This window comes from Monodon monoceros, unplaced genomic scaffold (assembly GCF_005190385.1).
Source record: "Monodon monoceros isolate NGI ecotype Baffin Bay Population unplaced genomic scaffold, NGI_Narwhal_1 Super_Scaffold_21, whole genome shotgun sequence".
Classification (NCBI taxonomy): Eukaryota; Metazoa; Chordata; class Mammalia; order Artiodactyla; family Monodontidae; genus Monodon; species Monodon monoceros.
The window spans coordinates 145,727,395-145,871,573 of NW_021703778.1; the positions used below are offsets into that span (position 1 = coordinate 145,727,395).

General features: G+C 45.7%; 3 protein-coding genes across 4 annotated transcripts; 1 reads left to right on the plus strand and 2 right to left on the minus strand.

Annotated features, from left to right (window-relative positions):
- Positions 1–8,649: 8,649 nt before the first annotated feature.
- On the plus strand, positions 8,650–38,243 carry DNAL1 (dynein axonemal light chain 1). The gene is made up of 8 exons (XM_029238586.1): positions 8,650–8,687; positions 10,767–10,805; positions 14,501–14,610; positions 17,866–17,921; positions 23,837–23,892; positions 33,445–33,571; positions 34,641–34,781; positions 37,642–38,243. The coding sequence occupies exons 1-8, from the start codon at positions 8,685–8,687 to the stop codon at positions 37,680–37,682; spliced, it is 573 nt and encodes a 190-aa protein (XP_029094419.1). The 5' UTR covers positions 8,650–8,684; the 3' UTR covers positions 37,683–38,243.
- An 8,488-nt stretch (positions 38,244–46,731) lies between these two features.
- PNMA1 (PNMA family member 1) lies at positions 46,732–49,252 on the minus strand. Its single transcript, XM_029239742.1, has one exon. It carries the CDS (start codon positions 48,569–48,571, stop codon positions 47,513–47,515), a length of 1,059 nt encoding a protein of 352 aa, XP_029095575.1. The 5' UTR covers positions 48,572–49,252; the 3' UTR covers positions 46,732–47,512.
- Positions 49,253–50,050: 798 nt separating this feature from the next.
- ELMSAN1 (ELM2 and Myb/SANT domain containing 1) lies at positions 50,051–117,304 on the minus strand. Of its 2 annotated transcripts, none has more exons than XM_029237309.1 (13): positions 117,111–117,304; positions 71,323–72,998; positions 69,847–70,146; positions 63,989–64,334; positions 61,903–61,969; positions 61,263–61,405; positions 61,039–61,142; positions 60,492–60,567; positions 59,690–59,778; positions 57,092–57,241; positions 55,665–55,874; positions 53,963–54,159; positions 50,051–53,581 (listed from the first exon to the last, which is right to left on the minus strand). In XM_029237309.1, the coding sequence occupies exons 2-13, from the start codon at positions 72,760–72,762 to the stop codon at positions 53,404–53,406; spliced, it is 3,300 nt and encodes a 1,099-aa protein (XP_029093142.1). In that variant the 5' UTR covers positions 72,763–72,998; positions 117,111–117,304; the 3' UTR covers positions 50,051–53,403. The 2 variants fall into 2 exon arrangements, with proteins under 2 accessions (XP_029093142.1, XP_029093143.1); XM_029237310.1 differs by lacking the exon at positions 117,111–117,304 and adding an exon at positions 91,432–91,599.
- Positions 117,305–144,179: the final 26,875 nt, after the last annotated feature.

Below are 144,179 nucleotides of genomic sequence, written 5' to 3' on the forward strand. Positions count from 1 at the left end.
CCATTTAGTTCTTTTTCTGGGGTTTTATCTTGTTCCTTCGTCTGGTACATAGCCTCTGCCTTTTCATCTTGTCTATCTTTCTGTGAATGTGGTTTTTGTTCCACAGGCTGCAGGGTTGTAGTTCTTCTTGCTTCTGCTGTCTGCCCTCTGGTGGATGAGGCTATCTAAGAGGCTTGTGCAAGTTTCCTGATGGGAGGGACTGGTGGTGGGTAGAGCTGGCTGTTGCTCTGGTGGGCAGAGCTCAGTAAAACTTTAATCCACTTGACTGTTGATGGGTGGGGCTGGATTCCCTCCCTGTTGGTTGTTTGGCCTGAGGTGACCCAACACTGGAGCCTACCCGGGCTCTTAGGTGGGGCTAATGGCGGACTCTGGGAGGGCTCATGCCAAGGAGTACTTCCCAGAACTTCTGCTGCCAGTGTGCTTGTCCACACGGTGAGACACAGCCACCCCCCACCTCTGCAGGAGACCCACCAACACTTGCAGGTAGGTCTGGTTCAGTCTCCTATGGGGTCACTGCTCCTTCCCCTGGGTCCTGATGCACGTACTACTTTGTGTGTGCCCTCCAAGAATGGAGTCTCTGTTTCCCCCAGTCCTGTCGAAGTCCTGTAATCAAATCCTGCTAGCCTTCAAAGGCTGATTCTCTAGGAATTCCCCCTCCCGTTGCCAGACCCCCAGGTTGGGAAGCCTGACGTGAGGCTCAGAACCTTCACTCCAGTGGGTGGACTTCTGTGGTATAAGTGTTCTCCAGTTTGTGAGTCATCCATCCAGCAGTTATGGGATTTGATTTTATTGTGATTGCGTCCCTCCTACCGTCTCATTGTGGCTTCCCCTTTGTCTTTGGATGTGGGGTATCTTTTTTGGTGAGTTCCAGTGTCTTCCTGTCGATGATTGTTCAGCAGTTAGTTGTGATTCTGGTGCTCTCACAAGAGGGAGTGAGAGCACGTCCTTCTACTCCACCATCTTGAACCAATCCCACATGAGTGTCTTAATTCCTTTATTTTGTCTCCTAGACATCAGGTGGGACATTCATTCCCCTAAGTGGTGGCCGGGATTTAAATTTAATCTGCTTGCATACCTCTCTTCTGCCAGCTGCCCATCCTAACTCCTAGTGCTGCAGAATCTATTCCTCGAGAGCATATACTTTGCAAATTTGCTCTTACTAAGCCTAAAATTGCTGTACAGTTTCTAGCATTACATGCTTGCTTGCCTACCTCTGCTAGGCAGAGCTTTGTGTTAACTTTTCTCATTATCAATTCTTGTTAAAAAGTGGCGAGAGTAGTGGATACAAACCTTATCTGTCATTGGTATCTGTCCAAGCCCCAAAGTGACTGAAGGCACACTATATATTGCTCACTCTTTTACACTGCCTTCATGTTAAGATAAAGATGACCTTTTTGTTGTTATCTGACATATTCTAATAACTTGGAGACCTCCACCATGATGAGAAAACTGTTGTGTTGCTCATTTCATAGATCAAAGAACAGCTTCTGTATAATATAAATGAGGAAACCAAGGACCAAAGTGTTTTAACCAAATCACACAGCTAGGTGATGCTGAAATCAGGGTGCAGTCAACTCTTTGAGGTCTAACTCTAACCTTTATAAACACAGGCTGAATGAGTGAATCAATGAGTGAAATAATTGGGTTTTTAAAAGCCCAGTCTGGCTTATCCCCTACTCTCACCCTCAGGATCCTCAGGAACAACTAACTAATCTTTTATTTATTTTATTTCTTTTCTTTTTTTAGTATTTTGGCTGCGCCCTGCAGCTTGCGGGATCTCAGTTCCCCAACCAGGGATCAAACCCAGGCCACGACAGTGACAGCACTGAATCCTAACCACTTAGGCCACCGGAGAACTCTCTAAGAATCTTTTAAATGAGAGATTTAACATTTTCGTGGCTGGGGTTTGAGGACGAGTAGGTAAGATTTTTTTGAAATAGCCTATAAGATCCTAGCAAATTTTCATACTGGGGATTAAATTAATGAATTGAAACAAAATAAACAAAATTCTGGGTTATTTTAATGTGATAAGCAGGTTAGTATTTTGAAGCCTATGGTTGGAAAACTATTGCCAGAATGATTTGAGGGTCTGTACGTTGTGTCTTTCTCATGGTTTGCTTTAGGCTTTCTGGAACTAATCTTGAATCTAGAAATGCTTGAGATTTATGTAATTTTAAAAAAAGCAGTTCAAGATATGCTGAGATATCTAAATGTTAAGAAAACCACCTTATAAAGATCACTACCTTAATATGTACACCCTAGATTACATTTTGGTAGCTAGATGTGCCTAACGTCTTTCTAGATTTGAGAACTTAGAAATGGCCTCTGGCACAGGAATTTTAGGCCTCTTAGTTTGGCTTCTATCCTCATGTTCTTGCCATTTCTTCTGTACTTATATAGATTTATCTAGCACTTTTAATTGGAATAACACAGAGGTATATATCAGAAAAATACTAGGAGGCAATTGGCTGGGAAATTCCTCTCTTGGAGTGGTGAATGAATAACATAATCTCCAGTAGGGTATTTTTTTTAAATTAATTAATTTATTTATTTTTGGCTGTGTTGGGCCTTCGTTGCTGCGTGCAGGCTTTTCTCTAGTTGTGGTGAGCGGGGGCTACTCTTCGTTGCGGTGCTCGGGCTTCTCATTGCAGTGGCTTCACTTGTTGAGGAGCACGGGCTCTAGGCACGCGGGCTTCAGTAGTTGTGGCTCGTGGGCTCTAGAGCACAGGCTCAGTAGTTGTGGTGCATGGGCTTAGTTGCTCCGCGGCATGTGGGATCTTCCCGGACCAGGGCTCGAACCTGTGTCCCCTGCATTGGCAGGCAGATTCTCAACCACTGCACCACCAGGGAAGCCCCAGTAGGGGTGTTAAGAGAGAAATAACAGACCAATGTTAGGGGGGCTATTAGTTTGACATTTTACTACCTTTCCACACATACTGTTCACTTTATATTACACCTTTGTTAGACCTTTAAAATAGTTTAAACCTTGTTTAATTACAGATTTTGGTCACTCTGTTTCTTGTTTGTTGAGAAGTCAAAGGGCCTTTTAAAGCTGTATCTTTTTAAATGAGGTATTATATTTTCATAACTCAAAGTCTGCATAACTATTTACTTAGATTTACCAGGACTGACACTTCAAACCAAAACACTTTCCATTTCTTTGGTGCTAGTTTTCATAATTTTTTCCATTTCCCAGTGATTTTCTCATGGCGGGGGGAGATATAAAACCATTTGTACATTTACAGCTTCAAAATAGTCTATTTATCTATTTCAACCACAACAATAATCCTATTTCAACCAAAACAGATGTTTTCTTTTCCAAGCAGATAGGCAAATATTTAAAAAAGAAAAGAATACATCATATAACTAGACTCTGACTTAAAAAATGTTAGCTGCGTATCATAGTTCATTAAATGTTCTGTCATCTAATCCAAGATTAATCCCCTTTCCTGGTTTATAGGAGATGGTCCTTTTCCTGGTTTGATTGAAATGGTTGGTGATGGAGGGTTAAATGAATGTTAAGCGAGTCTCCTGGCTTGTCAAGGATTTGCCGTGTTTTGGTTATGAAGATCTACCTCCAATCATGAAAGATTTAAATTTAGATTACTTTGAGGAGGCAGCTACATTTGTGCAAAGTCACCCAAAGGTGAGTGGAATGGTGGAGAGAAATGTGTTTAAAATGAACTCATTAGGCAAATCAAAACCATCTCACACGTGTCGGAATGGCTGTCATCAAAAAGATAAGAAACAATAAGTGTTGTCGAGAATGTGGAGAAAAGGGAACCCTCATGCTCTTTTGGTGGGAATGTAAATTGGTACAGCCACTATGGAAAACAGTATAGAGGTTCCTTAAAAAACTGAAATAGAGCTACCATAGATCCAGCAACTTCACTTCTATATATTTTTCTGAAGAAAATAAAAACACTAATTTGAAAAAATATATGGACAACTATGTTCATTGCAACACTGTTTACAATAGACAAGATGCGGAAGTGATGTAACTGCCCATCAATAGATGAATGGACAAAGAAGATGTGGTATAAATATACAGTGGAATATTAACTATAAAACAGAATGAAATTGCGGGACTTCCCTGGTGGTCCAGTGGTTAAGACTCCATGCTCCCAATGCAGGAAGCCCAGGTTTGATTCCTGGTCAGGGACCTAGATCCTGCATACCGTAACTAAGGGTCCACGTGCCGCAGCTAAAAGATCCCACGTACCACAACTAAAGATTCCACAGGCCACAACAAAGATCCCGCACGCGGCAAAGATCCCACCTGATGCAACTAAGACCTGGCGCAGTCAAATAAATAAATAAATTTTTTTTAAAAAAAAAATGAAATTACCATTTTTAACGACATGGATGGACCTAGAGGGTATTATGCTAAATGAAATAAGAGAAAGACAAATACTGTGTGATTTCACTTATACATGGAATCTAAAAAACAAAACAAATGAACAAACATAACAAAACAGAAACACAGTCATAGATACAGAGAACAAATAGGTGGTTGCCAAAAGGAAGAGGTGTTGGGGTAGGAGAGAAATAGGTGAGGAAGATTAAAAGGTAAAAACTTCCAGTTGCAAAATAAATGTGTTACAGTTGAGGAATGTACAGTGTGGGGAATATAGTCAATAATTACATCTTTGTATGATGACAGATCGTAACTAGATTTATCATGATGATCATTTTGAAATGTATGGAAATATTGAATCAGTATGATGTGTAACAGGAACTAACATAGCATTGTAGGTAAAATATACTTCAAAAACAAACAAACTCATAGAAAAAGAGGTCAGATTTTTGGTTACCAGAGGCAGGGAGTGGGGTGGAAGAGAATTGGATGAAGGTGGTCAATAGGTACAAACTTGCAGTTGTAAGATAAGTAAGTACTAGGGATGTAATGTACAACATGATAAACATAATGAACACTGCTGAATGTTATATATGAAAGTTGTTAAGAGAGTAAATCCTAAGAGTTTTCATTACAGGAAAAAAATTTTTTGTTTAATTTTGTATCTGTATGAGATGATAGATGTTCACTAAACTTATTGTGATAATCATTTCATGATTATGCTGTAAACCTTAAACTTATACAGTGCTGTATGTCAATTGTATCTCACTAAAACCAGAAGAAAAAAAAAAGACAGAAACAGGCTCATAGATACAGAGAACAAACTGGTAGTTGCCAGAGGGGAGAGAGGACAGGTGAAATGAGGGAAGCAGATTAAGAGGTACAAACTTTCAGTTATAAAATAAACAAGTCATGCGGATGTAATGTACAGCATAGGGAAAGTAGTCAATAATATTGTAATAACTCTGTATGGTGATCATTTCATAATATATAAAAATATCAAATCACTGTGTTATATACCTGAAGCTAATATTATATTTCACTTATAATTCAATTTAAACATTCTTAATAAAATAAACTCATTAGGGTTCCGTTTTATATACAGTAGTGTGTATATGTTAATCCCATGCTCCTAATTTATCCCTCTCCCCCTTTCCCCTTTGGTGAACATAAGTTTGTTTTCTACATCTGTGAGTCTATTTGTTTTGTAAATAAGTTCATATGTATCCTTTTTTAGAATCCACATATGTGATATTATATATTTGTCTTTGACTTACTTCATTTAGTATGATAAATAATCTCTACATCCATCCATGTTGCTGAAAATGGCACTATTTCATTCTTTTTATGGCTGAGTAATATTCCATTGTATGTATGTATCACATCTTTATCCATTCTCCTGTCAATGGACATTTACATTGCTTCCATGTCTTGGCTATTGTAAATAGTGCTGCTATGAACATTGGAGTGCATGTATCTTTTTGATTTAGAGCTTTTGTCTTTTCCAGATATATGCCCAGGAGTGGGATTGCAAGACCATATAGTAACTCTATTTTTGGTTTCTTTAGGAACCTCCATACTGTTCTCCATAGTGGCTGCACCAATTTACATCCCCACCAACAGTAGAGGAGGGGTCCCTTTTCTCCAGAGATTTTCTGAATTTGGGGAAATGGTTTCAATAAGATTTTTAACCTTTCTCTTAACTTTCTTTTACCCAGGGCTGCAACAAGAGCAAGTGGACCCAAAGCTATATTCTCTGGTGAATAGCTTTTTGAATCTACTTTGTCATTTTGCAGGATTTAAAGAAACAAAGGAAGGATCCCAGTTACATAATTCATTTTTCTTGTGTGACTGTTTGTTTTTTTTTTTTTGGTAGCGGGGCCTCTCACTGTTGGGGCCTCTCCCGCTGCGGAGCACAGGCTCCGGATGCACAGGCTCCAGATGCACAGGCTCAGCGGCCATGGCTCACGGGCCCAGCCGCTCAGCGGCATGCAGGATCTTCCCGGACTGGGGCACGAACCTGTGTGCCCTGCATCGGCAGGCGGACTCTCAACCACTGCGCCACCAGGGAAGCCCTGGGTGACTGTTTTTAACCTTTGAGTATCTGAAACTCAAAATGTACTTGATGGGAAATGTATCAAGATATTGTGAGTTCATTTGCAGAGACAAGCAGATTTCTGTTTATATAGTGGTAAATAGTTTATATGGTGTTAAATAAAACATATTTATGGTCAAAGTTTACCGCTGCAATGACAAAAAGGAAGCAGAAGTAATGTTCTGAGCAAGCGTGAAGATAAAATTGATTCATTTATGATATTTCATTATTAATACCAACTCCTTATGGTATAATCCATAGTTTTGAGTAAAAGGACTACTCTGCTGGGTTATGAGATATGTTTAAGGATTAGATGCCCATTACAGTCACATAAACAGAACTGGTAGAGACTGTGGCAGGTGAAGAAGAATCCTAGTTTGCAGAACTGTGGAGATGTGGAGATCTGAAAAAAAATGAAAAAAACCTACAAGAACAAAAGTTGGATATGTTATGAATATACATTTTTTTCTTCAGTAAAAATTTTACTTTTTCCTATTTTTAGGAATTGATTAAATTACCTTTTTCAAAGTGAAATTTATTTCTTATTTCAAAATTTAAAACAGGCTCATTATAGAACAATCAGAAAACAGACAAGCAAAATGAACCTTGTATTAGTCAGCTCAGGTTGCAAGTAATAAAATACCATAGACTGGGTGCTTAACAGAAGTTTGTTTTCTCACAGTTCTGGAGGCTGGAAATCCAAGATCAAGGAGCAGACAGGGTTGGTTTTTGGTGAGGCCTCTGTTCTTGGCTTGCAGATGACCACTTTCTCACTGTGTCCTCACATGGCCTTTCCTTTCTGCACACCAGTCCTGGTGTCTGTTCCTATAGGACCCCAGTCCCATTGGGTTAGGGCCCCACTCTTATGGCCTCATTTAACCTTAATTAACTCCTTGAAGGCCCTGTCTCCAAATACAGTCACACTGGGGCTTAGGGCTTCAACATATGAATTTTGAGGGGACACAATTCAGTCCATAACAAACATTAAAACCTCCTAATATCTTTTTTATTTTAAATTGCATGTAACTTTTATATATTTATTTATTTTTTATAAATTTGTTTATTTCTGGCTGCATTGGGTCTTGGTTGCTGCATGCGAGCTCTCTCTAGTTGCAGCGAGTGGGGGCTACTCTTTGTTGCGGTGCGTGGGCTTCTCATTGTGGTGGCTTCTCGTTGCAGAGCACGGGCTCTAGGTGCATGGGCTCAGTAGTTGTGGCTTGCGGGCTCTAGAGCTCAGGCTCAGTAGTTGTGGCTCATGGGCTTAGTTGTTCCGCAGCATGTGGGATCTTCCCAGACCAGGGCTCAAACCTGTGTCCCCTGCATTGGCAGGAGGATTCCTAACCACTGCACCACCAGGGAACCCCCTCATAATATCCTTAATAATACCAATTCTCTGTTGTTGACATTTGGGTTTTCTTTTCGCTGTTAAAACTTTGAACATATATCTCTGGGCATATGCCTGATTATTTCTTCAGGATGAAGTCCTAGAAGTGGAACTGCTGGGTCACAGAGGTGCAAAAGTTTTTAAAGCTTTAAAATTGCCAACAGCCTGCGGAAAGGCTGTATCAATTACAAACAGCAGTGTATGTATGCGTCCCCACTTCTCCATACCCCTAGCAACTCTGGACATTTTTAGTTTTTGGCTAATTTGATAGTTGGGGGTAAAAAGACACCTCGGTTATGTAAAACCAGCATTTCATGCTTCAGCCGCCTTAGGCTGCCTGAAGGGGTTGGGAGAAGCTAACTGAAGAAATGCAGCCGTGTCTGGGTATCCTCAGTCGGACAACTAGGTAAATTACAGCAGGGAGTCAAGAGAACGGGAAGGGCAATCTGCAAAGGAAGGGAATTTTTAAAGTTCCTTTATGGGGTGTGGCAGTTGTTACAGGGAGGTTTCAAAGTTTTAAACTTTAAGCCGGTTCGTCACTCCAGATTAGCTGAAATTACTTTCACAAGGGAAAAAGACATCTCCCAACCCCTCCGCGAGGTTACGCTCTCGACCCCTCTGTGCTACCAGTTGCTGCGCTTGCAGTCCCTGGGTAGCTAGCAACCGCGGAGCGGGAGGACCCCGGCGTACACCGCGCGGTCCCACAATGCCCTGCTTGCGCCACGCTGAGGGCGGAGAGAAAAGACCGCTGCCGGGGTAGGGATCCAAGGAGAGCTCCAAGAGGTGCGCATGCGCACTGATCCCGGCGGGCCCTAGCAACCAGAGCAGTGACAGTAGCAACCGCCGGAATGGTGAGTACCCTCCAGGCCTCGTAGCCAAAGCTGAGAGAAGATTGGAAGTGAAAAAGGGTAACTGGAGGGTTGAGGATGGCGAAGGTACTCAAACAGCGGAAGGGAGCCGGTAGCGGATGCTGGCTCGGTAGATTCTGAGGCCTAAGGCGAAAGAGAAGCCCTGGCACCGGGTGGTGTGGGGCTGATTGGAGGTTGGGTTAATCTCTGCCAGAGACTCCGGCAGAGAAAAGGGAGGGCAAAGAGAAGAGGGCAAAAAGCAAAGAGCGGAGTAGAGTGGGAAAGGTGATGGAAGGGGGAGTGTGAATAAGGATATCTTTTTACATGGAAGTAATCCGCCCCCCCCCACCCCGGCCCCGGCGAGATAGAGGGTGGGGTTGGTTACGAGAGGAATGTGTATAACACTGATTGCCGCAGTATTTGTAACCTGTGATACGCCCAGGTTGACCTCTGAATGACTGTCAGTTCAGTTATTAGTAACATTGTAACATTATAAAACCCTCTCTAACACAGCATAGTAGGGTAGTGTTTCTCAAATTTCAGTATGCATGAGTATGATTTTGGCCTAAGTTGGAGTGCAGATTATGAATGTTTAATTAATTGGGGGGGGATTCAGGAATGTGCATTTCAAATGATTCTAAAATTGGAGGGCTCCCACAACACTTTGAGAAATACTTCTATCTTAGACTTGAAATCTGTCGGCGGGCTATCTAATCAAAGCTCTTTATGAAGTAATGGTTTTACCTAGTGATGCTCCTCAACTCCTACGTAAAGTGAGCACTCTCTTGCTTACATACTTGGTAGATCCAACTAGTAGTTGAAAAAGGGATGTTGTTGGTTAGTTACAGACCCAGCCAAAGCTATTTAGCAAAGTATGTGATGCCTGATGGAAATTTTTTTTTGATGTTGGGGGTAGGAGTTTATTAATTTATTTATTATTATTTTTGCTGTGTTGGGTCTTCGTTTCTGTGCGAGGGCTTTCTCTAGTTGTGGCAAGCGGGGGCCACTCTTCATCGCAGTGCGCAGGCGTCTCACTATCGCGGCCTCTTTTGTTGCGGAGCACAGGCTCCAGACACGCAGGCTCAGTAGTTGTGGCTAATGGGCCTAGTTGCTCCGCGGCATGTGGGATCCTCCCAGACCAGGGCTCGAACCCGTGTCCCCTGCATTAGCAGGCAGATTCTCAACCACTGCGCCACCAGGGAAGCCCCTGATGGCAATATTTATAAAGAATAAGTTTAACTAGTTTTCTTCTTTTTGTGATTCCATTGCTGTATAACTGGGCAGAAATTGAGCCCAGGAAATTGAAATGATGAGGAAATCATGCCTGACCTCAACCACGAGATTAAATGCTACTCTTTTTTTAAAAAAAAATAAATTTATTTGTTTTATGTCTTTTCTCTAGTTGTGGGGAGCGGGAGCTTTCTCTTCCTTACGGTGTGCGGGCTTCTCATTGTGGTGGCTTCTCTTGTTGTGAAACACAGGCTCTAGGCGTGCGGGCTTCAGTAGTTGTGGCTTGCGGGCTCTAGAGTGCGGGCTCAGTAGTTGTGGCGCATGGGCTTAGTTGCTCCGCGGCATGTGGGATCTTCCCGGACCAGGGCTCAAGCCCGTGTCCCCTGCATTGGCAGGCGGCTTCTTAACCACTGCACTACTAAGGAAGTCCAAGATGGTTAGTATTTTTCTAAAACTTCATCAGTGCTACCTGGCTGCAGCAATTATAAATTGTTCCTGGTTGTAAGATGTATCCAAATTTCAAAGATATTAAAATATAAAAGAAGATATAAATCTTAGAATCAATGAAATAAGATATATTTTAATATCAGTGTTGAAAGCTATATGTTTTTTGTAAACCAAGTGGGAGTGAAGTATCTGACATTACATCACGATTTCCTTAATTTCTCTGAGAGATATTTAAATGAGTATTTCTGATTTCAGGAAATTGAAACACTCTCTTTGCATATAAAGTCTCAAAAAAGGAAGTTAATCTTTTTAACAGTAGATGCCAGGGCTAATAATTATTGCATGAAAATTGAGTCAACAAATCACACCAATAAAGACAGCTTTGTTTTTTCTTCTCTTTTTAAGGCAAAAGCAACAACAATCAAAGAAGCCCTAGCCAGATGGGTGAGTTTATAAGTTTTTACTTCTTCTAGAAACTACATAAAGAGAATTTTTGGATAATTATTTAAATATGACCATTCAATACAAGGGATCTTTGTGGTATTGGAACTGTTTAGCTATCTTGACGGTGTTAGTGGATACATGAGCCTACACAGGTGATAAAATTGTATAAAACTTGATACACACATGCAAACACATTTACACTCGTATGTACAAGTGAGTACAAATAAAATTGGGAAAATCTGATTAAAATCAGTGGATTGCATCAATATCAATATCCTGGTTGTGATATTATACTATAGTTTTGAAAAATGTTACCATTGGGGGAAACTGGGCAAAGTGTATAAGGGATCTCTCTGTATTATTTTTTATAACTGCACATGAATTTTCAAGTGTCTCAATAAAAATTTCAATTAAAAAAATCTGACCGGGCTTCCCTGGTGGCGCAGTGGTTGAGAGTCCGCCTGCCAATGCAGGGGACACGGGTTCATGCCCTGGTCCGGGAAGATCCCACATGCCGCGGAGCGGCTGCGCCTGTGAGCCATGGCCGCTGAGCCTGCGCGTCTGGAGCCTGTGCTCTGCAACAGGAGAGGCCACAACAGTGAGAGGCCTGCATACCGCAAAAAAAAAAAAAAAAAAATTAAAAGTAGATCTACCATGTGATCCAGCAGTCCCACTTCTGCATATATATCTGAAGGAAATGAAATCACTATCTCAAAGAGATACCTGTATCCCCATGTTCACTGCAGCATTATTCACAATAGCCAAGACATGAAAACAACCTAAATGCCCATCAGTGGATGAATGGATGAAGAAAATGTATATTTGTATACAATGGAATATTATTCAGCCATAAAAAGAAGGAAATCCTGCCATTTGCGACATGGAAGGACCTTGAGTGCGTTATGCTAAATGACATAAGTCAGGTAGCTAAAGACAAATACTGTTTGATCTCACTTACATGTGGAATCTAAAAAAGCTGAACTCATAGAAACAGATTAGAATGGTGATGGCCAGAGTTGAGTGGAGGAAATGGGGAGAAGTTGGTCAAAGGGTATAAACTTCCAGTTATAATAAGATCAATAAGTTCTGGGGATCTAATGTACAGCATATTTAATAATACTGTATTATGTACTTGAAAGTTGCTGAGAGTAGATTTTTTTAAAAAATAAATTTATTTATTTTTGGCTGAGTCGGGTGTTTGTTGCTGCACGCCAGCTTTTTCTAGTTGCAGCCAGCGGGGGCTACTCTTCATTGTGGTGCACTGGTTTCTCATTGCGGTGGCTTCTCTTGCTGTGGAGCATGGGCTCTAGCCACATGGGCTTCGGTAGTTGTGGCATGTGGGCTCAGTAGTTGTGGCTTGTGGGCTCTAGAGCACAGGCTAAGTAGTTGTGGCGCACGGGCTTAGTTGCTCCGTGGCATGTGGGATCTTCCCAGACCAGGGCTCGGACCCATGTCCCCTGCATTGACAGGCAGATTCTTAACCACTGCGCCACCAGGGAAGTCTGGAGAGTAGATCGTAAACGTTCTCAGCACACAAAGAAATTATTATATGAGGTGCTGGATGTGTTAACTAACCTTTTTCTGGTAATCATTTTGCAATGTATACATGTATCAAAGCATCACATGGTATACCTTAAACATAAACAATGTTATATGTCAGTTATATCTCAATAAATCTGTAAAAAATAGTGATCATTTTGTAATGTATAGAAATATTGAATCACTATGTTGTACACTGGGAATTAACATAGTATTATAGGTCAATTATATTTCAACAAACAAATTCATAGAAAAAGGCATCAGATTTGTGGTAACCAGAGCCAAGGAGTAGGGGTAGGGGGAATTGGATGAAGATGGTCAATAGGTACAGGCTTCCAGTTACAAGGTAAATAAGTACTAGGGATGTAATGTACAACATGATTAATATATTTAACACTGCTGTATGTTATATATGAAAGTTCAGAGAGTAAATCCTGAGTTCTCATCACAAGGAAAAATTTTTTTCTTTTTCTTTTATTTTGTATCTGTATGAGATGATGGATGTTCACTAAACTTATTGTGGTAATCATTTCATGATTTTGTAAGTCAAATTGTTATGCTGTATATATTAAACTTATTCAGTGCTATATATCATTATATCTGGAAAAAATACACAATACATACACAAAATACATTTTTAAAAAGCATATAGTAATATTAGAGAGGAAACTGCATTGTAAAAAATGCATTAAATATAAACAAATATTTTGAATATAACATTCTATAAAGTTTGAACAGTTGTATTTCAGCTTTATAGATAGAATTTCCATAGAGTATAGAGATGGCTCCTCAATTTCTATGCCCAGTGATAACATATTTGACTATGTTATCAGTTGTTTTTTTGTATAATAATATATCTTTTGCTTTTGTAGCTGGGCTTTAAATAAAAACTCTTTCAAGAAACTTGGTGTCTGGGGAAAATAGACAAAAGGGTAGGATAATGAAATATTTGAATTTTTATTTTAGTGCTTATAAACTTCCTTGTACTCTAATTACATTAAAAAATTTTTTCCTTCTTAGTTAGTGAAAGATCTGTTTTGTTTAATTAAAAAGTGTGCAGTAGGCTTAGTATTAGATTTGATTTCCTTCAATCAGATTTTAGGATTTTATTTTATTTATTTATAATAACAAGTGGTTGGTTTTTTGGTTTGGTTTGTAGGTTCTATTTCTAGATTACATTATGGCCATAAATCTTTGACTTTAAGATTATTTGAAGACATTATGCTCATTCTTGCACTCATTAACCCAACATTTATTAAGGATCTACTTGGTGTCAGTCTCCCATCTCCTAACCTATAAGTGTATGGCACAAAAAAAGTGCTGAGTGAATGTGTATTAGATCTCTTTCAACTGATTATATATTTTCTGTTATTGATGTGTTATGATTTGATTTTTTTTTGATTTGATTTTTTAAAAACAAGCTTCTTTTGTGTCTAATATCAAGTTATAGAAAATATAGGAAAGCAAGAAAATGGTCCCTGAGCTGTAGGATCTTCTTGTTTTGTTGGAGAGATAGAGCTAACTCTAAGTATTGAGGTACTTAGAAACTATTATTAGGCAGCATATCCTGGTAATTAAAATTTAAACTGCATACTTAGTACTGAAATTAAACTCTAAGGTAGAATTTAGTAGTAAATTATTGTAGAGCAAGTAAATTTGACCTCAGCTTTGTCATAAAGAGAAAATCTTCCCAAATTCTTGGTATTTGGTGGTTCTAGCTCTGACTAAATTGTATATAGGAACAGAAAGATGAGATGACGGAAAGAGTTGATCTTATAGGTCTGAATCTGATACTTAGGAAAAGTTTGTTTAGGGAGAAGGAATTCTTCCCAGGAAAATGTTTTTGTTGTTGTGTTTTGTTTATTAATTGATAGGCTCTAAAAGGATTTTTTAAATTACGGAAATAAAAGTTATTTTCTTTCCTCCTCTTTTCCATTTGGTTGAGACCTAACAGTGAATTATCTGAATCAGCCATGTATAAGGCTAGTTATCAAGTTCAGTAAGTAAATGTTGTCAATAAGTAAACTGTCAGGAATGTACAGAATTATTGAATTTTAATAATTGTTTTGAAATAAACATTGAAAAGCCTTGAGAAATTTTGGCCTTTTTTAGTTCCACATTTGGATTATTTTCTTCCAAATTAATTTTTAACATAGGAAGAGAAAACCAGTCAGAAGCCATCTGAAGCCAGAGAGATAAAGCTGTATGCCCAGATTCCCCCTATAGAGAAGATGGATGCGTCCTTGTCCACGCTTTTTAATTGCGAGTAAGTTCTCTTGTCTTTTTTCGTCCTTTCTAGTATTGCTGTTAAGTTTCACTTCCTTTTCTAAATACACAAACTAGAAAAATATATTTATTTTCTTGATCTTCATTTCCCTTCCTTCCTTCCTTCCTTCTTTCCTCCCTCCCTCCCTCCTTTCTTTCTTTTTCTGCTTCTCACTTTGGCAAAGCCAAACATAAAAGATTATTGGTTTCTAGGATTATTAATAGAGTAATCCTGAATAATCCTGTACTGTATTTAAAAAATTTTTTTTTGGCCGTACCCGGGCCTCTCACTGTTGTGGCCTCTCCCGTTGCGAAGCACAGGCTCCCGACGCGCAGGCTCAGCGGCATGGCTCACGGGCCCAGCTGCTCCGTGGCCTGTGGGATCCTCCCGGACCAGGGCACGAACCAGTGTCCCCTGCATCGGCAGGCGGACTCTCAACCACTGCGCCACCAGGGAAGCCCTTGTATTTTTTTACAGTATAATTTTTACAATATGCCTGGAGAATAGAAATTTCCTTGTCTCTTGGGAGAAGCTAAATAACACAATTAAACTATTTCTCTGTCATAAAATCTAGTACTTCCTCTTGTAACATTATCCACCAAAGTCAATACTGTACTTACTCAGAGGCATAGAGATACTGCTTTAAAAAATAATTTTCAAACTATGAAAATACATTGTAAAGCACCTAGAAGGGCTTCCCTGGTGGCACAATGGTTAAGAATCTGCCTGCCAATGCAGGGGACACGGATTTGATCCGTGGTCTGGGAAGATCCCACATGCTGCAGAGCAACTAAGCCCGTGCACCACAACTACTGAGCCTGTGCTCTAGAACCCACGAGCCACAACTACAGAGCCCACGTGCCACAACTACTGAAGCCTGCGTGCCTAGAGCCTGTGCTCCGCAACAAGAGAAGCCACTGCAATGAGAAGCCCACACAGCGCAATGAAGAGTAGCCCCCACTCACCACAACTAGAGAAAGTCCATGCACAGCAACGAAGACCCAACGCAGCCAAAAATAAATAAACTAAATAAATTAAAAAAAAAAAAGAGCCCTCTTTAAAAGTCATGAGGGACACAAAATAATTTTTTAAAAAACCTAGAATATATTAAAAGCACAAAGAAAGGGAAATAGTATCAACCAAAATTGCACACCTTTTGAGAACCAGTGTTAGCATTTTGTTTTTTATTTTATTTTATTATTTTTTAAACTTTTTAGCCACACCGCAGGGCATGTGGGATCTTAGTTCTCCGACCAGGGATCAGGGATCTCACCCCTGCCCCCTGCAATGGAAGCGCAGAGTCTTAACCATTGGACTGCCAGGGAAGTCTCAGCATCTTGATATAGAGCCTTCTAATTTTTTTTTCCTAATTGGGATCAAGTTACATTTATTTGTAATCCTATTTATCCAAGACTTTAAGTATCAGATCTATATTTATTCCTTTTAACTTACTTTCTAAATACACACTTTTTAGCAGGGTTCTGTGGCTAATTTGAGGCAATTATACCATGACACCTTGTAACCGTGCTCTCAGACTGCAGTGTCTTGTCAGGGGTATAGAATGTTACAGAATCACTTGGGGTTTTTTCTGATTTCTTCATCCTGTGTTTTTCTAACTGTGCTCCCCTGACTACCTATATAAGAATCTCCTTGTGCAGTAGATATGTCCCACTCCAAATTTATAGAAACAGAATCTACTGATGAAACTAGGTATCTGTATTTATAATAAGCAATCTGAATGACTCTTAGATGCATATTTGTGAACTCATGCATTAGACTAATATCTGTCTTTGGAATTAAAGGGAAAAGCAAACGTATTTAGTTATTGTATGCAACTTGTCCTTTGTGATGAGAACACAATGTATTACATAAAAACCCACCTTAGATGTGTTTTTGGCTTCAAAAATCATAATTTCAAAGAGAATTATTTCAAAGTGGTCAAATATCTTTTTATCATAAAGCCATTTCAAAGGCAAGCATTTGAGAAGGTTCTGTACCCCATACCAAAGTACCTTGGAAACTGCTTAGAAAGAGTCACCCTGTTCATATTTTTGCTGACACTCTTTGAGCAGGTTGCCTAAATAACAATTAAAGAATCATTCCCCAACCGTAGTCCCAGATTTTCCAGTCCATTTTTCACTTTAACTGGTTGTTCTTAAGAATGGGGAATGACTAGAAAATACACAGATTTGACCAGTAATTTACAGTGTACAGTAATTGCTTTTAGTGTTTCAAGCAAAAAAAAAAAAAAAAAGAAGAAGAAGAATTCCTCTTCAGGTCAAATCAGAAGGATAAGATCATATGTTCTAGAGTCAGTTTTTTGGCGTCTTAAATTTGCCTGTGCTACTTTCTGGTTGTATAATATCAGGCAAATTGCTTAACATCTTTGTGCCTCAGTTTCCTCATTTGTAAAATTTGGATAATAATACTTATTTCATAGGATTGTTCTGATGGTTAAAATAGTTAATACATGTAAAACACTTAGAAGAATACTAGGCACACATTAAGTGTTCAATAAAATTAGCCTTTGTTATATTCTTTGCATGATATTTACTAAGATATTAAACATTTTTGTCAAGAAAGAAAGATTAATAACACGTAATTATGCTCCCTTTAAAAATTTGTTTTTATACAATTAAAGTATATATAGGAAAAAAATCTAGAAAAATATATACGAACTATTAAAAGTCATTATCTCTGGGGGAATGTGTGGGGTGGTTAGGATTACGTAACTTTTTATTATACACATATCATGGACATTTTCCCAAGTTGGTATGTATAGCCCAATATTGTTTGCTTTAGTAGCAGGTAGTATTTCATTATCTGTATTCCTCAGCTGATGGGTATTTATAAATTTTTTCCCACTTTTTTGCTATTACAATAATACAGTAAATAATCTAATTCATATATTTTTTGGCATTTGTATTAGTATTTCAATAGGACATATTCCTAGAAATGAATTACTGGGTCAAAGAATACATGCATTTAAAAATTTAATAGATAACACCAAATTACCCTCAAAAAGGTTTCTTTGATTTTATACAATAGTGTATATTAACTTTTGTAATCAGGGAAAAAGTATGAAGATTTCAAAATGAAGGAATACGTGTCATGTCTGAGAGGGAAAAAAGGATTCAGTGTAAAAGGAAATGTGACTTAAATATCATCTTCTGTGGACACTTGAGGAATAATTTCTGATATACCATTAACATTTTTTTCTTATTAATTTAAGTGTTCCTTTTTTTTTTTTTTTAGGAAGCTTTCACTGTCTACAAACTGCATTGAAAAAATTGCAAACCTGAATGGCTTAAGTAAGTGATCCATAGTAACAGATGGTTCTTGGATTTTGTAGTTATTTGGAATAAACATTCCAGAGGCACTACATAATCCTAGAAGCTGGCACCTGTTTTAACCACAGTAATTGTCAGATGTCAGAAAGAATATATAAACCATGTGTCTTATTTAATTATCCAAAGAAAAGTAGAGATAACATGAAACCAGAACAGTTTAAAGACATTATAAAGTTTTTGTAGTGTTAGAATTGAAATATCTTAAATAGAAAATCAGGTTTTTTATATTTTTTTGTTCAGATTTATCTTGTGTTTCATACTTATTATATTTAAAATTTTATTCTTCACCATCCCTGTTTTTCCTGTTCCTTGTCTTTGTTAATGACATCGACATCTTTCCAGTTGCCAAGGCTCCTTGTGCTGGTTGCCTGTGGCTGCAGAAACTTGGTGACTTAAAACTGCAGAAATGTATTCCCTCACTGTTCTAGAGGCCAGAAATCTGAAATCAGTTTCACTGGGCCAAAATCAAGAGGGCCACACCTTCTGTAGAGGCTTCAGGGGAGAATTTTTTCCTTACCTCTTCTAGATTCTGATGGCTGCCAGATTCCTTGGCTTGTGACTGTGTCACTCCAATATCTGCCTCTGTCGTCATATTGCCTTCTGCTCTTTTGTCTCTGTCATATCTTTCTCTGTCACCCTCTTATGAGGATACATGTGATTGCATTTAGGGAACACCTGGGTAATCAAGGATACTCTCCCCATCTTAAGATCCCTAACTTAATCATATCTGCAAAGTACTTTTTCCCCATGTATAGTAACATTCACAGGTTCCAGGGATTAGGATATAGGTACCTTTTGGTGAGCCATTATTTAGCGTATCATATTTCCCTTTACTTCCCTCAAGCCCTACATGCAAGTTCATCAGTAAGTCCTGTTAACTCTATTCTTTGAAAGAGCTCTCAAATAATTTGTTGCTTTTCCATTTCCAGGAGCTACAGCTTTAATTTAGACCCTCATCATCTCCCCCCTTAGGTCATATTTTTCAAATGTTTTTTACCACTTCCCACAGTAAGAAATACCTTTGAATTAACGACTCAGTATATATATATTCGTATGAATACACATATCAAATATAGCATATGCATATGAACTGGATTAAAATTTGTAAAACAATAGTTACCTTATAGCATAGGTTCCAGTATAAATTTTTTTAGCGTGATTTCATTGTTTTTTAAATGCTTGTCACAACCCACTAAGTTGATTTCACATGACCCACAGTTTGAAAAAACACTGCCTTACAACTTCTGTTATAGCCTCCCAATTGATCTCCTTGTCTCCTATCTTTCTGTTCTTCCATTGACCTTCAGCACTGACACCAGAGTTTTCTTTTTAAAAATGTTGTTCTCATTATCATTCCTCCAGATCAGAGATCTTTAATGCCTCCCCTTTGCCTAGTAAAGACCAGATGCCTTAAGATTGCATTCAGGGTCATTTAAAAGCTTGTGACATCCTCTTCACACCCAAACATATAATTCTTTTTTTATGACTTTGTGCACTTGTTAATGCAGTGCTTTTCATTGAGAACAGCCCCTTCCTCTAGCAGTAAAACCCTACAAGAAACAAAAATTAAGATTAAGAATGCCAAGTTTAGGGGCTTCCCTGGTGGTGCAGTGGTTGAGAGTCCGCCTGCCGATGCAGGGGACACAGGTTCGTGCCCCGGTCTGGGAAGATCCCATATGCCCGTGAGCCATGGCTGCTGAGCCTGTGCGTCCGGAGCCTGTTCTCCACAATGGGAGAGGCCACAACAGTGAGAGGCCCACGTACTGCAAAAAAAAAAAAAAAAAAAAAGAGAATGCCAAGTTTAAATGTCATTTAGAGGGAGACCCCTAAGACTTCTTTAATCTCCATCATCATAATAATTACTCTTTCTTGGGAACATTTATAACAGTCTACCTTAGATTATAATAATAATTACTTCATATAGTTATTGTAAAGATTAAATGAGTAGTGTGTATAAAGTTCTTAGAATAGTGCCTAGTGCATATAAATGCTCAAGAAATATTAGCTGTTATTATAGTTAGTGAGGAATATGTTCTGTCTCTTCAGATAACGAGCTCCTTTAGGGCAAACATCACATCTTATTAATCTATCTTCTATTCCAAATCTCCATCCCCCGCCAGTACTGTGCTCAAAGTTGCACTCAGTATTTATATAGTGCTGGAGAGGAAGTGTTTACTATTAGAGTTGTGTATAAGATGATTCAGTCTATTCCATTTTTCACTGACTCATTAAACAATTTATGTTTCATTTTATTCCCTATTCTTTGTCTGTATTTGAAATAACTTGCTTAAAGGAGACTAAATTGATAACATATTATTTATCAGTATGGATAACATGCTTTTCTTTCATAAAAACATGACTGTGACAATATGAAAATGAATATATGTAAAACCTATATAAGGCTGGTAATGGGTTTGAACTCATATTCTCTTTGGTCAATTGGTAGTGACTCTCAGGAAAGTCATATGAAGAAGAGTTCCAAAAATTCAGTGGAAAAGAGTACTTTGATCAATTATTGATGTCTGATGTAGGCATGGAATGAGAGAGAATAGGCATTTGTACCATGTATTTGCTATATTTGATGATCTCAGTTTAGTTCTGCTTATAACAAATGGTATTTCTGCAGTCTATGGAGAGAATACACTTTGTCTGTGACTATGAAGCCAACTGATTCATGCAAAAGATTGAATATATGACGCTAGCTTGCCTCCCACCCCTTTCCTTTCATGAGCACTATAGTCTTACCTACTACGCTGTGATAAGAGGATCTGAAATAAGTAGGTATTCCTATTTAACAGTGGGGTTATAAGGCAGAATAACTCTAACAGCAATATATATTGTTTCAAAACTGTGACTAGAAAACTGTATGACTGTATGACTATGTTCAAAACTGTGACTAAAATGTGAATACTAATACTCTCATACTAAAGATTAGAAAGTAAAGTTTCTTGGTAAAAAAGTATACTCCTTTAGTTTACTAAAACTTTAAGATATTGTTTTGATTTCGTCAGGACCTAAGAAGAAAAAAACAATGTTTTCTTTCTAGTGGTGCTCTCTACTTATGCAACATATAAAATATGGAAAATACATAATTCTGTAATGTTAGAAGAGTTAATCTATTAAGTTTGATATCATAATTTACTTCCCCATACAGCAATAAGATCTCTTTAGACTTTCATTGCCATTTTCATGTGCATTTTTTAAAAAAGGAGTTGTATATATTTAAGTTAGATACTATCTTTAAAAGATTTGTATATATATCTGTTATCTCTAATTTCTGGGATCAGTTCTTATCTTAGTTGACCTAAGTGTATTTTGACATGGATGATTTCTTTTCTCTTTGAAGCAATTTCAATATTGGATTTCTAGGACACTGTACCCTTCTGATTTTCTCCTGCCTTTTTGGCTACTTCTTCCCAGTCTCATGTCCTCAAATTTTAAATGTTGGAGTATCTGGGGACTCAGTTCTTGGATCTCTTCTCTTTTCTGTCTTCACCTACTCCCTAGATTATCTCATCCAGATCATGGCTTTACCATCTACATGCTGATGGCTCCAAAATTTATATCTCTAGTCCATACATCTCCTCTGAACTCCAGATTCACACATTCAGTTGCCCGACATTTCCATTGGATGTCTACTGGACATCTCATACTTAACATGTCCAATACTGAGTCCTGATGTCCTTCCCCAGCCCTAGTTAACCCAACTTCTTGTGTGTCTGTCTCAGATAGTGACAACTGCATTCTTCTAGTTGCTCAGGCCAAACTCCTTGGTAATTTCTTGACTCCTCTCTCACTATATATGCCTGATACACACACACACATACATCATTTATTTGTACTTACCATGGATTAGGCCTTGTGCTGAATATTTTAGACAACTATCTCATTTAATCCTTATACTCTTATAAGGTAGATCCTATACTTCCTCATTTTACATATGAGAAAACTGAGATTCTAAGAGGTTTGGTTACTTCCCTAGAGAGTTAGGATTGGAACTCAGTTATGGATTTGTGCTCTTAACCATTGATTTATGGATGTTATAGAACAGTGCCATCCAATAGAATTATCTGCACTGTACCAATATAGTTGCCACTAGCCATATGTAGCTATTAAGCTCTTGAAATGTGATTAATGTGACAGAGAAACTGAATTTTTTATCGTATTTAATTTTAATTAAATAGCCACATGTGGTTAGTAACTACCATACTGGACAGCATAGTTATAGAAGTTTAAGTTGTGAAAATTAAATGTATAACTTATGCATAAGTAATCACAGTAGATTTTTAGGACAAAAGTGAGGTTTCCTGTGTTTTACTAGAAATCTTTTATTTTAATTTTGAAAAATAATGTATGTATATGGTTTTATGCACATAGTTCAGAAGAGGGTACAGTTAAAAATGTCTTCCTCCAGGGACTTCCCTGGTGGTCCTGTGGGTAAGACTCCACGCTCCCAATACAGGGGGCCTGGATTCGATCCTTGGTCAGGGAACTAGATCCTGTATGCATGCTGCAGTTAAGAGTTTGCATGCAGCAACTAAGAGTCCTCGTGCCACAACTAAGAAGCCCACATGCCTCAACTAAAGATCCCTCATGGGCTTCCCTGGTGGCGCAGTGGTTGAGAGTCCGCCTGCCGATGCAGGGGACATGGGTTCGTGCCCTGGTCCGGGAGGATCCCACATGCCACGGAGCGGCTGGGCCAGTGAGCCATGGCCGCTGAGCCTGCGTGTCCGGAGCCTGTGCTCTGCAACGGGAGAGGCCACAACAGTGAGAGGCCTGCGAACCGCAAAAAAAAAAAAAAAAAAGATCCCTCATGCCGCAATGAAGATCCCGCATACCGCAACTAAGACCCGTTGCAGCCAAAATTAAATAAATAAATAAATATTTAATAAATAAACATAAATAAAAATATCTTCCTCTGACCATAGACTGACTCTCAGTTCCTCCCCCAAACCAACCACTATTTCTACTTTTCTCTTCCAGAAATAGCCTATAGATATAAAAATAGAAACATTCTTTTAAAAAATACAAATAGACATTTTTTAACCAATCACAATCTAATTATTTTAAGAAATGAAAGCAAAAGATTTTTAAAACACTGATTCATTTGATTTCACTTCTAATCCTTTGTGGAGCAAGATGGACCAAATATGTTTTCTATTTTCTAGTGTAAGTCCTCATATTATAAGAGGTTTGAAATATATATGCTCCCAAATTTAAAGTTCAGATCTTCTTTACTCTTATTTTATCCTTGTAGTATTAAAACCATGCATTTCAAATAACTAACCATTTAAAATTTAACATTGGCATGATGTGCAATTGTAGTGTTTACCTTAGTGATATGTCTATGTTATTTCTTACTTGATTACCATTTTTATTAATACAGCCTTTTTTATTATATAAGAATATTTATTATATAAATGTATTTTTAATTAAAAAATTATTATTATTTTTTAACTTTTTGGCTGCATTGGGTCTTTGTTTCTGCACACGGGCTTTCTCTAGTTGCAGCGAGCGGGGGCTACTTTTCGCTGCAATGCGTGGGCTTCTCAATGTGGCGGCTTCTCTTGCTGTGGAGCACGAACTCTAGGCACAAGACTTCAGTAGTTGTGACATGCGGGCTCAGTAGTTGTGGCTTAAGGTCTCTAGAGTGCAGGCTCAGTAGTTGTGGCACATGGGCTTAGTTGCTTTGTGGCATGTGGGATCTTCCTGGACCAGGACTTGAACCCGTGTCCCCTGCGTTGGCTGGCGGATTCTTAACCACTGCGCCACCAGGGAAGTCCCTATATAAATGTATTAAAGCTTTATTATATTAGATTTATAACAATTGTGTAATATGATTCTAATAAACCAAAATTGTTTTCTTTCCTCTACAGAAAACTTGAGAATATTGTCTTTAGGAAGAAACAACATAAAGAACTTAAATGGACTGGTAGGTTGTTATTTATTACTTAAAAAAACATACACTCTTTTTCTTGAGTATGCAAATAATACTTGTCTGTTGCAGAAACTTTACAAAATAGAAAAGCAAATATAAAAATTACCTATAAACCACTGCTAACATTTTGATTGACATCTTTCTTGCCTTTTTTTCCTATTCTTTGGTGGGTATGTAGAGAATGAAATCATACCATATATATTGTCTTGCATCTCTTTTTTTTACTTAGTATATAAAGATCATTTTTTCCATGTCATTCATTCATTCATTCAGCAAATTCATTCAATATATTTCCTGAATGCCTACTTTTAGCCAGGCACTGTTCTAGGCACTAGAGATACAGCAGGATATAAAATAAAGTCCTTGCTCTCATTGAATTTAAATTATAGTGGAGGGAGACAGACTAGAAAATAACTGCATAATAATACATCAGGTGGTGATGAATGCAGTGAAGAAAAACAAGGCATATATATTCCAAATAGATAATTATTTCCATTAAATTTTACTGTTAAAAATTATCTCAAGTTTCTGCCTGGCCGGAAAATTTTAAATTCTAATTTTATATTTTCCTAATTTATATATTTTTCCAAATTTATGTTATCTTCCTATGTGGTTAACATGTCATCTCTATCTTTGTAGCATTTATATGGATTTTATGGTGATCGTGGAATAAAATATAATTATTGATTTAAGAAAAACAAAAACGAGGCATATAATAGAATGTAGATTGATGGGAAGTCCTCTCTAAAAGTGAGAATGTAGGCACTAGAGCTGACCAAGGGACCAGTGCTCCAGACTGGTGAGGGACAGCAAGTGCAGATGTCTTGAAACTGAAGCTCCTTGGTATGCTTGAGTAAGAGCAAGAGTTGAATGAGGGAGAATTGTCCTCAGTGAGGTTGGAGAGGGAGCCAAGAACCAATCCTTATAGGACTTGGTAAGATTTTAGATTGTTTTCCATGTGGCTTGCAAAGCCATTGGAGGTTTTTTGTTTTTTTGTTTTTGTTTTTTTTTGCGGTACACGGGCCTCTCACTGTTGTGGCCTCTCCCGTTGCGGAGCACAGGCTCCGGACGCGCAGGGTCAGCGGCCATGGCTCACGGGCCCAGCCGCTCCGCGGCATGTGGGATCCTCCCGGACCGGGGCACGAACCCGTGTCCCCTGCATCGGCAAGTGGAGTCTCAACCACTGCGCCACCAGGGAAGCCTCATTGGAGGTTTTTGATCAGAGGATTTTATTTAAGTTTTTAGAATAATTTTCAACCATACTTTTTTAATGACAGCATAAGAGTCTATTTTATTGATGTACCATAATTTATTTAAGTAAGTTATTATTCGTTATTTATTTACAGTTTGGAGTTATTATAATCAATGCTGTTATAAATCTCCTTTTAGCTATATTATTGCATACATCTATGAATAATTCCTTGGATAAATTCCTTGAAATGGAATTGCTGGGTCAAAAGTATGAATTTCTTTTAAGGCTTTTGTGACATATTATCAAGTTATCCTTTGGAAAGCTTGTAACAATTTATACTACCATCAGTAATGTATGAGGGTTTTCGTTTCCCTTTACCAACCTTGGGCATTTTTAAATTTTTTTGAAGTTTTTGACAGTGTATTTTATTTGTATATTTATTGGCCATTTGAATTTCCTTGCTAAGTTGAGATGAAACAATATTGTAAAACTAGGCAATTTCAGAAAAGATGAAACAAATTTCTTTTTCTTGTGTACGTTCCCCAAAAGATAATAATTTTTTTTAAGTGCTAATTGTTATCATAAAAACCCTGAAATATTTTGTAACTTGGGTTTCCTGTCCCCTTCCCAAGCCCGTTAATTCTAGCCGTTCTTCATAAGAGTCAATGAGGCTGAAACTGCAGTGCTTCCCAACAATAACCTCCCAAGACCAGACAGGCTAAAATGACCATTCCCCTTCCCCACCCATTACAGAAACAGCCAAAACACGTGAATAGGAGTCAGTGTTCAGAGGTGCAATTTTGGAATTATCTTGAATTATCTGATAATATTCCCACATCTACATGTCTACTTACTGACATAAATTTATAAAATGCTTGGAAATTCTTAGAGATTACATTCTGTAGTTAAATAAAGGGAGTTTTCTCCCCCAAAACAATAACCAGTAGATGAATTATTTGCTTTCTAGCTAGATGTGACGAATAAAATCCTAATGATCTATAAAAAAATTTTTTTTTGATGTTCTAAATGATTGGTAAATGTAACAACATTTTGCCTTCTCTTCATTCTGTTAGCCTTAGATGGTAAAAATGTCAAATATAGGGACATTATTCATAATGGATAAAATATTATAGTACAAAAATTCAGAATTTATTATACTTCATGCTAAACATTACTTTGAATTATCTGTAAAGGAAGAGTTTGCAAATAAATATACCCCTAAATTTTTAGGGCCAATATGATAAATGCTTGATGTTCCCCAGGTATTTACAGAACACCAGATTCTCAACTATTGATATGGTGTACAATTTCTCCCATGAAATGTAATATATACCTAGAAACCACAAAGAAATTGTAAATATAGGATTAAAGGCATATATGGAGATATTATCTAGCTGAACCATCACTTACTTAGATCTCTTTACTTTCTATAGACTGCTATCAATAACCCCCAGCAGTTGGTTTTTTCCCCAGGATGTGTGTGTGTGTGTGTGTGTGTGTGTGTATACATACACCAAAAACATTTAACCAGTCCAAAAGCTTTACTACTTATGCAAAGACTAAAGAAAAATATGTCTGCATAGGGATACAGATGGTGGACTTCAAATAGGGTCACATGCTGAGTTATTCATCTAGACACATCAGCCTCATAGCATGATTTGAATAGCTGCCTCAATAAGTTACAAATATCTACTCTAATATGTGCAACATGTAATGTTAAATTGAGGAAAAGGAGTCTATTTAAAACTACTTAGGAAAACTGACTATTAAGGTACATTATAAGCCTGTTCTTATATGTGATTTGCTGGCCTCTGCTTTCCTTTCGGATCTCATTTCATATTACTCTTCTTCCTAGTTGGTAATCTCCAGCCACTGGCCTTCTTTCTCTTTCTTGAACATGCCAGGTTCATTCCCACCTGAGGACATTTGTACTTGCTGTTTCCTCTGCCTTAAAAAACTCTGTTACCCTGGATTTCCACATTACTGGCTCCTTAACTTTCACACTTCAGTTCAGACGTCACTTCCTCAAAAGACCCAACTATCCTATATCTAAAGCAGTCCTCTAGGCAATAACTCTTATCACCTATAATTTTTTTCCATTTTTCTTATTTGTTTGTTTTCTTTTCCTCTCTCTGTCTCTCCCTCTGTCTCTGTCTCTCTCTGTGTCATACACACACAAATTCTGATAAGCACGTCAGTTCTGTTCATCACCATCTACACTGGTGTTTTATACATGTAGTAGGCACTCTATAAATATTTATTGTGACTTAATAATGCTTTGTAATATTACTAATTAGAAAAACTATTAGGTTAAAATTTTAATTCTAAGAGTAATAGATGTAATTGTATTTAAAAAACAAATCAAGCAATTCATAAATGTATGAAATACACTGTGAAAGTCTTTCCTCTCCCTACCTCCTCAAGTCCATGAGGTAACAGAAATAATATTGGTATACTTTAAATTTTTTTCTGTGCACAAATAAACAGATATCTGTGTGTGTGTTTGTGCATGTGCATGCATGTGAGTGTGTGTGTAATATATATTTGTACTGATAATATACTGGGCATATTTTTCCTGCTTTTTCATTCAATAATATATCAGGAATATCCTTCCATGTAAAAACAGGCAGATTTAATGCATTCTTTTCGATAGCTGTTGTTTTCTACGTTATCAGTGTATGGCAATGTATTTAACTATTCATATATTGCTGAACATTTAGAGTGTTTCCAGATATTTTATTGAAGAAGGGGTGTCTGTCTGTCTGTCTCTCTTTTTTTTGCTATTACAAATCATGCTGTAGTGAACATCTTTTTACATATATCCTTTAGCAGTTATTTGAATCTTTACATGGGCTAGATTCCTAAAAGTAGAAAAGCTGAGGTTATTTTTGTGCATTTAAATTTTTGACAAGTACCTCAGATTGCTCCCACAATGCTTATGCCAGTTTCCACTTCCATCAATGGTATAAGGGTGAGGATTACTCCCTCCACCCTCAACATCCCTGAGTATTATCCATATTTTTAATATTTGCCAATATGATAGGCAAAAAAGGAGTATTACATTGTTTTAATCTGTATTCTTTAGTTAGTTGTGACTTTGAACATCTTTTTATATACTTATTGGTTATGCATGTTTCCTCTTTTGGAAATTGACCTAACATCTTTTACCCATTTTCTACTTTTATCTTTTTCTTATTACTAGGCACTCCTCAATATTCCTAATATTTATCCAGTATTGATAATGTTATTACTATTATTGTTGTTACATTTATGAACTGTGTAGCAGACTCTTTACATGCATTATCTCATTTGAAACTCACAACAAGTAGATAATATCCTCATTTTAAGATAAAAAATCCTCAGTCCTCATTTTAAGGTAAAGAAACTGAGGCTCAGATAGTTATGTAAAATGCCCAGGTATAGTGAACAGGCGCTGTTAAACCCTATTGCTGAGATGAGCAGTCTGTCAATAGCTATCAGTGTCTTCAATGTGTATTTACTTTGTCCCAACTATTCTATATCGAAGAGTTTTTCATACTCACATACATGAACAAAGATGGTGGACCAAGTACATTCATTGAAATATAGCTTGTATAAAAGACTGCAACAATCTAAGTGCCTATCAGTAGTAGACTAGCTAAACAAAATATATCAAAGGGGAAAATGAGGTAGGACTTACCTATATGTGCTGAAATAGAATAATTTGCAAAGTATATTATTAAATGAAAAGAAGCAAAGTGGATATTTCTATGTACATATATGCATAGAATATTTCTGATGATAGCTGTTACCTCTGGGGAAGGGAACGGGCGTGGGTGAGAAAGAGACTTTTCATTATACTTGTTTGCACTATTTGATTTTTGTTATGTTGTTATCTTGTGTGTTACTCTTTTTTAAAAAATATTTTATATTTTTATTTAGGTGATGATTATGTATGTTACTCTTTAAATTAAAAAACAACTAATGATCCCCCCTCAAAATACAAACAAAATATTTGTGCACTTATATTCATAGCAGCATTATGCACTGTAGTCAAAAGATGGAAGCAACCCAAGTGTCCATCTACAAATGAATAGCTAAACAGACAAAAGAAAAGATGATGAAGGAGAGAAAAAGGGCAGGAGGGAAGAGGAAAAGGTGGAGGACTTAGTCAAATCTAGGTAATCTGATTACAAATTCCATACTGCAATTTAATGCAAAGTTTTCAGAATTATTTAATATATTTTCTCTTAGTTTGTCACTTGTCTTTTTACTTTATTCATAGTTGCCGTATGGAGTTTTAAAATTTTTATTTGTCAAATCTTTATAACAACTGTGTTTTGTATCTTATATAGAAGGTCTTCACTTCTAGATTATGAAAAAATCATCTTATATTTTCTTTTAGTACTTCTATTGTTTTTTAAGTATAAATTTAAAAAGTTTATACCTTTAAACCATCTGGAGTTTATTTTTGCAAATTGCATGTGACAGATATCAGACCTTATTTTTTTTCCTCCAAATGGTTAGCCATATATTGAAAAGTCTCATTTTCCTACTGTTTGGAAATGCCACATACTAAATAAACTCTTGTATATGCATGGGTAGGTTCCTGGATGGTCAAGTTTTTTTTTTGCGGTACGCGGGCCTCTCACTGTTGTGGCCTCTCCCGTTGCGGAGCACAGGCTCAGGACGCGCAGGCTCAGCGGACATGGCTCACGGGCCCAGCCGCTCCGCGGCATGAGGGATCCTCCCGGACCGGGGCACGAACCCATGTCCCCTGCATCGGCAGGCAGACCCTCAACCACTGCGCCACCAGGGAAGCCCTCTTTTTTTTTTTTTAAGCCTAATCCTTTTGGCAAGTGTTTATTTATTTTATTTATTTATTTAAAATATTTATTTATTTATTTAGGCTGTGCAGGATCTTTAGTTGTGACATGCAGACTTCTTAGTTGCAGCATGCAGATCTTAGTTGCGGCATGTGGGATCTAGTTCCCTGACCAGGGATCGAACCTGGGCCCCCTGCATTGGGAGCATGGAGTCTTACCCACTGGACCACCAGGGAAGTCCCTCAAGTTTCTTTCTGTTTGTTGTTTTACCTATATATTTCAGTTCCAATATCATGTTGCTTTACTTTTCTTTCACTTTATAATATGTTTTGATATCTATTGAGACAGGTCCTCTCTCTTTGTTCAAAATATTTGTGGCTTTTCTTGGACATTTATTCTTCAAGAGAAACTTGAAAATCAGTCTATCAAGTTTGTAAAAAATAAAATCTCATTGGAAGTCTTAGTAGAGTTGCATTGAATCTATAGATTGACGTGGAGAGAATTGATTTCATTTTAGAAAACCGAACCTCTATACCTATTAAACAGTAACTTCCCATTGTCTCCTCCCACCAGCTCTGGCAACCACCATTCTACTTTCTGTCTCTGTGAATTCGACTACTCTAGATATCTCATATAAGTAGAATCATACAGTATTTGTCTTTTTGTGACTGGCTTAGTTCACTTAGCATAATGTCCTCAAGGTTCATCCATGTTGTAGCATATATCAGAATTTCTTTCCTTTTTAAGGATGAATAATATTCTGTTGTATGAATAGACCATATTTTGTTTATCCATTCATCCATCAACAAACACTTGGGTTGTTTCTTCCTTTTGGCTGTTGTAAATTATGCTGCTATGAACATGGGTATCCAAATATCTCTTTGAAACCCTACTTTCAATTATTTTGGATATATGCCCAGTAGTGGGATTGCTGGTTCATATGTTTTTAATTTTTGGATGAACTGCCAAAATGTTTTCCATAGCATCTACACCATTCTACATTCACACCAACAGTGCACAAGGGTTCCAATTTCTCCATATCCTTGCCAATACTTGTTATTTTCTGTTTATTTGACAGTAGTCATCCTAATAGGTATGAGGTGCTAGCTCATTGTGCCAGCCTCCTTATTTTACAGAGTTAGAAACTAAGAAGAGAAGTGATTTATTCACATGCAGAAGCAGACCAGTTTGCTAAATGCCTGTTCATTCAATGTACAGTTCTCCAAAGGGCTAGTTTATTGAATGACAGATTTCACTGAATTGAGTCACACAGACTTAGCCAGTTTTTATTGATTAACATTCACCAGATTGCTTCACCAGAATTTTGTCTTTATTACCTACTTACAAATATATAGAAAATTGTGTTGCTTGGAATGGTTTCAACACCTTTTAAACTTTTCTTTAAGATTTTATTTAGTATTAATTTTAGTGTAGCTGTTTTATCCCAGCTGTTAGATTTGTCAGTCCATCTTTGTAGAATGTCAGTTTCATATTTTAGACACTGATCACTTCTCAAATGATTAAAACACATAAAAATAGTAATCTAATTGAGTTGGTTAGTGAACTGTTATATTTAGGGAAGTAGGAAAAACAGTGGAATAGATTGAAAATGTACTGAAAGACAAAACTATGCCCTGGACACCCAAAATCTATACAACATTTGTTAGTCAATATACATAAGAAATTCTCATTCTGCAATGAGAATTTATATTCCCAAGTAAAGTCCCCAAATGCACAGAAATTTGGTCATGGCAGAACAGCTGCATCCAATTGGCTGAAAACTAAACTGAAACTCAATTAATGCTTGTAAGGAATGAACAAAGCAAAACAGACATCTTCAGAAGTTATCCTGTCTAAAGTAATTTCTGTCCTATCCTATCTAAAACAAATTGCTATAATTTGTAAGTAGTTAATCAGTTTTTCAGTAAATCAGTAAAAGAGTAAATTCAGCAAATTGGCTGTTTGGAGAATTGATCAAATTGGCTGTGTGAAAACTGACCAAGAGTCCTCATCTGCACGTGTAAAATGACACTAAGTAAGTGGCAGAACCCAGAATTGAGCCTAAACTTTCTAATTAGTATTATTTAGTCACTATTTTTTCTGCTGCCTCACACTTTCAGTGCCAGGATGGACTGATTTAAAAGTTTCTTTTACTTTGAAATTGTTGTTTCTCCTACTTAGAAAGTTGAAACTAAGATGAATTGTGGGCCTTGGGATGACACACAGAACTAACTCAGACCATTCCATTCTCAGCTTTTCCCCTTGGTTCCATCTGTATGGAAAATGCATTAATGATCTTTATCCAGAGTACATTTATTCTCTTTATAGTCTTTAAAGGGACAGTTACCAGGACATAGACCTGGGTCCTACATTCTAACATTACCATGTGGATGTAGGTAAATCCTTTTGGGTTAAGAGGGGTTTGAACATCGAACTGATTCTGCCTAGTCACTTTTTTGTTTTTTAAGGAACAAATAATCACTACATTTTGTCTTTTGTATATGAAAGAAGGAAAAGTTTTTGTGCCACTATTGATTGTATCTAGCATTTAAGAGTCAGTATGACATAATCATTATAGTATAATGAAAAGACTATGGGTTTTAAGTTGAGTTTTATACATCAGAAAAAATAAGGTGAATTGATGCATAGATAGCAGGATGGATAGATGGACCAGATATGTGACAGGAAAAGGATAGTAAAATGTTAATGGTAGAAGCTGGGTAGTAGATATATGGGTATTTACTGTAATATTCTTTCAACTTTTTTATGTTTGAAAGTTTTCATAATAAATATTTTTTAAAAACCCTGAAATTTAGACATAGGTCTACTATTTAATAACATTGTTGGGAATTCCTTGGTGGTCCAGTGGTTAGGACTGTGTGCTTTCACTGCCGTGGGCTTGGGCTCTATCCCATCCTGCAAGCTGCGTGGTGCAGCCAAAAAAAAAAAAAAAAAAAGCATTGTGATCTTAGAAGAAGCCCTTAATCTATCTAGAATAGAAATCAAATAACCTGCTTTGCCTATCTTAATTAAATAAGGATCAAATAATACAATGTATAGGGAAGTGATTTGAAAAGTATATTATTCGATAAAATAGGGCTTCCCTGGTGGCACAGTGGTTGAGAGTCCACCTGCCAATGCAGGGGACACGGGTTCGTGCCCCGGTCTGGGAGGATCCCACATGCCGCGGAGCGGCTGGGCCCGTGAGCCATGGCCGCTGAGCCTGCGCGTCCGGAGCCTGTGCTCTGCAACGGGAGAGGCCACAGCAGTGAGAGGCCCGCGTACTGCAAAAAAAAAAATAGTGCTCTTATTTCCCCTCTTGGTGATTTCAGTAGGTACTCTTAGTTCAGATCAGTTTGAAGACAGGAAGAAAATGTTCTACTTGGCTTTCTTAATGAGAAAAAACTCCCACACAGCCTTCAGCTCTCCTGCCAGTGGACAGGTTGGTCTCAGTTCTCTCTGAAGGCCATTGTCTTTATGTTTATGAGGAGGGGGACAGAAGGAAAAACTTAAAAATAAGTATGTAAATAAAATTGCTTTCTTTTTCAGGAAGCAGTAGGGGACACGTTAGAAGAACTGTGGATCTCCTACAATTTTATTGAGAAGTTGAAAGGGATCCATGTAATGAAGAAATTGAAGATTCTTTACATGTCTAATAACCTGGTGAAAGACTGGGGTAAGTGAGGTTGGCTCTTTGCTAACCTTCTACCTCATGTTTATAGAAAATAGCCCTATAGGGAACAAGATACGAAATGGGGACATTTCTTTCTAAGCACAGAGGGAAATAGCTATAGGAGTTCCTATATTTCATCTAAACACTTGAAATTTACATTTAAATATTTACTTAGAATGATTATAATTGAATAGGTCCTGGTCCTATTAATCATGAAAAAAATTAAACTGTTGTCCAAAGGCCAAAAGGAATCGGTTTAATAATTCTTGGGTGGAAGACTTATTTAACATATATATTGCTTTTCTTTTTTATTGTACATTATCCATTTAGCATTTTAAAGCCCTATTGTGTGCCATGAACTATGCCAGGCTGTTGAGATACACAGTTGAATAGGACATTATCCCTGCCCTCAAGGAGTTCACAGCCTAGTTTTAAAGCCCTGTTGTGTGCCATGAACTATGCCAGGCTGTTGAGATACATAGTTGAATAGGACATTATCCCTGCCCTCAAGGAGTTCACAGCTTAGTTTTAAAGCCCTATTGTGTGCCATGAACTATGCCAGGCTGTTGAGATACATAGTTGAATAGGACATTATCCCTGCCCTCAAGGAGTTCACAGCTTAGTGGGAAAGATTAGTTTATGAGTTAATAATTAGAAAACTGTGTGATAAGTTCTACAATAGAGGCTTGAATGAGTTGCTTTAAGAATTTAGAGATGAGGGAATGGTAGAGACAAAGGCAGTTTAGTTTAGCTGATACTGATGTAGTACAGTATAGAGAAGACCTGTCACTGGAGATTGATTTGTTGATTCTGAACCTCATTTCCTCTTCTTATCCCATCCTTAGATTAGCATAAAGGTAGAAGAGGTATGTCTTGCTTTCCCTCCCTTTCCATAATGTCTTCAGAGAATGACTTCATATGGTATAATGTCCCCTACTTCCTTCAAAATCTTAAACAATGAATTGTTCTGAATAGTCACAAACTGAGGGCTAGTGATACTGGGATTCACCCTTCAAAATCATAAGAGTAAAACTTGCCATTTTAATATGGAATGTATTCTTTGTACTTGTAGGTGAATTTGTGAAGCTGGCAGAACTACCATGCCTAGAAGACCTGGTGTTTGTAGGCAATCCCTTGGAAGAGAAACATTCTGCTGAAGGGAACTGGATTGACGAGGCAACCAAGAGAGTACCCAAACTGAAAAAGCTAGATGGTGAGTGACTCTGGGCCAGCTTGGAAATGTTTTCTGGGTGTAAGAATTGAACTTGTAGCATGGAATCATGAAAAGGAGCAAAACTAAAGAAAATGATAGGTTATCTCTGGTCGCCAAGGCCACTTCTGTCTGTAGGAAATTTTGTGGTCCCAGTTTGGGCCAGAGTGAGATGAAAGACTTCTAGAATATTTAGACTGGTATAAGATCATCACTAAACCAAAAGCTTGTAAGAAAGCTGGGTTTATTCTCAAGTCCCAAATGTACTATTTTGCAAAATAATTAGACATAAATAGTAAGGAGTTGCTTTTTCACAATTGGATCAAAATTGTAATGTTCTCTCTCCCTCTCCCCCCTAATTTTAGTTTCTCAATACCTAAGATAGGTGAAAATGTCAGGAGAGATCCCTGACTGACTGGGTTCAAGTCCCAGTTCTAGCTTTTTTGTCATCGGGCTGGTTAATTCATCTCACCAAACTTTGTTCTTTTGTCATCTGAAAACCAGAAATAATAAAAGAGTCACAGACCTCCCTGGGTCTTTACTCCTTCCAGTGGTCCTATGAGGAAGCCAGGCCATTTTTACCTTAAACCTACAGAATGTTATATATCAATCATATCTCAATAAAGTTGGGGGGAAAAGATAATGAACATATATATCACCCCCAAAAAATTTCCTTTTGCCTCTTTGTAATCCCTCCCTCCTGCTGCTCACCACCATCCCTCCCAAGGCAGTCACTGATCCGCTTTCTGCCCCTATAGATTAGTTTGTATTTCATAGAGTTTTATATAAATGGAATCATGCAGAATGTTCCCTTTTTTCCCTCTGGCTACATACCTAGCAGTAAAATAACAAAGACACTAGACTGCCTCTTGTGGGAGGTACAGGAATAAACAGGAAGAGGCAAATAGGTTTCTTAGATACTGGTGATGTTCTGTTTCCTAAATTGGGTGATGGGTATACAATAATTGGTTTTGTTACTCTTTATTTATATTGTATCTATATGAATGAATATTTCATAAGTTAAAATAAAATAGAACAAAAGAGAGGGTACATTAGAGCCTTGGACTTCAGCCTTTTTATGTTCAACTTTGACCTCTAGAAACCATTTGAAATCATTTGTCTTCCTTTCTCATTGTGCACAGGAAGTGAACCCTTCCATTAAGAATGGAAAAGAATCCCTTATATAGACCCTGAATAGACCAAGCCACATTATATACAGCCTTTTGGACCAAATATTGACTTCAGGCCAATCTGAACAGCCCCTAGAAAAACCAGCTGGTCTATCCTAAACCAGTGAGATGGACCAGAACACAGGTGGCCACAGCTGCTAGCTTGCCTCTTTTTGCTCCTCTTCAGTTGCTTGTAAGAAAAACTGAGGGGTGTTAAAGAGCTAAAATGAAAAAGACAGACAATACCAAATGTTAGTGGAACATGGAGCAACTAGAACTCTCACACCCTGCTGGATAGTAATGTAACTTGGTATAACTTTGGAAAACTGGCATTATCTACATACATATCCCACATGACCCAGCAACTTTTCTCCTAGCTGTATACCCAGAAGAAAAGAGCATGGATGTTTACCAAAAGATCTGTATGACAATGCTCATTGCACCACTATTTTAATAGCTATAAATTGGAAACAACCCAAATGCCCAACAACAATAGAATAGATAAGTAAATTATGACATATTCGTACAATGGAATATTCAACAGCAATGAGAATGAATGAACTATAGCTTCACACAATATACATGAATCATATAAACATAATGTTGAGCAAAAGAAGCCAGACACAGAGCGCACGCTACATCATTCTATTCATATCAGTTTTAAAATTAGGCAAAATAATCCATGGTGTTAGACATTAGGATAGAATATACCTTTTGTTGGGGGACAGTGACTGGAAGGGGACCTGAGGAAGTTTTGGGGGTTCTGATAATGTTCTCTTCCTAATCTGGGTGCTGGTTACCAGATGTGTTCACTTTGTATACATTTATCAATCTGTACACTTATAATTTGTGTACTTTGTATGTATATTTCAATAAAACATTCACTACCCCCCACAAACAGATGCTGTGGGGAGTACAGAGGGGTAAGACTCTGCTCGTTGCCATAAAGAAGAATCACACAGGAAGAGGCACTGGAGATGGCTCTTAATTAAGGGTAGGGCCTAGATGGAAGGGGTGTTACGGGGGGCATTCCAAAATGGAGGAACTTTGTTAGCCAGGAGTCCAGAAGTAGTAGTCTGCAAGATGAGTTTGGGAGACAATGAGTTGATCAGTTCATCTGGAGTGGAGGGTGACTGGCTGAAGAGTTAAAACTGAACAGTTGGCTAGGGTCAGACTGTGGACATGCTTCAAATGCCAGAGCTCAGAAATGGCTGGCTCTTGGGCCAGTGAGAGCCTGCAGATGTATTTTATTTTCTGTGCCTTGGTTCTTTTTATTTTTTCCCAATTTATCCCCAATGTTTAGTATTTGGGGGAGTAACATAAAAATTCAGATTCTGGCAATACTGGGATTGTGTATTTTATTGTGAAAAATGAATATTTCTTTGTGTTTAACATACAAAGTTTTTAGTGTGTATAGGGCCTTATTTTTCTGCCTGGTACCTGTAGGCATTTTTATTTGTAACTCTGTATTTGGGGACCTGAATATTTATAATTACTTACATTAATCCATTTGGGAATTCTCCTGAGAGGCTTTTTGGATAATTAGAAATTTAAAAGATTATTTTATGATATTATTTTTATTATGGCACACTTCTCAGCATCTCAGAACTCCTCAGGTTAACAGAAAAATATTTTCAGTTAGAATTTAACAATCTCTTGAGAATGACCAGTAATAATTTTCTTTTTCATTTTAGGTACCCCAGTAATTAAAGAGGATGAGGAAGAAGATAACTAACACCACATTTTCCACTTTGTGTAACTTATTTAAATGTCATAAGAACAATAGATAAGTTTTGTATAGTTGTCTATTTTAAAGATTCTGTGTGGGGCAAATGGTTCTTAAGATAAAACAGATCTTTCATTCCTTTTTTTCTCATAACCTATTCAGTGTTTCTCCCCCAAAATGGTAACACCAACTTTATATATTCTAGTGCTCTTTTTAGAAGCTATAAATTTTCAATTTTTGTCTTCAGTCCCAGTTATGTACTGCGTGGCCCCATCTACTGAAACCTTTATAGACCAGTCATTTTTAACAACAAAGGAACAAATGTGATTCTTTATTCAGTTTGTTCAGTTTTTTCATTTTTGTTTCTGTTTTTTTTTTTAGGCCAGGCATTTAAATATATACACTTAACTTTTGAATCTGTAGGCCATCTTTCTTGAAGGTCCATCTCTTTATGACTCAGAAGCACAAATGTGTCATGCCTTTGGTTTGGGAAGAGCTCCTCTTAGAAATATAGCAGCAGTCCTAGAATCAAGACTCCAAAGTCCAGTTTGAAAAACTATGGTGAAAAAAGGAAAAATTAGTACCTTGGAGGCCTTATAGCCCATGTTATATTTACTTATTTGTTGTTCCAAAATTGTGTGCATTGTCAACTGGAATTTATGTTGTGTTTACCTGCATGTCCACTCAAGTCCTGCAAACAGTCAGCCAGTCATTCCGTGATCCAGGTCAGTGGTTAAAATGACTGTTATAATCACTCCTTTGACCAATACTTTGGCCTTATTACACATATGGACCTGATCTTAGGCATACTTTTTGGTTATAGTTCCTTATATTGGGTTGGCCAAAAGGTTTGTTCGGTTTTTTTCCGTAAGATGGCTCTAGTAGCACTTAGTTGTCTTTAACTTCATTTGAAACAATTTTGTTAGATTGTATTGTGACAGCTGTCATATCATCATGCATTAAAAAACTTATCAAAATTGGTGAATTTTTGTGTAGCCATTTTAATATTGAAGATGGAAGAAAAAAAGCCACAGTTTTGGCATATTATGCTTTATTATTTCAAGAAAGGTAAAAACGCAACTGAAAAGCAAAAAAAGATTTCTGCAGCCTATGGAGATGGTGCTGTGGCTGATCGAACATGTCAAAAGTGGTTTGTGAAGTTTCGTGCTGGAGATTTCTCGCTGGAAGATGCTCCACAGTCGGGTAGATCAGTTGAAGTTGATAGCCATCAAATCAAGACATTAATTGAGAACAATCAATGTTATACCACGTGGGAGATAGCCAACATACTCAAAATATCCAAAGCAAGAGTTGAAAATCACTTGCTCCAGCTTGGTTATGTGAATCGCTTTGATGTTTGGGTTCCACATAAATTAAGCGAAAAAAACCTTCTAGACTGTATTTCTGCATGCAATTCTCTACTTAAACGTAACAAAAACGTTCCGTTTTTAAAACAAATTGTGGCGGGCAATGAAAAGTGGATACTGCACAATAATATGGAATGGAAGAGATGGTGGGGCAAGTGAAATGAACCACCACCAACCACACCAAAGGCCGGTCTTCATCCAGAGAAGGTGATGTTCTGTATATGGTGGGATTGGAAGGGAGTCCTCTATTATGAGCTCCTTCTGGAAAACCAAACGATTAATTCCAACAGTACTGCTCCCAGTTAGACCAACTGAAAGCAGCACTCGTCGAAAAGCGTCCAGAATTAGTCAACAGAAAACACATAATCCTCCATCAGGATAACGCAAGACTGCATGTTTCTTTGATGACCAGGCAAAAACTGTTATAGCTTGGCTGGGAAATTCTGATTCATCCACTGTATTCACCAGACATTGCACCTTCAGATTTCCATTTATTTCGGTCTTTACAAAATTCTCTCAATGGAAAAAATTTCAATTCCCTGGAAGACTGTAAAAGGCACCTGGAACAGTTCTTTGCTCAAAAAGATAAAAAGTTTTAGGAAGATGGAATTATGAAGTTGCCTGAAAAATGGCAGAAGGTAGTGGAACAAAAGGGTGGATACGCTGTTCAATAAAGTTCTTGATTAAAATGAAAAATGTGTCTTTTATTTTTACTTAAAAACCAAAGGAACTTTTTGGCCAACCCAATATGTTAGATAAGTAAATATATATAAGCAGTAGTTATATTTGAATTCCTAGCCTAAATGTTGGCCATTCATATTTTCTAAAATTTGCCCTAATAACTTTGGTCTGTTGACCCTCATGTTGAGAGAAGTGATTGTTGTAAGGGTGTAGAACTTGCAAGACTGGATTTGGTACCTTTCAATAAGTGAAATTTAGTATTTCAAAATATATTTTTTCAAAAAGTTTAAGTTAAACAGCTCTTAAAATGAATTATGTATATGTTTGTGGATGGAAAAGAGATGTTTCATTATGGAATCCCAGGCAAACGGCATTATTTTTGAGGATTGCTTCTTCCATGAAGCATAGCAGGTGATTTAACCTCAGAATTGCAAAGCAATAGTTGGATACAGAGCTTGGAATTTTTCATATAAGAAAAAGTTGTTTTTGGAAAATGCAAGATACGGTAGTCAGTAACCAGATGAAGTCCATAGTAGGCTGTGACTGAGTCACTGATAGATTGCAAAAAAGATGTCAGAGGCCCTCTGCCATATTGTGCCTAAAGTCCCTCAACCAGAAACTATTGGCTCCTATTTCCCCATTTACTTGTGTAAAACTAGTCAAAGAGGGAAGAGTCATTTTTAAAAAGTGATTGCATAAGTAGTCCTGGCTTTCTGAAGTTTTCAGCTGTCATTTAAGTAGGAATTACATGATTTCTCTGAGTCACTCTGATCAAAAGGGACCACTGCTTTGACAATCAATTCTAAATAAAGGTCCAATACTATTTTTAGCTTCCTTTTGCTCTTCCTTACAGTCTGATAAGAAGAAATCTTTACTCTGACTGGCTTATACATTCAAAGCCTTTGACTATTTCTTTTGTGAACCATAGGCAATGAGAATTTACCTTGGTGATGTTTAAGAAGACGATCTTCTTTTCTTGTACTCTGCACTTCATCTAGTAGGTAAGCTTAAAGCCCTATTGCTAGGTATGGATGTATTTTCTAAAAGTTATGCTGGAAGTGAATATAGTAGGGAATGAATGAATGACTTCATACTGAATTTATTTATAAAATGACTTACAGTGTTGGTGTTTGGTTTTTCTGAATTCTTAATATAGAAACTAATTTTCTCTGTTTCTCCTTGTTTCTTAATGTCTTTTAATCACTGGTAGTTCTCAGAGAAGTGTAAGGTGCTTTTCTGTGTCCATTTCACACAAAATTCATAATTCAGTTCCACTCAACAAATATCGAATGACTTCTGTGCCTGCTTTTCTTGGAATTAAAGCCAGAATCCATGTTATTAGAAAATGGAAGATAAGGTATATGAAGAAGTTCAGAATATTCTCTCAAATCATTCCTTAAATCATCCTTTACTGCTGCAAATTTAGCTGATGTTAAATGCTTTTGGTTTATGCTTCTTGGATTAGATATTTGACCTACTTGGAAGAGATTCTCTCTGTGCTCCTTGTTTAAAGCATTATGCCGTTTTAGTGGATCATTCGATTTCTTCTGTTCTTATAATGATGGAATCAGTACAGTATTTTAATTTTTCACAGGAAATTTTATTTTCGTCTACCAAGGAACTCAGCTTTCCTATTTTCCCTAACATTAAGTTTATGGCTGTATTACCTAGTCAGGTCTTGAAAGGTTTTTGTGTTCTCTGTAAATAGGCGTTTGTTCCTTTAAACCAGAGTTTCTCAACCTTGGCACTATTAATATTTTAGGCTGGATAATGTTGTGGGGAGGGGGGCTGTCCTCTGTAATATAGGATGTTTAGCAGCATCTCTGGCTTTACACATTAGATGCCAGTAGAACCCTCTCCCAAGTTGTGACAATCAGAAGTGTCTTCAGACATTGCCATCTATCCTCTGGGGCAGAAGGGTGAGAACAAATTCGCCCCTGGTTAAGAACCAGTGCTTTGTAGCAACATTCCTTTTTCCAAGGTCCATTTATTTTCACTCTGTAGCCATATGCTACCTGAGTTGTTATTTGAGAGAAGGTGATGTATTTAATAATCGTGGATGGAAGGAAATGGTCACTGGTGTTTTCCTTTGTCATGCTCATTTTAATAATTTTCACATAACATTAGAAACTCAGGGCTGGAAGGTTCAACTTGTTTTTTAGCAGGGCCTCAGCTTTTATTGTTTAGCATTCTTATCTTAGGACAGTAATTATTAACCTACCTCTCTCCTACTATCAACAAAATCCAACTTTATGATAGATTTTGCTTTGTCTCTAAAGTTTAACATTTTAAGTGTACTTTAGAAAATGGATCATCCTTCTTAGGTGTTCATTCTTTAAGTATTCATTCATTGTCCAATAATGCACAAATTTTGTAGACTGTAGCAGTCCTCAAATACAGAAAAATATTGTATAAAATTTGGTAATCATATATGAAAGTAGCTGGTGTAGACACTGATTCTGCATGTGGACCGAAGACTATCTGGTCATGATAACTGGCCAGTAACTTGGTATGGTTACTGGATCTATTCCACAAATAGAGGTGGTATAAGACACATAAATGTGGGTCCTGTATAGAAAGAAATTTTGACTTGAATAGATGCTTCTTCTGATACCTCTTACCAGTGGTCTGAAGTGGAATAAAGAGGAGTACGAAATGAATCTTAACTGTTAACTTATTCTCAGAGTTGGTGATGTGTAAGTAGAGTCGAAGGTGGTTATCTATGTGACCCAGAATCTTCCAGCTGGATTTTTCTTAGGACTAAATGGAAAAAAGTATAGGGCCTAGAGAGGTTGGATTAAATCATTAACTTTAAAAGACTGGGGGGGAAGTGTCAAAGCATCAGTCATGAGTAGTCTGATTCTCTAACTGCAGTCTGACTGTCTGCTCACAAAGACCTTACATTGTTAAGTATTGGTAAAGGAGGAAGAAATAACTGCTAAACTGAAAGTTACCCTTTACCAGAAATTAATTTCTTTGGCACACATTTTCTTTATTTGGGCTGCTTAACGTGCCTGTAAATAATATAAAACAAGATTCAGTGTAGCAGAGTTGGTGCTTCTGACATAGCTCACTTGACCATATTCCTTAATCTTCATTTTAGCATGAGTGTTTTTAACTATAAAGTAAGTGCAATAAAAAAATTAAAGGTATTTTTTTTAAAAATCACTGAACTTTTAGAAATCCCTCATCTATATCTCTATTCCTGCCTTTTTATCAACCATTGACTTCAAAGAAAGAAAACTGAAAAACTAGACTGAGTCTTACCTTTTTCTAACTTAAGATAAATTTTCACTTGACACTTGGAGAAGTCATAACTGGATTCTAGTTAATTTCCCATATTGGGCAGGTTAGAAGGGAACCAGCCAACCAAATTATGATCTACCAAATTTAACCAGGGGGTGGGGGAGAGTAAGCTATTTTTCAGTAGATTTGCACTTTAAAATGAACTGGATGTTGGTTGGTGAAAAGTACTCTCAAAGGGAAGATGGGGGCTTCCCTTGTGGTGCAGTGGTTGAGAGTCCGCCTGCCGATGCAGGGGACACGGGTTCATGTCCCGGTCCAGGAAGATCCCACATGCCGTGGAGTGGCTGGGCCCGTGCGCCATGGCCACTGGGCCTGTGTGTCTGGAGCCTGTGCTCCGCAACAGGAGAGGCCACAACAGTGAGAGGCCCGTGTACCGCCAAAAAAAAAAAAAGGGAAGATGGGTAAATACCTAGCCTGCATGTGGATATTAGAGAATCAAACCTCATCCTTGCTCATTCTAAGCCCACCTGAGCAGTAGTTGTGTGTCAGCATAATCAGAGCCAGGATTTCCCTGCTTCCTTACTTGGTGTCATCTTCCATGTCTGCTACATTAAGTCATCCCTCTGGGGGTATATCAAGAATTTCCTACTCAGAATAGAAACTTTGTGAGTTATCTTTCCTACATCTAGATTTTAAAAATTAGATGTTGGCTAGATTAAGTTGTGGCTAATGTTACAAGGGTGGGGAGTTCTTTGCTTGTTTGATCAGCAGGGTACCTGCCTCTGAGGTGCTATTGCCTAGAGTGATCAATCCCATCAAAAGACTGGTGAGTTGGTAGCTGTAGAGAATATACATATGGCCAGCTTCTCCCAGGGTGTCAGTCATGATCACGAGCATCACTCCAGAATCTTTGGCTTCTAGAACCAACTCCATTCTGAAGAACATTTTAACATCTATTAATACGTCGGTAATAATCTTTTTTATATGCAGGAATTTTGTAGCATGTCTTTATGACTAAACTTACTGTGTTAAATTATTTAGAAATGTTGAGTTTCTGAATGTTATTTTGTGAGATGTTTTAAAATAGTAATAAATTGTGTTATTTTATAAAAAAATTAATGTGTATCTTTTTTGGTTACATGTCCATTAGTTTTACCTAATATAGAGCAACTATGTGAACTTCCAATGATATTCAGTTCCGAAGAAACTCAGTGTTTGGATAACATATTCCACACAGCTTGTGTGTGTGAGAGAGAGAGAGGGAGAAAGAGAGAATTGGGGATTGACTCATTTCTTTATGCCAAAAATTTTTTTTTCAGTAGTTTACTACCAATGATAACCTCCTCTCTCAAGTTTGTAAGTCTTCCCCAGAAGTTCTCTGGGCACAATTTCAAATGACTAGGATCCTGGAAGGCACTTCCAGCAAGTTACTACTGCACTTGGTTATTCCTAGTCCTCTCCTGACTTCCAGAAGTGTACAAGGTTAAGGTTGGCTGATGATAGGCCCTTGATTTGTGGTCTGGAATGACCTGACGTTGGCTAGCCCTTTTTTGATACACAAGAAACAGGAAGAACCCAGCAATAAATAGCAGTAATATTACACATTTTCCCAGCATATATTCTGTGCTATTATCAGTCAAATGTAATTTTGGTCACAGAATGGGAATATAGTGCAGTTTCTACTTCTTTATTCCACAATTCTTTGGTTGTGAGGACGTTTCTTGCTGCTCTCCTCCTTTAAAAGGCAGAAAGATTTTAATTTGTGCCTATTAAGAGAAAACCTTAGGCTTCCCTGGTGGCACAGTGGTTGAGAATCCGCCTGCCAGTGCAAAGGACACGGGTTCGAGCCCTGGTCCGGGAAGATCCCACATGCCACGGAGCAACTAAGCCCATGCGCCACAACTGCTGAGCCTGCGCTCTAGAGCCCGTGAGCCACAACTACTGAGCCCGTGCCCTAGAGCCCACAAGCCACAGCTACTGAAGCCTGCTTGCATAAAGCCCATGCTTTGCAACAAGAGAAGCCACTGCAATGAGAAGCCTGCGCACCACAACGAAGAGTAGCCCCCGCTCGCCTCAACTAGAGAAAAAGCTAGCGCACAGCAACGAAGACCCAATGCAGCCAAAAATAAAAATAATTAAAAAAAAGAGAAAACCTTAATTCAGAGCATAAATAGCACGTTATTTTTAGTTAATTGTTTCCTAGAACAAAGGGTGAACATCTAGAATTCTGACATTTTTTTCTGCCATATATATGTATTACATTAAATATATGTATGTATATGTAGATATATACAATTATTATATATAATAAAAGGATCCTAAGTGATGACCTTCCCTTCTAAAATGCAATCAACTCTGCAGCCATAAAAAGATGGCATATCCCTATGTACAGGTAAAGTATGCCCATAACATACTGGGTGAAAAAAGTGAAGAACCTATTATTTCTTTTTGTTGTAAATGTAATGTGTGTGTGTGTGTGTGTGTGTGTGTGTGTGTGTGTGTGTGTGGTGGGAGGAGGGAGTATGTTTATGATGGAGTGTTGGGGAGAAGGTAGGAGTGTGTGTGAAGACAGGACTGAGAGGTATGGAGAGTGTGTATGGAGCGCCATGCCTGTGGGAATGGAGGAGGAAGTTATGAGTGGGGAGGAGGGGCAACGGGGACATTTGTCGGGGGAAGTGAAGATTTGCGTGTCTGTTGTGGGGTCCGAGATGTGGAGATGTGTTGAGAAGTGTGAGAGGGAGTCACAGACATAAGTGAGGACGTGAATAATTGTACAGAAAAATCTTAGGACATATACCAATATCAGCCTTCATAAATAAAAATTTTTACCTTGTGATTGTTATGCAGGCCAGCTATAAATTTAAAGCCTTGTTACTAGGGGAAAACCCCACTGAATTCTTATGTTCATTTAATCACTTCTGGATTTACTAGAATTTCAAAAGATGGACATCTTCAGTTACTGAATCTCTGCAACCAAACATGTCTTTAAACCGTATTTCCCTTTTTATATCCTCTTGATATAAATGGCTGCTGCAATACTGAAGCATTAATTTTATACAGGTATGATGAGTTATTCCTGCAGTGAAACATTTTTAGCTGAAAAAAGATTTAAAAGGGAACAAAAGCATTACTAGATAACCTCCTAAACCATTTCAGGATTTTCTAACATCTAATAATAAGTTAACATTTACTTGTGTCTATTTTGCCTTCAAACATTTGTCTTGTAGAAAACATGCAAAAATTGAATATATTAAAAAGTATTGCTGGGGCTTCCCTGGTGGCACAGTAGTTAGGAATCCGCCTGCCAATGCAGGGGACACGGGTTCGAGCCCTGGTCTGGTAAGATCCCACATGCCGTGGAGCAACTAAGCCCGTGTGCCACAACTACTGACCCCGCACTCTAGAGCCCGCAAGCCACAACTACTGAAGCCGGCACGCCTAGAGCCCGTGCTCCACAACAAGAGAAGCCACCGCAATGAGAAGTCTGTGCACCGCAACGAAGCGTAGCCCCCTCTCGCCACAACAAGAGAAAGCCCGCGTGCAGCAACGAAGACCCAACACAGCCAAAAATAAATTAATTTTTAAAAAAGTATTGCAATTTAAAGTTACATACTATGATATAAAGCTTAAAGTAAAACAACTGAGGTTTGGGGTTTTTTTTTCAGTGACATGGGTAAGTCTTCCTAAGAAAAGAAAATATAATAGAGCTTAATTACACTGAAAGTTTTTTATACATGTCAGAAAAACAAGACAATAGAATTTTTAAATTATTTTTATTAATATACATGTATTTGATAACTTCGAACTTAGAACACTTAGAATCAGCATGAACAAGGTAAACTACACTTCAATGACAAAGATTTGAAATGGGGGAACAGATACTGTAACTGGTTCATATTAACCTCCCCTTGCAATCTGTATCTGTATCTTGTCCAGTGAAAACGATTTACACAGCTCTACAAGTGCAGTATTTTTCTAACAACCCATTTTGTAGTCTCGGAACTCTTTACAGTTAAACTGATTTAGATGTTTAAAGATGAAAATAAGAAATTTGCACTCTAAATTTGAATATCTAATTCACATTTCTTTACGTTAATGTAAATCAGGAACAATTTACAGTAAACACAAAAACTATTCACGATAGTAGTAGTAACAGTTCACATTTTTACTGAACACTTATTGTGTTAGCCAGGCCCTGCACTCAACATCTGAACATGCAATATCACATTTAATTACCTCGACGGGAAGTGTCACGAGTTCACGTTTTCCACAACTGATGATGATGCAAGCTGATGACGGCTTGCATTGAGCACTCGTGTCCAGACCTTTCCCTGGCATCGTAGCTAGCATGACTCGTACCGCAGCAGCTCTGGTGCTTGTTCGCACGATTTTACTAATGTCACATGAATACGCAGGCCTGACTTCCCCCCCAAAAAAACATGGCTAAGTCTTTACTACTAGGAGACACACGTGTAAGACAGCACAGAGACAACGAACGAAAGCAGCTGTGATCTAGGTCTGCACTAAAGCCCCTTTTATGGGGACTCAGAAGGACCCCTCCAGGCCTAACTGCAGGAGGGCAGCCTCAGCCTCCTCCTCCTCCTCCTCAGCCTCCCCCTCGCGGATCTGCACCAGCAACTGGAAGAGGTTTGGGGCTGGCCCTTCCGCAACCCCGGTCAGCCACAGCCTCCGGAGGGCCCCGCTGTGGTTGGCCCCGGCAATGACCTGCTCCAGGCGGGCTTGATTCACGTTATCTTTATCTATGGCCCCCTTCTCCACCACCTTCTGCAGCAGAGGCTCCAGACGAATGACATAAGCAGATAACTTTTCTCCCGGGTTCTGGTAAGTGTTCAGAAATCTGACCTGCACATCCCTAAAGCTCTCCACGCTCCCAAACACTTGCTCAAGCGCCTTCAGGCATTCGGCGGTGGTAATCGCAGGGTTGCTGATCTTGAGGATGCGTATGACATCAGCAGCAGGGCCTCTAAGACTCTCCATCAACCGCCGCCTCTTTTCCACATCTGACACCTGCCATTCCTCTATGACCTCATTAGTGTGCTCCAGCCAGGGATCAAATGTCTCCTCTCCAGGCCCCAGGATGTCCCTCCCGGAGAAGAATGTCAGCTTCTTGTACCATATGGACTCAACAAGAGGCGGAATAACATTATGCAAAATACAGTTTAGCATCTCAGCTGGCATATCTGGGGTTGGGGCCGGAGTGGGGTTCTGAAACCCAAGGACACGGGCAACATCTTGCACGGTCCACCCCTCTCTTGCCAGGAAGAGGTGCAACCTTTCTAGAAATTCAGCATCGGAAGTCGGGGGCTTAAAGACCACTTTCCACACCCCTCCTTTACCTGGCATCTCCCTGGGGATCGCGGTGTAATCGACAGCACCAGTGAGCTCTAACAAGGCTGCTTTGGCATTCTCTTCCCTCCAGAACATTCTCCCAAGCACTCGATAGGGCACCTGGGGCATCGCAGCCTGGAGGGTCTCTTCGATTTCAGCCTCACCACAGTTCACTGGGATCCCCCAGACCAGCAGGGCTCTCTGGGAGTTCAAATCCATCCCCCTACACCAGTCTTCCAACAGTGTCATCGCCATTTTGCCAACTATCAAGGGCCCCAATTTTACAAAATACGGGTTACCGTGGTTCCCTGTGCTCTAGGACTTAGGACAACAGCAGACACTCCCCCGCAATATGCCCGAGGAGTCAAGCTTCACGCCACCACGATTAACAAACGACACCAGAGTCCTGCTCTCGTCCTTCCGCTGCCCCCCAGTGTCAGTCCTCCGCGTTCTCGGAGCGAAGCCTGCGGGATGCTCAGTTAGGCCACCGCCATCTTGAGTCTCTGGTCGGGGTCTGCGGGCCGGGTCCTCCACCTGCAGGCAGGGTGTCGCGTCGCAGCTCAGAGGCGAGGAGTGAGGGCGGGCGGCGAAGGCTGGAGCCGCCGGGCTGTAGAGGCCGCCGGGGTGTAATCGCGGGGCGTGGTCTTCTGTTCTCAGCCCGGGCGCCAGGCACTCGCAGCTGCTTCCGGCGTCAACCGGGCTTTCGCGGTCGGAGCCGGGCCTTCAGGCGCGCGAGAAGCCGCTTCTCTGCAGACGAGAACTGTGCCGCCCCCGGAGGAAGAGACTATCCCGAGGTCGCAGCGGCGGCAGCGGGGCCAGCCCGAGAGAGGGTCCTTCGCTGGCGCAGGTGCCCGTCTGGGCTGCGAGGACAGCCGGGGAACCAGAACACACGCGGCGGAGGCGCGGGTAGCATGCGGAAGCAAGGGTAGAGGCGGCGCAGACGAAGGCACGCCGCGGCGACTGCGCGCCCGAGCTGCTGCACGTTGAGGCGGGATGGCGCAGCGCGACTTCCGGTTGGTCAGACCCACAGCCAGCCGAGGCGTTACGACCGCAGTGGAAGGCGGGGCCGGCCGGCAAGCGGCTTTCGCCCCGCCCCGCCCCGCCCCCGCGGCCGAGCCTGCGCAAGCGTAGTCACGGCAACGGCGGCCCAGAAGACTGGCGACCCGAGTGCTCCGGCGGCCCGCAGAGGCGAGCGATTGCCTTGGTGCCAGCAAGGGGCTCCGGGCATTAATTTCTCTGACGGCGCGTTTCCTTTTTCACATTTTCCAGATTTTTTTTTCTCTCAAAGCACTGTATTTAAAAGACGATAATATAATACCGGAGTGGATTTAAGATGATATGCGCCCGTCAAGGAAGATTGTCTGCTCACGTCGCTCGTTCAAGTCAATGCTGTATAAGAAAATACCCTATACCATCTGATCGCACTCGGCAACCTCCGCGAATTTCATCCCAATGAAACTAAAACGTTGGAAGTGTGCCGTGTGTTTGTGTGAGACACTGAGTTGAGACTTTTTCTTGTCTAAAATTTTGTAAGAAGATCTAGATCTATTTAGTAACCTTTGTAGCCAGGCTACATGTGTTATTTCCCTTGTCCTGGCATCACTGACAGTGAGCTGATAAAACAGTATCCTTACGGTTCAAAAACGTCAAGTAATCCCTTGCAAGCAAGCCAAGGCCTATTTACGTCAATCCCAGATAGTGAAAATCTCCCCAGAAGGACACAGCATTCAACTCTGAATTTTTAAAACCTTATTTAATAAAAGGTTTAAAGATACAGAAGAACATTCAAAAGTAAATAAGTTACATAGGTACATTACAATCACATCAGCAAGATTTTCTTTAGTGTGTTAATTTTTTTTTATAAAAAGCACACAAAAAATAAAATCTTCAGTCTGGTCTATCACAACTGTACAGCAAAAGAGGTAATATTTATATATATGTACACTATTTTAATATGTAACAGTCTTTTTAAAAAAGGGTGCCACAGGCAGCAAACACACAAAAGGCAGTGTCTGATATTTTTCAAAATAAAAGGAATATACTTATTTATATGCTATTAAAATATTTGTACAATAATTACAGACTGTCAAGGCTATTCCTGTGCTCTGTCCCCTCCAACAAGGCCTTCGACTGAGAGACGAATGAAAAGGTGAAACAGCTGCAAACTGTGAGAGGCAAATATTAACACAGCAAAAATATGGGGAGGACATACAATTGTTTTATAAAAATATGCATACTTCCTATAAGCCTAAGGAGTTAGGCTTGCCAGTCTGGTAATAAATACCGTCCCAGAATAGTGAGCCCCAGTAAAAACATACTTAAATAGCTGAGGCTTGAGTATGTGTTGTATTCCTCCTTCATCTTAACATCTGGCACATGAGAAGAGGTTAGGTCACTGAGGCAGTTAAATATAGGGGATCCCTTTAGACATAAGCAGCACACGACCTCTGTGCCAAGGGTGGAAGTGGGGTAGCAGAAGGGATGGGTGTGTACCTTAGTTGTGAGGGGGGCTGCTGAAGGCATGGAGGACAGTGCTTCAGCACTGTCTCCGTGGGTGGGTAAGAGACCTCAGAAACGGTCTAGAACACAGGCACTAGGTTAGTTTCATGCCCTTAGCTGAGTGTAGATGGAGGCTGAGAGATGGATATGTGAGATGGTGTGGGGAGGACATTATAAAGCTGAAGGTGTTCGTCATTTAACTTCTTAAAGCAAAGAGCTCTGAATATAAGAAAAAAGAAAAAACAAAGTAGCCTAATGGTTCACAGGGAGAAAGCACCATAAAGGATATACCTATGCCAGCTTCTATGGGTGCACCTACTTTATTGGCAGGTCACTTGCCACAATTGCATCTGCCCTCTAAACATTTCACCTTTTACACTGCATTCTAGATACTAATCCATTCTGGAGCATAAACCCTTCTAAAATACGGTGTTGGGTGGGGTTAATACAGAGAGGTACCATCTTGATTTTCTCCACCTATATTCACCTGGTCTGGTCTCCGTGAGCTTAGAAGAGGAGAATCACTGTAGACGAAGGAGGTTTCTGTTACCACATGTCCAAAAAAGAAGCCTGAAACTAAATACGGTTTAAATAGAAAAAAACCTTGGGAAACTTAAGTAGCACTTTGGGGCAAAGCTGTGAAGGCACTCATATTACATATGTGATTTAGAAGAGAGCCTAAATTTGCTACCCTCCTGTTTTTGGAGGGTATAACCAGATTTTTGCAGTCTTGGGCCGTTGAGCTTGTAAAAGCCTATGGAAGAAACTAGCTGGGAAGTCAGAGGTCTAGGTAGCCATCAGAAGTTGAGGAGGGGGGAGAATTTTAATTCCCAGAGCTGGGCTCCTGTATAGCCATATTAATGCATAAATGACTGCTAATACACACCTGAGAGTGCATAGGTTAGAAACAAAACTCCCTCCCCACAGCTACCAGTATGGCGCCTTTAGGCCATCTCAGAAGAGGAGCAGAATGAATACTTTTTGGCTCCTTCCTAATGTGGATTCACTTAGAACTTCTTTTACACAACTAAAGTTGAATAGCAAGATCAGAAAAATAACTCAGCCCTCCTATGGGACTGGCAAGTGAAAGGGCCTCCAGAATCTTCCAGCCCTTCCACTTCAGTGACTCCACACCAAATATGGCTTCTTCAAGCCAGAAACAAAACCAGAATCTGGCTTCCAGCCAATCCCCTCAAGCTACTTGAAAGTACAGCCGAAGAAGAGGTAGCAACAAGAACTGCCTTTGATCTCCCTTGATCCTGCTAGTCTCCGTGTGCCTTTGTGACATCTTCCACCTTTCCACCCTCTTTCAGTGCTATCATCATTCCTATTGGCAGAATGAGGGACTTCAGGGTCTTGGAAATGTGGGGGGGAGGGTGGTGCCAAGAAGGTGCCTTGTTTTGGGATAAATGCACTTGGGCCTCTGGAAAGGAGGAATCCCCTGGTCCCTGAGAGGATGTTAAAAATTAAATATTAAGAATAAATAAATAGCTCCCAAATGACACAAGTCAAGGAATGAAGGCTCCTGTCCCATCTGGCTAGGAGACCTCCCCCTCCCAGGGAAGGATCCAGAAATCTCCAGCATGCAGGACTGAGGGCTGAGCTGTGGATATCAGCACTAGACCAGGTGGGATGGGGTTAGGTGGCAGCTGCCAAGGGCAGGACAGAGGCAGGCAAGAAACTTGCACCAAGGAGGAGCAGGCTGGGCCTAGGCTAAGCTCCCTTAGCAGCCTCCAGGGCCCAAAGGTATTTGGCAAAAAGGTGGGAAGCAGGAAAAGCCAAGGCTTATCAAAAGCTCCCTCAGGCCTAGCCCTGTAGCAGCCCTGCAGCTTCCTTCCTCTGCACAGTTTCCTTCCCTCCAGCAGGCTGAGAGCTTGCAAAGAACATTGGCTCCTTCCCCAAACATCTGAGAAAACTTTCCAGTCCCAGCAGGCTGCTAGCGAGCAGCAAAGGGATAGGTACCAGTCCTGGTCTCTCTCCCTGAACCTGTTCTGGCAGCCTCCCTCCCACGGAGAACGTGGCCTCTCTGAGGACATAGTCACTGGAGCAGCATGGCCTGGACACTGCCGCAGAGGAGACAGCACAGATGCCAGGCTGAGCTCCCTCTCGGAGATGGCCACCACACTCCTTCCCACGGAGTCCCTCTTTCCGGGGCTTGGGGCAGGGCCTGTACAGGTCCCCTGGGGCGGGGGATTAATGCTGCCAAGGGGGCGCGCTTGTGCTTGTTTCTCCATGGTGACCTAAGGGAGCAAGGGAAACAAAGAGGGAGAGAAGCAACCTCGTGGCGTGGCGGCAGAGGTCCATGTGAGAGGCAGCTGCGGCAGCGCTGGAGCCCCTCCCCAGGGGCAGCCCCAGCGAGCAGGGACTCTCCCAGTCCCAGGAAAGCAGGAGGGAAACTTCCGACAGACCAAATGCAAGAGAACTGGATCCTGTAGCCCTTAACACTGCTCCTGGGCCCTGTATAAGTAAAAGAGCCGTTTATTTAATTGTATCCGTTTTGCAGAGACAAGTCCACGTGATCTCTCCCTCCGGAGGTTCCAGTGCTGGCAGACCGTCTCAGGCTGGAGCAGGGCCCGGAGCCCCGGGCGTCAGCCCCTCTCGCCTGCGCTGCTCTCCTCCCTCAGGGCCGGCTGGTGGGGGGAGGCGGCCGCAGTGGCCGCAGCGGCCGCGGCCTCTTTCTCCTTCTGCCTCAGAGCGGCCGCCTTCTTCTCCTGCTCGGCGTGGCTCTTCATGTGAGCGCTGCGGCTCTTCACCTTGTAAAACACCCTGTAGCCGGGAAGGAGGGGCTCCAGTAAGAGGTCTGTCTCCACCCCTGGGACCTCCAGGCTAGAGCACCTGCGTGCGTGCGTGCGTGCGTGCGTGTGTGTGTGTGTCTGTTCTGGGGGCTCCCCGGCCCTTCTGGCTTGCTCCGCGCCACGTGGTCCAGCCCCACCCTCCAACAAGGAGACCGATGGGCTCCCGATTCAGTGCCATCATCCCTCTTCTAAAAGCCGCCAAGGGACGTCACCGGGGAAACCCTCTGAGCCAATCAGGAGACAGGGCGAAAGCTGTGACTCCTCCTCCTTCTCCCCAGGAATCGACGTCTGCCCCTCCCCCAACCGCAGCCAACCTACCAGGTCCCAGTGGAGACTGGGTCTGCCTTCTTACCTGCCACATTTTTTACACGGAAAAGTGTTCTCCTGATTCTGGCTCTTATTAAATGGCTCTGGTTTTTTCTTCTTCTCCGAAAAAGGAAGTGCCCTACGTGACTTCCCTGGCCCCTCCCTTGGCTTCTCTGAGGCCTGGCCACCTGCAGATCCAGGGGCATTGGATTCGTGGCTTCGGAGAATGAGGATGTCATTGGCCTGGAGAGGGTCAAACAAGGAGAGCTAAGAGATATGGGGAAGAGAGGATCCCGAATTATGGAATATCAGTGAACAGAGGGCTTTTAAAGATCATACACTCATTCCAAATGGTCCCCTAGCATCCTCTTGAATCTTTCCAGTGACAAGGCACTCACAGCTCTGTTTTCACAAATTGCTGGTACCGTAATTACATGGGACAGCCCTAGCTGCTATAAGGACTTCCTGATGCATCTGACAGGGGTCTTGGTGTCTCTGTTAATGACGTGGGTTCATGTTTTCAGTCACTTAGTCTATTCATGACTTCATTCCATAAATGACCTTCAAATCTGTGTAACATGCCAGGTTACACAGGGGATAGAGAGGTGACAGGAGCCCCTGCCATCAGAGAACTCACAGTCTGAAGGGACAAACATGCAGGCAGTTAGCTCCTGACAACATGAGCCACCATGGGAAACGCCAAGCAGGTGCCAGAGAGCACAGGACGCCTGGTGCAGACCTGGAGAGGTGCTGCTCAGGGTATGCGAACCATGGACCTCGGGTTAGGGGAGCCCCAGATGGCCATTAGGAGTCACACACGTGTGCACTGGATCAAACCACACAGGAAAGCATTCATGAAAGTTCAGCAGAACTCAGTGGCGTGTGTACACTGAGCACAGCTCTTGGAGGAGCACAGACAAGGCTCGGAAGGGAGCAAACAGCTGTGTGTCTACAGTTTGTGAGGGTTTTCCTGCAAGTTTAAGTGTACAACACAAATTAAACAAACAAAGACTCTCATAGTAGTTCCGTAGCAGACCCTACCCAGCCCTGTCTCTCTTGGGGGACCTCTTCCTGACAAGGAACAGCTCTGGCTGGTATGTCTTGCTTCTTGGCCTGTGATGTGGTGGACAGAACACTGCACTAGGAGGACCTGGAGTGGGACCTCAGGCAAGTCACTTAGCATCTCTGAACCCAGCTTCCTCCATCGGCAAGGTGGGGGCTAACACTTTATGGGGTTATCGCGAGGGATGAATGAGATAATGAACAGGAAAGCACTTCGCAGACAACGTGCGTGAGGGGCCGTTGTTGTTATTCCCATTGTCTCAGCTCAGTTTCAGAATTCTTGTCAGGGACACGGCTCTCTTAGGGGGAGCCCTGTCTGAACTGTAAGTCAGGAATGCTTCCCCAGTGTCCCCCACACCTGGGTTTTCACAAAGCCTTTTTCCTCTGTGACTCAGAAACAGAAGCTGTATAGTGTAAAATTAATAGCGGGTTCTGGAGTCGGGCTGCCTACTAGCTGTCTTATCTTGGACCTCAATTTCCTTCTCTGTAAAATGGGAATAATGACAGTACCTACTACATGGAGTTATGAGGATAAAATGAGTTAACAGCCTAAACTATCTAGTGCTTTCCTGCCATGATGACGATGATGATCATCATGTTCCTGCTCTGCCCTCCCTCCCACACCCCTAGGCCCAGCTCCAGCCGTCCTCCTGGCCCTGGGCTCCCCCAGTGGAGGTCACACTTACCGACTCATTGGCCTGTAGTGTCTGCGTGGCTTTGACAGCCGCTGCCCGCCGGCTTCGCTCTCGCCCCTCTTCCTGCTCCGCCTTCTCCTGGGTCTCTGGCATCTCTTCCTCCTCCTTTCTGGTCTCCTTTACTTCCTTCTTAGGCTCTAGCCTCTCTTCACTTGGGGACTCTCTTCTGGGAGGAGGCACCCTGGGGAACTTCTGGGAAGTCTATGGGGGACAAGAGCAGGGCCGTGAGCCTACAGCTCAGTCATGCAGCCACATGCACTGATTCTGACCCGGCCAGGGGCTCACTAGGCCCTGCTAGTCCTGCTAGCCTGGCCTGGACCAGTGTGGCCTCCTGTGCTAGACTCTATACTCTCCCACCGCTAATCCACCGGTAAAATGAGAGAGAGCCTTGAGGCCTGGAAGCCCTCAGGATGAGACCAAGCACTTGAGATGGAGCTGGGGCAGGGAGGGAGCATGCCAGTCCCTCCCCACAGGCCACCTGTCCTCTTGGGTGTGTCCAAGAGACACATTCTAGGGCAGGGTGGTCTGGTGGAACCAGGCAGCAGCCTTGAGCTCCATTCTAAGCTATCTTTGTAACATTTCCTGTATCTCTACCCCCTTCCCATCTGCAAGTGGGAACTAAATCACTCCCTGTCTTAGAGCAGCATGTCACCAAGTGTGGACTTGTGACCCCAAGATGATATTAGGTGGATACATGGACACAGAATTAAATAACATTCTCTTTTCACAAAATTGAATAACGTTCTCTTTTCACTTCTCTTTCAATCCTGATTATGTCAAGGACAAAGTCTCGAGTTGGTATTAATGTGTCTTTTATACTGTTCTAGACTTAACAAGGAGAGGTCAGGCCTCATCTCAGAGGCTCGGCAGGTAATAGTATCTGGCTAGAATTTAATAACATTGTTTGGTTTTCATATATATTTATTTTTACCAGTACCTTCTATGGCAAGCAACACCGGTTTTCTATTTATGATTGTGATATAAAGCTTCCCTTGAGTAAAAAATGGGTTGATTTAAAGAAAAATATTAAAAGCACAAGTGGTGTATGGACATGACAAAAATAGTAATGGTGACATGTGGTAGGATGCAGATACAGCAGAATTCATAAAGGTGATATAAGAATGACTAAAGTTTAGGAAAGAGTGTTAGAGGTCTGCTACGAGGGGACAGTAAGTCAATGCTGGTGCAAATACTGTGGGAAATTTCCCCCAATGTTCTGCATCAACACAATGTATTATTACGATGACACTGGCAGATGGAGAGGGGAACCCAAAGGTCCAGGGCCAGTGTCCAGGACATCAGCTCCCTGGGGCTGTCAGGGGCACTGCCTTCCTCTCTTTGCCCTCCAGGGAGTCCTGGAGAGCTTGGCCTCAGGCTCCCACCTCAGCCTAAGCAGCTGAGGCAGGGAAGGGAGTCACCTTAATATCCACTTCAACCTCTTCCTGGGCTGACTTTTCATCACTTGTATCCACATCCCCGAAGGTTAGCGTCCCATTGCGGCCAATCTTCACCTGCTTCTTGTAGGTGTAGTAGAACTCCACACACTGGGCCACGGTCTTGGTTTGGATCTGGTATGAAGCCAAAGCTGAGGTCAGAGTTCCTGGTTCAGCTCACCTGCCTGGGGGCACTCCAGCCTTTCTTATCCCTGCATGCCCCTCCGTTAACCTTAGCAAACACTAAACCCAATAAACTCAGGAAATACAAGCATGTCTCCAACACCTGCTCTGCACAAACCACTGACCAATTCAACACTTCAGCACTATTTTTTTTTAAAAAGCTAAAAAGGACAACATGGAGCCATTGGGGAAATTTGAATACGGATCATGTATTAGAGAGCATTACTGTGTCAGTTTAAATTTCTTGGGTGTGATAATGGTACTTTGGTTTTGTAGGAGAATATCTTTGTTTTAGGAAATATTTAGGTCAAATGTCATGATGTCTGTAACTTTTAATGATTGGTTAAAACAGAATACCTGTGTGTGAGTTTATTTACAGACACAGAGAGACAGCAAATGTGGCAAATGTTAACAACTGGTAAATCTGAGAGGTATATGGGTGTTCATTATACTATTCTTTCCATTTTTCTGTAAGCTTGAGATTTTTCAAAATGAAAAGTTAAAGGGGAAAAAGCCTGGGCACCATCCACATTCAAAGCCAGACTAGACCTGGCAACACAGCCTCTCTACATCAATCGGAGCAAACAATTTCATTCCTCTTGAGGGAGCAGTGAGGACAGAGAATTGTCAACTGCTGTATGTTGGGGAGGAACTCAGGGGAGACTAACACGCAAGCCCTGGAAAGCCTGAAGAGGAAGCAGGAGGCTAAGTCTTGTTCTAACTCTACCACTAAATGGCTGTGTGGCCTTAGGCAAGGCTCTTGGTGTGAAAGTAGTGAGTGGGATGAGACCAGATGATCCCCAAGGGCCTCCCAAGCTCTGAAACCCTAGCCCTCCTGTTTCACAAATCCATTTGGCCACTGGGTTTGGTTTCTGGACTACCTCCCCCCGACCCCCAAGCTGTTTTCTCTGACTCTCCCCCATCTCCCCAGACTCCCAGACTGCTCAGCCAGCTGCTGGGCTGCACTGGGAACTGGGGTGTCCTGTCCACAGAGCCCAAGGGGTCAGTGAGGGCCCTCTGTGCATGAGCAGGAAGCAGACATGACTCATCTCCCAGGAATGGCCAAGTCACAAATTTATTAACTAGATCCTGTTTACACTTTTACTATCAATTCCCTCTGATCATCTGTTAGCCTGACCAATGGTCTGCTCTTTTCATTAAGGCATTAGGGGCACCTCAGTGAGCTTCACTGAGGCATGTACTTCCTGGCAATATTGCCCAATAAGGGAGCCCAGCAAACGACTGTCCTCACAACAGGGCCCTTGTAGGAGAATTTGTCAGCACTTGGTCCAAGCCCCAGGGCGTTCCTGGTACAACCTACAATCCCAGGAGGAAAGAACACATTCTGGGAAGCACTCTTCCCTCAGCTGTCCACACAGCTCACTCTCGCCATAGCCCAGACTTTGTGAGACAGGGCTGGTGGGAAGATGCAAGCCCTTGGATTAGCATATCACTCTCCCAGAAGAACACAGGGGCAAGACAAGAGAATCTAGGAAAACTAGGCCTAGGCTTCCGCTACTCTGTCAGCTGAGTTACTGGAAGGAAGCCCCGGGCCTGACAGGAAGTGGGCAGAAGCCCCCTAGGTCAGTTCTAGTCACTTGCTAGCTCTCGGTCCCCTCATCTCGGGGTGATTTCTCCTCCCACTAATTGTGGCCTTTGAAGTATTCCAGCCCCTTAGGATGGCTCACCTCTGCTTGCAGCCCCCCTTCTCTTCCTGTTCTCCCTTAGGCAAGTCACTATTTATTTGGTGCCACTGGGTCTGGTGCCCACTCAGGCCCCGCTCTGGACTGAGACTTCAGAGTATGGCCACCCTACCCTAAGGTGAGGGAAGGGGCTTAGAACCAAGGGGGAAAAGCCCTGATCATTTCCATTCTTGTTTTGTTTAGAAAAAAATGTCTCTGGGGACTTCCCTGGTGGCGCAGTGGTTAAGAATCCGCCTGCCAATGCAGGGGACACGGGTTCAAGCCCTGGTCCGGGAAGATCCCACATGCCGCGGAACAGCTAAACCCGTGCGCCACAACTACTGAGCCTGCGCTCTAGAGCCCGCGAGCCACAGCTCCTGAATCCACGTGCCACAACTACTGAAGCCCGTGCGCGTAGAGCTCATGCTCCGCAACAAGAGAAGCCACCGCAATGAGAAGCCCGCACACTGCAACTAAAAAAAGCCTGCGTGCAGCAACGAAGACCCAGTGCAGCCAAAAATAAATTAATAAATGTATTTTAAAAATAAAGAAAGAAAAAGAAAAAATGTCTCTGAAGCTACTTAGTGGCATTGACCTAACTGCTTTATAAGAGGTCTTGGTAAGCAATTGCAGGGCCCCCCCACCAGCAGAGGGAGCCCCCAAATCATGCAGGCAGCTCCTGCCCCTCTCTTGCCCCCAAAACAGAGCCCCAGCTCACCAGCTTCTGCACCAAGAAGAAATCCTTCTTGTAGATGGCAATGCCCTTGTTGAACAGCTTCCTCTCAGCCATCTTCCACTGGTCGGAGCCTGCAGGGCAAAGAGGAAGCCAGGGTAGTGAGGGGGTGGGACTGTGAGCACTGCAGGGGCAATTCTGACCAGCAGAAAAGTGTGAGGTCATCTAGCCGCTGTCTCTGCAGGCGTTCAGAGCTGGCTCCACATCCTGCTTCTGCCACTTACTAGCCATGTTGCTTAGCCTCTGAGCCTCACTTTCCCCACTTGTGAAATGGGAACTAGTAATAGAAGCCACCTCACCAGCTGTGGTACAGACTCAGTGAGACAGTGCATGTGGAGCCCTTGGTGATATACCTGGCACAGACGGGATGCACCACTTGACGGGGGTTGATACCAGGGACTGCTATGAATATGCCACTTGGTCAATGTCCCTCTTAAAGCACAGTCCCCAGAATGGGACATGGCACTCCAGGGGTCCTCTTAAGTTCCAGCACCTGATGCCAATTTGGATGGCACTCCCTGGGTTCCTGCCCCTTATACCCACACCCTGGGCTCTTCTACCCAGATGGGCTCCCACCTGCTTATGCCCTTCTCCCTTCCCTTGCAGGGCACAGGAAGCCCCTTGAGAGCTACCCCAGCTCTGGTGTCAGTCCCCTCACACTGGATCTTGGCTTATCTGCCCCCCACCTCTCCACCCCCGCCCCACCCTGGGCTGTGACTCAGCACTGAACTGAGCCCCACTGATGCTGGAGACCCCTCGAGGCCCCAGGCCCACCCTGCCAGCCCACCTGTGTAGTGATAAGTTGCCAACGGGTGGTTGTGGAGCCGCAGGGGCTTCTTCAGTAGCAGCTTATTCAGCGTTTCCTAAAAGGGAAGTGAAGAAAAGGTCAAGGCCCTGGCAGGGGTCTTGGTGGGCAAAATTCGGACCTCTGAGTAGGGTGGGCACCCACTCTTGGCCCTCTTAACTGCGGAGGGGCAAGAGGTCTGGCAGGATGGCAAGGGCATGGGGGTTGGGTGGCTCAGGGCCTCTTAAAAGAGGAAACACATGGTCCCCAAGGCAGGCAGCCACAGATAGAGAAGGCCCTCAGTGACAGCCCCGTCCGAGGGTGGGGACCCACTACCCAGTATCAGAGACTGGGGTGGACCTTGCACAGCAAAGTCTGTAGTTTGGAACCAGGGCTCCCTCAGGCCGACCCCCTACTATCCCCAACTTGGTCAGACCTTCCTGCCTGCCTCAAATCAGCTCGCCGACAGGCCTGGCTCCTGGACAGCACACACACGGATCCCTGCCAGCCTCCCCAAGGAGCCCTCCCTCCACCAGGGGCAGTGTCTCACCAGGATGTCTCCCCTGGACTCGTGCAGACAGTGCAGGGCCAGCTCCTGGTTGGTGCCAGCTCCAGGGAAAATGCTGGAGCAGGCAGCTGTCAGCAGGTCTTCCACTGGGGAGGGAGGAGAGAAAGGCACTTTTAGGGCTGGGCTGGGCAGGGCTGCATGGGGCAGAGCCTAGCCCACCCACTGCCTAATAGCCAGCCTTTGCCTGCTGGCTCGTGACCTCTCACCTTGCCTCTGCTTCTCCTGGCTGCTCTCTAAGTCCTCCCATGGCTGCCACACCAAGTCGGCCTTGTGGGAGTCTGCGGCTGCCAGGGCGCGGTCCCTCATCGAGGGGATTTCTGCTTGGAACCGGGAGCCCACGTTGATCCGTCTGCAGGGGCGGAAAGGGCAGGGAGTGAGGCTTCACCATGTGGGGATGGGGAACCCTACTTCCTCCCTGAGGATGGAGAAGATGCGGGGGTAGCTGGCAGAGGCTGAGCGCGGCAAGGCTTCAGCTGGGTGTAAGGGAATCTGGCTTCTATGAGGACAGCCTGGCAAGTGGCACCTGGTGCTGTCAGAAAGGCAAGGCCCAGAGGTTGGAAAGGGGAGAAGAAGCTCCAGGTTTACAGACAGGGAAAGACTCTTGGACTGCCCTTCTAATTCTCCCAGAGGCAAATTCAAACTGAGCTGGTCCTTTCCTTCCCTGTGACTTCCACACAGAAGCTGGGGTGGGGATCAGTGAAGCCCAGGGCTAAGTGCAGAAGCCCAGAGAGGTCTGCTCAGCCCCCAGCCCACAGAAGCCTCCTCTTCCTCGTAGGGCCCACCTGCATGCACCGGACTCCAGCTGGCCACCCTCACCCCCTGAGCCAGAGGCTGGGCTGAACTTACGGCTCGATGCTCACTGGGGTGGCCTCCCCCATCACAGAGAGGACAGGCGGGGTGACTTCAGCGCTATCTATGGGACAAAAGGCAGGTTAGTAAATGGCACCCTCTGCCCTTCAGCAAAGCCACCCTCTCCAACCCTAGGTGGCTGCTCTTTACGCACAAGAGCCACAGCAGTGACTCTGAGGTTCACACTGGGAAATCAGGCACCCTGAGTCCTGGCTCTGCAGCCTGCAATTGTGACAACTAGCTGTGACTTTACCAAATATGTGGGTGCCTCCGTTTTCACGCCTGCTGAAAGGGCCTGTCGCTACCTATCTCCCTAGGTTGATGTGAGGATTGAATGAAATCATGCACAAAACTGAGCCCTCGATAAATATTAGCTACTCTTATTACTACTGCTACCAGTTCCACTACTAGAGCCATGTTCTGCCCTGGGAGCGCCCACAGTACAGCATTAAGTCCAGCATTCAACTATGGTTGCTCTAGTAGAGAGGCTGAAACTTCCGCCACACAAACGAGGTGGTGAAGGAGATCACTGTTTCATAATTATCTTCTCACTTCCTTGCTGGGTTCTCTGCCTTGGTTTCTCCCCAGCTAATCTTAACGCCCTGTGTGATCAAGACACTCTCTTGCTCCAAAAGCAAAATCTGCTGACTCCTCTCTGCAACCTGAGAGAAAACTTCAACTCCTCAGCTCAGTGTTCAAGGCGGTTCCCCTGCCAGCTATGCATCCCACCACCGCCTTGCCTGGACCGTCCATCTTTGCAGGCCGCTCCCTCATGGCCCCTCGCGCTCCCTGCACAGTCCCACCTCTGGGCCTTTGCACCTCTCCTTTCTTCTGCCTAGTGTGCCCTCCCCACCTGCTTCCTAGTTCAAGCTCAGCTTTAACCCCACCCTCTCTTCAATAAATGCTTTCCTCACCACTAGGGCTAGCAGCCTCTGCAGGCTTCACTCACTGACTGCTGATCCCACTCTGCCTGAAACTTCTGCTCTCCTGTCTCCCAGGCTTTCAAGTCAACGCCCTAATGACCCAGCACTCTCTTTAGAACAGACCACGGTGTCCCACACATTACTGGTGCCCTCGCAGGACCCAGTTCAGGCTTTACACCTGAGTGCAAGAAAATCCTCATGGATGGACAGACCTCTTCTTTGCCGCCAAGCTGGTCTCAACAGCGACTTCTTCCTGCACAACCCAGGCATGGAGAGAAGCTTCCAAGCTTCCAGTAGAAGTGGAAGAGCCAAAGGCCAGCCAGCCCAGGGTGAGCCATTTCTCACCCAGACACCAGAGGGCACCAGAGAGGCATGCCACGATGAGGTCAGGGTCAGAGGTTAATCCCAGGACCGCACTGCCTCACCTCTGTGCTACCTCTGGTCGGGATTACTCTCCATCTTCTCTATCACCCTGAGATAGGATTATCCCATTTTTCAGGGGAAATGAATTCTTGTATGGAGTGGGCAACATTTTTCAGCAATTCACCACCCAGGCCAGCCAAAATGTCTGCTCTGGGCCAAAATGACTGTTCAAGAGACACAGGAGACAGGATCTGCCACCTGTCTTAATTTGTTCTTAATTTGTCTTAATTTGGTCTTAATTTGTTCTATTAAGAACAAATGTGACACACCAGGCACAATGTAAAGTGCTTTACGTGTGTTAATGCATCTGGACCTCACCACAACCCTCTGAGGTAGCTATTAGGTTGAACCATAGGAAACTGCTGTTTGTGGTTCTAAAAATAGCTGAATACATATTGGCAATTTCATCATTAACCAAACACTACTAACAGCCTCATTTACATGCTGAAGAAACTGAGACCCAGGGAGTTTAAATCACTTCCACAGGGGATGAAACAGTAAATTGTGGCATTGGGATTTAAGTCCAAGCAGTTGGGCTGACACCTCCTCTCCCCAACCACAGAATGTACTTGAGCCAGGACAACCTCCTTCTCTCTCTCAAAGGAGACAGTAGAAGTAGAGCCCCTTTTCCCATGGCATTCCAGCCCAACCCCGGCAGTGCCAGAAGCTGAGTCTTCCCTACCCACCGCCCTCCCACAATGCCTGCCCTCACGGCTGCTGAGGGGGGGATCACTCACTAGACCGGAGCAGGGTGCGATGGGCACTCTTTGGCGTGATGGGAGGAGGGGCTGGGATGCTGCTGGTCGACATGATGGCATTGAAATAGAGTCCGGAGCCTTCCCGCACGGGGCTGAGGATGGGGGGTGGTGTATAGGGGGGCAGCTCAAAGCTCCGCTCAGAGGGGTGGTCAGCTAGGCGGACAGGGGAGCGCAGGTGGCTCTGGTACGGGGTGATGTTGGAGTAGACGGGAGGGGCGATGAAAGTGCCCGCCTTGGTGGGGATGATCAGAGGCTCAGGCCTCGGCCGCTGCTTTGGTTTCCGCACTGAAGGTTCCCCCTCCAACTTGACGTTCATGTCCTCAGCCTGGAGAAGGAAACAGGCCAAGATGGCTCAGCCACCTACAACCTGGGAAAAACTGAAGTCTTTTTTTTTTTTTTTTTTTTGCGGTACGTGGGCCTCTCACTGTTGTGGCCTCTCCCGTTGCGGAGCACAGGCTCCAGACACGCAGGCCCAGGGGCCATGGCTCACGGGCCCAGCTGCTCCGCGGCATGTGGGATCTTCCCGGACCGGGGCACGAACCCGTGTGCCCTGCATCGGCAGGTGGACTCTCAACCACTGCGCCACCAGGGAAGCCCCATAAAAACTGAAGTGTTGACCACTGATTGCCAGTTGCACCTTTGGAACTTAGTCTGCCCACCACATCCACTAAGGCAAGCCTGACACAGGAAGCAGATCCTAACGCCCTTCTTACTGTCTCCTCTAGGGCAGGGGTCAGCACACTGTCTCTGTCAAGGGCCAGATAGTATGTATTTTAGGCTTCGTAGGCCACACACATATTCTTCGGTGCATATTCTTCTTCTTCTCCTGACCCCACCCCCTGCCCTTTTAAAATAATCCTTTGAAAAGTGTAAAAAACAGTCTTAGGGCTGGATTTGGTTCACCGGTCATAGTTGCCAACCCCTGCTGTAAAGTATGCTACAGGGCAGGGAACTATTGTAGTTAAGGGCCAGGCCCTGGAACTGGATTGCCTGGACTGGGATCTATTTCCTTCAATTACCACTTAAAATACTTAACTCTGTGTGCATTATCATTTTTAACATGGGAATAACAAATGCCTACCTAATGGGGTAGCTATAAGGACTAAATAAATTAATACATGGAAATCACTGAGAACAGTACCTGGTACATAGTAATTACTCAATCAATACTGACTGCTATCACTACTTAAACTCCAAGCTCTGCATTAGATGGAGGCTCGTATCGCGTGCCAAGACCCAAGCTAGGCATGGGACCACAGAGTGAACAAGACAGCCCTGTCCTTGAAGGACATTTATTCTCATAGTATTAGTCCTACCTTTGCTGTCAAATGTTAGTCCTTCTGGCTTACACTTCTCCCTGCTTGGTATGCCTTGTGGGCCTCCATACAGAATAGAGGGCAGGGCTGTACAGGAATAGAGGCCTTTCCTTGCTGCAACCCTATCCTCTCAAGAGAGAATGGAGGCCTACACGAGTGAGTGACATCAATCATCTCCCTGGGTGCACAGGTGAGACTGGCCACACTGACTGGGACCAGGAACAACAGGCTTTCTCCCCGTCCCAGGTTCCAGCTCCCACAAGACCTTCCAGCAGAGGGCCCTGAGTCCCCATGAGCCTTGGCCATGTCTTTTGGCCATCTGTGCCCTCTCTGCTCTTCTACAGACTAGGAAGAAATGACATTGCTCATTCTCTCCCCCTAAGGGGAACAATATGATTGCACAGAAAAAAATGCAGTGGAGCCAAAGGCCCCAAACTTCTAGACAAGAAATCCAACATGAACTCAAGCTAGCTGTAATGATTTGTGATTTTATAGGGAAAATGGATTTAAACTATTCTAAATATTTGACAATATTTTTCATATTGATTGTTTGTTTGTTTATTTATTTATTTAGGCTGCATTGGGTCTTCGTTTCTGCGCACGGGCTTTCTCTAGTTGTGGCGAGCAGGGGCTACTCTTTGTTGCAGTGCACGGGCTTCTCATTGCGGTGGCTTCTCTTGTGGAGCATGGGCTCTACTAGTGTGGGCTTCAGTAGTTGTGGCTTGCGGGCTCTAGAGCACAGGCTCAGTAATTGTGGCGCACGGGCTTAGCTGCTCCGCGGCATGTGGGATCTTCCTGGACCAGGGCTCGAACCCGTGTCCCCTGCATTGGCAGGCGAATTCTTAACCACTGCGCCACCAGGGAAGCCCTCATATTGATTTTTTAGGTGTGATGACATGGGAAGGAAGGAAGGGAGGGAGGGAGGGAGGGAGGGAGGGAGGGAGGAAAGGAGGAAGGAAGGGAGGGAGGAAGGAAGGGAGGAAGGGAGGAAGGAAGGGAGGAAGGAAGGGAGGGAAAGAATCCTTATGTATGGTGTACTTCAGGTACAAAACCAAAGTATTTATGGATGGAATGATGTGATGTTTGGGATTTGCTTCAAAAAAAATCCAGTGACAGGGAGAAGTAGAGGTACAAATGAAAGAAGATTGGTTGTATATTGAAAACTGTAAAAGAGGGTGATGGCTAAATACTAGGACTCATTATACCATTTTCTCTTCTTCTGTGCATGATTGAAAATGTCTGCAACACAAAGAGAGAGAGAGAGAGAGAAAGAGAAAGACCTCCCCAAAAGCCTGGTATAGTGAGAGTCCTCAGGCAGGATTCAAGGGATCCAAATTCCAGGGCTAGCTGTGCCACTACTTGGCTGTATGATCTTAGGTAAGCCTCTGGCCTTTTCTGGACCTATTTCCTCATCTATGAAATGGGTATGTTGAGCTGTGTAGTTGCTCAGGATCTTTCCTGCCATCCTCAGGACAAGCTGCCCAAGGCTCCAGCCTCCACCACAAACTCTCCCCCAACCAGAGAACAAGATTCCAGAGAGCAGAGACTGTGCTACTCATGATGATCTTGGAGCTCTCCTTTCTGTTATAGACAACAGGCACGCAGGCCAACTCTCCAGTTGAGAATGACTAATAAAATCTAGATGCTGTACAAAACCACATTTCTGCAGGTACCAGAGAACAAATTAGTTGGCAAAGAATTAAAGGGCCAAGATCCAGGGAAAAAAAAGGAAAGCCAAAAAGGTGAGCCCAGCATTTAGAATTGTGTTTTCCCTAGAGATAGATGCTGTTATGGAAGAGACAACGGAGAGGCTGAGAAACTGGGTAAAGCTTTTAATAAATTCAAGGAGCCAGCAGAATAAAAACTGGAGTTTAGAGCTTGCCAAGGAAGGAGAGCCTGGTGAACCCCTAGGCTTTGGATTGGGACTCCAAAGGGCTATATCCTCAGAATAAAGGTGAATCAGATATAGATTAGTTCTCAAATGGAATAATGTCCAGCTTCAAATCATCTGATTAAGTTAAAGTAATCCAGGATTGCTTGTGCTCTTTGCTACCTGTCAGATGCAAAGACAAATCCTCTCCAGTAGAGGAGAGCAGCATCCAGAGTCTTTAATTACCTCAACAATTTTTCATATATAATGTCTGACATTCAATAAAAAATAGCCAGATATACAAAAGAGTAAGATGTGATTTAAAAACAAGAAATAGCAGATAATAAACACAGACCCACAGGGATCCCATTAACGGAGCTATGAGACATAAACTTTAAGAAGACTATGCTTGGGAATTCCCTGGTGGTCCAGTGGTTGGAACTTGGCGCTTTCACTGCTGGGGCCCATGTTCAATCCCTGGTCGGGGAACTAAGATCCCACAAGTCATGCGATGTGGCCAAAAAAGGAAAAAAAAGAAAAGAAAAGAAAACTATGCTTAAGTTGTGCAATAAAATAAAAGGCAAGGTTGAGAATCTCATCAAAGAACTAGAAACTCTAAAAATGAACCAAATGAAAAATCAGGTTACTGAAAAATAAAATAACTGAAAACAAGAGTTCAATGAATGGGCTTAACAACATTAGACACAGCTAAAGAGAGAACTGGTGAACTGAAAGATAGGTCAGACTTAAAAAAAAAGAAGAAATGGAAAACATAGAAGTGCATGACAGACAAAATAGGGGATACAGTGAAAAGCACTAACAAAACGTGTAACTGGAGTCCCAGAAGGAGAGGAGAGAGAATATGGAGCAGAAGCACTCTAAACAGGATAAATACAAAGAGATCAATACTTAGGTTTCACAGCAAAACTGCTGAAAACCAATGACAAAAAAAAAATCTTAAAGCAACAAGATAAAAAGATACCTTACATTCAAAGGAGCAACAATATGGATTATAGTGATTTCTCAATACTGTACCTACAATAGAAGCCTGAAAACAATGGAATGACATCTTTAAAGTGCCAAGAAAAAAAAAAAAACTACCAACACAGAATTCTCTACCCAGCAAAGTTATCCTTCAAAAATGAAGATGAAATAAAAACATTTTCAGACAATCAAAGACTAATAAAATTTATCACTAACAGACTCACACTAAAGGAACTAAAGGAAATACTAAGGGATGTTCTTCAAACAGCATATAAATGAACTGAGATGGAAGCTTGGAGATATGAGAAGAAATAAAAAGCAACAAAACACTCTTAAGTATTTGAATAAATCTAAAATGAACAACAACTGAACAAAACCATAATGTTATAATGTCCTATCAATGTTACAATATAGGGAGAATGAAAAGTCATGTCAATAATTCTACAAGTTAGGGGTTAGGGGGAAATGGAGTTAAAGGGTTATAAGAACTCTGCATTGTCCAAGAAGAGGCAAAGCACTAACTTACGTTAGATTTCAATAAGCTAAGAATGCATTTTAATCTCTAGGAACGCTTCTCAACCAGAGGATTAAGCTCTAATGTCATAAGGCATTCACTATGTAATAAGTTGACTTCTCTCCTACACCTCTAGAATGGTACTAGCTATGTACCATCCTCCAGATAATTGAGAAAATGGTCACTCAAATCCCCTTCTGTAGGGCTTAATTCTCTAATAGAAATCCAGGTAATAAAGGCTGCTATGGTAATCACTAAAGGAGTAATACATAAGTATATAACTAATAAATTAATAAAGAGGGGAAATGGAATAACAAACCCAATCAATCCAAAGGAAAACAAAAAAAGAGGAAAAAAAAAGGAAGAAAGAAAAGGCAGGATGGGATAAGTGGACAGCAGATTTAAACCAAAGTTTATCAGTAATTACATTAAATGTAAACTGTATCAATGCTCTAACGAAAAGACAAAGGTTGTTAGAACAGATGATAACAAACCCCAATTACAAATCCAGTTGAAAGATATACCTTAAAGTAGAAGGATACAGAAAGGCTGAAAGTAAAAAGATGGAAAAGATACACATCCCATCCTCCTCCCACCCACACTAAGGGAAAGAAAGAGAAATATCTGACAAAGTAGACTTTAAAAGGCAAAAAGATTACTAAAAATAAAAAAAGAAACATTTCATGATAAAGTGTCCAACTAATCCAGTTCTAAATAAGTATGCAATTAACATTGCATCAAAATGTATAAAACTAATACTGACAGAACTAAGAAAAAATAGACAAAACCTCAATCTTAGTGGGAGAGTACAACATACATGCTTGTACTGACAGAACAAGCAAACATTTCTATATCCCAGTACCTAGCACAAGGCCTGACCCACATTAGAGGCCAAATCAAAATTTGCTGACCTGAAATAAAAGAGATTCATACATTCTGGATTTTCCTAAACAGTCCAAATTTCAAGTATAAAATTGTCTCTTTGTCCCTCATAAGTTCATCTGTCCAAAAGTTTTGTTTGGAAAATATAAATAATATCCCCATGGGTGACTTGAATCCCTCCTATACTGCCATGTTCTCCTTTTTCCCATATAATATTAGGTCACCAGGAGCACCCAGGTACTGAGCTGCTTGCATGGGGCGCCTCTCATACCTGAGCTGGGGCATCAGTCCCGGGGATACGGGTGGACCGCCTGCGGGTGACGATGACCGACGGCTTGTGTTCAGTGGGGTTCTGTTCAGGACCCTTTCCATCCTCGTCAACACCTCCAGCTTGGGCTGCCTCAGTTGGGTCCACAGCCCGCACAGGCACAGACACTGGGATTATGAGGGGTACCATCCCGCTGTCCTCTCGTGCTCGCTTGGCAGCTAAGGAAGGCTCAGAAAACTCCACCCCACACTTGGCAGTTGAAGCCAATACACTTTTCCGCTTCTCCTCAGAGCCACTGGCATCCTGGAGAAGGAGAGAGAGGAAATGGAGACGGTTAGAAGGTAAGTCCTGATCTGCTGGTCCGGGACCCCTAATCCCATTTGATTCAGGGACTCAAACACCCATGATGGTTCCCAATGGTCTTTGGCAACCTGGCCTTTCCCTGACCACCTTTTCCCCCACCATATTCCCAAATACTCTCCATAACCTCCCTTCTGCCAGGTTCTCCCATCCTGGCCTGGAGCAGGAATCCCCAGATGGCCAACTCAGGCCAAAAGTGGCTAATCGATGTGTTTTGTTTGGTCTACACGGTGCATGGCATGTGAAATAGTATCTACATATTCAAAACATATCTCTGCAAGAGAAAGCAAGCAAGGAACCTGTGCCAAGGTAAGGGTGGTCTTTGGATCTATTTCCCCACTGGCAACTGGCTGGAGTGAAGTCAAGTTCTGCAGCCTCCTACATATAGGTCTGGCCCTATAGGCTTCGAGGGTTGAGACCTCCAGTGAGGGAAGGGGCAAACACTGGCTTTGGAGTCAGATACTAGCTTCTGTCCTACCTTTGTGACCTTGGGAAATCCCACTTGGGCCTTAGCTTCTTTAGCAATAAAATGGGATAAATGCCAGCATCCCTTTCATAGGGTTTGATGAGAAATTACTTGTGATCAAAGATAAGAAACTCCAAGTACAACGTAGGTGCTCAAATTCTATTCATTCTTCTTCCCCATTTAGATTGTCTTTTCTTTCCAATCAACTTTATTGCTGTATAATTTACACACAACAGAATGCACCTATTTTTAATTATAGTTTGATGCATTTTGACAAGTATAACCACCTGTGTAACCACTACCACATTCCTGTCTTTTAGCATACTGGATCTGGAAATGGTTTCACCTCCCTCTACTTCCAACTCTGCAAGTCCCAAATGAAGAAGGCAACCCACGATGGTGTATTGCATTTTCCTGCCTGCAACCCTGCGTGTGTATAAAACCCATCTACCCTTCAGGTATGGATACACCTACTTAGAGATTCTTTGCATGCAGAGAGTTCAGAACTCCCTGAAATGGATGGGTTCTTTCATTTCCTTCAATGAAGGGAGAAAACTGCCCTTGTGACCCTGGAGTCACTTGCTCTCCCCTGGCCCCAGACACAGCTCGCCCTGCCCTCTGCCAGGTCTGTCCCCAGCCCATGCCACTCTCACCTTTGTGTTCTGCAGTGAGGCCAGCTCCACTGCCTTCTGGGCCAGGGTCAGCAAATTGGCCTCCTGGGATGCCCGGCGCCTCCGTCGAGTGCTCTGGATCACCCCACCCCGTAGCACCTGCCCACAGTCCCCTGTGCCCACAGCCCGCGTGCCCTCCTCGCTGCCCATGGCAGGAGCCTCCCGCTCCCGGCCATTGGGTGCCAGTCTCTCCCCGTCCGACAGCAACTGCGACTCCCTCAGCTCCAGCGGGAATCCCAGAGCTTCAGGGTGGGGCTGCCCCAGGGGGCCGGGTGGCGGCTGCTGCAGGGGCCAGTGGTGCAGGAACAGGTTGCTGGCGGGATCCTGCCCAGGTTGGGTGCCAGCCCCATCCAGGGTGGTGGAAGGCAGGACGCCCTCCTTAGAGAGGCGGCGGGAACGGCGGGGAAAGGCGATCTGGGCCTGAGGTAGCACAGGCTGCGGGGCTGACTCCTGCAGGAGGGCCTTGCGCAGTTCTGGGTTCATGTCAGGGTTTGGGGGGAAGGGGTAGGGTGCCAGGCTGTGGTGAGCCAGGTGGGACTGACTCAGTGGCCCGGCCGGCTGCAGGCCAAAGTCCTGGGGCTGCTGAGAGGGCGGCTGCTGCATGGGGTAGAAGTTCTCAAAGAGCTGCATCTGGGGCAGGGCCGCTTGCTGCTGCTGCTGCTGCTGCTTCTGCTGTGGGAAGGCGGCGACGGCGTTGGGCGGCGATGGGCCCTGCCGGAAGACCTGCCGGTTCACCTGGTGGCCGAACGCCAGCTGGAAGGGCTGCAGGGGCAGCGTCTGGTTCGGCGGCTTCTTGGTCACATGGAAAGAGTTCAGGGGTGCCTGGGGCCGCCCAACCTCCAGCTGCACCTTCTGTGGCACCATCGGCCGCACAGCGGTCCCAAAGCGGTCCAGCTGTGGCCCCCCTGCTTTCTCCCGCTTCAGTGGCTCAGGGTGGTTATAGTAGGTGGAGACCCCCATGCCAGGATGAGGGCTTCCCTTGGGTCCACTGTAAAGGGGGAGGCTGTGGCGATTCCATGTCGAGTGGGGCGGAGGCTGGCCCGGCTGCTGCTGCCAGCCGCTGTCACTGACACCCCCAACCCCTCCACGCTCCGGGCCCCGCCCTGGAGCCATCACAGAGTTGGGCCACTTGACCGAGCCCACCTGTTGAGACAACATGGTTCGCTCAGACCCATACACCACGGAGTTCAGCAGGGCCAGGCTGTTGGAAGGCGGCAGTTCCACAGGCTGGGAGGCGGGGGCAGCCCCTGCCGGACCCTCGTGCGCAAAGTAAGGCTCCTCCTTCACTCTGGACGGCGGAGGGGCCAGGGGCTGCTGTGGTGCTTGCAGGGGTTGGAGCTGCTCCTTGGGAGCTGGTTCCTGGTCCCCAAAGAGGCAACGCTTCCGCTTGTTCTGAGCCTTGGGCTGGGCCTGGAGGTTCATGGTGTGGCCAACTGGGCCCTGGCAGTGAGACCTACTTCACCAGTTGCCCATCCCCTGGGGGATGGTCCTGCTGGAAGCTTGGCCCTAGTCCAGCAGCCAGAGGGGGCAGAGGAAACGCTGGATGATGCGGTCGGGCACGGGGAGAAAGAACTGCTGGTGCTTCCTTCCTTTTTGCAGAGAGGCTCTCAGGCTCCTCTACTGTTCCCAGTTCATGATGCTCCACAGGGCCCTGGAGCCTGCAGACAGAAGAACAGTAATAGTGTCAGCCACAGCCTCCCAGGATGCCCCAGAGGGCAGCACAAGTGTGAGGGGAGGGTCTCAAGGGTCCTACAGTTCCGCTGCCTCCTGGGGACAAGCCCAAGGTCACAGAGCAGCATTGGTGAGGCAGGAGCCAGGACCTTGGGGAAGCTACCAGAAGGCGGCAACATCCCCCAGGGTGCTCTGGGACTCTCCCTTGTCCCACCACCTCGCCCTCCTGGTTAGTGTCCAGGACTGCTGCATTTGGTTGTGTAACTTGCGCAACGCACAAAAGCACCCGCCGAGGGGGCAAGTGGGGCTGAGATCCAGCCTGAGCCCCTGCAGTCAAGCTGGGATAAGGGGTAACAAAGGCCATGCTGGGTTCCCTACTCGTCTGAAGCCAGGCCCCAGCCTACTGGGCAGCCAGGCAGGTCCTCTCACATCTGTCCAGGCAGTGGCCTCCCCAGTAGACCCCGCAGGAGTGTTTTCAGCCAATGCTTCCTCTGACACTCCATGCACCTCTCAGACAGGAAATGGAGAAAACATTAGTCATTCCCAACTGTGCAGCCCATGGGTCGGGAGGTCCACCAGGCCCTTGCAGAGTCCTGGGTCCACGTCCTTTACACTGAGGCACGTAGGTGAGGCCCCGAAGGATGTGTGCAGTCCTAACCCCACCCCTGGGAGGAGCTGCTGGGTGGAACTGTGGCTGCCAGTGTTCCCCAACAGAGCATGGAATGGAAACCTGTTTTGCAACCTGGGCTGACTGGAGACAGGATCTGGCCTGGTAGCCGGCCAGCAGTCCCCACCCACCCTCCTCCACTGCCAAAGAGCTCCTGGCATCTTGAGCAAAGGAAGAATATAGCTACGATACCGAGGGGGGTGCAGATTTCTAGAACTTAGGTCCAGAAGGTTTCTCCATGACATGGTGTGACTAAAGGGCTCACAGTGTTCCTGTGTTTGTTTTCTAACTTGATTAAAAAAAAAAAGATTGCTCTATTTATCCTGCTACAGAGGAACTGAGACCAGTATTTTATAATTTACATGTGTTTTTATTACTTACATGCAAGTTATAACTTACACCTATACCTTGCGTGTATTTTCAAAGACTTTTTCTTTCTTCAGAGAGGGTTGGTTTTGTCTTTTGTTTTGTTTGCCTCTCTGGGAAGTTGGTGAGGGTGGGAGCTACATGGCCCACCTCTTCCCCATGCTAAGATTCTGATCCTGAGCCAGTCCGTCTAGCAGAGGAGGGGAGCTCAGGAAGCCCCCGCGAATAAATCTGAAGGTCCAGGCTGACCTCAGACGTCAGAACCTAGATGCCCCAGGTCATCGTTAGTAGCCCCAGGAGTTCCCAGGAAACCAGCCGAGAGGCGCAGAGGAGGGCTGGCTGGGCATGCCGGGCAGGCTCTGGTATGAAGCCCTGGCTACACCCGGCGATGCCCCTGGCCCCAGGGAGGCGGCCGTGCTATCGCTCCTCCGCACGCTTCCGCAGCTTCCCAGCCCTTCCCCTCCCGCGGCTGCCTTGACTCACTCCAACCCCCTGCTGCCTTTCACTTTCACCCAGCACTCAGAAGGGGAGGAACTTCCTCCTCCATTTCCTTCCTCAGCTCCCGGCCCTGATGTGAGTGAGAGCGACTCTCCGTGCTCGCACCCCCTTTGTCTCGCATATGGAAGCTGGGGGAGGGGGAAACTAGGAGGGCATCCAAGTCACCCAGGCCCCGCCACCGGGGGAGGATTCGGACAAGTAGCGAGTGCTGAGGCCACAGAAACCGCCTTCTGAACAAACCCCTTTCTCTTGCTTTTAAACTCTCATTTCCTGACAGCCAACGCAACACAGAGCAGAGACCCAAAAGCCAGCCCCCAGACTGAAAACAACCCTGGGCGCCATCGTGAAGCTGCAGGGTGGGGCCGTCCCGGCTATAAGAGTCCGGCTCTGCCTCTCCAATCAGAATGAACCAACTACAAGTACGTGTGTGTCTGCAGAAGCAAGACAGAGGAAGGAAGAACGTGCTGTGGGGGGGGCGGGGGGGGGGGAGTTGGCAGGTCCATGTGCCTCCAGGGAACTGGGAGCCTCCCCCCCACACACCCCCCGGCAGTACAGGCACCCCCCTTCGCAGCCCTGTTGCCTGGTGAGCCACAGCACAGGCTTGGGGCTTGGAGGAGGGGAAGGCACACGTGGCGGATGGGTTTGAGTGCACGTGCGCGTGCGTGCCTGATGGAGGGTACCAGGCGCGGGGATGGCCGCTCAGCGCCTAGGGGAGGGCGACTGCACACTTGGGGCTGGGGAGATGGGGGCGGAGTCTGTGAAAGGGGATCCAAGGCAGGGCTGCTCCTGCCCCAGTCCACACTGGCTGGCCTGCAGCTGCTTGGTCAGGTCTGCTCTGCCTCCCACCCCCCACCCTACACATCGAGGGGGCCCTTCACTCCTGACACCACAGTAGGTTTCCAAACCTGGGCCAGGGACTTCTTTAGAAGAAATCAAGGGGGCCAGTTCTGGGGAGGCTGAAGCTTCTGGAGAGGCCTCCCTGTCATCCCCATTGGAAGGCTGCTAACAATGCTAAGAGCACAGACACCCGGACCTGGGACCCTTGAAGAAGAAAGGTCATTATCTGGGCTGTTGGGGGTAGGGCGGGGGGAGAGTGGAAGAGGCCTGGGCGGTAGGAGGAGAGGGGACACACCAAGGCAGCAGGGTATGTAGTAGGGTATGTAGCAGTAGTAGTAACAGCTAGTAGTTGTAATAATAATAACAACAGTGCACCTGTGCCAGGCAGACCCTAAGTACTCTGTGCACGGTTTTTTGTGTGTGTGTGCATGTTTAATTCCCACAACAGCTTTATAAAGCAGCATGAAGCCAAAGCATGAAGCAGTGTTATTTTAACCTCCATTTTACAGGTGAGCTAGACAAGCTCTAAAGGGCTGAAAAAAATTGCCAGTGGTCACACGGTAACTACGTTGCAGAGCCAGGGCTTGAATTTAGGTCCGTCTGACTCCAAGACCAAGCTCTTATTCCCTGTCCCTAAGACATGCCGCTAAGACACCAGGCCCTTTCTGCACACCTCCCTCCCACAGCATGCTCTCGACAGTCTCAGAGCAAGGATTTTCCCAACACGGATCTCCCTCCTCACTGGCGCTAGGAAGCCCCTTCCCCGCACCTGAAATGTAGGCAGGTAAACCTCTCCTATTCTGCGCCGGTACAGCTGAGACCCTCAGACCTACAGGAAGGGAGGGAAGGGAAGGGGGGCCGCCTCACAGAGGCGCCAGCAGGTGTGGGAGGTCCACTGGCAGGGAGGCCTGAGACTGCACTGGTCACTTCCGCCTCATTCTCCAGACCTGGACCCTCCAGCCCCTGCAAGCCCACCCCTGCCTCAGTTCTGGTGGCTGCAGGTGGGGCTGTCAGCTCTCATACGCCACTCATACCTCACAGCCTGCGAGTCCGGCCAGGACTGAGCCACTTCCTCCCATTTCTTCTGCCCCAGCCCTCCTCTGTCCCTCAGGTGGAAGTCTGCCTGGTCTTCCTCACAATGAGGAAGAGGAAGCAAGCCGTCCTTTCTGAAGGCTCCCAACAGATGGGCCAACTCCCTGAAGTTGCAGGGAAGAGGGTGTAATGAGGAACTCCTGCAGGCAGCTCACCCTTGGGACCAGCTGCAGGGCCTCTGACAACGGATGCAGAAACAGTGCAAAAGGAAATCCACAGACATCATGGGGCCCCAGACACTCACACCCACTCTTACCAGTCTGACTGTCAAGGCTCTATTCACTCTTCCCTTCCTCCGGGAGCCTCACTGCTGCAACCAGTCCCTGACCACACCACAGACAGCCCTGGGCAGAAGACACAGCCAGCATCTGATCTCAACAGCCAGGGACCTCTGGGGCTTTCAGGGGCATCTATGGTGAGAAACACTTTCTCTCTACCGAAGAAGCAATGTGCAATAAGTAAAGCAAACAGTGCTGGAACCACATGTATTCTGCACACACGAGGGAAGGTACTGAAAAGGCTGTTGGGTGTTCTATGCTCGTGGTGACACCACGCCCTCCAAGGACAGCAACCAGAACACGTACTGCTCCCCACGTGCCATAAGCACCCCAACCGCATGCGTGACATTGGCTGGGGGAGTCCAGTGAGCCCTCACCAAAGGGCAATGGGGCCAGGCCATGCATGACCACTGAGGGGACCAGGGCCACTCACAAGCTTGGGGCACTCAATGCAGCCATCCAAGAGACAAGACTGTTGTGAGTCAAGGTTACGCAGGCCAGGAAAGGGGTGCCCAGCCTGGTCCCGGCGGCCACGGGGCCTCAGCTCTGACCTGGGTCTGAGAGCCGACTGAAGGACACCCCGACCCTGGGAGGCTAGCTAATGCTCCAAGCTCCTGCTCTTACCTGGGCCACCCCTGGCCCCGCAAACTCAGCACTAGGAAGAGGGGGAGTCACAGCTCATGCATCTCCAACCCGAGGCAAACAGACTTCAATATGGCACCCAACAAAGCCCCGAATCTCAAGGCCAGCCAGCTCACTGAGCGCCAAAGAGGCTGTCTTAGGACAAAGTCTAAACTCCTTATCCAGCCCACAGGTCCCTGCAGACTTGGGCTCCTGCCACTTCTCTCAACACTCCACGCTGGAGCCACCACTCAGTGCTGTTGCTGCTTCGCCTCCAGGTCTGTGCCCAGGCAGTGCCTCTGCCTAGCACACATTCCCAACATTTTCATCTGACCAAGTCCTACTCACCTTTCAGGTTTCAGACACTGCTTCCTCTGGGAAGTCTGCCCTCATCCCAAGTCTGAGCCAGGTACTATACTCTGAGCCCATAACACCTCCTAAACCCCATGACAGGACTCAGCACACTGAATTCCGGGTGCCTATTTCTTAGTCCCCAGCAGACAGCAAACTCCAGGGGGCAGAGTCTGCAGATCACTGTACCTTGGCACTTGGCTTGTACCTGCCTCTTAGGCTGCTCATTCAAGACTGCACCCAAGGTGAGTCAGAGCCACTGCTCACGGCCAGTGCATCCACCGTGGGCTCCTGCCCAGCCCTGACTTCTGATCTCTCTCCCTGATGCACATCAGAGCTCCTGAGCACATCATGCTGAGGTGAAGTGAAGAGGCCCAGCCGCCTAACCCCACCCCATCCCATCCCATCAGTGGCCCCAGGTCCTATCCAACTAAGCTGAACACAAATCCTTCTCTACTTGCAGGCCCGTAAGCCACTTGCCCCTTGACTGTCACTCCCTGCCCCACACTACCTGCAGGACAACTGACAAAGAGCCAGCCCCACTGTTGCCCCCTGTCCCATCCTTCTTCCCTCAAGGCTTCCCACTCCTGCCTAGACCAAGGCCAGGGACATGAGCCTGTGGATCTGTTTATCTCATGCTCTGACATGGCTGGGCTGAGCCTGAAGACACCAAGGTATCTGGCTAGGATGCCCGGGGCAGTGATGAGGGGCCCTCCCTAGAGGAGCCCTGCATGGCCCCAGCTGGCCCTCCAGTCCAGACTCACATCCTGAAAAGCTCTCTCTCAAATACTCTGGGGCCTTTGGCTACAGCCAGACTGGGCGAGTGGCCTGAAATTGCCATCTTGGGCCAGCTAGAGTTGCCCAAGCCCTAGGTAGACCTTGCCTCTGGGCACAGTGCGATGATCTCAATGCTGTGTGCACCCCCTCTAACTGGGAGCTCACACCCAGGCTGCAGGGCCCCATTTCTCCAAGCCACTGGACATACAAGTCCTGTTCTCAAGGGGTATGTAAAACCAATAAGGAAGGAGACGCCAGCCACAGAGATGAGGACCTGCCTCCCACAAGTGTCACTTCCCCTGGGGACGTGAGAGAGCAGGCCCCGTGTTGTGCCCGTTCCCAGTCCAGAGACAGTCCCTGGATTATCACTTCTCCAGACTGAACTTCAGCCCTTATAGGCCAGGGCATCATGAGTCCCAGGGGCTCAGCCATCAAGCTGGACAGGCTCAGAGGCTTGGCCAGGGTTCGAGCTGCCTGAAGTTTGAGCTTTGACTGTAAAAATGCCAACATTGAGATGCTTTTAAAGGGATACAGGTAAGAGGAAATCCTTTGCCTTATTATGCACCCCCCAGGGCTTCTTTCAGGCATCTACCTTAATCATCTCCTCCCCCACTACCCCACAAACACCCCCAGGATGTCCATAAAAGTCAGGATAGCCAGGTCCGTTTTATAGGAGGGAAGCTGAGGCAGAGAGAAAACATTGAGTCGTAGGCAGAGCCAGGAAAGGACTGAGCCTCCAGGCCCAGCTTCCACCCATACTCGGGGTGGGGGCGGGGGTGGGGGCGCTGGCTGCCTCCCTCCTAGACAAGGGCCACAAAGGATCACAGGCAGCTCAGGAAACCCCCTTCTACAGGACTCGGGACTCCCAGGGGGTAAAATGGAAGCTGGCAGGATTAGGCTCTGTCCAGAAGAGACAAAGCAAGTGTCCCTGCAGCCAGTCCTGCAGTGAGTGAGCCTCTGGAGAGGGCTTCATGAGGGCCTCACAACCCTCTCTATGCCCTACAGGGCTCACGCCACCAGAGGCTGCTCCAGCTCCCCCCTCCCCTTCTGGAAGGGCCTGGCTCAACGGCAGGTCTAGGGCAGGGCTCCCTGGAGTCTGTGCCTGAGGCCCAGTGCCAGACTCTGTCCCAGACCAACATACAGAGAAGGCCATTCACAGGGACCTCCCTTAACATGGCCCTGCCCTGCTTACTGTGCCCTCCCACAAACACACACCCTCTGTAGCCCTGCAGGTCTGCCCACTGCCCCTTCATCCACTCAACAAGCATTTGCTGAGCACTGGCTGTAAGCCAGGCTCTGGGGAGACACAGGAGACAAGGTACAGTCCCTACCCACACAGAGCCCCCAGTCCAATGGGGGAGAAAACAGAAACACACACAGATTATAACGCAAGGTGGCCTGTCCTGGAGCTCGAGATACACACAGGGAATAAGTGACCCTGGGGAGAGTTCCCCGGCTTTGAGCCTTTGCTGGAGCTGTCACCTCTGCCTGGAAGCCCTGCCTCCACTGACAACCTGCCTCCCTCAAAGCCTACCTCTTCCAGGCAGCCCTCTGGCACATACTGTTCTCACCCTTTCTGAATCTTCATGCTCTTACTCCCTATTAACCACTAGCTCACAAGGCTTCTGCAATTCCCTTCTGTTTCCGCAGCAAGGCTGGGAGAAGCAGGGCCTGGAGGCAGTGTGGCCCAATGGAGAGGGCAGTGAACTGGTTGTCAGGTAACCCGGTGTCTGTTCCAGGAATCGCCACTCCATGGTTTCTGCCTTTGAGGAATTTGGGAGCCAGGGGTTGGGGTGGGGGTGGAGAAGCCCTGTGTCCAGGAATCACCTTTGTAATGAGCAACTGCCACAATAAACAGTAGCCACCAGCACTGCCCATGTGTCCAATGTGTGTGAGTATTGCTCACTTGTATAACCACCTATCCCCATCTGAGAAATGAGGAAACGTTGGCTCTGAAAAGTAACTTGTTCCAGGTCACAGCCGGAGGTCCTCTGTGAGGAGCCAGGATTCTAATCCAAGCCTACCAAGCCCAAACCAGGTCTGCTGCCTGTCAGTGCTGAGCAGTGGTTCTCAAACCTACCCTGAGAGATTATTAGTTCATGGGTCTGGTAACGGGAAGGAAATCAAGGTGGGAAATCCACAGTGCTTCATAAGCAGCCCAGGTGGTGCCCGGGTGCTGGAGCAGAGGGACGGCTAGAGGGTCAGGGCCTGGCACAGTGCAGCTTCCAAGGACCCACTGCTCCTCACTCCCCTGGGAGCCACCTGCCAGGGTGTCGTGTCCTGCACAGGAGGCATGAGGGGTCCCATGAGCCCTAGGGCTGACTATGGCTCTTAGAGTGCCCAAGGCCCAACTGAGTGCCCATGTTCACTGAGCTTTTACTATCTGCCAAACACTGTACTGAGTGCATTGCTGGCAATATCTTATTTAACCCTCACTCTTCTTTGTCCCATTTTACAGCTCTGGAATGGTACACTCAAAAGTATCTACTTAACACAAAAGAAGACAGTAACAGAGGAACAGAGGAACAAAAAAAAGACATTAGACAGAAAGCAAATAGCAAAAATGGCAGACATAAATCCAACCTTTTTAATAATTACTTTAAATGTAAATAGATTAACACCCCAATTAAAAGGCAGAGTTTGGGAAAATGGGTTTAAAAAAAACCATGATCCATGGTGGCGCAGTGGTTGAGAGTCTGCCTGCCGATGCAGGGGACACGGGTTCGTGTCCCGGTCCGGGAAGATCCCACATGCCGCGGAGCGGCTGGGCCCGTAAGCCATGGCCGCTGAGCCTGCGCTCCGCAACGGGAGAGGCCACAACAGTGAGAGGCCCGCGTACCGCAAAAAAACAAAACAAAACAAAACAAAAACCATGATCCAACTGTTAACAAGAGACACACACTTTAGATTTAAAGACACTAATAGGTTGAAAGTAAGAGGATGGAAAAAGATATACCATGCTAACAGTAACCAAAACAGAGCTGGGAATGGCTATGCTATTATACAAAATAGACTTTAAGACAAAAACTCTTATTAGAGACAAAGAAGGACACTTTATAATGACAAATGTGTCTACCCATTAAGAGGATATTACAATTATAAATGTATTTGCACCTAACAACAGAGCCCCCAAAATACATGAAGCAAAAACTGTCAGAATTGAAGGGGAAAATAGACAATTCAACAATAAGAATTGGAGCCTTCACTTTCAAGAATGGATAGAACAACTAAACAGAAGATCAACAAGGAAACAGAAGACTTGAACACTATAAAGCAAATAGACCTAACAGATATCCATAGAACCTTCCACTCAACAACAGCAGAATATGCATTCTTCTCAAGGGTACACAGAATATTCTCCAGGATAGATCATAAATTAGGCCATAAAACAAGTCTCAGTAAATTTGAAAGGGTTGAAATCATACAAAGTATGTTCTCCAATCAAAACGAGATAAAATTAGAATCAAAAATAGAAGGAAATTTGGGGAATTTACAGGAAATGAAAGTTGGAAGTATCTTGTCAAGTTCTCAGCTCAGAAAGGCCACTCCTTCCTTACTCAGACCATATTCTCCACACCTTCTGCACAGCCCTAGGAAGCTGCAGATCTCAGATTTTTGCAAATGCCTGGGTAGCTCCACACAAGACACATACTGAACCTGACCCCAATCTTGATCCCGGAATCAAAACGGCTGGGGAGGGAGAGCCCTTTAGGGCTGTAACAGCTTGTTATTCAGCCCTACTTCTCCCTGGAAGACGGCCACAAGCAAACATCTTCACTTCCCCAGCCAGTCTACAGAATGTCCAAAAGGCAGATCCTTCCCAAAAGAAGGAAGCTAACATATACAGAGCACTTTCCCCACGCCAGGTACCTGACATACCCTAATCCACGCATACAAACTTCCCACCCAGGCATCTCATTGTCCCCATTCTACAGAGGGAAACTGAAGCTCTGTTATTAAGGTGGCAGAATCAAGATTCAAAATCTTGTTGTCTGCCTTTAAAGTCCTTGGTCTTTCCATCATCCTTCCAGAAAAATCCCAAATCTACACTTGTTGTGGGCTTCAGAAGGAATGCTATACATGAGAACCCCACAAAGCCAGCTGTGGATCCTCCCCTTTCTCATGCTCCCTCCCAGAACTGCTGCTTTTCCTGGGGCCATTTCCAAGTAGAGCATAGTATATAACACTCCCTCCCAAGAAATAATCCCAGCCCCCGCCTGCAGAAACAGTCTCCCCTCGAGACCGTGAACATCTGTAAGACCCCCTGGAAGCTAGGACAGCCCATAGGGCTTTGAGGTGGGAGGACTGCAGGCGTGAGCTGGGAGCTGCAGTCAGCAGAATCACCCTCTGGAATAAGAGCCTCCACAACACATAGAGAAAGGTGGCTTGTGCCTCTCTTCAGAGCCAACCACCAAAGCAGAGCATAGCTGCGGAAGCTGAACAGATTCCAAATATCAAGAGATGCTGCATCTCACTCAGTCCAATTCCTTGTTCCACAAAGCAGCCCAGAGAAGGAAAGAAACTTACCTGCAAATACACAGACAGGAGCAAGAATCAAGGCCCAGAATCAAGGACACCAATAACAACGCTTCATGCCTCCATTTAGGAGGCCCCACCTTTTGGCAAGACACTGGGCAGGGCTTGGAGCCAAAGTGAAACCTCAATGTCATAAATGTAAGGCTTCTACTTCACCATCATCTCCACTCCAACATTTCTTGGGGGCACTACTATGTGCCAAGCATGGTGCTGAGCACTCTACACACGATCCCGTTTAATCCTCACGGCAAGGCAGGTATTATTACACTCCCGTTTCTCAACGAGGCACCTGAAGATCTGAGGTCACAGGAGTATAGAGGCAAGCCAGGACTGGAACCCAGAGCCTTTTCTGCAGGGCCTCAGGCTCAGCCTCCTGCTTGGGTACACATCAGGCTATTTGGGATGGATGGCAGCAGGCTCTGGGCTGTTCACATCTCCCTGGAGAGCAGCTTCAGCTGGCCTGAAAACCAGTCACGTCCTGGAAGTGTGGCTGGTCAGGAAAAGTGAGTGAGAGAGGCCTGGGAGGCGAGTGGCTTTGAAAATGAAGATGCTACTGGTGATTACCACCACTGGGCCAACCTGTGAAGCTCAACATCTTCAGTTCAAGAGGAAGCCACATCCCTCCCACACTCTCCAACCCCACACCCACAGTTGGCCAACAGCTCTTTAAAAATAAAGCGGTGACTCGCCCCAAATTCCCATGGGGCCCAGGTTCCTGCCCCTTCCCCTGGCACACTGAAATCTGGGTCAAGTCAGTCCACGCTTGGGTTCCTACTAGTGCCAATGCCCCCACCCAGGGCACTGAGCATCAGCCCCAGCATGACAAGTCACCTCTCTGCATGGGGCTCTCAGAAGGGTTTCCTCTCAAGAAATGAAACTACTAAATAAAGGTTGTTCATTGCACATCCTAAAGAAGGGAGACAGATAGTGCCCACCCACTCCAAAGATCACTGGTCCAAATCTCAGTTTCATGGCTGATGGGACTGAAGCCCTGAGAGGTAACGTGATTTGCCCAAGAACACACGGCTCATTACTTGGGTAGAGCTGTGGTCAGGGCCTCCCAGGGGATGTTCCCGCACTCAGCACTCCCTCAGACCTGGCTCTGCTGCCTCTTCTCAGGAGAAAGGAAGCGGGGGATGGGCAGGAGCGGTGTCTAGTTGTGGTGTCTTCATGGGCTCTGGCTCATCTGCCTGGCCAGCTCCAGAAGGAGCTGAGACCTACCTGATGGCCTGGGGGAAGAGGGGGAGGGGAGTTTTCTCAGGGGGTCATCCTGCTGGTTTGGAGGATAAGAATGGGGATAATATGGCTCCCCAATACTTGCTAGTGACCAAGAAGAACAAAACCTTGCTGCCAGCAGAGGTGGGGCGGCTCTCAACATGGCTGCCTAGGGCCTCCTAGACGGGCTGCAGAGTGGGCACAGAGAGCCAGCCACCTGCCCCCCTCGTCCAGGCATCCAGTGAGTGTCACGGCCTTTCTCAGGTCCTGGTCAAGATCCAGGGCCTCGGCCAAATGCTCACACATTCCTTGCGTTTCTCCAGTCTCTGAGCAGCTGCTACAGGCCCTCTTCTCCTGTGCTGATTTATTCTTTATTGTTCCTGAAATACACCCAGAGGCCTTTGGCACCAGGCACCAGCAGAGCATCCAGCCCAAACCCCGAGTACACACCAACCAGGCTCTCTGGGACCTGAGCCAAGCCAGCCGGCATGATGGGCCCTGGGGTCAGACCCAGCAGCCAGGAAGGGAGGCCCAAGATCCCACCCACTCCAGCCTATGGTCCTAGAGCTGTTCTCAGACTACGGAGGCTGGGATATTTGGGGAGATGGAGATGCTTGCAAGGTTTCTGGGAGGGCTAAACTAAACCTTTCCACTCCTCTCATGCGCGAGTGACTCCCCAGCAATCCCCCCCAACACACACACACAGCGGACCCCCACGTGCCTATCGCCCTGCACAGCAGGGCCTCGTGGCTCAGGCTGGGCTTCTCGCTACCCCGTAAAGTGTTTGGAGAGGGAGGGCTCAGAGGGGTCTTCCCCACCCTTCCCAGCCCAAAATATCTCCCCTATCAGCCAGCTAATGGTGCCTGAATTCCTACCATCAACACTTCATTCCTAGGGTCAAAGCATTGTTCCCTGTGCACATGAAAATAGCCAGGAGAAGTGTGGGAGCTGCCTGGTAAAAAGACAGGGCTTTGGGGTCAAACAGGATGTGTCCTGGCTTCTGCAGTCACCTGCCTCTCTGTGGGCCTCAGTTTCCCTACCAGTAAATGGGCACAATATTTTCATCTCATAGTTATTGTGGGATTAAATGAGGGTTTTATACACACACACACACACACACACACACACACACACACACACACACACACGGAGTACCTGGCACAAAGTAAGAGCTCGATAAATGTGATTTCATTTCCCCCTTGCTGGGCAGGGGCAGATCATTCATTATTAGTCTTCAACACCTGGAAGGGAATGAAATGGCCTCTTCCAGTTCCACAGCCGGCTGAGAGCAGGGCTGACCAGACAGGAACAGGACAAGGGGACTAGGAATCCCAGCAACAGTGCTGGGCTCTGCAGACATCTGGCCTAGGGACCCAGGAGGAGCACACTCAGCACAGGCCTCCCCAGAACTCAGCTGCGCCAGCAGGGCCTGCAGGGACATGGCGGGACAAGAGTCCCCAGATAAAACTTGGCAGAGCTTCCAAGCCCATAGTGGAGCCTCCACCCTCCTGGGCTCCCTCTAAGAGCAATAAAAGGGAAAGGCCATCACCTGAGGGAGGCTGGGGAGACGGTGGTCACAGAAAGTCTGAACAGGGATGCCAGAGGCACCGGGGCCTGCAGGGAGCAAGTAAGCCTGCCCCGAGGCCACCACAGTGAAAGTCCCACAAGTAGAAGTGCCTGTCTGGTTATTTTTGGTACCTCTTCTGCCCAAAGCCAGCAAGGAAAGGCAGCTGCTAGCAACCTGGAAGGGCTGTTTACACTCAAGTGTGCAAGCACTGTGCAAGGACAAAAAGAGCACCAGCAGTCACCGTGCAGGAGGGCCTCTGCCCCTGCCTTCCTCTCCCGTCTGTCCCTGTACCGTCCAATCTGCACGCTGCACAGCCCACAGAGCGTGGGTACTTCTGCTTTCAGTCAGATCCAGTCTCCTGACCACAAAACTCACTCACACACACACAAACAGACAAATAACTATGGAGCCAGCTGAAGACTGGGCCACACCCAGGAGCCGAGACAGTATTCCTCTGGGCTCTTCCTGCACTGAAGCGGCCCTTCCCCGTTTTGAAACTGGGAGGAGCAGGGACCAGAGGCAGGAGAGAGGAGCCTTTCCTCTGTGAAGCGAAAGTGGGGACAGTCTATGGAACTTCAAGGAACTCGCTGCCTCTCAGCTTCCCCATTTGAAAGTGAAGGACTAGATGTCCCAAAGTGTTTTCCAGCTCTGGGTAAATCCTGGGAGCTGGAAAGGCCAGAACTAGGACCCAGGGCCAGCTGAAGAGGTCAAAGCCAGGTCAGGTGGGATGGAGGATCTGAGGCCAGCCAGATGCGGCCCAAGAGCTGCCAGGCAGGCTGGGGGGAGGAGGAGGAAGGGGGAGAAAGGCCAGACTACTTGTACTCGCAGGATTTTGAGTTATCACTCAAGCCGTTTCTGAGATCTCTTCTGAGTTCCAGGGCCTTCCCCTCCCAGGAACTGGCAAATTCTGGCAACAGCAGGCTGGCTTGGGGTCTGTCTGCCCAGCTGCTGGAAAAAGCTGGGAATCGAAATCCCCCACTATTTTCCTTCCTCTCTGGACCCCATTTCCCCAGAGAAGATGGGTGGCCTCAGAGGGAACCCCCTTCTGGCTGCAAGCCTGTTGTACTTCCCTCTCTCCAAGCTCTGGCCAGGACAAACTTGCCCTGGCTGTTCCCCTCCCCCCTTCCTGAGACTCCTAGAGGAAGAAGCATTGCCTGGAAAAAATAACACTCACCACAAGCTCCCTGTGGCTGGAGAGAAAGGCAGAGGGAACAGGGAGCACCTTCCCCGGCTGGCCATAGCACCAGGATCCGTTCCAGGAAGAGCAAGATCAAGAACCACTGGCTGGGACGGCTCAGGCCTCCAGCCCCTCTCCTCCCCACCAGTCCCCGAAAACCACAACCAGTAAGTTGAGTCCCGCAGGGAGCCCCCGACCCTCACCCCTGCAAAACCCCAGCTCTCTTCAGGCATGTGTTAACTTTCTTCTTATATAATATCTTGGTGTTCCCCCCACCCTCCCACTCCACCCTTGCTACCTGGTGAAACAGCCAAAGTGCTTTTAGGAGCAACTCCCACCCCAGGCTCCACCCGAACTCCATTGAGGTCACACTGAGAGGCTTCAGGTGGAGCAAAGACAAGATTTTTTCCTTGGCTTTCTAAAGCAGCCTTCCTCCCACCCACCTGAGCAGTTCAGCCTGAGGCCTGGGCGGGTAAGTTCCCGAGAGCACAATATGATCTCTGGGAAGCTGAGCCCTTAACCCTCCGCTGCAGGGACAGAATCCCTTGCAAAAGTACACAGGCCGCAGGGTCTGGGCTGGTCCAGGCTGGAGTGCATCACACAGTTTTGCCCAGGGCCTAGGGAGTTCGAAAATGAGCTTCATTTACATAAGCCCAGTGGCCTGGAAGGGTACCCTCCTACCACAAGCAGGTGACCCTTCATTTCCTTTTCCCTGGAAGGAGCAAAAGGCAAACAGGAGCTGGGCTTGGTAGGAACTGGTGAAATGCTAGCCATCATCTGTTGAGTACCTACTGTGTGCCAGTCACTTTTCATGCATGATCTTGTTTAACCTTTGTAGCAACCCTATGAGTAATTATTATCATCCCTATTTTATAGGTAGGGAAACTGAGGCTCAGGAAGTTAAGCAATGCTCAAAGCCACACAGCAAGTGGGGCGGCTGAAGAACGAACCCAGGTCTGCCCAGGCCTCATTCCTATGCCCCTGCCAGGCTTCCTTCAGAGTCACTGCCCAGGTTATTGTCCACACACCATCCAGGAATGGTGTTCTGAGTGCGGGGAGGGAAGTAGGTGTACACAAGTTTTGCCTGATGGCTCTGGAATCCTAACTGATGTCCCACTGACTGTTATTGTTCCCAAGTGCGTGACTGTGAGAGCCCCTGTAAGTGTGCGTGTGTTGGGGGTGGAGGGAGGGTAATCTGGATTCCAAAGAGCAGTTTCCAACACTGAAGTTATGCTGTAATGCTTCTGATTCATGAAATGAGCTCACAGTCTCACGATATCCTGAATGTTGCTTCAAATGCAAATGTAGATCCTACAAGTAAGAACTGGGGATTTCAGCACACTCCACCCAGCTCCAGCCCAGCTCGAGGAGTTTACTTAGTTCAGCCCCACACAGCCAGAGCGATCCTGCCTGTGCAGAAGCAACTCTTCCAATGGAACACAACCCCTGGCTGCATTTGCTGCAGCCTGTGGAGTGTCAGGGAAGAATGGAGCCCCCAGGCTGCTTCTGTACTAATTCGAGCACACACAGGAAGGGTGCCAATTGGCCTGGCCAAAGGAAATGCCCAAGTTAGCAGACTCCCAGGCAGGAGGCTCCAACACTCTTTCACCCTGAGGTCCCATTGGGGTCAGGATTACTGGGACATATTCTCCAGAAGGCCAGCCATAGGGCAGTGCCAGGAGACTGGGTTCACCAGCATCAGACTCACACATGGACCAACCCTTTTGAAAGCAATGGCACAGTATGAATCCCGCAGCAGGACTCACTGGGCCCACCACATGCTAAGTCCACGTTTTCTGGATGGAGATCTTTCATTCATTTTGTTCAGCTAACATATGCTAAACACCTACTAGATGCCGGACACTGTGGGAACAATATAGAGCAGAACTCTGATAATACTGAAATGTGCTTTCAACATTTGGTGTATATGTACTAACTTGCAAAATCCTCACCTCAACTCTTCGAAGGTATAGGAGCTCTAGCTCCCAGTTTATGATTTGACCACATTACAGTATGTGCACAAATGACTATATAAGGTGGAAATGAGTATTCAGAAGGCTGAGGCTTCTCCAAAGAAGTGACATTTGAAACAGGATTAGAAGGATACGCAGGAATCTCCCAGCTATTTGTGGCCATGCCCATTCCACCAGGAGCAAGGTTTGCTTCTGGGAGACCCAACTGCAGGAGAGGGGCTGTCAATGCCAAAGATTCCTGGACTGGACCCACTCCCCTTCCAGGACACTCTGCTCCATGCACACCCCCCTGCCAATCCTTCTCCCACTCAGGGGCCCAGAGGCCTTGTCTCCACTGGGCACCCCTTTCCTGAGTTCTGCAGCCACAGGAGGCCTTCAGCTGAAATCTGTAACTGCATATTGCCTTTTTGTTTCTCCATTTATTAAAAGCAGCAGCCCACAGGGCTAAACACTCAAGCTATTTTTAAATCCCACATTTAAAAGTTGAACTCTCATCCCCATGGGCACTCCAGGGCACTCTTTCCTAGGGTGGGGTGAGGGGCTGACAGAGCCAGGAGGAGTGTGGGTTCTTCCCGATGCTTGGAGAGACCACACTGGCAGTGGTCAGGTCGTCTCAGAGCAAGCTGCATGGTTGGGGGGCAGGGGAGGAACCCTCCAGGTTCTTCACCCCGCTGGCCTCTGGGAGCTACTCAGACCAGCGTAACCTGCCAGAGGCCAATCCAATTAGAGTGGAGACTGAGCCAGAGCCATACAATGAGATGGTTTATCACAGTAACTGAGTGTTTACACCCCTATTATTCACTGTCCAGAGCCGTAGGAAAAGGAGGATCCACAAATTCCCAACCAGGGACAGTTTCTCCTTTCCCCTTCATCCTGAAGCCATCTAACAGCCTGTGAAAAGGGTGCATTCCTCTGATGTTAAAGCGGCACATGCACACCATCCCTAGGAGGTTCTGGAGCAAGACAAGTGATTTCCTTCCCTTAGCCGGGGCCCCACAAGGGAGACGAGGCTTCTCCTCAGAGCTGCGTTTCTTCCACTTGCATCAGGCCTCCAGTCTCAATCCTGAAGCTGCAGGGCCAAGGAGAGGCCAGACCTCCAGACTGCCACCAGGCCAGGCTCCCCCTGTTGGAGCAGGCCAGACCTTCCCTCCCTCCAGCCACAGCTGCCAACAGGGATCCCCTGAACACACGTGCCTAGGCGGCCTCCAGACTCACGCAAGGCCAGCCAGGTCTCCCCCATCCCACCGTCCCCTGAGCGAGGCTGCACAGGCTGGCACACAGGTCCCAGGTGGGACCGTGGAAGCAGGAAGTAGCCACTAAAGTTGTGACCGACAAAGTTTTAAATGGGGGAGAGTAACTTCCCCTTTCATCCTTGCAGCAGCTCACTCTGGAGGCTGGGCTGCAATACCCAGGGGCTCCCACTTCAGAGTGGCAGGTATCTCCTCTAGGTCCACCTTCCTGAGGCTTCCTTGGGGCTGAGGCTTGAAAGCGTCAGGCCCTTATCCAGAAGCCTGGTGGGGGCCCTAGAGGTGCAACCTGGTGCACACGCTCCTGGATGTGTGAGTTGTAAGGGGGGGTATGACTACCGCCACCAAGCCGGCCTTACGCAGGCTCCAGAAAAAAAACCCGGGCTCCCGAGTTCCGCACAGGCACCACCAAACGCAGCACAAGGTGAGGCGGCGGGAGAACTCCGCAGGCCGCGGCTGCACGGGGCGTGAGGGGTTGGGCGAAGGATGACAGGTCTGAGGTGCGCCAGCAGCCGGCAGCGCCGGGGTGCGCGGGGTGAGGCCGGTCCGCCCGCCCTAAACACTCCAGCTTAGGCCTCAGCTGCACTGGCCCCGGTTCCCTGCCACCCCTGCACCTCTGTCCCCCAAACTCCGGGCGCGCGTGCAGTTTCCACGTCCGCTCTCGGGTGCACACGGGAAAAGGAAAGGGCTCCCGCACCAAGTTCCCGCAGCTCGCGAGACCCTCCTGTACCTCCCGGACCCAGGCTCGGTCACGCAAGCCGGTCCCGGCGGACACCACGTTTCGCTCAGGCGGAGGAGGAGCCGCCGCTACCGCCACGGGGCGGGTGGCTTGGGAGGGTTTTCCTGCCGGGGCCGCGCCTGGGTGGGCGGGGGACGCGCGCGAGCTGCGTAGCTGCACAAACACGGCGGGTTGGCTCTGCACAGGCACTTGCGGGCGGGGGGTGCGGGCCGCCGAGGGGGCGGGCGGCAGGGCGGCAAACGCACGTACACAAGCGCGCCCCCCCCCACCACCACGGCCGCTCGGGCAGCAGAAGTTGCCGCGCCGCGCCCCCCGTGGCTCCGCGCCCCCGTTCCGGGCCGCGCCTGCAGAGCTGCAGCCCGCGCCCCCAGCCGCCACTGCTTGCGCGCAGCCCGGGGTCCCTTGGCCGCCGCAGCCAGGTCGGGCTCTGCGCCGAGCCGCGTGCAGGCCTCGGCCGCCGGCCCAACAGCCCCACTTACCCTGCTCCTACCCGAGCTCCGGCATCGGCTGTCCCCTTTCCGCCGCGGGCCGCCGCCTTCGGTCGCCTCCCAGGCTCCAGCCGCCTGCACGCACTCCCGATTTTAAAAACAAACAGGCGCCGCCGCCTCCCCGCGACGCTCGCAGAATTTCCGCCAGCTCGCGCCTCCCGAGGCCGGGAAGTTTGCTGGCAGGGCCCGGGCGGGACGCGCGGGCTGTCACCCCTCGCTCCCGGCACAGGAGCCTCGGCGCACCCCGCGCCCGTGGTGTCCGCCTCGCGATCGCTCTCCCTCCCTCCGTGTCACCCCCCAGTCCTCCGATGCAGTGTCAGGATTGCACTGCTCTGACTCATCGGTTGAGCTCACAGCTTGAAAAAAAAAGAGAGAGAGGGCGAGAGGCAACAGCGAAGGAGGAGGACTCTCTGGCGTGCTACAAAGGATTGCACAACTCGGGGCTGGGAGCGCGGAGCGCCCAGCAGCGGGCCGGCGCGCGCGGCACGGCGGCGAGCAGGAACCAGCTCTACCACTTCATCAGCACAACTGTCTCGGGTCTGCCTCTCAGCCAGCAGGCCCGGCGCCGCCCACTTCCTGAGACCAAATAAGGCCGGAGAAGGCGTCTTTAAACCTCCGGCGGCTGCCCAGGCTGGGGATTTCCAGCAGACTTCACCTCCACTCCTAAGTCAGTCGCCACCCTCCCCCAGCCCAGGCCGGCGCCCCCGATGGCTTTGCTGGAACCAACAGGCCACGCGGCTCGTTCCTTTCACACCAAGGTCAGGACGAGACGGTGACGAAATGTTTGGAAACCCAGCGGGCCTGCCAGGAAAGTATGTGTGTGATGTTGGGGAGGACACAAGTCGCTTTCTTCCACAAAGAAAACTCTCGTTTTGGATACGGTAAAGCATGCTTAATCCTCTCCAAGGCACTTCATTAACAGTCTCCCCAAGCTTCACTGTTTGGCTTATCAGCATCCTAGTGGTGTTAAGGTTATTGAGAAACTGCTCCCAGCCCCTATAAAAGACCCATGTCTTGATTACTTAGGTGTGAAAAGCTCCTTGGTTTAATTCTAGCAACTGAGGCCCAAGTTAGGCAGCTTTTGACTGCATGCCTATATTTCGCCTACCTTCCCTACCATCCCCTGATGCCTCCTTAACTGGCGGGAAGATGGGAAACCTTTCTGCTACTCAGGAGGTTCTTGCTGGCCCCCACATACCATGAGGCTCCAGGGCCAGGAGAAAGTCCTGGGGAGGGAGCCCTTTTTTCCTAGTTCCTTTCATTTGTTTTTGTTTTTGTTTTTTCTCTTCCCCAAGGAGGTGGGTCAGAAGGAGATTCTTCTTTGAAGGAAAAACCACTGAAGAATACACTGTGTCCTGGCAGCTGCTTTTCCCCTGTGGCCAGTCCTGAGAAGCAGGTGCATCCCTTGCTTTCTCAGGGGGAAGGGGAGGGGCAGCAGAATGTGATTCTCACGGTCCCTCTGAACCTGCAGGGCAAGGACCTTCCCCACCGTGCCCCTCCCCCTGCCCCCAGTGGATGACAGAGATGACACTGGTACCTTCTGACTAGAAACCTTCAGAACCCCACACTTGCTTCTAAGGGGCATGACCTTCCTGTCCTCCTCCATCCCTTCACTGGCGGGAGCACCTATGTGCATCTGGAGCTCTCACCTTACCCAGGAGGAAACGGGCTTATCTGCACCATGGTATGACAGAAATGTCACAGTAATGACAACTTAGTCTCATTTGCAAAATAAAGATAATTATGCCAGGGGACTGGACCGGATGACCTTTTAAAATTCCTTCCAGTTTAAAATCCACGATTCTGTGATTGTAAAAAGTGAATGGAGGAGCCAGGGAAACGACCTCCAACAAAGAAAAGCCCAGGCTCTCGGATTTAGCATCTGCTCTGACAGTATTGTTCCTGACAATTCTCGAAGGATGTCCCCACACACAGCCTACTGAACAAGCCTGTGTGTGAGAGAGTTTCATCCTGCTCATTTTATGGATGCAAACATTGAGGTTCAGAAAGGTTGAGTGACTTGCACAAGACCACAAGGCAAGCCAGTAGTCTGTCATCTCTCTGGTCCTCTTCCCATCTCCCCTAGAGGAAGGCAGTGAGCAATTGAGGGACTGGGACGCTCAGGCATGCTGGCCCCCAAGTAGAGGCTGGACTCTCAGGACTCCTGGCAGAGGTTCTGTGTAAAACCTTTTTGTTTCTTCCATTTGTCTGATTTTTTTCCTTCCCACTGACACCCCATCCAAGTGAGGGAAGCAAAAGCAAAGCCACCTGGTCTGCACTTCTCTGCAAACCTGCAGCCATCCTGACCTCCCCCTTGGGCCTGGTCCCCAGAGCTGGCCTCGAGCCAGTCCAGAGCAAGTCCCCCGACAGCCAGTGTAGACAAGCCCAGGAATGTTCCCCACCAAGCAGAACCCTGGCAGGGGAGCACATTTCTAGAAGAGCCTGCCACCATGAAGCCAGAGCCTAGCCTCCAGGGAACAAGTGGGAGCTGCTCCAAAGGGCACTCCTCAGCCTTGTCCCGCCAGGACTCCCTCTCTGTCCCACGCCGGGATGCTGGGCCAGGCCCAGGAAGCAGCGCAGGGAGCAGAGGTAGGTGGCAGGATGCATGAGAAACAGAAGTCATTGACCTGGAACAGCCCTGCTCATCTTGGAGCAGCTCATGCTCACAAAGGAAGAGAGGGAGGAGAAACGGCATATGCGTGTGTAGGGGAGGAGGGCCCAAGACTGTCCCAGATGGCCCCTGCCTGGCAGGAGAAGTCTCCCTCCCAAAGGCAGGCAGCTGAGGGTGTATAAAGAAAGCTGCAGCTCTTCCAGGAAAGCCCTGGAGGTCAGTTTTGCTGCAGATATGACAGTGCAGAATCACTGACATGTGAAGTGAAAGTTTTGGTTTTAGAAGCTCCAGCCCCTCCTACAGAGGCAGCTAAGAAGGGTGCCTTTTGGGTAAGAAAAAAAAAAAGGTGTTCCAGGGACCTTACCCACACAGCAGACTTTTCTCCACCAGCAAGCTTCTTTACAAACTGCAGAAAAGAGAGAGGTACAGAGCTCCAGTTCCCAGGGAGTGCATCTGCTGAGAAACACTCCAGGAAGCAAAGCACCCTAGACAGGATTTCAAACTCTGGGTCCCAGTGACAGTAGAATATGGCATTAGAGAGGCTTCCTAGAATGGCATCAGCTCTCTGGACTCCACTCAGAGTGATCCCTCACTGCCCTGAGTGGTCATCGTCAGCATCCACTTCTGGGACAACTTGAGACCATTAAGAAGCTTCCAAGGGTGAATTCTGTGCTATGTGAATTATATCCCAATAAAGCTGTTTTTAAGAGGAAAAAAACCAAAGCTTCCAAGGAAGCCAGGTTCTCACCACCCATCCACTGCCTCTAACTTTCTGCTTTCATCATTCACGATTTAAAAGAGGAGTTTTTGGGCTTCCCTGGTGGCGCAGTGGTTGAGAGTCCGCCTGCCGATGCAGGGGACATGGGTTCGTGCCCCGGTCCGGGAAGATCCCACATGCCGCAGAGCGGCTGGGCCCGTGAGCCATGGCCGCTGAGCCTGCGTGTCCGGAGCCTGTGCTCCGCAACGGGAGAGGCCACAACAGTGAGCAGCCCGTGTACCGCCAAAAAAAAAAAAAAAAAAAAAAAAGAGGAGTTTTCTTCACCCCAAACCCCATGCCTGCTTTCCTGTCCTTTTTCCATTGTCCTTTCTCTGTCAGGACTTTCCATCAAGGCCAGCACACATGGTGTGTTTAAGTGAATAACCAACCTTTACAGGAATGTGGGGAATAGGGGGTACAAATACCTTTGAGGAAATCCCAAGTCCACAATGCTGGGTTCCTTATGTCCCTTATGTTCCTTGTGTCCCTGTTGTCATTTCCCTTTTCAGAATAAAGGTACTACCTCTAGGATCTAATTAAAACAGACCTTAAAACAGAAGAAAGACAAGGTTGTAGAAAGAGCAGGGAACCAGGACTGAGTTTGGGTCCTGCCTAACTAAAGCCAACCCACTGTGTGATCTTAGGAAAGTTGACACTTACCTTCTCCAAGTCTTGCATTTTGGCTCCCTAGGAGATGTACTGTATTTGCTACACAAACAATAAAAGAATGCCTACTTTCTCGGGACTTTGGAGAATCACAAGGACAAGAAAACTGCTTTATCATGCTATGTACCTATACGAGGTGACAATTTTTTTTTTTTTTACTGTTTTACCCTACATCCCCTTCTCCCAATACTAGCTTCTCCCTTTCAAAAACCTAGTCCAGTCAAGATTCTTTTTCCTCTGAAAGGACCCCAGGTCCACCCCCATCAGCCTCAGGGTGACCCTATGCTGGGCTCTTCTCAGAGAGACTCTTTCCAACACTGACTCAATGTCCCATCCAGGTGTCTCTCCAAGGCTTCTGCTCAGTCCCTGCTCTTTATGTCCTTCCCTCCAAGCTTTTCCACTGTGTGCCCTCCCAGCCCGAACAGGGACGCTCCTTTGATGCCTGTGCCTTCTCTTCACCCCTTTTTTGCCACGTCCTTTCTGAGGGAGCAGGGAGCTCAAAACCCCAGCTGTGAAGTTAAGCCACCGTGTGCTGAGAAGTCCCTGCACTGTCTTCTCTTTTACCCATGAAAACCCAGGAGGCCCTCCGCCTGAGTTCACTGTCACCTCACCTGCTCCGGGGCAGGGCCGTGCCTGCCGCAGCAGCCTACAGCTGTCCTCATCCCGTGGCCCTCCTACCCCCGCCTCCACCTCCCTCTCTCGAAGGCCTGGGCCAGGTTCTGAGTGCCTTTGTCAAGCCTAAGAGGGAACTTCTGCAGATGTCCCCAGTTGCTGCTGTCACTCTAGGAGAGACGTCTGGCTGGGGATAGGGAGAAGGACAAAACGGGTGTGGCCACCACGGAGGGTGGGCCGGCAGGGCCTCGGGGACAGAAACACCCTTTCTTCACAGAACCAGAGCTGCCAGCTTCCCGAAGGCCTCGTTTCAGCACAGTCCCACGTCCCCTGCAGAACCCCAGGACAGACTCCTTCACGATCTGATTTCTGGAGCTCAGCCTCCCTACCTTGTGTTTGTGGGCCAGGAGGAACGGGCCCTCCGAGATCCAGGGTGTGCACTGGGCATGCTTTAAGGCATTATTTTTTTTTTTTTTTGCAGTACGTGGGCCTCTCACCGCCGTGGCCTCTCCCGTTGCGGAGCACAGGCTCCAGACGCGCAGGCCCAGCGGCCACGGCCCACAGGCCCAGCCACTCCGCGGCACGCGAGATCCTCCCGGTCCGGGGCACGAACCCGCGTCCTCTGCATCGGCAGGTGGACCCCCAACCACTGCGCCACCAGGGAAGCTCCCTAAGGCATTATTTTTAAATGAAAACAAATACAAATGATGCGCCTTGGACTAGAAGCCAAAATTCATATTCATGGGAATGTCCAGGTTAAGAGCACAGGCTGAGACCTGAGTCCAATTCTTGGCTCACACTAGCTTGATGACGTTGAGCAAGTTTCTTAACCACCTGGTTTTCTCATGTGCAAGAAGGGGATAATAAGAGCTTAAAACAGTGCCTGGCGTACGTTAAGTCTTCCTAAGTATTGACTCCCATTTTTTCTCATCTCCTAACTGATCTTCTAGTCTTGCACACCTATCACCCACACTGCCATCAGAGTGATCACATCCCTTTTCAATACCTCCCATCATCTACTGCAAAAAGTTGAGACTGTTAGCCAGACTGTTAGGCACTTGCAGTTCTGGAATGATCTGGCTCTGCCCTACTTCCCAGCCCCAGGCCTACATAGCCTAACAACCTGAAGTTCCCCAAGATGCCTGCTCTCTCACACGTGCTCCTCCTCCCCCCACTTTCATCCACAGGTAAACCTGCCATACCCTGGTCCTGACTTAAGCTTAATGGCAGCTCTTCCAGGAAGCCTTCCTTGACTCCTCCAAGCAGAGCACGGCCACTGCAGTGTACACTGCTGGAGCCCTTCCAGAGCCCCTTAACCAGGTTGGTGCACTGTGAGGGCAGCTGCTGCTAATATTGACTCCCAGCTACTGTGAGTGTTGACTGCTAAGGGCTCACAGCTGCCCCTGTGAGGGGGCTCAAAGGGAGCCTTTGCTAGGAGAGAGCACTGCAGCCAAACGGGGGGTGGGTGGAGAGGGGTGGGTCCAAAAGAAAGGTGGGATCAAATCTGTGGTGATGCAGTTCCTATTGCAGGGCTCCCTGTGGTATCTGGCAGAAGCTAGCTCCAGCTGCAACACATCCCTCCTTGCTTAGCTTCTTCCCCAGCCCAAATCTGCTTCCCTCACTTCCTGCCTCCTGGGAGAACTTAAATCAATCCCAGGCACCCCGAACTGTCTTGGTCTCTGTCCCTAAAGATGAGACCAGCCACTCTCTCTCCTAACTCCCATGGCACGGTCTGTTTATCTTGACTCCATCCCCTACACCTTGCTCTACAGCTGCTTCCTGCACCATCTCCCTACTAGGTTCAGAGCTTCTGAAGGGCACAGCCTAGATCTTAGTCACCTTGTATCCCTGGTGCCTACGTAGTGCCTGCACATGCTGGGAGCTTAGTAAGTGCTTGTTGATAAATGCACAAATAACATTTGTGGAATTCTGAGGTAGGCAATAAAATGTAAGTATTATTATCACTACTTTTATTAGTACTCTGTTTCTTCCATTCTAAGATGCACATTTTAATATCTCTGAAGTGAGGATGCATCTTACCATTGATAGCACATCAAGGTTTAATTAGCAGCATTTTCTTTTTCATAGTTGTAAATAAAATAATGGTCATTTTATAATCATTGGCTTCTTAGGTTCAGTGGTGTATGGTATTATTATTATTTTTGGCCGTGCCACACAGCTTGCGGGATCTTAGTTCCTCGACCAGGGATCGAACCAAGGCTCCGGCAGTGAAAGCACCGGGTCCTAACCACTGGACCGCCAGGGAATTCCCTGTATGGTATTACTACTACTACTACTACTACTACTACTACTACTGAGACTGGATCTCCTGGGTTCTGGGGACTGCAAGGCAAAGTCCACAGAGCTAAGTCCCCATTACCTGAGCTCAGTAGCTGTCAGGCAAGCTCTCATAAAGTGACCTGCATTTGCCCAGGGACCAGAAGGACCCCTGTGTCCAAACACCTCTGGAAATTCCCATGAACGCAGGCCAATGTGATGTGGAACAAGCTCTGGACTGGGAGTCAGGAAAGTGACGTTCTAAGCCTAGTTCTTCCTCTGATTTTCTGGATGACCCCAGGCGGGACCTATCAACACATTTACTGAGCATCTACTAAATGCTTGACATGATGCGAGCCCAATGGGTCCACCCAGTGAGTGCCCTGAGAGGAAGCCATTATCCTCATTTTATAGATAAGGAAGCTGAGGTTCAGAAAGGTTAAACAGCTCTTCCAAGGTCAGACAGATGGTATTTGACCTCTGGGCTCTCTGAGTCCTTCTCTCGGCTATATGAGGATACCTCCCTGGGCCTGTATTTTCCCAGAAAAAACGTCAAATAATGAGGCGGTACAGATTGGAGGCTCACAGGCCATTCTCATTCCCAGATACACTGTATTTGACCCATCTCATGTATTTTATTTTAATTGAATTAAATTCATTTTCACCATTTATTTAAATCAGGAGGTTTAAGCTAAAAATCGGGATTTCTGGTTTGTCATGAAAGAAATTGGAACACTGGCCACATTGGGCCCTCCTTCTCGCAGGTGGAGCTACGTAGCAGCACAAGGGGAGTGGCTTCAGGAGGGGAGTGGCACTGTGATGGCACGCACACATTCCAACTTTCCACAGATTCCACCCTTTTCTAGGCCTTGGGTCACTATTGTTTCTCATCTCATTTGTGCTGTTTTCTTGCACCCAGCCAGCCCCTGTTATTGAGATCCCCCCTGTTCCCCACAGGCCTTTGAGTGGGTGACCCTTAGACCAGATGAACTCCTGTGCCCTCTCCAGCCCTCACAGCCTGTGGCTCCTCCCAGAATCTCCCAGCGCGGCCTCCCTCCAAGGAGATCACTTCATGAACCTATTTCAGAACCACTCAGGCAAGCCCCTGCCTGGCACCTTTGCCTCCATCACAGGGCCCCCACTGTTGGTCCCTCCCAGCCCCAGCCGGCCCCACCGAGAGCATCCGTCCCAGTCAGTTCCGAGGGCTGCAGGTGATGGAGGGAATGGCGGAGGTGGTGAACCAGGCAGGTGTGGAGAGGCGCTAGCGCAGCTCAAGGGGCGGGGCCCCAGCCAGGGAGGGAGGGAGGAAGGCAGGACTTTGCACTTCCCAACAGGAAAGTGGTTCAAGGAGATACATGTATGTGGGGAGGCTCCGCAGTCACAGAAGATGAGCACCGTTTGACACATAAGGAAGGACAAGCAGTAACTCATCAGGCGGAAAAATGTACAGTCGCAGCAGCAATTTAAGATATGCAGATTAGAACATCATTAAGGGCCCATTACGGCCAGAGTCAACGTGACAGTAAGTAAATAAATTAAACAAGAAAACTGTTGGCAGGGTCATCAGGAAACAGCTGCACGTATATTGCTGTACCACTATAAACTGTTCAAATCTTTCTAGAATGTGATTTGCGTTGTGTTGCAAGAGTTTAAGACTCCATCAGGTAATTATGGTCAGGGAACCAGATCCCACGAAAACAACTTAAAATAGCACCACCGGGCTTCCCTGGTGGCACAGTGGTTGAGAGTCTGCCTGCCAATGCAGGGGACGCGGGTTCGAGCCCTGGTCTGGGAAGATCCCACATGCCGCGGAGCAACTGGGCCCATGAGCCATAGCTACTGGGCCTGCACGTCTGGAGCCTGTGCTCCACAACAAGAGAGGCCTTGACAGTGAGAGGCCCGCGCAGCGCAATGAAAAGTGGCCCCCGCTCGCCGCAACTAGAGAAAGCCCTCGCACAGAAAGGAAGACCCAACACAGCCAAATAAAAAAAATAAATAAATTTATAAAATAAAATAAAATAGCACCACCAAGGAGTTTTTATAAACGATGCTCATAGCACCTATATATAGACACCCCCCCAAATGGAACTCCATTCAGATTACAGAATGGTATGTTAACAGAATGAAATAGGAAAGGACTGACATATGGAAACAATCTGATGAAACCATTTGATGAACTCATGTTAAGGGACAAAATCGGTACAAAAAATAGTAGAGGTGGACTTATCAACTATGTTAAAACTTCCATAGGAACATTAGCAGCAATCAGGAGAGAATTCTGAACAATGCAAATTGCTAAGGTGTAATGTTTATTATGTTAAGTTGATCAAGATGGTTTAAATAATGATGATGATACTGACGATGTAAAGGCCTTTGAACAGGATTTCCTCATAATAAAAACACCCCAGCCCTGGTCCCGGGGGCAGGTAGGCTCAGGGCCCTGGCTAGACGAGGAAGGAAGAAGGAATGTAAACTGGGAGAGGAGGGGTTATGACTGTAGGTAGGGGGAGGGCCCCAGAGCTTCCCTTGTCAGAAGGGCTCTGAAAGACACCTCCACCAAAGAAACAAAGTTACACAAATAAACCCACACCATTTAACCTCCAACGTCCCGGGTGCTAACTCTTACTGCTGCATTTGCGCTCTCAATTTTACTAATACCTTATTTCAGCAACTTCGTAGGTGACACTAGGGCTCTTTGTGGGCTAGCCTAGGAACTCAACTACCATTTATAGCATTGTTTCTATGGAAATGTGTTTCAAGCTTCAAGAAACTGAGCTGCTGACAACCCTGGGGCACGCACGTGGTCTATAAATTAGGGAACTGAGACGAGAAGTTATTGCTGGGTCCTGGGCTCAGGAAGACAGCATGTTACTTAGATTCTGTGTCAGTTAATACACCACCAGCAATGATCCCGTTGGAGCTGGCTGGCGGTCACCGTAGAGGGTGAGGATGGGACCACGGCATCTAGGAATGAACACGATATTCTAGGAAAGCACATGGATATTCCCCACCCCTGCCTCCAAACCCACGCACAAGCCTGCATGTCATGGAAGACATGAAACCGGCCTGAGTACCCTTCATGAGTATCCAAGGAAGCCCTGTGCCCAACACGCTCTCCAGTTTCTCTCTGACTCTGGCAAACCGCCAGCCACAAGGCCCTATTTCAGTCTGATCCTGGAACAACAAACTCCAAATCTTTGACAGTTCTGGAGTTTGGCTTTAGCGGATATGTGCTTGCGATAACCCATCTCTCCACACGTTCTGTTGCGGTGGCTTCTGTGTTAGCAGGCTCCAACCTGCCCGCTCGAGGTCTGCCCAGGGCTCTCCAGCTCCACCCACTTCGGGACGCCAAGCAACACACGGAGTCTCCATTTCCTGCCTTGGACTGTGCTAGTCACAGGGAAAGAATGATCATGGGCCCTCCAACAGATACTCCACGTGACAAGAAAGTTCCCCACTAAGAAGAAAAGGCTACACACAGGGAGGCAACCCAAAGGGGGAGTGATGGGTGAGAAGGCCGTGCACTAGGTGTCCCAAGGTTCTGTGATGCCAGAGATACAAGGTGGTCAGAAGGCGGTCAGAAGACAGTCAGCTGCTCAGCCACAGGCCACACCTGCAGCTGCAAGTCCCAGCACAGCTCATGGCAAGATGAGAGGGGTCAGAGGGCCCTGCAGGCCAAGCCAGAGGTAGGCTGGATGAATGTGGGGGGTTTCATGAGGCTGGCTAAAGGGCAACTCTAAGTTTCAATACTATAATGAATCTGTGCAACACTGTGCAGGAGGTCATTTTGCAAAGCACACCCTCCCCACTGCCTGTGTGAACTACAGAAGAGAGAATCTGCCTCCCCCTGCGGCTGGGCCAGCAGGACCTGGCAGCCTCGAGGTGAGTGGGCGGCTTAGAGACAGAGCCTCAGGGCCACATGTACTCACTGGGCTGGTTCCCTAGAAACCCAGGTGCAAACAATCATCTGGGGCTCTGAGGCCACTTGAGGGTCGCCTGCATCAGGTCGAGTCCACTGGGAGCCCCGAAGTTATGTAGTTAGCCAACCTATGAAGTCAGGCTCAGCCAATCTGAACTCTCCAGCCCCTGCAGTGCAGGGGGCTGATAAGACACAGCAGTTCCTTCTTTCAGGTGGTAACAGATGGGAGGCTTGGAGTTCCTCCCCCTGGCCTCCTTCCCACCCAGATCCAAAGATGTTGATAAGTTAAGGTTTTATTAAGTATATAATATATAAGTATATACATGTATTTATTATATAAGTAGAGTATACTAATATATAATAGAAATGTTTTAAAGGTATAATATAGTCAACTATATTAATATATATTAGATAATATATATTAAAGTATTATATAAAAGTATATATGGAAAGCAATTTCAAACACACAAATACTCCACTCATAACCACTTCACCTGAATCTTGTATTTACCTTATGCCAATTTATACCATAGCCAATGGAATCAGTTTTTATGCACTCATCAAGCGTATGTGCAAGTTGCCTGTTAAAACAGAAGCCACTTTTTCACCAAAATTCTTCGGCACTTTCGCATGAATTAATATCATCTTCATATTAATTTAACAGTGGCACAATATTCCACTGAGTCTAGGTATCACAAATTATACAGCCATGTGGAACATTCAGGCTGTTTACAGTTTTTTGCTATTTTAAACAACGTTGCTATAAATATCTTTGTGCGTATAGCTCTTTTCCTTTCTAGAATTATTTCCTTAGAATAAATTCCCAAGAGTAATACTAGTACGTAAAAGGAAATTAACATTTTTTATAGCTTCAAGTTTTACATTTAAAAAATATATTGTTCTATGTGAGTTACCTGGACTATCTTTTTCAAAAGTAGTTTTCCTGACACCTCCCAATCCTACCAAGCAAGGTAGGATGGCTTGGAGGTAGCTCCATTGATTTGCTGGGGAGGGATGAGGAAGGAGGACAGAGATGTGAGTAGGAAGGTGGAGGACTGAGTTGGACAGGAGGAGGGAGCAGGCCCCCTGGAGGCAGAAACAAAGGCAGATCCCAAAACAGATCCCTCCCAAAACGGGCCAACACCTCCCTAGGACATCAAACCCACCCCACCACTCAAGTTTCCTCTGAGTTGATCTTCCAAGGGCCAAGAACAAAGACACACTTCAATGGGTTCCTAAAAGAGATCTTAGAAATACGATGTGATTCCTGGTCTGGAAACATATTTTGCAAACAACAGAGGCCATGCACTCACAGTGGTCAAGTAGGCCCATGCATGTGTGGGTTCAACTTTGAGAAAGAAAATCTCTGAAGAAAGAAAGTCCACCTCATCAGAAATGGTGGGAAATATGCTCCTCCACGGCTCTCTCTAGGTGGCATGCAGACCCCGGGTAACTATTCCACACCAGGAAGGTTCTTGTGAGGTAACACAGGTCCCACTGTGAGGCACCGTAAAGACACTGCCTGCCAGGCTCCGTTCACAGGCTTGGGGAATTTCTGAGCAGGAAAGAACCACATGTGGTGTAAGTGTCTCATTTTATAGACAAACTGAGACCCCAAGTGCCTGCTTTGGGGCTCCTGCTGCATCCTGCAGTCATTGTCAGGTGGGTGCCCCTCTTCCTCCAACAGAAAGAGCCACAGCCTGTCCTGACGGTCACTCGGCTGAACAGGGCTTTCCACTTTAGAGCCTCAGTGCCTCCTCTCATGCTGTGCTGACTCGTTCTCCCTAGTTCCTTCTCTGTGCAAAGCCAGCAGACAATGCCAGGCATGGACACTAAGGGGTCCTCCAAGGGCAGCTGGTGTTTAGCCCTCTTCAGGGGTTGGGCTGATGGGGAGGAAAGTCTCTGCCACCTTTAAACCAGCTCCTCACCATAGATGCCTCCTCAGGGTGAGGGGGACCCAGGTGCCGGGCTTTGTGGCCCTAAATCCCCTTCCCACCCTCACCAGGGTCTCCCTCAGGTTCAGAGAAACAGCAAAGCCACCAAGGCAGCAGCTCCACCAGCAGGTGCAAAGGGAGGCTGTCAGCTCACCAATCACACGTGTCCCCTGACCGAGGCCAGGTCCTGGGCCTGCCCCTACGCCCTCACATCCCCTCAGGCCGCCCTTCCGGTCCCATCACGGGACACCTACTGTGTGCCAGGCACAGTGCTAGGCCAGGGAGGAGCCAGGCACACCTGCAGCTGATGCCAGCATCCTCCTGTGGGGAAGGTCGATTGCAGAAACGCTAAGGTGGCAGCTCAGGAAGGCAGCAAGGAAGCAGGTGACTTCTGACCGGTTCTGTGGGCTTCTGCCAGGAAAAGGGCAGGGAGGACGGCTCCAGGCAGGGGGAACAACAATGCACAAGGCACAGAGGCCTGGAGGAGCGCGGAGGAGCGGAGGGAACATAGAGGGCGGCGCTAGGGAAGGGGGAGAGGCAGGAAAGGAGGTGGAGAGGTGGGCTGGGGCTCTCAGGGCCTTGGGGGCCTTTCTGAGGAATGTGAGGTTCCTCCTGCAGGACTTGGGCAGCCCTCAAAGGTTTTTAAGAGGGGTGACGTGATCAAAGCTGTGTTTTAGTAAAAATAGCTCAGATCCTTCCAAGACATCTTTTCCGCTTCCGTGTTGTTCTCAACACGATTCTATGTCATCTGGACAAAAATGGGCAAATCAGTGCAAACTGTGCCAGAGCCAGCACTGGCTAGGAACACTCCTGCTCCGTCCTTCCCGGGGGTCACCCTGACCCCACATTGGTGAGCAGGCCTCAGCCTCAGGAATTACCTCCAGTCCGGGGTGCAAGAACCCAGCCCTTGACACACTCAGCTTCGTGGAGGCAGCAGCTCCCCACTAACAGGCACCAGTGGAAAAGACCCTTGAAATGCTGGTAGCCACCACAGCCATGAGTCCAGAAGTTCAAAACTGCATTTTTCTCTTTAAAGCAAATTAATTCCTTCGTCTAAGGTTATTGGAACTGAATGGCCAAGATTTCAGTCAAGGTGCCCTGATGTCAAAGAGCTATAACCAGAGGATCTAAGGGCAAGAAGGGAGCTGGTGCTCACCGAACAAACACCCTCTTGTTTGGATGAGGAAACTGGGCAGGGATGCGACTGGCAATGCTGACAGCCCCAGGCAGATGAAGCCCTACCTCCTTTAGCTCTCTCTCAGGCAGGATATTGGATAGGACATCTCCACCAGGTTGACATCTTTAGAACGTGAGAAGAACCTACTCCTGTCACTTTGGACAACTTCGGCACCAAGCCTGAAGCCAAACCCCAGTCAAAAGCAAGGTAGCACCTCCCAAACACCTCACGGCCCTGTGGGTCTTGCCCAACCCCAGAGGAGAAACAGAATTTGTACTGTAGCTGCCTTTTAGCCAGAGAGAGCCAAGCTCTGGCCTCTGTCCTTACAAGGCAGCGCTGAAGTTTTCCAAGTGGAATCAGATGTGCAGGGAGGATCCAGATGCTAGGATGAGCTCTCTTTTCCACTGGAATCCTTCAAATTCCAGAGGAAAAATCCAACTGCTGATGAAATGCTCAGATCTACAGAGCATATAAGAATCCTAGGACTTCCCTGGTGGCTCAATGGCTAAGAATCCTCCTGCCAATGCAAGGGACACGGGTTCGAGCCCTGGTCCGGGAAGATCCCAATGCCGTCGAGCAACTAAGCCCGTGTCCCACAACTACTGAGCCTGCACTCTAGAGGCAACGGGCCACAACTACTGAGCCCACGTGCTGCAACTACTGAAGCCCACGTGCCTAGAGCCCGTGCTCCGCAACAAGAGAAGCCACCGCAATGAGAAGCCCGCGCACCGCAACGAAGAGTAGCCCCCTCTCACCGCAACTGGAGAAAGCCCGCGCATAGCAGCGAAGACCCAACGCAGCCATAAATAAATAAATATATTTATATTTAAAAAAAAAGAATCCTAAAGTTTAGCTGGAGGCTAAAGGATTCAGAAAGATGTCCAAAAAGATTAAGATCAAAACGTGGATATTTTCAGTGGCCTATGGGGGATGCCCCATCTCCACCTCATGTCCAGCACTGCCCAGTCATCCCAGTCTGAGGGCTAGAACGGGCTCTGGCTTCTATGGTGGACACTTGTCCACCTGGCATGCGTACCTGTCCCCAGGTTTAAGGAACCTGGCATTGTGAGTCCTTGTGGGAGGGAGAGTTCCACCTGCAACTGGGGAAGCTGTAACCTCCAGAATCTGTGAGAACATGAGCATGTGACCTAAGCTGGCCAACCAGATGCTCAGCCTGGGCTCTGCCTGTGGATTGAGTGACACAAAGAATCAGGGAGAGTTCAAAATTCATTCTGGAGGTGGTGGCAGCAGTCAGGTTAGCAGGCACCGGTGATGCCAGGCCAGTGGCATCATCACCTTGTCTTTGGTTTCAGCTACCCAACTTCCCACAGGTCCTGACTTGATTTCTGAGCCTCAGTCTCCAGATTTCCAGGACATTCAGTGAGTCACCAGATATCCTTCCAGTACATTCCTTTTCTCATTAATTTAGCCAGAGTCAGCTTCTGCTGTTTGCAGACCAAAGACCTAGACTACCCCAGCATGTCCTTCTACCTCTACACTGACTCCTCTGCACTGCCCCCCCACCCCCCCGAGACAACACCTAGGCTCAAGCTTCTATCTTTCCCTCCGGGAAAAGAGTCTCATCTAAATACACATCTGAGAGGATCACAGCCACCTAATAATCACAAATATGAACAAATGACGTAAATGCTGAATATAACAATTCATCCTGCCTCTGGTTCTAACCAGATGTCCCAATTTGGGGCATTAATATCAGAAATTAAAAGCATTATCACTCCCTTGGACTCTTCCCTATTTCCCCATCAGTTCAGGGAAAGGTGGACTTGGAGTCAAGAAACCTGCATTCTAGAACTTGCACATGTCACTCCAACCCTGGGGCACCTGGTGACACCTGCAGCACCTATTTCTCAGGGAGGTTAAATCAAATGAGAAGTCCCCACCCATGGCAAAGACCCAGGAACCTTCTAATTCCTAAGTCAATCATTCTTTTCAGTCCTCTCTTTCTTGACGTCCCCAATGATTAACAGTTGATAAATTTCAACTCAATTTAATAAAGACTTATGGAAAACTTGCCATGTGCCATGTGCTGTACTAGGTGCACAAAACCATGGTCCCTGTTATAAAATGCAAAGCTCCCTCCTCCTTTGACATCTATGACATCATGCTTTCCTGGTTTTCTTCCTTCCTCACCATTGGTTCCTTCCTGGTCTCCGTTGCTGACTTGCCTAGTACCGTACCCCTTAAACGGTGATCCCCTTGCCTCCTACTGCATGCTCTCCATGGGTGATGCCATCAGCTCCCCAAGCTCCAACCACCTTCTGTGTTCTGGTGATTCCCAAGTGTCTGTTCCAGAGTGTCTGACAGACAGAGGGGGCTACTGGGAGGTAATTGGGTTTGTCTGGAACTTGTCTTGGAAGCTGTAGCTGTACAGTAAGTAATCATTTTTACTTAAATGATGTTTATTTGGGGTAGCTTGGTTAGAGTTCGTGGAGGGGGCAGTGCTGCCCATTGCCATCCCTTGGGGGAGTCTCCTGCCCCAGACCCATATGTCCAACTGCCCACTAGAGCTGCTTTCTTGGGTGTCCCGGAGGCACCTCCAACTCAACATGTACAAAATTAGACTCATTGTCTCTTCCCTCAAAGCTGCTCCTCCTTGTTTGTTTCAAGCAGAAACCTAAGGAAACACTTCAACTTCTCCCTTGCTCTATTCATTTGGTTGGTCCTCAAAGCCTGTCAACCCAACTCCCTCGACACCTTCCTAATCCAGCTTCTCCCTCCCCCACCGCTCTGGCTCAGACTCCTCCATCTCACCCCAGGGACCACAGTGACCTCCTGCAATGACCTCCTCACTGGTCTCTTTACTGCCCATTTTTCCCCAGCTCCAGTCAATCCTCCACATCACACTGAGTAACCTTTTAAAAAGAAAATCTGATCCTCTCTCACCCTCACACACACACACACACACACACAATCAGTCCTCAGTGGCTCCCCAGTGCCCTCAGAGTAAGGTCTAAATCTCTCCACTGACACAAATGGCTGGCCCGTGACCTGGCCCCTGTCTGTCCTTTCTGCACCCCCTCCTACACGTGCTCCATCACACCCGCTGCTTGCAGCTGCTGGAGAAGACCGTGTTGTGTCACGCCTCCACTCCAGGCCCTGCCTGAGCTGCTCCCTGTGCCTAGAATGCCCTGACCCCCTTTGCCACCTGGTGGACGCCTACTCGCTTCTCAGGACTTGGCTCACACACCACTTTCTCCAGAAAGCCTCTTATTCATTAATTCCCCAGGCTTCCCTGAGCACAGGGACCATGCAAGGCACTGGGGCCGTCCTAGACCTTTCCTAACGGTCCTCTCTCCTCTGGCCTGGCAGAATCTGAGCCCTGCAGACCCCTGAACAGTTTCACATTGACATCCGTGGCACTAATGGCTCTTGGCTTTTGTGTGTGTCTGTCTCCCTCACAGACCGTGAACACCTTGAAGGGGGAGGCATCCCCAGTACCTAGCACAGAGCTAAGCACACAGTAGGGACTCAAAAAATGCATATAGCATGAGTGAGTAAAAGAAGGAAGAATGTGGGGGAAAGCACTCTATAAACAATGATGGGCAGGGTTCCACTGCTACTGCTGTGGCCAGGTTTCTTTTTCTCCATAACTGGGAATTCAGATCCTAAATGCCAGCTGGGTAGCCAGGCTCCTTGGAGGAAATCCTGAGCCTTTCCCCACCTCTAGTGCAAGTGGAAGTGGGGATCGGGGAGTGGATTTGGCTCCTAAGTTGTCCCAAAGCACATGCTACTGGGAGGCCACAGAGGAAGTAGACACAGACTCATGAGGTAGATTCCTTGCAGGCCCCTTACAATGGCCTGCAATAGGGAGGCTGGGGAAGGGAAGCAGGGGAAGGGGAGAGGAGAGCGGATGTGGAGGGCTAGGGCCTTAGAGCAGAGAAAAGTGTCTGCTCCACATGGCACTGCCCTCGCCCAGCCCCACAGCAATGACAGGTCACCCCAAGCATAAGTCCTTCCTCTGCAATCCTGCAGTTAAAACCCACTCCATGGATCTCTCCGTTGCACCCTGCTCACCTGTTCAAAGAGCCTTTTTTGCTTAACGTCCTATGGTCATTTCCTAACTTATAAACCCTCCATCTATTCAGGGGTGAGCACGGGCTAAGAGCCCTGAGCCTGCTGCCTGCTGCCTGCGGAATATCACAGTATAAGTATCTCAGCATGCTGAGTGAGACTGTAGTATTTGAACACACACATATTTCATACTACAGAGCCCCCAAATTCAAGACACTTCATCTGCTGCTTGACCTTGGAAACTGCAACTTCTTCCAGAACTAGAGGAACAGCCTAAGATGAATCTAAGTATCAAGAGCCAGTATGTCTGCCGCCTACCTGGTGCCCTCCTAAGGGACTTTCAAGGTTAATCTTGATTATATTCTTATTTTTCACTTTACACACTGACTTTAGAACCTGACCCCCAGAAAATGCAACTCCACCAAATTCCGTTCTTAAGTGACTAATCCACCCTGAGTCTGTTTTTCCCTCTGACTACAACCTATCTCAGAAGCTGACTGTCAGCCTCCTGGAGAGAAGGGGCAAGTGGGACCCTGCTTTGCACCCCTTGTTGTGCCACATGCAGTGCTGAGAGCACTGCAGCTCTTCTGTAAATGCCCAGTGAGGACAGTTAGCCTTGTGTTAACTGGCTGCCCAAGGGGTGCTAAGTCTGTGTTCCTGGGCCTTCTAGCATCCCTCTTCTTAAAGACCTCACTCCAACCCTGGTTTTTGGTTTTGTTTTTTGTCAAGTTTCTTCTTTTCAAATCTTTGTGTACTGCCTTAAGGAAACTAAAGAGATGGAATTGTAAACAAAATCCTTGGTTTACAAATAGGCTGGAACTGATGACTGTGATGACTAAGATGATCAATGCAAGATGGTGAAAAGAAATGGAATGTGGGGTTTGTGCCTGACCCTTCCATTTTGCAGCTGTGTGACCTTAGAGAAGTCAATTATCGTCTCTGACCCTTAGTTAAAAGTGAGTTACTGTAGGTTCCCTTCCCAGATTTAAATTCTCTGAGATGCTGTTACTGCAGTTACTATAAAACAGAGGCGGGGGACTTCCCTGGTGGCACAGTGGTTAAGAATCCACCTGCCAATGCAGGGGACACGAGTTCGATCCCTGGTCCAGGAAGATCCCACATGCCGCGAAGCAACTAAGGCCGTGCACCACAACTACTGAAGCCCGCGTGCCTAGAGCCCGTGCTCCTCAACAAGAGAGGCCACTGCAGTGAGAAGCCCGTGCAACCGCAACTAGAGAAAAACAACCCGTGCAGCAACAAAAACCCAATGCAGCCAGAAAAATCCAATAAAAAACAAAAAGAGAGGCGGGATGATAGCAGTCCCTAAGGTCCTAAAAGTTATAGAAGGTTCTACAGTTCTAAAAATTGATTATTTTGTGAAACAGCAGATTCTATTGGTTTATTAAGTGCAGTTTATGCATAATTTTTCAGAAAGCTTTCTAGGTAAATCCCAGCTTCACCCCTTTTATGTTCATCAAGAATTTTCAATTAAAAGTGAATTCAACATATTAACTGCAACATTGTATGTAATAGCAAAAGACTGGGAACAGCCCAAACGTTCTTCAGTAGTAGACTAGTTAAATAATTGATGGCATTTTCATACGGTGGAATACAATTTAGCCAATGGAAAAAATGAGGTGGCTCTATGAGCACTGATATAGAATAACTTCCAAGACACATTAAAAATGAAAAACACAGAATGCAGAATGCTGTGTAGAGTATGCCAGCATTTGTTTATAGATTCATACTTTCTTCTATGTGCAAAAGCTACATCTGGAAGCATAGCTGAAAAATGACAAACTGTAGTTGCCTAAGACAGGGACACTGACAGAATGAAGAAATGGGGAACAATAGAGGATGGAAAATTTATTTTTCCAAAGGATTATGTTATCAAATTTATCAGTATTTTCTTATAAGTTCTGTTTTGTCTCTTTCTTAAGAAGGTCTTCCTTCCCTCAAGGTTAAAATACACATTTATTTTTCTAATTCCATTGCATTTTTATACGTATGTATATATCTGTATAGTAATCTATTGTCTATATTGAAATTATTTTTGAGACTTACTTTACACTGTATAACTTACATCTTTTGAATTTTGAACTACAGATATGTATTACCTGTTTTTTAAAAATTGAAGTATAGTTGATTTACAGTATTTTATTAATTTCAGGTGTATAGCATACTGATTCAGTATTTTTACAGATTATACTCCATTAAGTTATTACAAGGTAACAGCTATAGTTCCCTGTGCTATATAATATACCCCTGTTGCTTATCTATCTCATACATAGTGGTTTATATCTCTTAATCCCATACCCCTAACTTGTCCCCCTCACTTTTCTCTCCCCTTTGGTAACCACTAGTTTGTTTTCTATGTCTGTGAGTCTGTTTTTGTTTTGCATATACCTTCATTTGTATTATTTTTCATATTCCATATATAAGTGGTATCATACAGTATTTGTTTTTCTCTGCCAGAGTTATTTCACTGGGCATAATATTCTCTAGGTCCATCCATGTTGCTGCAAATGGCAGAATTTCATTCTTTTTTATGGCTGAGTAATATTCCATTGTATGCATATACCACATCTTTATCCATTCATTTGTTGATGGGCAATTGGGTTGTATATTACCTTTCTGAGAAGAAAACTGGGGAAAAAAGAATCTACCAGATTTTATTTTAAAAAAATCTTTTTTAAGGAATTTAGTGTGTAGGGTGCATTTTATAGCATGTGAATTATATCTCAATTAAAAAAGAAAGAATCTAGCTTATATGGCAAGGTTGAGATTGCTAGCATGAGAACTGGGTGGAGACAACAGAATCTTCCTAGTTAAACCTGATGTTAGGGTTTAGCAAGGATCTCCCCAAGACTCAGTTTTATGGTTTAGCCTAGTTTTATAAGTCAATACCTATTTGGGCAAATCAAAGCTATGGTCAACCAGGAAGCATCTCTTTGCCTTCCTCACAAGTGTGTCTGACAGTTGGCCCTACCTCCTTCTATCAGTCTGGTTCCCTTGGAGGAACCCAGGTAATGGATGCTCTCCCCAAAGAGCCAGTGCTCAGGCTTAGGACATCCTGGGGCAGATCAACTAGGCCCAAATAAAGACAAGGAGGAGCCAGTGCTGAAGCTGGACAGACACTGTCTAGCAACCAGGGGGAAGAGGTGCTGGAAAAGAAGCTGAACAAGAGGTACAAAGCTAGGAGGCCCCAGAGAGAGGCCAACAGGCAGAAGGAGGCAGGGCTGGGTAAATGTTCAGAATAAAGACTGGGAACCAATTGGGATATATGTATACGTATAGCTGACTCACTTCGTGATACAGCAGAAACTAAACTCCAATAAAGATGTTAATAAATAAATAAATAACACCCCCCCCCCCCCGGCCAAAAAAAAAGACTGGGAACCATGGTCCTTGGCGCTTGGCTTGGGTGTGTGCCTATGCACAGCCAACAATATCTGAAGGCCACTGCATCTGCTGCATCTTCCTCATCATCCAACATTCACCAGGAACCCCGGGGCTGGGAATACAAAGATACATAAAACAAGGACTTCCAGTTTAGTTGAAAAGTGATAACACTGATCCACCCAAAAGCACATTTAAGAAGCTAAATGAAGGGTATGATCGGAGCTATGGTCCAAAGGAGAAGCTGAAAATCCTTTAGACCAAGTTTCAAGGATTCTTCATCAGGGGCCCCCAGTGGATGTTACTGGAGTTCCAGGGAGAGGCCCACAGGGTGGAACAGGGGACATTCTTAAGGAGGGCAACATGAATAGGGCTAAAAAGGAGAGCAAGACTGAGCCAAGTAGGAGAGAGGAAAGACGAGGCGTTCCAGACTTCCGGGGAAGCATGAAAGGTAGGAATGCTTGCCACAAGCAGTGTGGACAAACACACAGAGTGGGTCACCAGGTCAGAGCAAAGGGCTAGGGCAGGAGAGCAGTGGAGGCCAGACCCCTGTGTGGGAGGCCCTGACTGCCATCCTAGAAGTTTGATCCTTACTGTGCAGACAGTGGGGAGCCACTGAAGGTTGCTGAGCAGGAGGCTGACCCTTGCAAACAGGCATTTTAAGTGAGATTACAGAGGAGCCCTTTATCCCAGACTTTTTCAAAGACCTGTGTGTATTTCAAGTGGCACTTGAGAGAGAAAGTCGTAAAGCACTGCCCTGTGTCATGTAGACAAAGAAAAAAAAGGTTGAAGGGTCTCACAAAGAGATGCTTCAGTGAGAATGAGAAATGAAGGGGGTCTCATTTTAAAGAAGGAAACAAATTTGCAGGACAGAACTGCCAGGCATCTGGAAAACTGCAGCACTTTCTTCAGAGTCTGGAATGCCCTCTTTTGGCTGGAGGTGTTCTGCCTCCTTTTTTGGAGGTTAGTTGTGATGTCAAAACATGGAACTGCGGTGTAGGGAGGCAGCTGGGAGGAGGTAGATGAACAGAAATATAAATACTGGGCCCGGAGAGCATAAAAGGCCTCCATACTAAGACCATCCCCTTGCAGAGGACTTTGCCATCTGCCTCTCTCAGTGGAGCCTTGGAGTTTTTGTCAAAGTTGCTGGGAGCTTCCTAACTACCCAAATAGTTTCTCCTCTTAAAACAATAAAAATGATTTTTAAAAATCGGTCACATTTTGATTCAGAGCTTTTTCTATATTGTTCCTACTTGTGCACAGTGAGGCAGTAGGCAGGGCTGCTCTGGGGCCATGAACTGGGCAGTAACTTTAGGCCATAAATCAGCATTTATGTAAGGTGGAAGAGGAAGTCAGGATTAAATTTCCGGTCTTAAACTGGGCTGGGTACAACTGCAGGGCAAGTTCTGTGAATACAGAGGCAAAGCTGAGCAAGCCAAGGGAAGGGCATGCATGAGTTATGCAAAAAAATCAACCAGGCTGAACTGATGACATGGACGGGCAACTGCTCCAGGTGGCCCCACAATTCTGGGGGGTGGGGGGTGGGGTCTGAGTGCTTCCTTCTTTGGCCTTTTCTAGGGGTCCCTCTCCCCTGCTCTCCTGCCCACACTCCCTGGGGCCTTTGGGCACTTTTAGTCTCTGCACAGTCTACATGAACACAAAAGATTGCAAACTCAAAGCTGTCTTTCCGCTGGAGTCAGAAGGGAATGCTCCCCTCCCCGCCCCTCTAGACTAGTTCTGGGTACCAGCAGGCTCTTACTAAAGCAGCCATGGTCAGGTGATACAGCTGACCAGGACCTTGACAGTCAAGTTCACTGAAAACCCAAATGTACCCAAAACAAGGGGTTGTGCAACTCATGGGAACCCCTACTTCTGTGGTGTTTTTGCTCTAACCCTCATTCCCCTGTGGCAACTGTGTATGAAGTCCCAGACTTTCCAGAAACGTCCTGATTTCACATGCTTTTCCTTGAGTCTCTGGAAGCACATAGGTGTCTGCCAGGGAATATGCCCTAATGTTTTGGTTTGACAAATGGTCACTGTGCCCGTGACACGCAGCTGGCATGAGGTTGCAAAACAGCATTTTCCCACCAGGTGAAACTCTGTTACTAGGCTGGGGAGAAGGCCAGGCATGGGGAAGCTCTGGTGTGCCAGGCCATCGGTACCTGCTGCCGAGTCACACAGTCCCCTTAGCAGGGCTGAGTGCTACTCTGGCAGAGTCTCTACCTACGGCAGGGAGAGAGGGGGCTGAGATTTGGCATGTGGGAAGAATGACCCAGCATGCATCCTGTACATGTTTTTGACTGTGTTTTAAATCCCTCTACTACAGTTAGCCACCTCTGAGGCCCTCAAGGAGAACCTGTTTGCCTTCTTTCCACACTTGAAGGCTTAGCTCCCTTCCTGCAGCACAGCAGTTCAGGAGGTGTGAGGACACCCACCCTGGCCTGTGCAGCAGGCCTTGCTCAGGAAGGGGGTGGGGGAGTTCCTCTGGAGAAAATGAACATGAGTCACTCCTCTGCCTCCCCCCCCACCCCCACCCCCTCGGACCCTCGCCCCCGACACTGGCACAGACACACAGCCTAAAGCCCCAGCACTCTTCCCTTTGCCCAGAACACAATGAAGGAATTAGGACCCACCTACTAAGTTTCTGCAGCTGACACTTCAAGGCTCAAAGTCTAGCTCACCAGCACAGTCACACGTCTGACGTGTCCTCTTTGCAACCAGGCCTCAATCCAGCTGCCATGCAATTTTGCTAATTCAAACTGCTTTCCCGTTTAGGGATGTTGATAGCCATCTCCCATCTCCTTTTCCTGCTGACATCATCCCACATTTTCTACAGGCACAAATAAAGGTACAGTTCCTGGGGTAGTTTTCAGGCTGCCAGAGGTGGAAGTGAAAAGATCCTGCCCTCCCGGGTCCACTTCACTTCTCTGGCGTTTGGCAAATTGTCCGAGTTTTAGGGATAAATGAGGAAATAAATCACCTAGCTAAGGTGAAAGGCCAAAAAGAACTTGGTGACTGCAGCTCAGACCCAGATCTGTCCTGGGCATCTGCAATGCAAATCTGCATTTTGTTCTCTGCCCCCGAGGTCTTGCACAATAGCCTGTGTATAAACATCCACGCCAACAATGCCTGACTGTGCAATCACGCTGTAATCACAGGCCGCCAGGAAGCTGCTGCTAGGAACTGCACCATTCAACTTCTAGACATCCCATGTCAAAGGAGTCTTCACGGCACGGACGTACATTCCTGCACACACCAACGCGTCCCCGCCGCCGCCGCCGCCGCCGCCGCCGCCGCCGCCGCCGCCACAGCTGCTGCTACAGTTGAAGACTCCAAGCCAGGGAACTAGGGCGCCACCCGCCCGCCCCGCCAGTCCCAAGTTACTATGCAGGGATGTCATAAGCTTCTCAGCCGTTCTTAAAAAAAAAAAAAAAAAGCCTGCTCCACGAGGCTACCGAGGGCGGCGGGAACCACCATCAAAGTTCCCAAGCACATTCCTGCAGCCCTAGCAGTTTTCGAAAACAGAGAAGAGTGAGATGCCTCAAAGAGTCCACTGGAAGCGGGTTTTGAAGTTTTATATAGAAAACACTCACATATGTAGGTGGGTGCGCTGACAGCTTTTACGGCTAAATTGCAAAGTGTTAGGCCTTAGTGATTACTGTCAGGCTCGGGACGTGGTGTGGGAGGAGAAAGGGTGGGGGAGTCAGAGGGATTTGTTCAAAGGGGGCTTGGGGCAATTCTGGTTTTGCATTTTGGAAATGCGTAGGTTTTCCCAAACTTCCGAGTTGCTCTGCTCTTCGTCATTGTCAGGCCAAGCTAAGAAAAATCGGGGGAAAGTTCCTTTAACTTCCTTCCTGCGACCTCGGCAAGGGCTACGAAGAGGAAGACCACGCTTCCTTGGGAAGCACCGGGCGGGAACTGGGGGACCGCTGCGCCCAGCCTGTCGCGATGGGGGGCGCCGGGCGGAGGACTAGCCTCGGACGCAGGACACGGGAGGCCCCTTCCCTGCACCCCTCCGCTAGCCAACGGCGCCCGGAGCGGCCCGGCTGCAGCCCTGGCTGGTTTAAGTCCCGCGACAAACCGGCGACCACAGGGGCGCAGCCCGGGGCCCGGATCCCGGCCGCCGAGCTCCCTCCCTGCAGCGCCCCTCGCACGCAAGCCCCGCGCAACCGGCCCTACCCGTTCCGCCACATCCCCCCCCGCGCGGCCAAGCCCCTGCCCCGAACGTTTCCGGGCACCGCGTCGGCGCCCCGGCTGCGGAGGGGCTGCCGAGCTCCGCGGCTTACCTGCGCGCCGGATCCCGGCGCCGCTCGGAGGGGCGCGGGGCGCAGGCGAGCAAGGCCCGCAGACTCAAACTTTGTTGCTCTCGGGACGGCGCAGTCGTCACTTCCTCGCTGAACGGGTGGCGCGGCCCGGGCCGTGACCCAGCAGCTCGCGCGGTGGCGCGCCGGGCCCTGCAGCCGCCCGCGCCCCCGGCTCTGCGCGCCCTCGGCTGCGGGGGGAAGCGGACTGCAGTCCGCCGAGCCTGCACCCCTCTGGGGGAGGCTCGCTCCAGCAGGGTGGTTTCCGCGCCGAAGAAGTGCGGTCGAGGCTGCTCTCAGGCTGTATCTGAAAGATGGTGTTGGGGTTCAGGGACCCAGAGCTGGGGTTCCGGGAAAAACAAAGGATGGGGAAGGAGAAAGTTTTTCAGTTTGGTGTTGCTGCTAGAAGGTCCTGTTGGAAAGCACAGTGCTCTGTGTTTGTTTTTGCTTTGTTTTTGTTTCCCACCAAATAATGCCTAAGCTGGGCCTTAAAACGCGGGTCTCCTCTTCCCACATTCCCTCAAAAGATCTGCACACTTGTCCTTCGTCATTTCCACTAATTATAAGGGAACAGGACGTTCAGCGTTTATGACTTCAGGGGGCTATTTCAGCGCCCAAGTTGGGGCTGAAAAATAGTTTCTGTTCTAATCCTCCCCCGCGATTTCCACCTCCTCCTTTACAGTCAACTCACAGGTCTCTTTGGGGCCTGATGCATTCCGTATTTCGTCACGGACCAAAAGTGACTTGGAGGGTAGGGTGGAGTCCTGACAAAAGGAGCTTCAGGCAGTAGTAATTCTGAAATTTATCATTGCCCAAAATAAATTCGCTCACCCTATTCAAAACTACAAAAACAAAAGGCCATCTTTTTGGTTCCTGATAAATAGCAACAAAGTAGTTAAACAGCGGTCTTTCGGGAAGAATTCCTGATCCGGTAAAGCTGGAAAGAAAATGGGTTAGCTTTTGCTGTGGTTGAGGAAAAAAAAAAAAAAAGACATTTGAAACTGCAGTGGAGGGCTTTCCTAATAGTAACGTTAGCTTCATTGCAGCTTGTTGTGAAAACAGGGACCCTTTCAAAGGTGGTTCAAAAGCATCAGTTAGGGCTCCACAATTTTCCCTTTTTCCCCAAATACTGCTTCTACAAGCACATTGGCCAGATCACAGAATCTTCCATTCTAATGCTTCATCTTTTTACTAAAGCACAGGAAACTGCAGAGTTGAGTGAAGGCTTTGTCCAGAAAGGTGGATGTAAAATTGATAGAAAGTAACATCTGAGAAATGATCCCCGGGTCTGTGTTAATACCTAATGGGAAGCCACAAACGCAGACTTACCCAGGAGTATGAAGATAGAAGCTCTCCTAGCAACATGAAATCCCCCACATTGCAGCCCTTTATGCACAATTATGATTTCTACTGAGACATTATTAATGGCACATTATAAATACAAAATGTATCATGTAAGAAAAATAACGTTGTTTTGAGAAATGAGTGCATTATTATACTCTCAATAATTATAATTCTCTGAAATTTTTATGACATCACACTATTGTGGGCTGGTGGTGGAGGGATTGTCCATTTCAATTTTGAAATAGAAGTAATTCCTTAATGCATTCCGCTTAAGGCAAGCAATGCCATAATCAAGAGGAGTAGAGAGAATATACTTCTAAAAACAATCATGTGATACTCCATATTTGCTAGGACAAGAGCAGAATATTTCTTTGTTCACTACTGTGATTCTGAATTCTCAGTCACAATTTCATGAATATTCAGTATTTCTGCATGCCCAGGAATAATTAGCAGACGATGTAAATGTTTGAAAGCCTGATATTTATGTATGCACAGACACACATTGCTTTTTCTCTGTGTAGGGTAGCATTTGCTGGAGTTCCACAAAGTGTAGAACCTGTGGTAGGCACACTTGAAGACAGCCCCCAGCTAATAGTGATCCCCTTCCTCCTGGTATTCATGCCCTATATAATTGCTTCTTCTTGAGTGTGGGCTGGACTAATTGACTCAATTCTAACAAATAGCATATGGCAGAAGTCATGTGATGTCACTGCTGAGATTAGGTTATAAAAAACCTAATGTGGCTTCCATCTTGGGTGCTCTATTTCTTTCTTGCTCTTTCTTGGATCACTCACTGTAGGGGAAGCTACCTGCCATGTCCTAAGGCAGCCCTGTAGACCGGGATCAAGACCTGCCAACAACCACATGAGTTAGCTTGCAAAGGCATGCCTCCCCCTTCCCCCATGCCAAACAAGGCTTCAGATGAGACTGCCAACCCCAGCCAACAGCTGCCTCATGAGAGCCCTGGTAGCAGAGGCATCCAGCTAAGCTGCCTGGATTCCTGACCCAAAGAAACTGTAAGATGATAAATACTTGTTGTCTCAAGCTGCTGTGTTTTGGAGTAATGTGTTACACAGGCATCGATAACTAATGCACAGGAAAAAGAGAAGGAAGTCATTGTGGACCCGATGACAACCCCACACAGACTTCCTGCTCCCTCACCTGGAAAGCAGAACATGGAGAAAGAGACAGGGACGTGGACCAGATCTAAGAGTAACATGTAAATCCTAAGAACAGAAGACCCAGCCCTTACCCCTTCTGCAGAATAAGGGTCATCCTTGAATTTAAACTAGGTCAGAGGGTGTGTGTTGCTGCTTGGTCCGTGGCAGCCCTGGTATTGGATGCCATCAACCTGATAGTATGTGCAGATGTCTTTGTGTCACAAGGATTGACATCTGTCCAGGTACCCTATTCCTCCTCCTCAGGGCATCTGCCCTGATCCCCAAGGCTCTGGCACAACCAGTGACTGTGGAGTCAGGACCTAGTCCTGGAAGGGGAGCTTGAAAGATGGGACTTCAACCCTGGCAGCCAGAAGGGATAGGTGATTTCAGTGAGAGTCCAAATGTAGGCTTGTGGTCCTACAATCAAAGAGCAAGCCGTGAACTATCTCTGATAAGAATCACCTCCACACTGCTTGCAGGGCTACAAGAACATTCTGTCCACGTGGTGGTTATCTTTCTCTCAGCATCATTTCCTCTCTGACTGGAGCTAATTATTTACTTTAAAAACACAAAACAAAGTTTTAGGAAGCAGGAAAGATATTATACTCCTTCATCCCTTACCAGGGCAGGCATGTACTTAAGGCTGCCCCCCATGTCCACCTCCCCTCAGCCAATCCCATAGAAGCTGGCCACTGTAGAGCCCATTTCTGTTTTCCCTCCAGAGACGCTAGGCTCTGATTTTTCTCACGTACAGTGGCTGCAGCTGCTGTGTTGCCATGCCGTCATCTGGTTGCTATGACTTATGAGGTTGTGGATATGCCAGAACGTGAATCTATTAATTTAACAGGAACTGGGCTCAGCACATATATTCCTTGTTAGGTCATTTGCTTTGCTACCTAAACCACATCCAGTGTGTTCGGCAATGGAAACATTTCCTAGAGTCTGGCTTTGCAAAAATGCTAAATGCCCTGAATTTTGAGTCTGCACAGTTTTATATTATTAAATTACTATGGGGGACATAAGACATTCTAGCAGGGGTGTGCAAAGAGATTATTAGCTCAGGGGAAAAAATTAAGGGAAGGGAAATAGTCAAAGTCTCTGGTCTTCATTCTCTACACATTGAGGCCCTTTCTGCAGGAGGTATCTGTCCTAACTTCTGTAGAAATCCTGTGCTGAGCCCAGGCTGCTCACTGACAAGTCTGAGCTCTGGAACACCAGAACTAGGTGATGTGTGCCACGATAAGAGAAACCACTGTCCTCTTCTGTGGTGCATGCAAGCAGGCATTTTTCATTCAGCCCTTCAATTAACACTTACTGAATGTCTACTAGTGGGTGTGCTAGGGATGCAAAGATGAAAAGGACAAAGTCTGTCCCTAGTGGGAGAGAAAGACACATAAATTACAATGCAACATGAGACGTATTATAATCGAGTTTTGCCCTCAGGCACTATGAGCTTCCAGAGAAGGAAGCAAGTAGGTCTGTTTGGAGAGGGGCGTTATGGGTCACCACCAGTGTTTTTCTTTAAAAAAAATTAAAAATGATCAGATGCATTGCATTAAGTAATAATAAGTATTGTTTTGTGTAGCTCTTGTTTCAGTTGTGTATAATATATGTGTATATTTGTATGTGGTCATAGTGTAAAACATACTTCCTACATGCAGGCAAAGAAGTGTGAAAGTTCTGGGTTTAGAGAGTAATAACTAACTACCATACACTGACGGCCTATGATGGGCCAGGCCTCAAGGTGTCCCACTGGAGAGTTGAAGAGACAAACCATGACTTACGACAGTTTCCAGATCCTTCTGAATTCTCTTTCTTTAGTAAATCAAGGCCAAGCCTAAAGGACCAGCTCCTTGAATCCTCTCTGAACAGAGCAGGGGCCTTCCACCCAGGCCAGCTAGGCCAGCTTTAAGGCAGTGAATGAGTAGCCACCCCCTTTCTGGCCTGCCGGATGGTGGGAAGGGAAAGAGGAGAGAGAAGAGGGTCAGAAAGGCATCATGCTTTTTCCTCCGCTCCAGGTCTCGGATAGAAGCAGGAAAGGCGCATTACCTAATGAGTGCACTGCAAACACGAGGTGGAGGTGCAGTTCTCACCCAGTTCCCCACTGGAATTCTGGGATGAAGCTGCCTCCAAGGTGGTTTTATACCAAAAAGAGGGCAGCCGCGTCAAAGTGAACCTGGTGGTCAAGCTGGTTAGGCAGAGCGAGTCCCTGAGGCTTAGCGCTCCTGAGTCCCCATGGTTTCCACATGGCATGACTATCACATTTAGAGCCAGCAGCCTGCTGTAGGACTGCCCTGGTGGGGCAAGGTGACCCTGCAGCAAGCTCAGGGGAGTCAGGAGTCTGCACTAGTGAGAACACAGGGGAAAATGAGCACCAAGTTGCAAAGGGGAGAAGCCAGTGCTGAGAGGTAGGGGGTGGCTCTGCTGAAGAATCCACAAGTTCATGTGCCATAACTGGTACCAGCGGGGGCCTGCACAGTCAGCAGAAACCGAGAGGATGAGGCAGCTTGGTATGGTGGTGAGGAACAAGGATTCTGGGCTGCCCACACACTGCCTGGCTTCAAGTCCCATCTCTGCCACGTACTACCTGTGTGACCTTGGACAAGTTACTTAGCCTTTTTTTCCCCCAGTTTCCTTGTCTGTAAAATGAGGATAATTGTATGTACTTGATAAGGTCGTTATAAGAATTAAACTAGTTTGTAAAGCTCTTATATATGTGTTCCTTAAGTGTCAGTTAAATCAGGAAATCACTCACCAACCAAAAGGATTCTATATGGATATCATACGACTCCAAGACCCCTAAATTGGACTTTTAGTAAAAATCCCCCCAACTGGGCTTCCCTGGTGGCGCAGTGGTTGAGAGTCTGCCTTCCGATGCAGGGGACACAGGTTTGTGCCCCGGTCCAGGAGGATCCCACATGCTGCGGAGCAGCTGGGCCGTGAGCCATGGCCGCTGAGCCTGCGCGTCCGGAGCCTGTGCTCCGCAACGGGAGAGGCCACAACAGTGAGAGGCCCGCGTACCACCAAAAAAAAAAAAAAAAAGAAATCCCCCCAACCATCAGATCATGGGGAAAGTTGGATCAGCTATAGACTGTACATTTAAGATATGGTGTAAGTTAAAATGTTTGGCTCCTCTATACAGTCCGGCTTGGAAGATAGACATTGAGCAGCTCTTTTTTTTTTTTTGATATTTATTTATTTATTGGCTGCATTAGGTCTTAGTTGCGGCACACGGGATCTTTTGTTGTGGTGGGCTCTTCGTTGCAGTGCTCCTGCCTCTCTCTAGTTGTGGCACACGGGCTTAGTTGCCCCCAGGCATGTGGGATCTTAGTTCCCAGACCAGGGAATCGAACCGGCGTCCCCTGCATTGGAAGGTGGATTCTTAACCACTGGACCACCAGGGAAGTCCCTGAGCAGTTGGGACTATGGTTGACAGAATAACAGTCCTCCCCAAAATGTCCATGTCCAAATCCCTAGAACCTATGAGGTTCATGACAAAGGGGAATTAAGGTTGCTAATTAGCTAATCTTAAAATAAGATTATTCTGGATTGTCAGGGTGGGCCAATGTAATCACAAGGATCCTTAAAAGTAGAAGAGGGAGGCAGAAGAGGAATCAGTCAGAGGGAGATGTGACTATGGAAGAATGATCAGAAAGATACAAGGTTGCTGGCTTTGAAGACGGAGAAATGGGGTCATAAGCCAAGAAACGTGGGTGGCTTCTGGAAACTGGAAAAGACGAGGAAACGGATTCTCTCATAGAGACTCCAGAAAGGAATGCAGCCCTACTGACACCCTGATTTTAGCCCATTAGATAAAAATCTGTGTTGCTTTAAGCTACCAATTTAGTAGTAATATGTTACAGTAACCATAGAAAACTCATGCAAGAGAATTTTCTAAATGTAGTATTTTCTGGGAAGTATTTGCATCATGTATTAGATACATGTGTTACCATGTGTATGAGAAGCCCCAGTTTTCAGATTACAATTTGAGCAGGAAGTCTGGCTGGGTGGGCCAGGCACAATCCCAGAATGCCAGCACACAGGGGAGGTTCCCAGAGTAACAGGCCACTAGAAACTCTGAGACAGTACTTTGAAAGCACAGTTGTATACAGTCCCCTGGCTTAGGGATGAGCTCCAATACTCATACTGTTTCTTGGAGCTTCTTCTCAGTTACTTGGTAACTGTTGGTGCTAGCAGGCCACAATGTGGAGGCCAAACGTGGAAATGGTTAACAAAAGGAAACCAGAGTGAGCTGTCAAAAGCTGCTGTGGAAATTCTCTGTGCATTTGATGACCATACTTCCCCAGCAAGGTTGTATAACCACCCAGAGTTTGTAAATGAATCTTTTCACAATGAAGAGAAAAACACAAACCCAAGAGTCAAGGCAATCCACACAGCATTCATGGGATCTGGGTCAGCCAGCAGGCTGAGGTTTAATCACTCTGCACAGGTTGCTTTTTCCTGTGCATAGCTCAAAGTTTAAGCTTGCTGCACATTGGGAGGAAGTCTTGTCACAGTCCTCTGCCAGTAATAAATATTGGTCCTGGGACATTGGTCTTAACGTTGACGTGGGAGGTGTCATTTGAGTTCTCGGGCCAAGAAGTCACTAGACATTCATGACCCAATGCAGCCAAATAAAAATAAATTAAATAAAATAAAAGATCTAGATAAAACATGGGTTACATTGTCTCAGGTTTGGGATTCAGTGAAAACACTTCTTTCTACTAATAAAGTTATTCGCTGTTGAAAAAAAAGAAAGAAAGAAAGAAGCCTGGGCTTCCCTGGTGGCGCAGTGGTTGAGAGTCCGCCTGCCGATGCAGGGGACACGGGTTCGTGCCCCGGTCCGGGAGGATCCCACATGCCGTGGAGCGGCTGGGCCTGTGAGCCATGGCTGCTGAGCCTGCGTGTCCGGAGCCTGTGCTCCGCGACGGGAGAGGCCACAACAGTGAGCGGCCCGCGTACAGCAAAAAAAAAAAAAGAAAGAAAGAAGCCTGAATTCTAGGCCCAGGCTGTAGCTACCCAGCTATATGACATTGGACAAGTCACTTAGCTTAGCTTGAGGAGGCAAGATGATTTTAGGTCAAGGATGTGCATGAAATCACACAGTGAAAAAGTAAGTTTCGGGACTTCCCTAGTGGCGCAGTGGTTAAGAAGTCGCCTGCCAATGCAGGGGACATCGGTTTGATCCCTGGTCCAGGAAGATCCCACATGCCGCGGAGCAGCTAAGCCTGTGTGCCACGACTACTGAGCCTGCACTCGATGGCCCACGTGCCGCAACTACTGAAGACCCCGCACCTAGAACCTGTACCGTGCTCTGCAACAAGAGGAGCCACTGCAATGAGAAGCCTGTGTATCTCAAGGAAAAGTAGCCCCTGCTCACTGAACATAGAGAAAGCCCACGCACAGCAACAAAGACCCAAGGCAGCCAAAAAAATACATTTAAAAAAAAAAAAGTTTCTTTTCAATTGTCTTTTTTTTCTCATCTTTACTGGAGTATAATTCTTTACAATGGTGTGTTAGTTTCTGCTTTATAACAAAGGTTTTTTTAAAAATAAATTTACTTATTTATTTATTTTTGGCTACTTTGGTTCTTTGTTGCTGTACGTGGCTTTCTCTAGTTGTGGAGAGCGGGGGCTACTCTTTGTTGCAGTACGTGGGCTTCTCATTGCGGTGGCTTCTCTTGTTGTGGAGCACAGGCTCTAGGCGCGTGGGCTCAGTAGTTGTGGCTCGTGGGATCTAGAGCACAGGCTTAGTAGTTGTGGCGCACAGGTTTAGTTGCCCTGTGGCATGTGGGAATCTTCCCGGACCAGGGCTCGAACCCGTGTCCCCTGCACTGGCAGGCGGATTCTTAACCACTGCGCCACCAGGGAAGCCCTCAATCCTCTTTTTGTTTTTCTGATTATGCCAAAGAGAGGGTCTCAGTTTACCGCTAGTGTGTCTTTAACAGCTCATTAGTATGCGCTAGTCTCCCTTTTTGCAAAGAGAGAGGTCTCAAGCTCAGACACTTCACAGACAGCACTTTTCCCTGACCTGCAAAGCGGGAAGAGTGATATTTCCTTCGGTTTGTTAAGAAGGAAGTAACATAGCACCTGAAACCCTTGGCCCAGGGCCCAGCTGGTAGATGACTTCTGATAAAGGAGAAAGGTTGATGACTTGACTCAGCACCCACCCCGGTGCAGCCCTGGCCATTCACATGTTAACTCCCACATCCTCACAATAACCCTGTGCAGTGGGCACTGTTATTCCCACTCAGTAACCCCACGATGTAGATATTGTTCTCCTCATGTTACAGATGAGTGAGCTGAGGCTCAGAGAGGTTAAGTAACTTGTCTGGAGTCTTAGAACCAGTGGCTCCAGGTGAGATTCAAACCCCAATCTCTCCGACATCAAAGCTCTCTTTCCCCTTCACCACATTGCCCCTCCCACCAACTTTGAAGCCAGACCTGATTAAATAGGAACCACCTGGCTAGAGGTAGGGAGAGGGGGACACAGAAGGAACTCTGAATCCCTGTCTTGCTGGTGAGCATCGTCGGTCTCACTGCCAGTCCGGGACAGCCTCAGGGACCCTGGTTCCTGGTCCTGTTTTCCCAGGGTCTCTCTCCCCACTTGCCCAGGGGGAAATTCTCTTCTTCACTCAGGGACTGGAGTCCTTTCATTGGCCTCTTATTTCTGTTGCTGGGTCCCCACCACCTTCTGCTGGCTTTTTCTTCTACCACCCTCTTGCCTGTTTAGACTTTGGCCAATTGCCTGACGTTGGACCAGTGCTGACCCTTGACCCTCTGGGGCTCACCTAGGTGTCTTGGTCTCCACCAGTCTTCTGGCTCGATGGTGACTTCCCTACAACAAAGTAATTTCTCTCACACAGTTTGTCCTCTCAGCGCCTCCACTTCCCTTTGCTCTAGTTTGTCATGAGTAGGTGTGTGGGCAGCACTTAGGCTGCTTCTCTCTCAGGCCGCTGCCAATCCATGCTTCAGGCCACCATCGGCTCTTGACTGAACAACTGGAACACACTCCACTCTTGCTTGACTCCATTCCTTCTCCAAAGTACAGTTAAAACAGAGCTTTCTGAAGTGCCACCTGATTGTGAAACTCTCCTGCTTATCCTTCCACATTTCTCCACCGTCCTTTGGATAAAATCTTGACCCATTAGCCTGGCTTTAAAGACCTTTGTGAACTGGTGCCTACTGAACCTTTCAGCCTATTCTCTCTGCAGTCTTCGCTCCCTGTGAGCCAGTCATGTTAACACTAGTTGCAGCCTCTGAACGCTTCTGGATGTCCTTGGCACACAGTCGGTGCACATTTACGTGCTCCAGTAGTATCCTGCATCATCTACTATGGTAATGAGGCAGAACTATTCTAGTGGAGGAGCTAGGAGCATAGGCCTTGGAGTCAAGCTATCCGAATTGAAATGCTAGGTATGCCGCTTACCTGAGCTGTGTGACCTTGGGCAAGTCATTCAACCTCTCTGTGTTTCCATTTCCTCATCTGTAAGATGGAGATAATAATAATACCTACTAATAGGGCTCCTGTGAGGGTTACATGAAACAATGCATGGCCAATGGCTTAGTGCAGGGTCCGGCACATAGTGAACATTCAATAAATATTAGTTATTGTTATTTCAGCACACTCCATAATCTATTGTAAAGACCAGTCCCCTGTTTTGTCTTCCTCACTCCAAGCATCTTGAGGGCAGACAGTGTGTCTCATTCACCATTAAATCTTTGGGTGCCCAGCATAGAACCTGACACATGTGGTACTCAGTACGTATTTACTGCATAAATGAATGAATGAATGAATGAATGTCTTGCTCGCTGGTTTAGCTAAGTCAACTTTGCCTGATCCTGATGTTCTCTTTGGATTCCCAAGACCAGTTGTCCCTGCTCTGGCCTGGGCAGGCCACAGCCCGAATCTGTCTGTGGCAGCTCTAAATAAGTGGTGTCAATCAAGTTAGAAATACCCCTAGGTAGGGTAGAAGGAAACTCTCTCACACTGTTTGTCCTCTCAGCGCCTCCACCTCCCTTTGCTCTAGTTTGTCATGATGAGGTGTGGGCAGCACCCAAACAGAGCAGGACTTGCCTTCGCCTTCAATGAGGGTTTGCTGGGCCATGCCCTATTGGGTGCTGAGGATACGGGGGGTGGGTGGTAGGGTATGAGCACTGCCTGCAGGAGCTTCCTGAGGGGTGGCCGGGTCCGGATTTGGCTGGCCAGACAGGAGATGGGCAGTTCTATCGCAGGGTGCACTCAGTAGACGTCAGGATGTAACCTAGCCGCGTGACAGGGAGCCAGGGCATGAATGCAGGACCAGGAAATCTGGTTCCTACCTAGGATTTGGAGCAAGTCAATTAGGGCAGCAGGTGAGCCACACTGAGAAGAGGCAGAGTTGAGACCAGCAAAGGTCGGAGTCCAGCAGGTGAAGCCTAGTACCGGCATGGAGGCTTTTAGCTGCTTGTTCTCTATTGTTTTCTTCTTCTCTCCAGGAAGGAGGCTGAAGACAAAGAGAAAGCCACTCAAGATTTCTCACCCCAAAAGTAAGGGTGAATAAAGGAGCAGCAGCAGCCACAGGCCAGTATTCAAAAGCAGCTTTGGGTCTCCTGTCAAGATGCGCCTCAGGAAGGCAGCAGCTGTGGTGTTGGATGGTCGGGCCTGCTCCTGGGCTAGCTGCTGGAAGCATGGCAATGTGAGAATACTGAGGTCTAGGGCATGAGGCCTGGAGCCTGCTCTAAAGCAGTTGTGTGGCCTTGCATAAGTCACTCTACCTCTTGGGCCTCCATTTCTCCACTTAGAAAAGGAAGGTTGGAAAAAAAAATAAAAATTAAAAAAATTTAAAAAAATTTAAAAAAAAGAAAAGAGACAATGTTAAGGATTTCCAACCATCAAATCTAAAGACTTATTTTTCAAAGCAAAAAATTTCAAAGACTCCATGGGATGGCAGTGATCATTTTGGTATCTGCTGATCAAAAGAAAATGCAAAATAATAAAAACAATCACTTTTATATCTTTTAAAGGAATTTGCATTTTATCAATCACAAGAGCATCTGCTGTCATTTACAAAAATTAGGGGTGCAATATCCTTAAAGGCCCAGAGTTGCATCTTTCATGAAAAGCTTCTACCCAAAACCCACCAGCACAGCTTTCATCTTCCTTAAGACTCATAGAAGTTAGTCACCTATACCTCTGACTTGAAAAATGTGAGAGACACCACAGCACTGGGCAAGTGTTTTTCAAACTTTTACTTATTATACAATCCATCAATGATGCTAACATGATGGACCAAAAATTGAAAGCACAGGTGATGGGTGACATTTGTCACTTTTTGGCTGCCCAACTTCAGAATCCCTCCCCAGGTGTGTAGAAGACTCCATCTTAAGTCTTAGTGGAAGTTAGAGCCCACTGCTCACGTCTCACTACAGAGGCTGAAAACGCCAGACACTTGCTTCCCAGCCTCTTTTATAGGCAGGGCTTAGACGTGTGACCTGGACTCAGCCAGTCAGGTGCAGTGCCCTGGACTCTGAATAAGAGGCCACAGAGCGAGCCCCTCAGATAACCTTGTTGCAGTGGGGTGATAGCAGCTGTGGCAGCCATGTCCAGATCCCAGGGCATCAGCAGCAGCAGGGTCATCACTCAGGCTCTGACCATGGTCGTGGCACAAGCTTACCAGGGTTCTGAGGCCAGGGCAGGACTCTCTGGAGAGCTTCTGTGCCACCATTTTGGCCATGCTCCTGGCTGTTTCCCAGCATCCTTGGTCTCATTCATGCCGTGAGCCTGCCTCTCTCTCCTTCCCAGATTCCATGGGCTACTCAACATCCTTCCCATGAATTCCTCTTCTGCTTAACTCATCCAGAGTCAGTTCCTGTTGCATTTTAAAGTCACAGCCCTGGCCAATTCACAGTCATATGTCAGTCTAGGCATCCAACTTATTTTTGTATTTTGCTTTGGTCACACAGTTCTGAGAAAATTCTGATCATACAGGTAGATGATGTCTTAGTCCATTCAGGCTGCTATAACAAAATACCATAGACTGGGTGGCTTACAAAAACAGAAATTAATGTCTCTGGAGACTGGAAGTCCAAGATCAGAGTGCCAGCATGGTTGGGTGAGAACCCTCTTCTGAGCTGCAGACTGGCAGAAGAAGCTAGTGAGATCTGTGGGGCCTCTTTTATAAGGGCACAGATCTCAATCATTAGGGCTTTACCCTCATGACCTAATCACTCCCAAAGGCCCCATCTCCTAATACCATCACCTTGGGAATTAAGATTTCAACATATGAATTTTGGGGGCAAACAAACATTCAGACCATAGCAGATGGTTATAAATAATAACAATAAACACCATTACATAGCACCCACCATATGCCAGGCCCTATTCTAATCATTTTAACATATATTAACTCACTTAACAGACCTTTGAGGTGGGTCTGTTAAAATTAAATTTCCCCTTTTACAGATGAGAAACTGAGGTACCAAGGAGTGGAGTAATTGGCCTAAGGTCAAGGTTTTAAATCAAGGCAGTCCTGCACCAGGGTTTGTGTGCTTAACTCCTGCTAACAGTGTTTTTTCAGTTTGTCTTTTGAGATTAGAATAGTCTTCAATTAAACCGCTTTAGAAGCTAGAAAGAGAAATGAAAAGTTTTGTTTCAAAGTTGAATGAGTAACTGTCAAAATATCCAACAACTGCTCTTCGTCCTCATTGTAAACATAAAAGTCAGGCAATAAACAACTAAAACTTACAGCACGTACTAAACAGACAAGGCAGTTTTATCACTCTGTATTCACTGTTACAAACCTGGTGGTTTACGGAGCCTCGTGGATCCAGTGCAGGAAGTACTCAGTTCTTCATTGCTCTGACTTTGTAAGCAGACGTGCCCAGGCTGGCGTAAGGCACACCCACTATCAGGGCCAGGCTGTGCTCAGAGACGGCAGGAGGAGATTGTGCCAAAGTCCACACAAAACTGAGTTTACTAAAACAATATCACATTGATGGAGGTATGTCGCAGGGCACAAGAGTCAAACAAAAGAGCTCCCAATGGCCAAAGCTGGAACAATTTGAAGAACGAAATTAAGTAGCATCAAATTATAATCCAAAATATAAAATAAATATCCATGAGTCCGTACTTACATACAATTTTTTAAAAACAAAACTTTAGGGAGTTCCCTGATGGCCTAGTGGTTAGCATTCTGGGCTTTTATTGCCGTGGCCTGGTTCAATCCCTGGTCAGGGAACTGAGATCCTGTAAGCCGTGTGGCACAGCCAAAGAATAAAAAGCAAAAATAACTGAAAAGAAAACTCTACAGTGGGGAAATCTGATAAACACTACTTCAGGCAGGTGATAAAGATCAACATCACCAGTCATAAATCATGTCGATAGCTTATACCTTTGATACGATATGATGAAAATTGTACTTTACCTCTGTGAGCATCCCCCCCAAAAACCATAACCCCAGTCTACTCATGAGAAAAACATCAGACTAATCCCAATAGAGGGATTGCAAGTAGGATAAAAAACTTAACTAGTATTCACAAGGTCATGAAAAACAAGGAAAGTCTGAGGAACTGTTACAGCCAAGAGGAGCCTAAGACATGACTCCTTAATGTGGTTTCCTAGATGGGATCCTGAAACAGAATAAGGCCATTAGGTAAAAACTAAGGAAATCTGAATAAACAATGGACTATACTTAATAATAATGTCTCAATATCAATTCATCAGTTGTGACAAATATACCATACCAATGTAAAATGGTATTAACAGGGGAAAGTGAGAGCTGGAGAGGGGGAGGGTAAGGTGAGAGTTCTGTACTATCTGCTCAATTTCTTTGTAAATCTAAAATTTTTATTTTAAAAGTCTACTGTTTTAAAAGAATCATAAAATTGACCGCCCTCCCCTCCAAAAAGCTAGTTTACCTGATGATGCCCCTTATACAGGTGAAGTCTTGGTGTGCCACAATTGTCTATTTAATGTATTCACGTTATTATAGGCTAAACACTTTACAATAGCAGTTTTTGAAATACTTCAATACTTCTAAAATGAAATTCAAATCTTCACATTGCATCCCTGAATCTCCTCAGAGTAGCTGAGCACAGTTTGCTCTGATGGAGGGGAAATCACAGGTAATGTCCTCTGTCCCTGTCCCTAAAACCCTCTGGATCTGTGAGATTGAGGGAAAACTCCATACCTCCAGGCAAAGCATTTCAAAACAACGCAGTAACCTCCCATCCCCCCAGCTCCACCCAAGACACTGTGTGAGCAACTGTTTGAAGCCAAGGCTGCAGTTGTCTTTGTCCTGCATTTGCCTGACAAGCCCAGTGCTCCTCGGCAACGGGAAGGGCAGAAAGCTGGTATGAAGCGGGGCAACAGATGGCCGGGACATGTCCTCTTGAAGCTCAGCTGCCCTGGCCAGCCTGCCAAGCTGTGTACATTTCAAACGTTTGAGGTTCAACCAAAAGAGACGAGTAATGATTTTAAATCACTTGTTGAAACACATGGCTAATCCTTGGGTAGCCGGAGAAGAGCACTTTAAAAACTCCCTTAAATCCAGTGGGGGGACAAGGAAACTCTGTGTGCTTTCTTGGCTTTGAACCCAAATCAGGCCATCCTGGGGGCAGTGGGCATTTGTCCAGGATCCCAATATGCATCCTGCTTTCTCTGCTTTTGGAAAGGGTGTGATGTTTCGGTATGTGTGTTTGTTTGTGGTGATGGTGAGGAGGGCAAAGGCTGTTAGCAGGTAGGTTTGGATCCTGAGAAATTATGCACCCTGGCATTTGCCTGTGGTCTGAGATTGGGAGATCTCTAGGTTCACTTGCTTCATAAGTTCAGGCAGCTCTATTTCCCTGTCCGGGTTCAGGTCTGTCTTATTTCTTGACTGGCTTACATGAACAGTCTCCTATAGTTGCTTTGCAGTCCTGTGTCGTTAGAATCTCCCGCTACATGCGTCATCTCCACTATTAAATACAGCATCTCCCATCTTGAAGATATCTTTCCTTGCCTCCACGTCTCCCTCCACATCTCCCTCTAGCTACTGCTCCCATTTCTCCCTTTCACCACAAAACTTCCTGAACTAGTCACCTGCTCTCCATGGTTCAAGTCTTCACTTCCTGTTCACTCACCCGCTCCTACTCTACTACTGAAACCTCTCTTGTCAAGGTCACCAGCAACTTCTATGTTGTAAAACCCAATGAGTCTAACTCTGTCCTCATCAAACTTGACCCACCAGGAGCATCTGACACAGTTGACCACTTCCTCCTCCTTGAGGCACTCTTCTTTCTTGGTTTTAATGGTGATACTCTCTCCTGGTTTTCCTTCTATTTCTTTCTTTTTCTTTCTTCTTTTTTTTGTGGTACGCGGGCCTCTCACTGTTGTGGCCTCTCCCGTTGCGGAGCACAGGCTCCGGACGCGCAGGCTCAGCGGCCATGGCTCACGGGCCCAGCTGCTTTGCGGCATGTGGGATCTTCCCAGACCAGGGCACGAACCCGTGTCCCCCGCATCGGCAGGCGGACTCTCAACCACTGCGCCACCAGGGAAGCCCCTTGCTTCTATTTCTTTAGCCTCCTCTTCTCAGTCTCCTTAGCAGGCTCCTCCTCCTTCTGGTTGCTCCATGTTGGGGTATCTCAGGTATTGGACCTAAAACAGCTTCTAGTCTCTTTCTAAAGCTCTCAAGATGATCTCATCAGGTCCCAGAGCTCTAAATACCACCCGAATACTGATGACTCCTGATCTTACACCTTCATCCTTGAGCCCAGACTCAACTGCCTGCTTCACATCTCTACCTGGCTGTCTAATAGACACCTCAGATCATATATTTCCAAGATGGAGCCCTTGATTCTCTTCATCCTTGAACTCTCCCCCTCATCTCTCCCCTCTCCCCTCTCACCTCTGTAGCATCTTTATCCATCCTTTTGCTCAGGCCAAGATTCTAGAAGCCACCTTTCATTCCTCCTTCTCCCTCATCCCCCACATCCAAGCCATCACTGAGTTCAGTCAGTTCTACCTTCAAGACAATATACGTAGTCTCTACTCCCCACTTTTTCTCTCCATCTCCACGGGCACCTTGCTAGTCTAAGCCACCATCATCGATCACCTGGACAACTGAAATAGGCTCTTGCCTGACCCCTCTGCTTCACAGTGGTACCTCCCAAATTCACTCTCACATTTTCATGTGAGATTTAACATGTAATTCAGTGATATTCAGTCATTCTTTCATTCAAGAAATAGTTATTAAGTGCCTAATATGTACAGGCAGTGAACAAATAGACAAAAGTCTCTGCCCTCAAGGAGTTTACAATCTAGTGGTGAGAGATGGGCAATAGATATGATAAAGTAAATGATGTGATATGTTAGAAGATTGATAGATGGTATGGAACAAAATAAATCAGAGTAAGGGGATCCCAGGAAGCATATGTTTTTGTTATGCGAAGTTGTTATAATTTTAAATAGGGGAGTCAGAAATATTGAATCTCTAAATATCATTTCCCACTAAAGGGGTTTCTAAGAGAAATGTCTGATTCCAAATCTGGGCTAAAAAATGTGTAAGATGAGTCTGGAACATTTTGTTACATCAGAAAGCAAAGAAGCTAACAAAGACCTCAGGGACGGCATCACAAGGACTCAGAAGTCAAGTTCAGGAGGCTCCCACTGGCCAAAGATGGCACAATTTGAGTGTCTAAAAGAATAATGATGGCAATGGATCAAGATACATACACGTCAAAATCCCTAAGTCCATAATGATGCTTTGAAAGGAAAGGGCACAACTCATTGGTTACCTCTGGGGGATGCTAGGCAATCAATTATTCTGAAAACTAGTAAATGAAACTGGTAAATGAAAGAACTGCCTTTTCCTATATGAAAGGTAAATGACCAGGTAAATAGTTGGTTTCCTATATGACCAGGTAAATAGTTGGTAAGGGAAAGTTTCTCTTAATATACATATTCCATCTAAGCAACAAAGAAAAAAAAATAGAATTAGAACATCACAATTTTACAAGCTCTAGGGCAATAATCGATCTAGGCCATGATCATCAACAGCTGCTAGCGCTGCACAAACAGAGCCAGGAAGCGACTATATGCCTCCTGTTAGATGGGCACACTGCCTCTTATAAAGTAGTTAGAGATGAGCTTCAGATAAGTAACAAATGACGTTTAGTATAAATAGGTATCAAATAGTCCATGAGATATACTAAAAATGGTTCATTATTTATCTGAAATTCAAATTTAACTGGCAATCCTGTATGTTTATTTGCCAAGCCTGGCAACACTAGAAGTAGTCTAGCCAAAGAAGTCTAAATCTGATTAAGCCTCAAAATCTAACTACCAGGAAACATGATGAGACAGTGAAATATGTTAAAGGACACAACCACGGCAGTGTCATCAGCCATATGCAGACTGCGAAGACGGACTGCCCAATTTTTTTCAATAAATAGGTTTTCAACAAATAGGGGAGAAAGGGGGAGGCAGGAGGGAGGCAGGAGAGAAGTTTATTGGATTCTGGTTCAAAAATCTAGGGTAGGTGCAGCCACTATAAAAATGATCTGGCTTATGAAGTCCTCATTACTCTGACTCCCGGCTTGGTCTCTGGTCTCACGTCCCCTGCCTTACACTTTACAGTCTGGCAGCACCAGACACACTGAATCAAGGCAACAGAAGCAATCTTGAGACACTTGAGATCAAGTCTTGTTTTACTAAGCCAGGTTGCAAGAGGAGGGGTCATGTGGGGAGGAGAGAAAAAGCTAAGATCCTGCTTTGAGGGTGAGATGAGGTGAGAGACGGTTTGGGAAACGAGCAGAGATGCTTTAAAGAAGGGGTGATCAGGAAATTTTATTGGTGATGAGTGGTTTATGCCCCTCCTTGGCCTGCTTGTGGAAGGCCTTTGGAGCACGGTGATTTGGTTGCTGGGCTAGGTCTTCAAGGTATAGCAGGGTGGCTCAAATTCCGGGTTGCATTCGAGCCATATCGCACCAGGTTCTGTTTCTATCTCTTTCCCTACCATGAGCCCCTCAAGGGTAGAGACTGTGTTTCTAGCTTTGGCTTTCCCACTGCCTGTCAAAGTGCCTGTCATTTCATACATATCTGGTGGATAAATGAATGAATGAATGATTGAATGAATGAGTGAATTCCCCTTCACCCTTTGCAGAGACGGTTGTCTTCTTCTGATATACCAAAATGTGGTTAATAGATAAATTGCTTCATGAAACACTGAATTTAATCTTTGCCATTTCTATACATCATAAAGGAATATTTTATTTTTTATAATAATATTTATTCTTTTTTAAAAATTTCTTTATCTTCCTTTTTTTTTTTTGGAGGAGGGGGCCGCATCGGGTCTTAGTTGCGGCACATGAGATCTTCGATGAGGCACGCGGGATCTCTTCGTTCCAGCGCTCGGGTTTCTATCTAGTTGTGGTGTGCGGGTTTTCTCTCTCTAGTTGTGGCACGCGGGCTCCAGAGTGTGTGGGCTCTGTAGTTTGCAGCACGTGGGCTCTCTTGTTGAGGCTCTCACACTCAACAGTTGTGGCACACGGGCTTGGTTGCCCCGCGGCATGTGGGATCTTAGTTCCCAGACCAGGGATTGAACCCACGTCCCCTGCATTGGAATGTGGATTCTTTACCACTGGACCACCAGGGAAGTCCCATAAAGGAATATTTTAAACTGAGAGAGAAGCGTCAGCTCACCGAGGCAGAAGCTCAGGACATTCTCCCAGACATATTGAGATATTTTTCTCCGTGATGAAAAGCCCAGCTTGCTTCCTGTTTTCACTTGCATCTTCAACTCTGAGCGTTTGCTGTATATATGTCTTGTGACGTGTTATGTCAGCTGTGATGAGGCTCACATCACAAGTAGATGACAACCTTGGAAGAAGATCCCTGGACAAGTTCTCACTCTGGGAAGTACTGGCTGTTTTGAAAGTTCTGAGCCCTGAACTAGTCACCATCTATTTACTCAAGAGTAATATCAAGAGAAAGAAAGAAGAGATAAAGAGAAAGAAGAGAGAGAAGACCCTGCCCCTTTACCTGCCCCTTTATCGAGAGCAAAGGAAAGACAAAGAAAAAAGATGAGGGAAAGGCTATTGAGTGTGGACCTTAAGCTTGAGATAAAAGGGTCTCCTTATACGACCATGATGTCATAAGCATTTTTAAAAATATCCAAATAACATTGTTCTTCCACATCATCACCTTCTGAGTTATGATAATATCCCATTGGTATTGTTAGTAAAAAAATTTTTTTTTCTGAGGTTTTTAGGGGAAAAATAAAGACCTAGACTTTTTTTTTTTTTTTTCAGTTTAATCATACACCTCATTCCCCAGACATGGCTGTGAGGACTCTGGGTTGTCCAAAATCTCATCTCTTCCTTCAAGGATAGAGGTTTGTCACCACTGAGGATATGCTATGAGTTAGGTAGGCGTGACTCAGTGAGGAAGCCTGAAACAGTCAGCAGCAGTGGAGCCACGTGAGGCTGCCCCTGGACAGGAGCAAAGTCCTATCTGTCCATCACTGACATGCAGCAGGTATGCAGTAAGGGTTTGATGAATGAATGAGTGACTGAGAAAGAATACCAATGCATATGGAAGTGTAAGTTGGGCAACGTGTGTGAAAAACTAGAAAAAAGAAGCCCAATTTTTTCATTCATTTGGTCTCACGTTGAACCTGAACATGGCATTTCCAGGTGCTTCTCCAGGAAGCCATACCACAGGAGTAAGAGGATTAGAGCCAGCACCTGACTCTATTCGGACACTCCAGCACTTTCAAAAACAGCACCAGAGTCCTAGTGGATTTGAAAAAAAATTTTAGGGAAAAAAATTGCTGAAATTCTGCCCTTCAAATAAAGACTACAAACTGTTTTTTGTGCACACTGATAAAACCTCAGCCTTGGGAGGTTGTATTAGTTTCCTAAGGTTGCTGTAACCAAGTACCACAAATTTGATGGCTTAAAACAACAGAAATTTATTGTCTTACAGTTCCAGAGTCTAGAAGTCCAAAATCAAGGTCTCAGAAGAGCCACAGTCCCTCTGAAACATGCAGGAAAACCCCTCCTTGTCTCTTCCTAGCTTCTCGTGGTTTTCTGGCAATCCCTGGCACTCCTTGGCTTGCTGCTGCATCTCTCCGATCTGTCTTCATCTTCACATCGCCTTCTCCCAGTGTGTCTGTCTTCACATGACCATCCTCTTATAAGGACACCAGTCACATTGGATTAGGGGTCCTTCCTACTCGGCTATTACAACTTAACTAATCACATCTGCAATGACCTCTTTCTAAATAAGGTCAGATTCTGAAGTGCTGCAGTTAAGATTTCAACATATGTTTTTGTGGGGAACATAACACAATTCCTAACAGAGGCATTTTTGGAACATGATACAAGTAAGACAGGATTCAGTGACCCAAATGACCCAGAGAATCTAATTGTTACCTGCTTGGCCACTACCTTCTGAAAGTCAATACAAATCATCAGGCTCCAGTTGATCCAGTTTCCCAGTATATTAGCCAAGCCTGATTGGCCAAACCTTTCTGGCCTGCTGGTTTTTAGAACTCTAACCCCAGGGTCATGCTAACTCTGGGTCACTCATTTCCAGGAGACAATATTTCTCTGCCTTTTCTTCCTGAGCAGAAACTCCATGATCAAAGATGCATCACTAGGGCAAAAAAGTCATTTACTTCTCAATTTCTGGCCCTTTGTGGTAAGAAATAGTTTGAGTTCCAGGGTTGGCAATGCCACTGATGCTATATCAATGCTTCCCATTTTTATTTACATCATGACACACAGTAGGGGTAGGGGGGAAAGGTAGGATTTATAAAGCCTGGGGAAAGGGACAGGGGCCCCTCTAGCCACCACAGGCCCTGCCCAGCTTTCTAAAGACTAAAGAGATCACCACCTCAGGCCACCCGGCACCTAGCTACTCATGGACACTGGGAGGGAAGTGTGGGTCTAGACAATTGTACTCATATGTCACCCTAGAGGCAGGACTCTGACTCTACCACCACCATTCCCCCCCTCAGTGGATCTTCATTTGGTGTCTCTAGACTTTTTCCTCATATGCATGAACACCTGACTCAACTGAATAAAAGGAAAAGAACTGACCTAAATTATATTACCTCCATGAAGAACGACCACAGTTCTAATTCCTTAGGGGAGGAAATTGTTCACAGGTGGAATAGATCTAAGGTGTCTAAGATGACAAAGCAGCCCAGTTCCTGGTCCAGGATCAGAGCTAGAACCCATGACCACAGTCTTCTTCTCCAGGTTGGAGTCCTTCCTCATGGATGACGGAGGTCTCAGCACAGAAGAGATGGCTGGTTTGTGAGAAGGGAATGGGCTCTTATGAAGCCTCTATCCTGGATTGTCAGCTTCCCTAGGCTGCAGTTTCCTGAAGTAGCAATGTCTCCTGAAAGGCACGGATTCCTCTCAAGTGCCTCCTCCCCCAGGCAGCCCTCCTTGACCATCTAGTCTGAATCTGGTGACCCTTCTCTGTACTCTGGAACTCACTTTCACCATGGCACCTATTGTGCTATAGACTGACTGTCTCTCTTCCCAGGCAGCAAGCTCCTGGCTCTTACATTCCTTTTATTGCCTACAATTAGTCCCAGGCAGGCACACAATCTTATTGAATAAAATGAGTGTCACAAATCCCTTTGTGGGCAGTGGATGACTACTTCCACAAGCCAGCCTCCTTAAAAACCACACAGTTTCTGTTTGGTGCCCTTAACCTCTCCCTGTCTGCTCACACCTGGTTCCAGGCAGCTATAAAATTGGCTGTGCTCTTACACTCAGGAAATACCCTGGCTCCTCCTCCTTCCTGCCTGCCAAGCCCTCTTGCTCAATTCAGGTTTCCTCAGTTTCCATGGGGCCGCCACCTACCATGATCTTCCCACTGAGAAGTGACTGTCTTGAAAGGCACTGGTGACACCTCTGCCCACGGGTGTCTCCTCCTGCTCGCCCCTCACTCCTCCCTTGCAGCTCGTATGTGGGCCAAGCCTGGCCACCCCACCCAGGTCGGTACCCGGGGCCTCGGGACCCTGCTTATCAGGGAGAGGGTATCGGGCCGTCAGTGACCTCCATTCACCTATTCATTCATATATTTATGTCTCTCCTAATTTATTTATGTATTTACTATAGCAGCTTTGTTGAGATATAATTCACATAACCATAAAATCCACCCCTTTAAAGTGTGCAGTTCAGCAGTTTTAATCTATTCACAGAATTGTGCAACTATCACCACTACCTAATTCCAGGATATTTTCATCAAACCTGAAAAGAATCCCCAAACCCATCCCCTTCCCATTCCCGACCCCCCCAAGGCCTTGGCAACCACTAATCTACTTTCTATCTCTATGGATTTGCCTATTCTAGACTAGCTATGTCATATAAATGGAATCATATAGTACGTGGCCTTTTATATCTGGCTTCTCTCACTAAGCATAATGTTTTCAAGGTTCATTTACTGTAATATTTATTAGTAGTTCATTCCTTTTTAGAGATGAATAATATTCCACTGTAGAGGCACAACGCATTTTTATTTATTCATTCATTAGTTGGTGGACATTTGAGTTGTTTCCACTTTTTGGCTATTTGAATAATGCTACTATGAACATTCACCTACAAGTTTTTATGTAAACATATGTTTTCAATTCTCTTGGGTATATACCTAGAAGTGGAATTGCTGGGTCACAAAGTAACTTTTCGTTCAACTTTTTGAGGAACTGCTAGCCTGTTTTCTAAAGAGGCTGTACTATTTCACAGTCCCACTAACAATATATGAGGGTCCAGTTTCTCCATATCCTTGCCAATACTTGTGATTATCTGTATTATTTTAACCATTCTAGTGGTATGAAGTGGTATCTCATTGTGGTTTTGATTTGCATTTCCCTGATGGCTAATGATGTGGAGTATCTTTTCATGTGCTTATGGATATGTCTATTTAATGCCTTTGCCTACTTTAAAAATTGAGTTATTTGTTTTTTTATTGTTGAATTGTAAGAATTTTTAGGGACTTCCCTGGTGGTCCAGTGGCTAAGACTCCATGCTCCCAATGCAGGGCGCCCAGGTTTGATCCCTGGTCAGGGAACTAGATCCCACATGCCTCAACTAAAGATCCTGAATGCCACAATGAAGAGGCCAACATCCTGTGTGCTGCAACTAAGACCTGGCACAGCCAAATAAATAAATAAATAATTTTTTTAAAAGAGTTTTTATATATTCTGGCTACAAGTCCCTTATCAGATATATGATTTGCAAATATTTCCTTCCATTCTGTGGGTTGTCTTTTCACTTTTGTGATGTTCTTTGAAGCACAAAAGTTTTAATTTTAATGAAATCCAATTTATTTATTTTTTTCTTTTGTCACTTGTGCTTTTGATGTGATATCTGACAAACTATTGCCTAATCCTCAGTCATGAAGATTAACTGCTCTGTTTTCTAGGAGGTTTATAGTTTTTAGCTCTAACATTTAGATTCATGATCCCCTCCCTTCATTGGTTTATCATCTCCCAAAGATAAATGCATTTTACAGCACATTCGTTTGGGGTAATAGTCTCTGCATCTATACTGTGATGAGACACTTCCTTAATAAGGTTATTCATATTTAGTTGTTCTGTGAAACTGACATTTACCTTCAACAACCTTTGGCTTCCATTATGTCAAAAACAAACACATATGTAATAAAATATGTTTTCCAGACTCCAATCAGGCTTTGCCCTGCCACAGAACAAGACTGGAGATATCCTAGACATTGAAAACTTTGGAGGTAGTTGGAAGCTTGATAATCTCCTGTGACCTCAATCCAGAAGAAGAAGGAATATAAGTGCAGAACTCTTCAGTGGGGGGCTTGATGCTTGGCAAGCTGTTACCTCACCACAAGCCCGACCACCCAGGGCCCTTTCTGCGTCTGTGGCTCATTGTTCCAGTGGTTTTGATTATTCAATTCAGCCATTATCTGAGCCATTGTCTGCCAAGATGTTTGGGTTTGGAAATCCCTCATTATGCCTCTGAGCAAATGATAGCACATTTTCTCTCAAATCTTGCATTCGTTGCTCTTTGACAGTTGGTGACAAAATTAGTCTTAATTTCCTTGGATGTTGGTTTTGTATGGTTGTTGATCTTCTTCAAATGGTATGTTTGTTCCCCTATTTGTCAGCGAATCCTTCAACTTATTATTTATTTGAATCCCTTCTGAAACAACAAACAAATTCATTAAAAAAAAATCAAACTCTACTTTTCATCTGGTTAAATTTCCTGGGATTTAGATTTAGCACAACCGGAAGAATAGTGCCAAAAAGAAAGACAGTTTAAATCCAACATATCTTTACTTTACCATTTTTTGAATCAAACCTCCCCCAAACAATGTATTTGGCAAGGGTTACATTTATAAATTTCTACAATGAGATAATTACCTTCCCTAGGGAGAAGCAGCTAAAATCTGGCCAACCAAAGTCTTCACTTTCCAGTAAGCCAGCCCACACAATATGCAGACAGACAGCTTGGTCATTCTTCCAAGAGAGATTTTGAAGCTGATCTGTGATTATCTTCTGTTATCCAATAAATGGAAATAACATCCATCACCCAGGAAGCCACGTGTGGGGAAACCTACAAAAGACCACAGGACACATAAGCTCTTGGCTGTCAAAACTCCATGCCATTTCGAGGTGTGGATCCAAAGATGGGCTTGGCTTCCTCTGCTGTTGATTTGCTCCTAGAAATGCCAGGCGCTCCTGGTCAGAACAGAACAGGACCCGAATCCCAAACTATAGTATGGAATCTTGTCCCCTCTCACTCGGCATCAAGATGTTCTTTAATAGAAATAACTGGGGTAATAACATTCCTGTAAATATCATTTAATATTGAGCCCTTAAAAGATACCTATGAGATATTATTGATCTAGTTAAAAGGAGCAGCTATAAAATGGTATGTATATACGATGGCCCTTTTGGTAAAGTGTTTATATATGTTTTTAAAAGTCTAGAAAAGAGATACATTAAAGTATTTTCTTCAGATAAACTACAAGTTTTCCACTTTATACTTCAAAAAAAATTGTAATGAATACATTTTACTTCCATAATAAAAAATAATAATTGGACTAAATCTATTTTTTTTAGAAAAATAGGTCTTACCCTGAACTCAAATGCATGTTCAGAATTTTTAAAACATGTGGCAAAGATTATATATTCGAATCTGCTACTCTGCAGGAAAACTTAAAAACAATCAGCCTTTAATGGTGGAGAACCAAGCCAAATGTCTGCTGCTCAAGCAGGCAGGGCCCAGCCCTAAATTCCAGGTCACAGGGCAGTTTGCCAGGGCAGCTGGCTCATGGTGCTTCTGCCCCCTGCTGGATAACTTAGGAAAGGGCAGTCTCAGGTCTAGGGAGTTTCTCCAGGGCTAAGGCCATGGAGAGATGAATGTTTAAGAGCCCAGTGACAATTGGAAAAACTGGCCTCATTCCTCAAAACTATTCTGGAAGGTCTTGCCACGGGGAAACTAATCATGTAGCAACCCATTCATGCTCCCTCCTTCCTTTTTTAACACATATATTTATTTTTTAAATGTCCCAAACCTCATTCTAAGTATTTACATGTGCATAGGACTTAGAATTGTTTCTGTGCCATGCTCTATTTTATAGTATAAATTGTATTGTATTGTACTTTTATTCTTTGACTTGCTTTTTTCACCTATCAGTATATCCTGGCAGGGTCAGGACTAGGGTGAGGCAACAGAGACCTGTATGACCCTGATAATGGCTTCCACATTTTGTGCCCTTTGTCAGTACATACAGGCCAGCTTCACTCTTTTTGACCCCTAAATAGTATTCTATGGTATGAATAGGCCATTATTAACCATTTCCCTCTTGGTGAGCCTTTAGGTCATTTCCAATTTTTAGCTATTACTGAAATACTATGTTGAAATCCTTACAGATGCCTCCTTGTGGATATAGTCAAAGTTATAATTTTTTACTTTATGGTTTGTGTATTTTATATCTTGTTTAAGAGGCCTCACCTACTTTAAGGTTACATAGTGTCTTCCTATATTTCCTTTTCTTTCTTTTTTTTTTTTTTCATTCTGGACCTCAGGTGCAGAGTTGAGTTCATCATATTCCTCACCTCTTCAATTCATACTCCACGTAGTTGTCATTAGTCCATATAAGACATTTTTTTAAAATTCCCTTTTGTCCCCATTTTCCACTCCCATTCCCCTTGCCCACCCTAGACAATCCTCCTGATGTGTTTAATAGTTATAATAGTGTTTGTATGTTTCCTTATAAAATATGTAGTGTATATATGGAATATTTATATAAATGATATTGTGCCGCAGACCTTATTCTATTTCTTACTACTTTCCTTCAGCACCGTTTTACAGGCTATCCACGTGGCTGTGGTACATGCAATCTCTTGCTCCTAATTGTTCTACTCATCCCTTCCCCCAGTAGGGAGCCCCTGGAGCCTTCAGATCCCATTAGCACAAACAGCCCTGCAAGGGACAACCTCATGTATGGTTGGTCCTATGTGAGAAGTTTTCTAGGGTGTATTTCCAGATTGCTTACCTTTTCTTCTAATACGTTTTTTTTTTTTTTTTTCTATTCA

Bases quoted from the DNA above. Each gene is read 5' to 3' on its own strand.
- PNMA1 (XM_029239742.1), bottom strand. From the start codon at position 48,571: ATGGCGATGACACTGTTGGAAGACTGGTGTAGGGGGATGGATTTGAAC.
- ELMSAN1 (XM_029237309.1), bottom strand. From the start codon at position 72,762: ATGAACCTCCAGGCCCAGCCCAAGGCTCAGAACAAGCGGAAGCGTTGC. The intron at 61,143-61,262 runs GTGAGAGGTCAC...CTCCCTCCCCAG, and splicing joins CCAGGAGAAGCAGAGGCAAG to TGGAAGACCTGCTGACAGCT. The intron at 54,160-55,664 runs GTAAGTGTGACC...GACCCTCTCCAG, and splicing joins CACTACAGGCCAATGAGTCG to GCCAATGACATCCTCATTCT.
- DNAL1 (XM_029238586.1), top strand. The intron at 10,806-14,500 runs GTGAGTTTATAA...TTTTTAACATAG, and splicing joins AAGAAGCCCTAGCCAGATGG to GAAGAGAAAACCAGTCAGAA. The intron at 34,782-37,641 runs GTGAGTGACTCT...TTTTCATTTTAG, and splicing joins CAAACTGAAAAAGCTAGATG to GTACCCCAGTAATTAAAGAG.